Genomic DNA, 144,179 nt, shown 5'->3' with positions numbered 1-144,179 from the left:
ATATGTAGCTTGGACCAGGAAGCACTGTTTATTTTAACCTTACCTGACCTCTCTCTCACCTCGTTCCTTTTATTATCACCATTTAAAAGATGAGAACACTGAGCCTCAGAAGGGTGGAGTAAATTGGCCAAGATTACATGACTAGAATTGCAGAGATGGGATTGAAACCTAGGTTGTGCACGTTTAATCAATGCGATGTTTTCTCTTTTTGCTCCTTACATGTTTCTGGGGTGTGTCATTCAAATCCATTGCTATATTTAGCATCTACTGTAGCAGAAATTCTCCAGCTTTCTAGGGTAACCCTTTCTTTTAGGATCCAGTTAAAATGATTTCAATGCTGTATAGTTTTCTGCGAGAAATCTAGACATCTCACTGATTTTTCCAAAAATTCTGAAGGGCAGAGGAAAAGACTTCCATCCCTTCTCATTCTGAGTTCTCCTCCTATCTTAGTTCTTGTCGCTTGTTCCTTTAAACATAAAGCAGGTGCAGTTCACTCTCTATGTACAGCCTCATCCTACACAGTCACACAGCTCCTCCTTTTTGATTCCCCTACACCACTCCTCTGAAGGTGTAACATGTCCACTGGGTTAACTAGAAAGCAGATACTGAGGCAGAATTAGAAATGAAAGGGCTTTATTGGAAAGAGGAGGGGGTAATTCCATGAAAAATAGAAGGAGAAGGAAGCCAAGTTGGGTAGAGAAAGCAATGTAAATCGAGGGGTGGCCTAGAAAGACAGTGGCAAGGGGTAATCTTCTCAATGATCACAGCTTTAAGGTTTGTGTGGAAGAATAAGTGGCTCAAGGTGATAATATATTTGGACTCATAAACAGTGGCAAAAGGCCTGTACAGATAGTCAGGGTCCTGTAAGGAAAAGGACTGAGATACGAACATATAGAAGTGGACCAGAAGTGTAAAGATGACTCTATTATATGTTAATTCCCCCAAAGCATCCACTCTCAAATTAGCCAGTCCTTGTCTACAGGCACTACAGAACCACAGGCACCTGAATAGAGTGCTCACAGTGGCAGAGATAGAGGTTATGCACAGCACCAAGAGTATTGATTTCCACTTTCCAAGGCTCATCTAGCTACTGCCACCTCTGAATGAACCTGTGAGCAACAGAGATCAATGCTGAGCTTCCAGCATGGCACTATTTTTCAGGAGACCAATCAGCCACTGGTCAAGTTGACTACAATGGGCATCATCCATTTTGGAAAGACCAATGATTTAGTTTCATAAAAATAGACATCGGTGCTGAGTCTGGATTTCTCTGTCCTGTCCACGGGGCCCACAGCGAGCATCACTATCCAAAAGTTTACATAGTGCCTGACTTGAGGCATAGGGTCCTATACAACATAGTATTCAACCAGTGGACCCACTTCACAATGAGGGTTGTAAGAAAATGAGCCCGTGATTATGGGATCCATTAGTCATATGACATACTGTTATACCCAGAAGCTGTTGCAATGGTAGAATGTAGGAATGGCCTGCTCAAAGAGTAGCTGAAGTGACAGTTCAGGGACAATACTGTGCAAAGACAGGGACTGTCATCTAGGGCGCAGCATGTAAACTGAATCAGAGATTTCTACATGACACTGTGTCTGAGAGCCAAGGAGTCAAAGGAGGAGTAGCCTCACTTAGCACCATCGGATGACTTTAGATTACTGGTCCTTGCAGTTTTGGAGTCTGTTAAGTTAAAGGTCTTCATCCTCAGGGAGCATATTCTTGCTAGAGGACACAGCAAAGTTCCCACTGAACTATATGTTCCAGCTGCCACCTGGGAATTTGAAGTCCTTGTGTCTTGGGAGCAGTAGACAAGAAGTAGTCAGTAACTTGACACAGAATTAGGAGTAAAGGGGTTTATTGGAGGCAATGCTTACGAAAGATGAAAGTGGGAGGATTGGGCAGGGAGCATCTCCCATTATGGTACAGATAAGACAATGGCTCTGTCTACATACTGGGACAATTTAGAGCAAAAATGTCCTATTAGTGCAGTCCCACATTGAGGGGAAATGGCTAAGCCCTAGTACTCCGCCATGATTTATTTCTTAAGAAAAGGAGGTCTTTGGCTGAAAAGCTAAGGTGGACATGAAAGTGCTAATTAACCAGTTTAGACTTCACTCCTTGTCAATGAATGATAAGTTTCTTCTTGAAGGGAGACCTGAGTACACACCTCCTTTGCAGATGCATTGTTATATGTGATGGACTTCAGCAAAGCATAAGTAAGAAATAAATCAATTTGATATTTAAAAAGTTTTTAAATATTTCTTGGCTCTTTTTGATGAGAAGATGTGCCACCCCCTGTCCCAGATAGCGTTCTCCTTGTGCCTGGGGTTGCTAGGAATCTGCCTGGGCTGGCTCTATGTAACTCAACTTTTTTCCCAGCTCCTCTTGATTCCCAGTTCCAACCTATTTTCTCTATTCACAAGGAACAACTTTCACATTACTGCTGCTTTACCAGGTTTCAAATTATCCCATCTAGGTTAGTTAGAGGCTTTCCCTCTTGAAACCAAGCAAGTAGTAATGAGGTTTCTAAAAGAAAAGTGCTGTTGCCTCTGAGGCTAAATCTAGTATGTCTCACTAGAAGGTAGAAAAAGTTGCAGTCATTTAGTTCTTTCCCAAGTCTGTTCCTAGCCCAGATCTTTCTTTTGAATTGCCTGTCGGTCAGGGTCTAATCATGAGAGACCAACCACACAATAACCTGAACAATGACAGTATAATACAAAGAATTACGAACCTCAACAGGGGATTGGAGTAATACAATATCGGCTTGTGGGGAGTACAGGGAACAGGTGTACAGAAAGAGCACCTATGAGGAACAGCCATTATACCTAAGGCTGAGCCTGAGCTTCAACCCAAGGGAGAGACTCCCTCAGGGCTAAGATCCACACTTTGTTTGCGGGGCCATGGTTGTGCTTCCCTCAATGACAGGAGTCACTCAGGTGCCCCACTGGTGGAACTTGCTGGAAATCCACCCTCCAGTGTGCTGGGGAAAGCTGCTGGAAGTGGGGTCTCTGAGGAAGGATTCTGCCAGGGAAAGCCCCGGGAGTGGGGTTAGAGGAGGATGCTGGCTTCGGGTACTGCTGATTGCCTTGTCCTTCAGGAGCCTGGGGCTGGAGGCAGAGTACCGACTGCAGGAGCCTGCAGAGAGAGCACACCGGGACCGCAAGTCTCCAGGGCCTCCTACTGCCAAAGTGGAACATCATACCAGTTGAAAAAGGGAATTATTTAAAGGGACCATTCCATTTCCACAGACCAGGCAATGAAGGGTGAGTGTGGAGCTGGGAGGGAAGAAGTTGCTAACTGACACATCCTCCCATCCCTTTTCTCTTTCTTGAGCCTACCCCTGGTCTAATTCGTCACCAAGCTCTTCAATGTATGTTGAAGCCATTTTCCGTTCTCCACCTTCAGAATTCTGTCCTTGGCTTGCTTCATGATAATCTTTCAAGAGCCTCCTAACTGGTTTTTCTGCCTCGTTATTGGTCCCCTTCAACTTATTTTCTGTATCTATAGAGACAGTTACTTTAACTCTAAAATCATCCACTTGAGGTGAAGGACTCTTAAAAGATAGAATCCTGCCTGTCTCCTGAATCTCAGGCTCATCTCTAATCATTCCCTTGCTTACACTCTGTGATGAACACTAGTGAACTATAGGATGTCTTCATTAGTCAAATACTGGTTATTTCAATCCCCAAATCTAGAAGGTTGTATAGGAAATGAAACCAACATAAGTAACACCATCATTTTACTAATGAGCAGACTGTTTATGAAATCATGTTCCTCTGAAACATCCCTCCCACTTAATACCAGGGTCTATGTCCTCACATCACATGAGTGGGTTGTTGGTGAGTCAGGATGCTGGCTGGTGAAAATATCTCGTAACAGAGTGAAAAAAATTACAAGAATTCCAAAGGAATCAACTCTGGGTTCTCTTTTCATTTGTTCTGAGTACTTAAGGTTCTAACTTCGGGCTGTTCTGCCTTCTCCCTAAGATGATATCTGATTGTTGGAGGAAAGTGTGGTGTTTATGTAATATCATATCAATTCAGAAGAGGTTTTTGGTATGTACAGATTTTTATAACAGCCTTTCCTGTATTTCAGAAAACATTCTTACCCTTATATTTCCCTAGTGTCTAGTTGACTTTTAAATGAACTTTATCTTGTCCTGTAGTGTTGGCTCAATTGAACATCACAATATTGTATTTTCTCAATAAAACCTAGCATTTCCTAATGAAAACATTGGCTTGCATAACTATTATCTCTAAAATGGGTATCAAAAGCCTAGTTTGAAACTAAAAGCTGAACATTGTTTCTTTTTTCTTTTCTTTTCTTTTTTTTTTTTTTTGTAGCTGAGCTCTGCTCACCTTTCTGAAGAGGCTAAGGGAATAATAAAGATTGCCAGGAATAAAAAGTGTTTGTGATAATGTTTCAGATTATTACCCTGAATGGGTTAATTTCATAGTTTTTTTTATGTTGCATAAAAGAAACCAGTACCCAAAGAATATAATGTATGATTTCTTTACAGGAGTTTTAGGATGAGGCAAAACTAAAGTTGATAAAAGTCAGAACATTGATTACTTTGAGAGTATGTTATATAATCTGGGAAATTGCAGGAGGAAATCTCATAAGATGCTGGAATGTTCTATAACTTGATGTGGGAGTGTATATTAATATGGGGAAGACAAATTTTTGATCTGTACACTTAAGGTTAGTGTGCTTTGGAATATAATTGGATATTGTCTTTCAATAAAAATTTGTGTTAGTTATTTATTGTCTTAATAAATCACAAATTTAGCAGCTTAAAACAACACACATTTATTGTCTAATAATTATGAAAATTAGGAGTTCAGAATGGGTCTCACTGGGCTAAAATCAAGGTGTTGGCAAGTCTGCGTTCCTTTCTAGAGGCCGCAGGGAAGAACCCATGTTGTGTTTTGCTTTGCCTTTTTTGAGCTTCCAGAGGTTTCCCACGTTCTTTGGCTTGGAATCCTCTTCCATTCTCAAAGCCAGCATTGGCCAGCTGATGACATCTCTCTGGCTCTGATTCTTCTGCCTCCCTCTTACCACTTAAGTGCCCTGGTGGTTGCACTTGTCCCACCTGAATAACCCCACATAATCTCCCTGTCTTAAGGTTAATTGATTAGCAATGTTTATTCCCTTTTACCATGTAATTTAACATACACACAGGCTTCCTGAATTAGGATATGCATGTCTTTGGGTGGGGGGCACATTATCCTGCTTACCGCAATTATTATTCTGTTACAGCTTCTTAATTTATAATTAAACTTTTCAAGATATAATCCTAATAAAAAAATAAAAACAAAAACTATTAACAATAAAATCTTGATCCCATTTTCAAGTGGCATCTATCACAATGGGTTTTTTTTTCTAGTACCAGTTATTCCTGGATCTGCTTACTCTAGTGCTCATGTGTTTATAATGTGCCGCATGAAGATTCAACCTCCTGTCCCAGCCATTCTCTGAAATATAATAGAAAATTCAGCTATAAAGAATATTAAACACAGGTTTCTGGGGGGGGGGGTGGCAAAATGCATATCAAGAGACAAAAAAAGATTGGTTGTAACTTCCACCTCAAGAAACCCCAAGGACAACTCACCCCTCATTATAAAAAATAATTTTTCCTTTGTTGGGGAAGGACATTTCCAGAAGCAACAAACACATGCTACCTCTGCAGCGGCCTACTTGATCTACCCAGAAGGCTGGTTCTGTTGACTTCTGGCAGTTCTTCGCTTGGCCTGCTCTGCCGTTCTCCTGGTGAGATAGTCGAGCAAATATTACAAACTGTCAGTGACACAATGTACATGGGGCGTATTCCAAACTTTTAGACAATACTTGTAAAAACCATTTTCTGGGTGGAACAAGGCACATGATTAAGGTGGGCCTGCTTTCAATTTTAAATAAGTTTGACTGGTAAGTCCTCATTTTCTTAATTGCTATCTGGGCCTTCTTATGCCCCATGGGTAAAGCACTGCGGTCATGACACTGGAGTTGATGGAGGACTCAACTGCCTGGTAATTCTGTGATCCTGTGCGATGTATAGGTAGAACGCCAACATGAAGTTTTATCACAAATTAGGCCATGAGATGAAGGCTGAAAAAGCACCATGCTTGTACTGGACTTAAACTTCACTTTAAAAAGGAAAAGAGCTTGCCCTGGCTGGGTAGCTCAATTGGTTAGAGTCGTCCTGATGTGCCGAGGTTGCAGGTTTGATCCCTGGTTAGGGCACATACAAGAACCAACCAATAAATGCATAAATAAGTAGAACAACAAATCTCTCTCTCTCTTTCTATCATCAATAAATAAAAAAATTAAATTAAGAAATTAAAAGGAAAAGAGATTCTGATATAAAAATGGCAGCTTTTAAGCAGAGAATGTGATATTGATTTTTCCAGGCATACCATTATGAAATTTAAGAATATCAGAGAAAAAAGAGAAACAAAAATAGGGCACACACCAGGAACTGGAAATGAGAATGTTATTGGACTCCTCAATAGCAACATTGAAACTAAAATAGATCAATGCCTTCAAAACTCTGAGAAAAATTTATTTTTGACCTGGAATTCTGTATTTGTCTTCTTTAAGGCATTGCTCCTTCAATTTCTGGCCATTTTGGGTTTCCACAATGCACTTCACTTTGATTCTTTTTGGAATCTTTCTCTGAATGAATTATAACTGACCTTCCTCTCCCTGTGCTAAATCATTTCTCATACCTGCATCCACTTTCTGTTTGCACACTGTGTTTCAATTATATACCTCCTAGTAATATTGAAGATGCAATTTGTATTGCTGTTTCTCTTTCTTCTTGTTGTTTTGGGGAAAGCTGCCATTACCTATAGAAAGGCCTTTTCCCTGCCCCCTTAAATGAAAAGATTTTTCCCTTGTTTTATTCATTCAGTCTTTCAACAGCTTTTAACAGCTACTTATTGATTGACTACTCTCAGCCAGGCTGAGGAGATAAAACAAAAGTAAGATCCCAATGGCCTCCATTATAACCTTTTGGCAATTCTAATTCTACCCTATTCATCCCGGCCAGACAGACGACAAGGTCAGGTGTTTATTCTCAGGAAAGCAAAAGAATAAGGCACATTTGAACTGTCAACACAATCCTCTTACCTGTACATTTTACACACTTTCATGTGGCTACAACTATGCATTCATGCTTTGGTTCTAAGTGTTCTTTCTCCATATGGATGCTTCTTCAGGGCATCAGAAACTGGAAAATCCTTCACAGTTAATTCCCCCCACGTTCTCTCCATCCTCATTCTCTATTTCCATTTGCCTGTGAATTTCTTGTCTTTGTCAAATGAGTCAGCAAATACATAACTGTTCCCTTATTTGACTTGTTTCATGTGTTTCGATGTCATACTGAAACAAAGTGGCCAGGGATGCTGTTCCAAAGTCCATGGTGTCTGCACATATGGTGCACACACGGAAAGGCAGCTATTCATTTTTCCTGCTCCATCTGGACACCCGGATGTTAGCTACAAATGCTAAATTGGCTGAATGCTTTGTATATTTTTTTCTTACAAAGCTTGAAGTATTTTTAAAGCTGAAATTTCTAAAATCAATAAAAAGGCCAATTAAAAAGTGAGGTCTCAGAATGTGGGAAATATAGTTTACTTACTTAAGAGTTTAACTTAGACACTCTAGGTGGGAATGTGGATTAGTGCAGCCACTGTGAAAAGCAGTATGGAGTTTATACAAAGAATAAAAAAATGGAACTGTCTTATGACCCAGCAATTCCACTTCTAGGAATTTATCCGAAGAAACCTGAAACACTAATTCAAAAGGATACATGCACCCCTATTTTCACTGCAGTGTTATTTATAATAGTTAAGATCCGGAAGCTGCCCAAGTGCCCATCAGTAGATGAGTGGATAAAAGAGCTGTGGTACATTTACACAATGGAACACTACTTCACTGTAAAAAAGAAGGAAATCTCACCTTTTGCAACAGCATGAGTGGACCTGGAGCCTGGAGAGCATTATGTCAAGTGAAGTAAGTCAGTCAAAGAAAGACAAATACCATATGATTTTACTTACAAGTGGAATCTAATGAACAAAATAAACTAAGAAACAAAAGAGAAACATAGTGATAGACATAGAGGATAGACAGCTGTCAGAGAGGAGCGGGATTGGCGGACTAATGGTGAAGGGATTAAGCAAAAACATGGTGAAGGGATTAAGCAAAAAGAAAAAAAGAAAAAAATACTCATAGACATAGATAACAGTATGGTGATGACCAGAGGGAAAGGTGCAGGGGAGGTAGAAGAGGGTTAAGTGGGGATAAATGATGATAGGAGACTTGACTTTGGGTGGTGACCACACAATACGATATACAGACGATGTATCATAGAATTGTACACCTGAAATTTATATACTCACATTAACCAATGTCACCCCAATAAATTCAATAAAAATTTTGAAAAAGAGTTAACTTAGATAAATTATTATTTTAAATGAAAGGAAATTTAAACTAACACACAGCTATTGTTATTATTGTGTGAGTCTTCTATCAATGAGTGTGCAAACAAAAGCTTATACAGCATGTATTTTTTAATTTATTCAAGTGAAGTCAGAAACTGCAGAAACAGTTGTCACTGGAAGGTATTTAGATATAAGAGAGAGTTTATACTAGAACTTTGAAGAGAATGCTGTCAGGTAGCCTTTTATGTTTTGTTAAACACAAGCACACGCGCGCGTGGGGTGGGGAGGTGTTAGCGAGATGTTTGCCTGAAAATTCTCAAACAATGTCCCTTAATCAAAGATGGGATTTTCACCCTGCTTGGGAGATTAATCATTATGATGTATCTATCACTATAAAAATATCCTGGCCAGTTGTTTTTTGTTCATTTTATTTATTTATTTAAAATTTATTCAAAATGTTTACTGATTAGTCGCTCTGTGTCAGTCACTGTTAGAGCTGCTGCTCTTGTTGAGTTTATATTCTTGTTAAATAAATTATAATGTGGCGGTAATTATTACCTAACGAGCCAGATAACAGGAATAGAGTCTAGGCCAGAGATTCTCTTTCAGTGAAGGTGGTCAGGGAAGTCATCTCCAACGAGGTGACATTGGAGCAGACACCTAAAGGAAGAGAGTGAGCCCTGCTGATTCTGGGGGAAAACCATCCAGACAGAGAAAACCACAAGTGGGAGAGGCCCGCAGTGGGAGGGCGCCTGAGGAGCATTAAGGACGCTAAAATGGTAAAAGGATGCAGTTTGGTAAAAGCAAAGTGTGAGCGGGACGCTGGGGACAAAAGGGGCCTAAAGTTAAGACCAAAACAGCAGTGGAGTCCAGGCCATGTAGGATCATTTAAGGAAATGCCATAAATAAGTAAAAAATTTCCATGCAATGTGTCCTGGAAGTTCTCAGGCATTTTCTCAACTCCTGAGCAACAATATTTCCAGTTAGAGTTATAAATGCAATAAATTGTATCTGTCAATTTATTAGATGCATAAATAACTTCCACATTAAAACCAGTGGTCTCACTAGTCCTATCATTTGACCTACCAATGGCACCTGATGCTACTGACCTCTCCTGCCTCCTTAAAGCATCTCACTTAGTTCCTAGCTTCCTCTCTACTTTACTTCTCAGTCTCCGTGCCAGGCTCAGTACTAGGTGCTGAGCATATAACAGGGGATAAGACAGGCATGATGGCATCCACGATGCGTAGGCATGAGGGAGGGAGACAGACAAAGAAAAAACATGTAGAGACAGAAATAAAATAAAATAATTGTATAGTGTAGTAAGTCCTCCCTGTGAAGGAAACAGGATGTTGAAATGAAGACTAACGGACAGTTCAGCGGGGAACCTGCTATGGACGTCGCAGGCGAGGAAAGCTTTACTGAGGGCAAAGAAACTTCAGTCGAGACTTAAAAAGTAGGTGATCAAATTGACCCAGTTTGCTCAGGGCTTTCCTGGTTTTAAAACTAAAAGTTCTGCAACCTTGGAATCCCTTCAGTCCTGGGCAAACGAGGATGGTTAGTCACTCTATTTGAAGGATGAAAAAGAACCAGCTTTGCGAACACTAGATGAACTAGCAAGCACCCTCGGAAGAGCGGACTGCATGCGAACAGTCTCTGAGGTGGGAAGGAGCTTGGCATGGCCAGGGAAGGGGCAGCGCAGGGAGGACCCTCCAGGAACAGATGAGGAGGAAGAGCTGGCAGGGAGCAGATTTTAAAGTGAGGACTCTCTGGTAAAGAGTTTTGACTTATTTGAAGTGCAATGAAAAGGTATTGACCTTTTTTTTTTTTTTTTTTTTTTTTTTGTAGGGAGTGATACAATTTGATATTTTAAAACAATCAGTATGGTTGCTATGCTAAAAAAGTATAGAAGGGGTGAAGAATAGGATGATATGGCAGTAGCCCAGGTGAGCAATGAAGTTGAAGAGAAGGGGTCATATGTGGGACATATGGAGGCAGGAAGGACCGAACTCGTTGATGGATATTTCATGGGGTTCTAATTTGAGCAGCTGGATACATGGTCTAGTGAATGGAGGAAGAAGAGGTACTTTCTGCCTGTATCTCAAACCCTTCTGTAGACTAGTGATACATGCCAGAGTAATGTATCACTAAATGTAGATTTTAGGTATGTAGCTTTGTAGGTTTGTAACTCCTTACAAAAGGCATTCATTCCAGAATTTCAAATATGTAACCTACGCAAATAGGAAGCTTAGAGCCAAGCAAAGGAGTTGCCATCCCTGAGTCTCCGGCATAACTCAGTTCATTTATTTTTAGAGGAAAGCACTGACAAATGACCTGCCCGGCGGAGCTGCAGTGGTAAGCACAGCGATACCTAGAAGGAGAAAGCATCTGCCGTTCCTGCCTGTGGTGTGGGCCCCACCACAGCGGTGTCACTTCTGCACCCTCAGATCCTGCCTGCCTGTCATGAGGGCTCAGGCATTAAAAAAAGGAAGAGAGATGTTAAAAAATGACGATGGGCCAAAAAGAAAAAAAAAAAAACAAAACACCACACTTAAAAAGAAAACCATGAACAGAAATTTAAGTTAAAAAATTAAGCAAGTACTTTAAATGAAAGGACTGAGCCAAGAATTATTCATAAATTAAAGTAATAGATTTGGTTGAAAATTAAAAAAATAAAAAGTTTAAAAGAGACATAACTGAAGAGTGAAAGAAACAAATTAAAGATAAAAATTAGGGCTAAATAAAACTATATCAAAAGAATAAAATATACATTACAAAATCAAGACTAAATAGGATGAAAAGTAAAAACTCTAGAGCCCAATATTTAGAAGGGTAAAATCTGGCAAAGCTATAATTAACTAAAGGATAAATATAGAGAACAAAAATAAAGAGGTGACAAAAGACTAAAGGAGGAAGTGCACAAAATGAAAATGTTAAGACTTCTTAAGACTAAACTCCAAATCCCCAAGTATTTGTGGAATGAAGGTTTGGAAAAAGAAATTTACATTATTTAAAAAGAAACAAAACTGACAAGTCACATGATTTGCTTACTGCAGGTGATGTCTGGGCAGAAGTAACTCCCATAGGTGGGGGTGTCCGGAGAGCTTCTTGAGGGCAGAGATGGGCTGACCAGCCAGGCTCTGGGAGCCCTCGAGAGCTTCTGTCATGCCAGTGGCGGGCCTGTTGGTCAATAGTGAGTAAAAAGCTTGAAGCATCACTACTAACTAGGGTTATTACTTCTATTGCCCTGTCTCTGTTTCTGTTTGGTACTGCATAAAATTGGGTAATACAGAAAATACAGGATGGGTTATTTCTTGAGTATGAATATATTATTAATGCCTTCTGCAACTTTAACCTCAGAAGAGATCACTTGAGGCTGAGAATGGTAAGGAAGACAGCTCATCACTCAGAAGGCCTCCTCTGAGACAGTTTTCCCTCTCTTATGAAACACTCCCCCATCTTTGGTAATGTTACGAAAGTATCCTTCTGGGACTCAGAGCAGCAAAAACAACTGTGAAAAAGGACAAAGTTATAGGACTCACACTTCTCGATTTCAATACTTAATACAAAGCTACAGTATTCAAGACAAGGGAATGCTGGCATAAGGATGGATAGATACATTAAGGAAACAGAATTGAGAAAGCCCAGAAATGAACCTATGCTCAAGTGATTTTCAACAAGGGTGCCAAGATCATTCAATGGGGAAAGGACACTTATTTCCACAAATGGTTCTGGGATAACTAGAGAGCCACATATACAAGAGTGAAGTCCCCTACCTCACATCATAGGCAAAAATTAACTCAAAATGAAATATCGAGTATAGGTAAATCTATGAAGACAGAAAGAAGATTAACAATGGCTGAGGCAAAGGTAGGGAGATGGGGAGATGGGATATGACTGTTTATTCTCATAACAGTTCCATGAAGTAGATACGTTTGTAATCTTCATTTTACAGATGAAAATCTCAGGCACAGATAAATTGCCCACACAGTTAATAAGGGGGAAGTGCAGGAATGCGATAGCTCCAAGGTTGTCGGGAGGATACCATCTAGTAAGCACTCACTTTAGGGTAGCTATTATTACCTATAAACATTGATCTTGAGTGGTGACTTGTATCACAAGTATACTGTGCTTTGGGCAGGGTTATATCAGTAGAATAAAAAACTAAGTCTTATAAAGATAAAACTATACATCATACTTGGGCATATTTTCCTTTCCATTTTGAGATGTGGCTATTGTATATACAATAAAGTATATAATCCAGGAGATGAACATCAAAATTTAAATGTGACCAGTTTATTTTTAAATGAAACAAAATCTTGCACATTAATTTTGATTACCTTGCTCAGCTCCCCAAAGCCCCTCATTCACCTTTCTGCTAAAATGAGCTTTGAAGGGAAAGAATAAAAACATAATTCTAGAAGTGTTTTCACTCCTGGGTGAAGTCCTTTCATAGTCTTTCTATATAGGGAAGTAGAATTTATTCACAATGTTAGTAAAATGGTGAGAAATTTTTTACACTTAAAGACTGGTAAACCGTAAATATCTGATTCTAAGCTCTTGGAACCAACAAACTCAGAGCTCACATCCATTAGTTTGGTAGAATATACTCACAAGTACAGCCCAATATCACACAATAGAACTACAGAATCAGTGGAGACACTTGCATGAAGATTTAAAGAACAAATCTGTGGTAAATAAATGACACCTCTATAGAAAAACATCTGCACAGAATAGTCGGACATTCTTTTTTTGACCCATCCCCCCCAAAAAGCAAAATTAAATTCTTATGTTCTTAATTGTGCCTCTTGAGAGTAAAGTAGAAAACTATTGGGTAGTCAAGTCAGAATAGGGCAGAGACAGATAGAAATTTTATTCATTGGAGTATTCTCTGACATCTTACATTTCTAGCTGTAGAGAGAGGCTATGAGGCTGGTTTTCTGGGGTTCTGCCCTCCTTGTGCTCTTTTCTGGGAAAGTCCCACTTCGCTCTCAGCCCAACCCTCCCACCTGCAGGTGAAACTGATTAGTTTCAGTTCTGTCATTTGCAACTAAAGGGTTCAGACAAATTCTGACCTCCGATGTCTTCTAATTAGCAAACCCAGCTGGAGTGAGGAACTCCTCGCTCAAGCTCTTGGTCTGATTTCAGTAGAAATATTGCTCCCCCTGCTGGAAGCTGTTGGCATCGACCAGGTCTCAAGGACAGTGTGGCAGAAACAGCTCCCAAGGCACTCTCTCTTCCAAGTGCAAGCTGTTTTACCTTACCCAAGTTACCTGGCTTCTGTGAGCCTCAATTTTTGCATCTTTAAAATATTAATGTTAAGAAACTACCTTCTGAGACTGATTAGTTAAAGGGCCACATAAAAGCTACTTAAACAATGGAAGATATTATACTAAGAAAATTTTAGGGAATAAAGCAGCCTGTTCTTCAAGTTTTTCAAGGTTGTAAAATAGTTTTCTGGATCTGAGAAAACATACATATATTATGTCAACCTAAGAAGCTATTACTGTAGAGTACAATTTAAAGCACTACTTAAAGACAGGTGGAACTATTCCTTGGTTAGGGATATAATAACTTGACATCATAAAGATGTAAATTATCCCTAATTTAATAGTAGTCCAATATAATTTCAGTGGCAAAACATTCTGTTTCTCCTGGAACCTGGGGGAAGGAAGTCTGATAAACGCGTGAGGAACTGCTATAGAGTAGAAATGGGCACGCTGTAGGGTGCTCAGGCAGAGTGGGCCTGAGGAGAATGAGTTACCTTGCCATATCTCCACTTAGTCAGCAACCATTTTCTGGTCCATGAGTTGGGAGAGGGATGGGACACACTGTAAGACTTAATCTTGCCTATTAAAAGTACTCCAGTCATTTGCACATTTACTCAGGCTCAGCACATTACTCAGTCTTGCTGGGTTGAAGTTGTCAGGTAAAATGCAGCTACCCAGTTAAATTTGAATTTTAGATAAAACTGAAACATTTTTTAAAAACATAAGTACATCTTGTGTGACATTTGGCACATGCTTATACAAAAGGACATGACTCATTGTTTATCTAAAATTAAAATTTAACTGGGCATCCCGTATTTTTATTTGCCAAATCTGGCAATCCTATTTAGAGTTTCTCCCACCTTTTTCCCTTCTTCCTCTTTCCTGAGGAGGAGCAGGAGGCTTGAGCAACAGTGTAGCATCGGAGGTGCAGCCTGCGTCCTGCACGCAGCCTTTCCTGAGAAGCCTCTTTCTGCTTTGGGCAACAGCCTCTCCTCTCAGCGCGTGCTTTGTCCCTATAATGTGCAGTCAGTTCTCTTGGCGGGATCAGGGTTCAGGGCATGGGGTCCTCCCAGGCGGACTCTGGCCCACCTCGCACTGGGTTGCCCTGAGGACTCTGCGGCATCCTCCATTTCTCTCATGGTTTTGCTGTCAATCCCATGGCTTCTGCTCTGGGATCCTGTGGCCTTGTGTCTAAGCTTCTTCTATAGCTTTCTCATGGAGCATTGGAACTTTTTCAGGTCTCCTTCAAGTCCCAGTGAGCTGAGGGAAATGAGGGCTAGCGTTCTCTCTCCATTCCTTCTGGAGGGTCAGTTATAAAAATATTAAACCTTCGTACAGGTGTCACCAGATGGGTTCCACGCTGGGGGCTGGCCCTGTGCTGACATGGTCCAGGACTTCCCTGCTCTAGACCCACGCAGGAAAGAATTCAAGAACCAATGGAGTGATAATGAAAGCAAGGTTTATTTATGTAGGGAAAGAAAGAGGCCAGGACGAGTGTTCCTTGGCTGCAAGTCTCACAGGGCACTGCTGTGAAAGTACATGTCTGAGGGGAAGTGGGTAAACTTGTGGGTGAATCGCATGCTGGGTCTGTCAGTTCTTGGGATTTCACGTTCCCAAGGGTAGGCTGTTCTGACCTTTGTGGCGCCATACTCCGTCACCGCCTTCTGGTTGGGAGCAGGTCTTCTTCCTAATGTGGTCCACTCCAGAAGTGTCATGGCATTCATCCCCTCTGCGCCCTTCTACCTGTGCGGTCAGTTTTCATTATATTGATGCTATAATGAGCTTTGGGGTCAGTCTCTGGTTAATTTTACCTTCATCTTGGAATGATCTGGTTTTAGCCAATCCTTATTGCTGACTTCTGCGACCACCGCAGGGGTTCCTGCCATTCACTATTTTCTCTTTGATCATCCACAGAGGCTGGGGCTCTGAGGAGGGAACCTAGGGGCTTATGGCCTGTGATACTCTTCTCCACTCGTACCTCCTCATCCCACTTGTCAGTTTTCCCTAACTTCTTCCTATCCTGCCTCAGTGGCAGAACCCGTTTTACTCTACTTTGCTTTATTGTGCTTCACAGATGTTGCATTTTTTACAAATTAAAGACAAGACCCACCACCAGCCAAAAGATTACTATTCCTTTTAGTGTCATACTTGCTGTATTATTGTCGTCTGGAGGAGAACCTGCAATATACCCGAGGTATGGCTATATTGTATCCCGTAATGTCTAAATCCTTCATTAATTTATTTTTTCTCTCCGCACTTCAGCTTAAGCATTTTTGTCTTTTTCTATTTCCCTGGTCACAAATGCCCTTTTCTGCAGTGTTCTAATCTACTGTTAAACCTATATTGAATTTTTATTTCTGTAATTGTACTTTTCAGTTCTAGAATTTCCATTTAGTTCTTTTTTTCCTCTAATTTTCTGGTAAAGTTTTCCATTTTTATTTTTTCTTCATCTTTTCCTACATGTAGCTGGATACATTAACCATAGTTAATTTGAAGTTCTTCTTAGCAAACTCCGCTAACTAAATCCCTATGACTTTGGCTTCTTCTCTTGACTTTCAATCATTTGGTTCCGTCTTTTAGGATGCCTGGTAATTTGTTATTGGATGCAGACACAGTATATGAAAAACTGCAGGAGCTTCAGGTGATGCTATCTTTTTCTAGAGGTGATAATATCCCTGCCTGCTGCTAGGCAGAGAGATTTGCTCACTGTGGTCGCCTTAAAATTTAGCTGAATTAAGGCTTGTTCCCTCCAGGGGTTTCAGCTGAGAACCTAGATTCTTCACTTGGGCTCGTCCCTCATTCCCAACTTTGTTCTCTGTGTCCTCAGCAGAGTGAGACTATATACAACCTCCATGTTGCTTCTCAGAGGCTCTCTGCTCACGTTCTTAGTCCGCAGTCCCTCAGAGCTTCAGAATTTGGTAAATACCACGTATAAGATTTAGTTCTCCACCTCTCCCTTCTGATTGAGCCCTAAGTCTTCAATTCTTGTCTCTCCAGCCGTCCTGAAACCACGACAGCTTTGCTGGACCCTCCTCCCCCAAAGGCCCTCCGTCTTGAAAAAGCACAGATTCTCAGGTTGTTTTGGATCACACCTGGAATTACCGAATGCTTCTAGGCAAAAGGAAACTGCAGAAAATCAGCTCACCTTTTGGGTGCATCCTTATCCAGAATCTTGGTCTCTGGCCCTGGTTGCCTATGTATCTGTCCAATGCTTTTAAGCCAATGTTTTCTGTTTTATGTCTGGTTTTTCTACCTGGTCAAGGAAGAAGCATTGCGCTTATACACTTGTAGGGTGAGTGGAGGCAGTCTGGCTTCCTCATGCTGGTGTCTGGGTAACTGAGGGAAGCAGTTTCTCACAGCTTTGAAGAGGTCTGATAAAGTAGTGTTCTCATAGCCTTGAGCCTGGGTCCGATAAACCATTCCTATAACAAGAAGTTGGCTCACATGCGCAGCTCATGCTCTGTTACCTAACCATTTGGCTTGTAGCCTGCTTTGTTCCTTCTGGTACTGAAGGAGGTAGGGGCTTCTTAGTGTGTGCGCAGACATACACACACAGAGGGGACACATGACGTGCAGTGTGACACGCAGCTTGCAGCATGTGTGGATTGTCTACCCTTGAATAAAGGCATGTCAGACATTCCAATGGCTCCATGAATATTCTTCCATACGCACGAATCCCCTGAACCTGTCTGGCCTTGATCCCTCGCAACACAACACTGTACGAAAATATCCTTACTGTCTTTTTAAAAATTGTTTTTCTATCCATTGCTGAGGGAGCTGTTATAAAATCTCCCACTGTGATTATGAATTCTTCTACTTGTTTTTGTAGGTAAATTAGTTTTTATTTGTATATTTTCATGCTGTTATTAGATTAATAGAAATAGAAAAATTATTTTAGTCTTTATGGTGAATTTATGGTATCTTTTATTATTGTGTATTGTTGTTTTAAAAATCTCTAATAATGTAAAAAATAGTCTCTAACAATGTGTTTTCCCATAAAGTTTAATTTGTTTGGTATTAGCTAGGTATACCAATGCTTTTTGGTTGGTATTTTCATAGTATATAGTTTTCCATCCTTTTACTTTAAACTTTTCTTTATCTTTATATTTTGATAGATATCTTGTAAAAAGCATATAGTTTTTTTTTTTCATCCAGTCAGATGTCTTTAACTTTTCATTGGAGCACATAGTGTACTTATTTATATGTTTTTACAGGTATATTTGGGTTGAAATTTCCCATCTTACTATTTTTTATTTGATCTGCTTGTTCTATGTCACTCTTTCTGTCTTTTCTTGTCTTCCTTGCACTGATTACTTTTCATTATTCCATTTTACCTTGGTTGTTGTATATTGCTTGGTAGTTATATATTCCTTAAGTATTTTTTCAGGGTTTACCATAGAGATTACTTCACATATGCTTACTTTTAAAAGAATACTATTAATTGCCTCTTCTATAATCTACTTAGAAAATGCAAGAACCCTGAATTTTAACTCCATTCATCCCCTCCCTACTTACATCCCATTGTTATCTTGTATTTCAATTCTCTATATATGTTAAACCACACAGATTTTATTATTGTCTTATACTTGATACATACTGAGATCTGTCCACCTGTTTACCACTTTTCTTGCTGTCTATTTTTTCCTATATCCAACCAGATAAAATCTGAGAACATAAGAGTCTGTCCAGAAAGTATACATCCACATACTATGAAAAATAGAGGCATTTACTGAAGAAGATACAAGATACAAGAAGCATTGTACATAGGACAATGATGCCTCAGTCCCCTTCAAAGTAGGCAACTTGGGACATCATACAGTTCTCCAAGCATCTCCTCCACTGTTCAAAACACTCTGCAAAATTCTTTGTTGGAATCACCATCAGCTGCCCTGTTGTATTTTTCTGAATCTCATTTATGGCCTGAAATCTCTTCCCCCTGAAAGATGATTTTAGTTTTGGGAAAATCCAGAAGTGATAGGGTGCCAAATCTAGGCTGTAGCCGGGGGCTGAGTCACCTGAGTGATTTGATGCTTTGCCAAAAAACTCTGCATGAGACATAATGCATCAGGGGGCACATTGTCGTGGTGAAGATGCAAATCACTAGTTGCCCATAGCTGCGGCCGTTTTCATTGTATTGCATTGCTCAACTGATGAACACTGAGGTAGTACTTCTTATTAATTGTTTGGCCTGGACGGGCGTACTCATAATGCATAACACCTTCCCAATCAAAAAACACAGTTAACATGGTCTTGATCTTGCTGCGACTTTGCCGTGCCTTCTTGGGACATGGAGAACCAGGCAACTTCCATTGGAACAACTGGGCCTTCATTTCCAGGTCATCATAGCCATAGCCCCACGATTCATCTCTGGTTATGACCTTCTTGAGGAAATCTTGTTTATTGGTAGTGGTTTGAATCGTCATTGGCAACTGCAGCACAATGTTCCTTCTGCCCTGGTAGCAGAAACCATGGAACAAATTTTTCCATAACCCGTTTCATGCCAAGATCCTGCATCAAAATGTCGGACACAGTTTTTGGAATCCCCAGATGAGCTTCTAGTTCTCTCACTGTCACCAGTCTTTGTTGATTGCAGCCCATACATGTTCAACATTCTCAGGTGTTCAGCTTGTTGCAGGCCTTCCAGAATGTGATCACTTTCAACAGATTCTCGACCATCTTTGAAGCATTTGTGCCACACTTTTATTTGAGCTGCGCTCATTGTATCATCCGTGAAAGCCTTCTGAATCATCTGAATAGTTTCCACGGGGGAATGTTCAAACTTAATGCAAAATTTGATATAGATTTGTTGATTTACTCAGTCATTTTGAATGCAATGGCCACATAGTGCACATGCTTGCTCAGTGGTGTGTACTGCCCCCACTGACTAGTACAATGAAGTCATCATTATTCACGCATGTGCATTCCAGTGCACTCTCCTTGGCTGCCAGGCTACACTGTGTCGTGAAAACCATTCTCATTATATTAACAATGGCTTGACTTTCCCTGGACAGACTTTGTATTCCTTTTATCTTTTAAATATATTTTTTAGTTAAAGTCTGTTAACGAAGAACTCTTCAGTTTTTGTTTTCCTGAGCATGTCTTTGCTTCAATTTCCTTCTTGAGAAGTATTTTACCTGGGTATAGAATTTTAGATTGGTGGTTTTCTTCTTCTGAAACTTTTTGAAGATAACTCTTTTGTTTTTTGGATTCCATTATTCTTGTTTAAAAAAACATTCAATTTAATTTTTTGTCATTCAAGGGTATTTTTATTTTTCTTTGCTTCCATTTTTTTTCTTTGTCTTTACTTTTCAGTAGATTTACTGTGATACAGCTTAGTGAATATATCTTTTATCATGTTTGCAGATTATATGGTTTGTTGAATCTGTGACTTGAGGTCTTTCATCAGTTTAGGAAAGTTCTTAACCACTCTTACTTCCAAATTGCTTCTGCCTCATTCTTTCCCTCCTCGTCTTCTTGGACTCTAATTACACACACATTAGACCTTCTTACTTTATGATGAATGTTTTTCCACTATCCTTTCTTCTATATTTTCCTTCTTTTTATCTCTTTACTTCACTCTGGATATTTTCTTTGCACCTGCCTTCAGATTCATTAGTGCTTTTCCACTCTTCAGAAGGATTTAATCTGCTTTTAAGATGATCTATTGATTTCATAATATGTTATTTTATTTCTTAGTTGTAAAATTTCCATTTGGCTGTTTTTTATTATTTTCACTTCTCTGCTGAAATCTTCAACATGCCTTTTTATCTCATTGACTACTTTAAGCTTTGTTATTTTGGAGACTTCATCTGATAATTCTATATGTGGATCTTTTCTATTGCCTTTTTCTGTTTATTTTTATTCATATTATGTCTCCTTATACATGTATATGTATGCATGCATGTATGAGACATTGATTTTTAAAATGTTTCTTGAGATACTGTAAAGCCTACATTGTTGATCTCCCTCTCCATGGAGGATGATTTTTTTCTTTTGCCCCTGGCAGATTATTCTGGGATCCGCTCAATCCAATTTCAGTGGTTGACGTGTTTTCAAAGTTTCCCAGTGAGTTCCTATGTTTTTCCAGGTCACCACCATTCCTGGAGTGTAGTCGTAGGTCCCAAACCACAAGAAGGAAGATTACCAAGGGGAGGGGTTACTAGTTCCCCTTCTCTCAGCGAGCCCTAGGTTCCACTCACTATCCTCATATCCTGAAGAGGCTTTCAAAATCTATTTAATCTTTTAGCTGCTCTTGCAGAAATTGGCAAATGCACCCATGGCAAGGTTAACATCAATTACCAGCTTACCTCTCTGGTTCTCCTCCGTTCCCTGCGCACCTGTCCAACATTTCTGTACTATCTCATTAGCACTCTGATGCTGTCAAGTAGATTGATTCTTTTTCAGAGGTTTTCAAATTATTCTAAGTAGGAAGGCATGTAAGAATTATCTGTTCTGCCATTAGCAGAAATGTAAAATCTATGTGTTTAATACCAATTTCCCACAGATTTTCTAGATATTTGTAATGAACGGTTTTCCTTAGTAGTCTTAGTCCTTCCTGTTGCTTCAGTGCAAGGACTGTCAAAATTATAAAAGGCACTGTACTGGTTAAAAGCTTGGTTGATTTCTGAAGTCAAAGTTTTGGGTTTAAATTGCAGTTTCACATCTTTTTATTTTTATATTTAGATTATCTGGAAAAGAATTTGGAGATGATTTTCCTGTGTTCTTTGAAAATGTAATTGTGAAGATGAAATAAGGTAAGGTCTATAAATCATTTAGTGTAGGATTAGCCAATGGGGGTAAACTCTAGAAATGGGTTGTTGAAAAAAGAAATCTTGGCTCTCTAGAAAAATATTCTTCTCAGTGGAGAGATTTGGTGTTACCACCTCAAATGATCAGACTTACTTTCTAACATAGTAAAACAATCAGACATGTACTCCTTAACGTGATATAATGAAAAGTATATTATATCACCTATGTGGTATAGTTGCTAAATGTTATACCTGAAACAAATCATGATGAGACAATCAGTGAAATCAATTATTGCACATCCTGAAAGATAATCAGCCTGAACTCTGAAAAAAAAAAAAGTCAGTATCCTGAAAAACAAAACCAAAGGCAGGAGAACACTGGGAAAGAGATTAGAGAGACATGAAAATGACATGCACATATAAATCTTACTTGGATCCTAAATTGGAAAAAACTATAAAATCTATTTTTGGGGCCATTGAGGAAATTGAAGTTGGATTTTAAATTACATATTATTGAATTAATATAAAATTTTAGATGTGATAATGATGTATATAAGAGAGTGTACTTATTGTCAGAAGATGCCATGCTGAAATATTTAGGGATGAGGTTATCATCACGTTTGCAACCTATTTTCAATCACTTCTGCAAAATTAATAAAACATGTGGAAATGTTAACAGGTATATCTAGGTGAAGGATACACATAAAAATTTTTGTTGTATAATTTTACTTTTCTGTGGGATTGAAGATTTTCAAAATAAAGTTAGAGGAACATTCTTTGCTCTTCCATTGGAGTTATTCATTCTCAGGTGTTTTTAATTAATTCAATGAAAATGTATTTAGCACTTAATATTGCATACTCTTATAGGTTACTGAGGAGTGATGATGAACTAGGTAAACCATTTGCTAACTTTGTTTCCTCATTCACAAAGTGGAGATACAGTACTAGCACCCCCACATAAACTAATGCTTGATGAGGAGTAGGCACTCGATAATATTAACTATTATAATAAATCAACTTTTGATTTATTGTTGACCTATTTCCATCCATTTGACACTTTTGCTCTTTCAAAACTCTACTTTAAATAGAAAGGAGCGATCTTCCATTTTGTGCATTATTCTTCCCAATCCATATCCTAATCTTACTACTCATGTTATTTTTGTTAATATTATTAGGCTTTTGAAGTTTTAGAGAAAGAAATTATATAAAGTGAAAACAAAGATGAAATGAAGGTGGTTAGGAGTATATTTTTCAAATTAGCCTGTATTTCTGTGAATGTTCTAAGGTCTAAAGTTCATATTCATAGAGATTTTATTGATGATTATGTCCTGGACTTAGAATGGGTTATAAACTAAAAGCAATGAATAAAAAGGGCTTCTAAGTTTATTTTTTTATTAGATGAGACTTTATTTTTTATTTTTAAAACAAATTTATTTTTAAAAACAGTAGATGTTGAGCTGATTAAATATTAAAAAACACTGGAAATTCCAATACTTGTCCCAATAATTTTGCCTCTTTTACAAACTGTGCATACTTAACATGTTATTTTATCTATGACTAATAGCACTCCTTCCATGTTACTCCACCCACTCATGTTTTCAGATGCTAATGGCTCAGTCTGATAAATGTACAGTTTATTCTAAGCCCATACCATGAAATTTATCTTTGAGTTCCAAAACTTTGCTTTTAGTGTAGACTGTGATCATAGCTCATAATTTATACAAAGAATTACTTAATACAATATTACAAAAATCAAACTAAAGACTCAATAATTAAAAGTAATAATACTTTAGGGGTTAAGTGTATTTTCAAGTGTTTATTTAAAAAAATTTAAAAATTTAAAATCCTATTTTTCTCTTACAGCTTTTGAGAACAATTATTCATATATTAGCATTAATATCAAGCACACCATGTACCTTGTGAGCTGTATATTGCATTTCAGTACTTGTCTACTACCAATATAGTAAATTAGTTTTATTACATTATTTTAAGTTTTCTTTTAATTCTAGGTAGAATTAAAATAAATAATACAGAAATAATTTAATAAATCTTTATGGAATACCTACTATGTTCCAAGCTTTGAGAACACAAAAATAAATAAATGGTCCTTGCCATTAAGAGGCTCACAGTCTAAAAGAGGAGACAAATAAAACAAACAATTTAACGTAGTACGACAACTTTGAGAATGGGATGTACAAAGAACTACAGGGAACCTTGCGAGGGTCACTTAATCTAAAATGGTTTAAGTTAGGGATGGTTTCCAGATCAAGATGATAAGTTTTACAAAAAGACTGCCAAGAAAAGAATTAATGGTGGGTAACAGGAAGAACATTCCTAAGGACAGTGTTGCCAAGTAGTCTTAAGAGATAGGACCACCTGATCTTTAAGGCCCCTTCCAATACTAAGAAGACAGTAAGAGACAATCAGTCATCACCTGCTTGATCCAACAAAGGGAATTTGTAGAGAAAGGAGTATCTTCCTACTTGTTAAATACTGGTTTCCTGGATTCTAATTTTCATGCTATAGAGCACAATTTTAGAAGAAAATCCCTTACTAACTAAAATGTTTTGTAGACACCTTCTATGGTTCTGGCCACAAATTCAGAATGAACAATCTGATATAGTGAACTACTTTTAAGAAAAAGAAAACAAAAGTTATATGAAAACTTTCTGGAAAGCTATAAACTTTAACGAAGTCCAGTACTTAACGTTCTCTAAAACAATACTTTTCTTTCTTTTAAATGTGGAGAGCCCTGGCTGTAGTTCAGCAGTTTGGGTCTCAGCCTACGAACCAAAGGGTCACCGGTTTGATTCCCAGTCAGGGCACATTCCGGGGGTGCGGGCCAGGTCTCCAGTAGGGGGCATGCAACAGGCAACCACACATTCATGTTCCTCTCCTCTTTCTCCCTTCCTTCTGCTCTCTAAAAATAAATAAATAAAATCTTTAAATGTAGAGAAACAAAAAGGAGCTAATTCCTTTGTCTTGGTTATCTATGAGTAGTACACTAGATGGTGACATAGGCTATAAGGAGAGTTTTGCTAAAGGGAAGGGAAGGGGAAAGTCAAGGAACATATAGCAAGGACTCATGGACAAAACCAAAGGGGAAGAGCTGAGGAAGGGAAGGTGGGAGGTGGCAAGGGAAAGAGGTGGGGGGGAAGGCAGAGACAAATGTATTTAAAAAGTAAATAAATTAATTTAAAAAAAAAAAAAGAAAAAAGAAAAATAGTTTGGCAGTTCTGTTGTAGGTAAGTATTCTAAAAATTTTCCATAAATTTTCAGTCCCTGAGAGCAATTCCAGGTCAGTAGGAAAGTAATGGGAACCTTACTTAATCTCACAAGTTTTAGCCCTATGGCCCGATTAATTTAAAATTAAACCACAAATTTAGCACATTTTAAAATGGTTTCATTGTTTGACAATTCAATCTGATTTCACTGAAATAGAAATTTAAAGTTTCATTTAAACATATGATTATTAGTTTCATTTAGGTCATCTTCCCATGAGCCTAGTTATGCCTATTACTTAATGAATTGCTAAGACAGTTTCTTCAAATGGTTTCCGGAATTTTTGAATTACTGTTAAGCTGAAATACCACACTCTCTTATCATTAAAGTGCCACAATACACTAATGCTAATACATGGAACAATACATTTTGGAATCACTTCACTGGTATATTATTTCTTATATAAAAAAAATTCATGATTTTTTTCCTCTTACAGTAAAACCAGAAAAATATTTTTTACTGAAGTGCCAAGTAAAAACAAAGCTTTACTTTTATAATATTTTCTACTTAGTTTTCTTTTGCATGTTAAGTATTTAAAAAGGTGAACAAAAAAATGAATGGATAAAATACATGGTTTGCCACCTAGGAGTCTTATTAGTTTTAAACTCTCAAAGCTATGAGATCTCTGTCATTTTTGCATCTTTTTAGTTCTGCTTCTAGAATTTCGCCCCATGTTTCTGCATCCATTGGGTACATGATTTTTTCTGGTAGGCCAACAGGAGAACATATGTTGCTGTATCTGCCGCTTAGCCATTCAAGTTTCACTTTACTCTTCTGGTAATTCCTCAGTAGTATATCCTAAAAGAGGTAAACCATCATCATTAAACAATGTAATATGTTGTTGATGAGTGAGTTTGTTTGAAGCCTGAGAGAAGCTAATTGACAGGGCTGAAAAGAAGATTAAGTATTTACATTGATATACACATATACTAATAAATTTGTGCGTGCGTAGATATACATGTATATGTGTATATCTACAGAGTAAGCCACAGAGTTTGCTTGGGGTTTCGGATAATGTGAAGTGAAAAGAAGTAGCCACTTTCCTTCTGGTCAACAGGAAAATGCCCAAATTTAAGATTTAAAAAATGTTAAAGGATGGATGGGGGATACTGTGGTTTGCAGAAAAAGAACAATAATTCAACTTTAAATTCAAAGGCCAACACATTCTGAATGTCATTCTGTATATGAAATCCTACCTCCTTCAAGCAGAAGGTAGAGTGGAGTTCAAACCCACCACCAAATTATTAAGAACACTGCAGACCACAAAAATTAAACTTACCCTCCAGGAATAACCATTTTTTAGATCATCATCTATTTCTTTTTTGCACACAGCTCTTACAGCCAAGCAATGAGGTTTCCATAAGGAGTCATTGGTTCTTATTTTGTAATTCCAGCTCCTGCATGTCATTGAAGCCCTGCATAAACTCTGAATGTCCAGCCAACTGAAAATACGTAAAGTAATTTCTAGAGGCAGACATTCAAAAATGTTATTTTGACTCTCTTCAGCATCCACAGAGCTCAATTCTATGTCAGAAACTCTTAAGTTATTGTTCTTCTTGGAGTTATTCTGCATAGCTTGATGTTTTAGTTAAGTATCCTCATGTGTAACCTAAAAGGCAGAGTTTAAAGTTAGTCTCTTCAGATCAGACTATGGATCCTACTTTGAACCAGATACTTTCTGGGAATGATTTTGAAAACTTTACCTTTCCTGACTTGAGCTTCCCATTCTGTAAAATGGGGCCAAAAAAGATCCTCTCATATATATATGTTCTTGCTAAGATGAATGTGTAAATCACCTAGCCTCACTTCTGAAGTGCACATTGGAAGCACTCAACAAATGTTACTTCTCTTCTTTTCAATATTTTTAGTAAATGGGTTTGTTACTAAACATTTGTCTTTCTGCTTGCCCCCTAGGAACATTTTCTAAAAAGAGAAGTGATTCTTCACAGACAATAATTTACTGAGTTTAGTAGAAATGACTATTGGGAGAATACATTCCATTCTAAGTATTTATTGAAAATTTGTATGATTCAATTATACTAAGCTCCTGAATACTAATTATCTGTGCGAACTGATGCCTTGTCATTAAGTTCTTCATCTATGATTTGTGACTTATTCATAAACCTGATGGACATTTTGTAGGTTATATAAGAATTGTTTATCTATTTGCACATAAAGGGTAGGTGCTCACATTTGACACAAGTACTATCTAAAATGGACAAGAGGTTGGGGTCAGAGTTATGACGACACAAAGTCTCAAATATTCAATTTGGTTATAAGATTAGTGTTTTAGAAATGGCCTCTTGAAGCTACCCTACAGTTAATTATGAACAAAGTATAATAGTCACTGAGGCTATCAAACAACAGTGACTAAGCACTAGAAACAATGTTTATTATTCAGCTAGGTATAAAATGTGACTAAAGACTTAAAGTCCAGTTTCAGCTAATTTACCTAAAATGCATGGTGTAGACTTCCAAAATCAGCTGAGCTATTTTTGCTTATTAAGACAGCTTATACTCACTTAAAATCAGTTTATTCCATTTTGCACTTCCTTTTATAATACGGAGTGGTGGTGTTAAAGGAGGGGTTTGAGATACAGCTATATACTTAGCTCATGACAATTCCCCTTTCTAGATGAGTTACTCACCTACATGTTTCTGGACTTGCTAAGACCACAGTTGCTTCTATTCATATGATTGTTTATGATCCAAATTCACGATAGTGGTTAGAATTGTAATGCCTGTGTTGCTTCCATTCATACGACTGTTTATGATCCAAATGAACTATGGAGGTTAGAATTTTAATGCCTGTGTTCAAGAGAGGTCTTCCTCTTGAGGATCTGGGGAAGAAAACAAAGTGGTAAAAACAGGTTCATGAGTCAACCACAAGTTTTTACCACGCCTCTTCCCCTCAATACGCAAAGTCGAACTACTATATTCTTGAAAAGAATCTTATAGTAGGAGAACGTTACTGTTTGTCACTACTTCCAGGATCTCACTGGAATAAAATGCTTCTTCTCGTTAGTTACTCTACAAGAAGCACTATTTTGAATTTAACAGGGTGCCTCGGTCAGGTTCTTAAAATCCCACTAGGCATCTTTATTCTAAGTCCAGGTTTGCCTGGATGCCTGGAAAACTATCCCTTTTCTGCCTCTTCTTCACGAACCAAACTTTGCTGAAGTTCCTCTTTAGCTGGAGAAAGGCTTACTCCTTCCAGGTGTCACACGGAGGAAGGGATCCGGGGACAGCGCAGCCGTAGCCTCGGGAGCCTCCCGGCTATCAGGGAGCCTTCACCCAGTTCAGACCCCGCAAGTCGGAAGGAATGACTCCCGCGTATCATCTGAGCCACCCTCCTTGCGTGCCCCGCGCAGACTGCAGCTGCCAGAGTTCGAAGAACACGGAGCACTGACAAATGTACAAAATAACAACTCTGAGCATGGCTGTCAATTCAGCTCCGCCCCGCTGAGCCAAGGCTGTGCTGGCGCCGGAGCCCAACCCCCGAGACTGCTGGCCGGACCTTGGCGGAAAGAAAGAGGAGGCCTTCTTACCTGATGGAACGTGCGCGTGTGTCCGCCCGTGATTTAAATCCTGGGAACTCTGAAGCCATCCCCCCAGCTCTTCTGATTACACCCACTCAGCCCGCTTTGCCCAACCCAGATTTCGCGCAGGCGTAGAGAAGAGCGGGCATTGCCTTTTGGGATTGGTAGTTTTACCAGGGTGTCTCAGCTGGACAGAGGAGGAGAAGGAAGGCACCACGGACTACAAGGTCCGGTGTTCTCCACAGCAGGGGGCCCTGAGGAGGGGTGGGGGAGGGCTTACCCGGGGCTTTCAAACAATAGCTGGAGTGGCTGTGAGAGGGGATCCCCCAGTGCCATTGGTCTGAGTGGAGGGGCGGGGCAGGGGAACGCATTGCTCAACTCCCGCTGCGGGAGGGTTTGGCTCACCCGCGCGGTCTTCAGCTCCCCGCCCCTGGAAGGCGGGAACAGCTGTGGGGACCGTCTGCTTGCGGAGGGGCCTAATCCTCGCCTCCATGTCCGGGGTCTTTGAGCTGCAGCCGCAGGATGGCGGCCCCCGGGTCGCCCTGGCGCCCGGGGAGACGGTGATCGGCCGAGGGCCGCTGCTGGGAGTAAGTGTGGCGGAGGGCTCGGCCGACCCGGAGAGCCGTGCAACGAACGCCCTTGCTTGCTTCTCAGGCCTTTTTCCTCGTCCTGAACCTATTCCCTACCACGCCAGCCACGCCTGCCTGCATTTTAGAAGTTTGGGGGCAGCACATTTTTCACTCAGCTTTAATCAACTCACAAACGTTTCCCTTATGTTGCCTTTTAAAAGCACTAGATTGTGTTATAATCATTATAATCTCATCCAGGGGTCGCCGAACTATGGCCCTGGGTCCAAATCCAACCTGTTTTGGTATGGGTCCTTAAGTTTTAAGATGTAAAATGTAAACAGACAAATAACCTCTTAGTCTTTCAGGAGAATAATTGCTACAAGGGTTGTGGATATTGGCTCTTGACCTGAGGAGCCACAATATTTACAGTAGTATCTGGTCCTTTATAGAAAAAGTTTGCCAATCCCTGATTTTATCTTTCCTAGGATATTTCTTTTAAGCTTCTGGCCTCTTGTGGGACTGAATAGCCTTAGTTTAATTGTAATAGTCTTTTTCAGTAACACCAGTAACTAACCCTTATATAGTGTGTAGTGTTCCAGGCCTTGATCTAAGGTGTACCAAGTTTTTCAATCCTTTTTACACCATGTGAGTTAGGTCCTCCTAGTATCCCCGTTGTTCAAATGAGAAAATTGAGCTGTAGATCGGTTATTTAAAGGGCACAACGTTAAGGTTTTGGATACACAGTGTCACTGAACTATATAATGTCCACCCTCTTTGGGATGTTTAGGAGTTAGAAAATCGGTCTGTTGCATTCTGGAATTTTGTAGCTCTCTAAATATGTACTGTATATTTTCTTAACATTCAACTCTTCGTTTTTAGTGCCCACTTTGTGCAACACATTTTATAGACCCTAGAACTGTGGGGCATAAAAATATGACTGTGGAGACAAACCTATGTCAGTGAGCTAATACCAGGGAGTAATGATTGTGGACTATTATCCGGGTTAACCTCCAGCGTCTAAATGGAACCATTGGTATTAGCTTAGAACACTTCTCCAAACAGGAAATGGAGTGGTAATTCGAAGTCATGATAAGGAAATCAGTCCCAAAGTGGCGTGTGCTTATCTGTGTGTGCATATATGTACATGTAGTAAGGTTCATTAAGGTTTTAATTTGCCTGTTTATTTTTTACTGGGCAGGTGATTAAATATTTAAATAACACTGTTACTTTCCTCTACAATTTATTAAAGTATACACACATTTGAAGGAACTGCCTGCGAGGTTTGTCCTCCACCTCCCCTTTTCCCTTCTCTTCCTTCTTCCCTGTATCTATCTCTCCTATCCTTTTCCCTCTATCTCTATTTCTTTATATCTAAGTTATAAACTTAGAATATTATGTGCTTCATTTACAAATCTTTTGACTGGTGACTAATGAATTTTGATTTGCTTAACATTGTATCACCAACACAGAGTATTGTGGTTCTGGTTAAAAAGCGGATGAATTTTAGGCCTACGTTTTATAGACATGCCCACAGGTTGCAGACTCTTTCATTTTTAGTAGCTTGATCTTTTGTGTTACGAGTTTGTTATTGCGAGATGAGCCTATTTGACTTCTGTTTTTGAAAATGATGAGTAGAAAGTTAGCCAGTTACCTGGTCTGGATTTTTGTTTTCATTTTCAAATAATCATTCAGTAATGGGATACTATTGACAGGTTTGGTAGGTATTAGAAGTGGTTTTGAATGATATCCTAAATGGATTGAGAGAAAAATTTGAAGAATAAACAAATCATCTGGTGGTTTTTAAGATTTTGGATTTGACAGATGCATGTATTTCTTCTCTATGGTAGTTAAAACTCAACACGAGGGTTGCTTTTTCAAACAGTTACAGGCTTTTTTTTTTTTTCCCTTGTTTGCTTGTTTTTTGGTAGTATAAGAGAGCAAAGACTTAGTTCTAAGTGGAAAAACTCAGGAAATTCTTTGTAAATTCATAAATATATGAAGCGTTTTTCTTTGGAGACAAATTTTTATAAAACTTTATGGCTCCGCAAGCATAAAGTTTATCATTTTAAAGTGTAGAAACAGTCTTGATGGTAGAACAGTTTCACAACAAGAATGTCCCTGTCTTTACAGTAGCAGGAAAACACATGTACAGAAGAGCAGAATGAAGGGTTAATTGTCTATCCGCTTCGGGTGTGAGTCATCAGTGAACCCAAGGTCTTTGTTTACTTTACTAGGATGTAATTATGTTTCATGGTCTGTACAAATTAAGAGGTTTTACAGCAGGATGAATCTGTAGGTAATTACCCAGGGTGAAAACAGCCTATCCCAAAGCCAAGGCTGAGGAAAACAGCGAATCCTCAACATTATGGTGATGACAAAATTATAAGAATATACAACAGATTAGTGGTAGCAGGAGTTAAAGAAGTGGGGAGGGCAGCAGGAGAGAAAGGGGTGTGGCTATCACAGCATCAGGAGGGATTTTTGTGTTGATGGAAATATTTGTATCAACGTTAATAGTATCAGTATGTGATTTTGATAGTATACTGTAGTTTTGCAAGATATTACTCCAAGGGGAAACTGGGTAAATGGTATGAGTTCTTTCAGTATTATATATTTCAACTACTTGGAATCTACAGCTACTTAAATAAAAAACATTAAGAAAAGGTTTTACAGTAAATCTCAAGCAGCAGAGTACCTATAGGTCAAACTATTTGCTTTATGATTTTTCTTTAATGAAAGATGATTAGTTATTACACTCTTATATGAAAACTACTGTTTTTTATTTCAAATTTTTCTTATTCTGTTTTGATGGCAGTGATTATGTCATTCCTTTATGATCTCTTTTCCTCCAAGGAAATAAGACAGCATCAGGTACCTATCTAGTGAGACATCCTAAAGTAATTGAATCTACTACTGTAATTAGAAGAGTCCCCTGGTTGGGCATGGGAGCAGTGGCCTTTAGTCATGGACTCTTCCCATGGCATCAGTTCACCACTTGTAATAATGCTGTAAGCGTTAATAAAGTTTACCCAAAGTAACTGCTCCTTGTTCTGGCAACTCTGTACGGTCCCTGCTTGTTGCAGAATCTCGCTCTCTGTCCTGGAATGCTAGTCCTACCTGGTCTAGCCAGGTTTATCCCTAGGGATGTGCCAAGCACTCCTAGCTGCTGGATTTTGCCCCTCCCTCACTTAATTATTGAGCCTAGTCTGGCACATACAGGTTTTCAACACATGTTCTCTTCCTTACTTGTCTGTGTCTCAACCGCTCGCTCTTCCAATCCTCACAGAGTTTATTTGTAACTTAGGTGTAAAAAGGATATTGAGTTTGGAAGTGAATTTTAACAAAGAAGCAGTGCTACCAATTATTAAAGCTTAAGGAGCAACATTCATGATGGATCAAATGTTAACATTTTTCCTATTTTGTTGACTAATATTTTATTAAATTCAGAAAATAGTTGATGAATATATACTATGGTCATATGGGAGGAATGAAAGAGAAGTAAACCCTTGCTCTCAAGAAACTTAAAATTTAATAGGTATGAGAAACATAGAAGCAAGTAACTAAATGAGGTACAGCATCAAATGAGACTGGAGCCAGGCAGGCAACTTGAGTGTGTGAATTGGGAGGAAGATAAACAGCATAGGGACAATGATAAATGATAGCAGTGTCATAAATTGGCTCAATATGTCACTGACATATTGAGCTGACTGTGAAGTGTTAGAATTTTGGTAGGTGGAGAGTGGGTTGTAGGGAGGGAAGGCCCCTTCAGACTAAATGAGTGTATGCTTTCAGCCTCTAAGGTTTGAAAGTGGAGGCATATTGGATAATTGGTAAGTGCTGACTATGCCGTTTAACTTTTACAGACATTACTTTTACAGTATTTATTAGTTTTCTTTTTTTAAAAAAATAGGCTTCATTTTGTTTAGCAGTTTTGTTACAGCGGAATTGAGTGGAAAGTACGGAGCGTTCCTGTCTACCCGCTGCCCCCACACAGGGGTAGCCCCGCACTACCAACACCCCACACTGCAGTGGTAGGTCTTAGGAACTTGTACTGACGTGTCATTATCGCCCAAAGTCCAAAGTTTACTCTAGAGTTCACTCTTGGTGTACATTCTATGGGTTTTGACTAGTGTGTAATGGCCTACATCCACCGTTGTGATACCATGCAGAATATTTTCACCATCCTGAAAATTTTCTGTGCTCTGTCTATTCATCCTTTCTTTCCCTCCCAGCCCCTGACAACTGCCGAATATTTTACTGTCTCCAGAATATTATACAGTTGGAATCATAAAGTATGCACATGTAGATTTTCAGATTGGCTTCTTTTACTTAGTAATATGTACTTAAGCTTCCATGCCTTGTCATTGATGAATACTATTCCATTGTCTGGATGTTTTACAGTTTATACATTTACCTACTGAAGGACAACTTGGTTACTTCCAAGTGTGGCAGTTATGGCTAAAGCTATTATAAACATCTATGTGCAGGATTTTGTGTGGATTAAGTTTTCAGTTCATTTGGGAAAATACAGAGTAGAATTGATGGACTATATAGTAAGAATGTATTTAGTTTTGTGAGAAACTGCCAACTGCCTTCTAAACTGGCTGTGCCATTTTGCATTTCTATCAGCAATGAACGAGAGTTCCTGTTGCAAATCTTCATCAGAATTTGGTATTGTCAGTGTTTTGAATTCAGGCCATTCTAATCAGTGTATAGTGAGTTACTTTTCATATGTATATAAAATCATCTGCCATGTATTACTGTTCAACCTTAATATACCATCTTGTCACTTGCCTCCATACTTCTATACTAGCTGCTTTCTCTGGTAATTTGATTCTGTAGGTAGTATCTGGAGACGTCTGTTTTAAGGAAATCTTTGAAGATGATTCTGTTGTGAAATCAGAGTTGAAACCCCCTCCTGGACACACCATGAAGATTGCTTGGCCCAAATAGGTCTTTAAGAAATGTCCACTTGGCCCTGGCTGGTGTGGCTCAGTGGACAGAGTGCTGGCCTGTGAACCAAAGGGTTGACAGTTCGATTCCCAGTCAGGGCACATGCCTGGGTTGCTGGCTGAGTCTCTGTGTGAGAGGCAGCCACACATTGTTTCTCTCCCTCTTTTTCTCCCTCCATTCCCCTCTCTACAAATAAATAAGTGAAATTTAAAAAAAGAAAAAAAGAAATTTTGCTGAACTGAACTAAATAACTAATGATTAAGAAACTTTAATTCACCAGAGTCCCAAGTGGGGATTTAAACCCAGTTTTGTCTTCATAAGCTTTGCATATTTTCTTATGCACTGTGTCGCCTCTCATAATATATTAATGATGAAGATGATATAACATTTGTATAGCATTCACTCTGCAAGGTGCACAAGTCAAACAGGTTGAGTGAGTTGAAATTTCAATGGCAGCAAGTCAGCACAGTTCCATCATATTGGCTAACAATTCAGCAACCTTGAATTAGGAGTTCAGAAAATACTGGATTTTACTTTTAAAAATCTAAATGCTCCAAAATTTATCAGTATTGTAGATTAAATGGGTGTTTGTGAGATTGCCTGATAACCTTACTGTTTACACTGTTATTATGGAAGGGTATATTCACAAATTTCAAAAACCACTTTGCATCCAGTATATTAATAACCTTTTTTTTTTCAGACAATGATAATAAAGTTTATTTTTATATCTAAACTAATTTTTTTTAATTTATTTTTTTTAATTTATTTACTTTTTAAATACATTTGTCTCTGCCTCCCCCCCACCTCTTTCCCTTGCCCCCTCCCACCTCCCATCCCTCAGCTCTTCCCCTTTGGTTTTGTCCATGAGTCCTTGCTATATGTTCCTTGACTTTCCCCTTCCCTTCCCTTTCCCTGCCCCCCCTTCCCTCTTGTCTCTGTTGATTTCTTTTCCTTTCAGTGTTGCTGGTCTTATTTTCCTTGCATCTTTGCATTGTTGGTTAGGTTCCGCTTATAGGTGAGATCATATGGTATTTGTCTTTCGCCCCCCTGGCTTATTTCGCTTAGCATGATGCTCTCCAGTTCCATCCATGCTGTCGCAAAGTTTAGAACTTCTTTTTTTCTTTCTGCTGCGTAGTATTCCATTGTGTATATGTACCATAATTTTTTGATCCAATCATCTACTAATGGGCACTTAGGTTGCTTCCAAGACTTGGCTATTGTAAATAGTGCTGCAATGAACATTGGGGTGCATAGGTTCTTTTGTATTGGCGTTTTGGTGTTCTCAGGGTATAGTCCCAGCAGTGGAATCGCTGGATCAAAAGGCAGTTCCATTTTCAGCTTTCTGAGGAAATTCCACACTGCTTTCCATAGTGGCTGCACCAGTCTGCATTCCCACCAACAGTGGACTAGGGTTCCCTTTTCTCCACAGCCTCGCCAGCACCTGTTGTTTGTGGATCTGTTTATGATGGCCATTCTGACCGGTGTGAGGTGGTACCTCATGGTGGTTTTGATCTGCATTTCTCTGATAGCTAGTGATGCTGAGCATCCTTTCAAATGCCTCTGGGCCCTCTGTATCTCCTCCTTAGAAAAGCGTCTGCCCAGGTCTTTTGCCCATTTTTTGATTGGATCGTTTGTCTTCTTGGAGTAGAGTCGAGTGAGTTCTTTATATATCTTGGAGATCAAACCTCTATCTGATGTATCATTAGCAAATATATTTTCCCATACGGTTGGCTCCCTTTTCATTTTGCTGATGTTTTCTTTTGCCGTGCAGAAGCTTCTTATTTTTAAGAGGTCCCACTTGTTTATTCTTTCCTTTATGTCCCTTGCTTTAGGAGATATATCAGTGAAAAAATTGCTGTGTGGGATATCTGAGAGTTTCCTGCCAATGTTCTCCTCGAGGACTTTGATGGTGTTGCGACTTCTATTTAAGTCTTTTATCCATCTTGAGTTTATTTTTGTGTATGGTGTCAGCTGATGATCCAATTTCAATTTTTGGCATGTAGCCGTCCAGCTCTCCCAACACCATTTGTTGAAGAGGCTGTTATTGCTCCATTTTATGCCTCTGCCCCCTTTGTCAAATATTAGATGTCCATAGAGACCTGGGCTTGTTTCTGGGCTTTCTATTCTGTTCCACTGGTCTATGGGTCTGTTCTTGTGCCAGTACCAGATTGTTTTGAGTATGGTGGCTTTGTAGTAGAGTTTGATGTCCGGTATTGTGATCCCTCCTACTTTGTGTTTCTTTCTCAAAATTGCTATGGCTATTCGGGGTCGTTTATGGTTCCATATAAATTTTTGAAATGTCTGTTCTATTTCTGTGAAATACGTCATTGGTATCTTAATAGGGATTGCGTTGAATCTATAAATTGCTTTGGGTAGTATGGACATTTTGAGGATATTAATTCTTCCAATCCATGAGCACGGCATATGCTTCCATTTATTTGTGTCTTCCTTAATTTCTTTTTTCAATGTTGTATAGTTTTCTGCATACAGGTCTTTTGTGTCTTTGGTTAAATTTATCCCTAGGTACTTTATCTTTTTTCGTGCTATATCGAATGGTATATTTTTTCTGATTTCTTCTTCTTCTATTGCATTGCTGGTGTACAAAAAATGCCTTTGATTTCTGAATGTTGACTTTGTATCCTGCTGTTTTGCCAAATTCACTTATTAGGTTGAGGATTTTTTGGTAGAGTCTACAGGGTTCTCTATGTACACTATCATGTCATCTGCAAACAATGATAGTTTTACTTCCTCCTTTCCTATTTGGATGCCTTTTATCTCTTTCTCTTGTCTGACCGCTATGGCTCGGACTTCCAATACGATGTTGAAAAGAAGTGGTGAGAGCGGACATCCTTGTCGCGTTCCCGATCTTAGTGGGAAAGCTTTCAGTTTTTGCCCGTTGAGTATGATATTAGCTGTAGGTTTTTCATATATGGCCTTTATTACGTTGAGGAATGCCCCATTCATTCCCATTTTGCTGAGTGTTTTGATCATAAATGGGTGCTGTACCTTGTCAAATGCTTTTTCTGCATCTATTGAGATGATCATGTGGTTTTTGTCTTTTCTTTTATTTCTGTGGTGTATCACGTTTACTGATTTGCGTATATTGAACCATCCCTGCATCCCTGGGATGAATCCCACTTGATCGTGGTGGATAATCTTTTGAATGTATTGCTGGATGCGGTTTGCCACTATTTTGTTGAGGATTTTAGCATCTATGTTCATCAGCGAAATTGGCCTGTAGTTTTCTTTCTTTGTAGGGTCTTTATCTGGTTTTGGGATCAGGGTGATGCTGGCCTCATAGAAGGAGTCTGGGAGTTTTCCCTCCTCTTGGATTTTTTGGAATAGTCTGAGAAGGACAGGGGTTAGCTCTTCCTTAAATGTTTTGTAAAACTCTCCTGGGAAACCGTCCGGCCCTGGGCTTTTGTGTGCCGGGAGTTTCTTGATTACTGCTTCAATTTCCCCAGCTGTTATCGGTCTGTTCAAGCTTTCTGTTTCTTCCTCCTTCAGTGTTGGAAGATTATGCTTTTCTAAAAATTTGTCCATTTCATCAAGATTTTCAAATTTCTTGGCATATAATTGTTCATAATAGTTTCTGATGATCACTTGTATTTCTGTGGTATCAGTTGTTATTTCTCCTCTTTCTTTTCTGATATTATTAATTTGGGTCCTCTCCCTTTTTTTCTTGATGAGTCTGCTTAAAGGCTTGTCAATTTTATTAATCTTTTCAAAAAACCAGCTTCTGGATTGGTCGATCCTTTGAATTGTTCTTTTTGTCTCTATGCCATTCAGTTCTGCTCTAATCTTGACTATTTCCTTCCTTCTACTTGCTCTGGGATTTATTTGTTGTTGTTTCTCCAATTCTTGAAGTTGTAGTGTTAGGTCTTTTATTTGAATTGTTCCTATCTTTTTTAGATAAGCCTGTATTGCTATGAACTTCCCTCTCAGGACTGCCTTTGCTGTGTCCCATAGGTTTTGGACAGTTGTCTGTTCATTTTCATTTGTTTCCAGAAATTTTTTGATTTCTTCTCTTATCTCATTATTGACCGATTCATTGTTTAATAGTGTACTGTTCAGTCTCCATGAGTTTGCAAGTTTTTGAAGTTTCTCTTTGAGGTTGATTTCGAGTTTCAAGGCCTTGTGGTCTGAGAAAAAGTTTGGTATTATTTCAATTTTCCTGAATTTACTGAGGCTTGCTTTGTGTCCTATCATGTGGTCTATCTTTGAAAAACTGCCATGAGCATTTGAAAAGAATGTGTATTTTTCTTCTTTGGGATGTAAAGTTCTATATATGTCAGTTAAGTCTCTTTGATTCAGTGTGTCATTCAGCGCCACGATATGTTTATTAATGTTTTGTTTGGAAGATCTGTCCATTTTTGACAGTGGGGTGTTGAAATCCCCTACTATCAGTGTGTTGCTGTCTATATCTTTTTTGAAGTCATCCAACAATTTCCTTATAAACTTGGGGGCTCCTATATTGGGAGCATATAAGTTTACAATGTTGATGTCTTCTTGATAGATTCTTCCTTTAAGTATAATAAAGTGCCCCTCTGGGTCTCTCTTTAGGGCCTTTGCTTTGAAATCTACTTTGTCTGATACAAGTATGGCAACGCCAGCCTTTTTCTCATGTCCATTTGCTTGGAATATTATTTTCCATCCCTTTACTTTCAATCTGTGTAGGTCTTTTGCTCTGAGATGGGTCTCTTGTAGGCAGCATATGTGTGGGTCATGTTTTCTTATCCATTCAGCTACCCTGTGTCTTTTGATTGGGGCATTGAGTCCATTCACATTGAGAGATATTACTGATAGAAACTTACTCATCTTTTCTCTTTGTACTTGTGTTCCTCTCTGTCTCATTCTTTTCCTTCATCTGCTTAAACCAGTCGCCTTAGCATATCTTGGAGTGCTGGTTTGGTAGAGATGTATTCTTTTAGCTTTCTTTTGTCTGGGAAATTCCGTATTTCTCCTTCTATTTTAATGGAGAGCCTAGCTGGGTAGAGCAGCCTTGGCTGTAGGCCCTTGCTTTTCATGGCTTGGAATATTTGTTGCCATTCCCTTCTGGCTTGGAGTGTTTCTGTTGAGAAGTCAGCTCCTAGGCGTATCGGGGCCCCCTTGTATGTTACTTTCTCCTTCTCCCTTGCTGCCTTGAGGATTCTCTCTTTGTCTTTGACATTTGCCATTTTAATGATGATGTGTCTTGGAGTGGACCTCCTTGGGTCCCTCTTGAGTGGGGTCCTCTGTGCCTCCTGGATCCATGAGAGCCTTTCTCTCCTCAAATTAGGGAAATTTTCCATCATTACTTTTTCGAGGAGGTTCTCTATTCCTTGCTCCTCTTCTTCTCCTTCTGGTATCCCTATTATACAGATATTATTGCGTTTCAGGTTGTCCTGCATTTCCCTAAATGCCTCTTCATTCTTTTTGAGCCGTTTTTCCATTTCTTGTTCTTTCTGGGAGCTTTTTTCTACCTTGTCCTCCATCTCACTTATTCGATCCTTGGCTTCATCCAGCCTGCTTTGGATTCCTTCTACTGTGTTCTTCAATTCAGAAATGGTATTCTTCATATCCTCTTGTGTCTTCTTGATAGTTTCTATGTCCTTTCCAGGCGGATATAGTTTGCTGTAAGATCCTGATAGTTTCTCTGCAGTTTCTCATAGTTCTCTTTGAGCTGGCTGAGCTCAGTGAGCTTCCTTAGAACCATTGTTTTGAATTCAATGTCTGATAGTTCCCTTGCCTCTATTTCATTGAGCTCTCTCTGTGGGGAGTCCCCTTTTCCACTCATTTGAGGGGAACTTCTTTTTCTTCCCATTTTTGTGAGAGTCTGTTAAGTATTTTTGTCCTTTACTTTTCTTTCTGGGCTTGCCTCTGATGATGTCAGTTGTTGACCCTATAGGGCCTTGGGTTGTTTGTTTGAGCCTTTCAGGTGTCTAATGCCTGTGTCTGACTCCTGCTTGGAGCAGCTCTGTGACCCCTTCGGTCAGGGCTGGGCTATTTTTTGGGATCTCTCTGCGCTCTCACGCAGGCTCCTTGAGCGCGTTCCCAGCGCAGCAGGGTCCCCCACCTGCCTGGGCTCGCATGTGCTTGCCCCAGACCAGGGGGCTTATTCGCGACCTCCTGTACTCATCTGGCCTCCCTGGCATGCGAGCTTCACGGCACTGGTCAGTTTAGGGTCTTCTATTGTGTGTTTTCCCCGCTTTTGGCTCTTTGGGTGAGTTTCTTGCCCTCGCCAAATGGGGACTACAGAAATGGGAGGAAATCAGCTCTAGGACTCTCCGGTTAATCCTGTTTCTGGTCTCTCCTCCAGGGACTCTGAGCAGCTCTACTTATTTTGTGGGCCGCTCCGCAATCGCGGCGGGTAGGTCACTTTATGCCTGCCCTTGCCCCTCTGTGCAATCCCTCGCAGGCCGTATGGGTGCCAGTCTGTGTGAGGCCCTGCCGGCAGGTGCAAGCGTTCGCCAGCCCGCGTGGGTCACACACACGCTCGCCAACCCTCGCCAGTCACTCGGCGCAAGTGTGCGCGCCTGCTCTGGGTGTTTTGGGGGTGTCTATGTTTGTTTTTCAGCTTTTGGCTCTTTGGGGTTGTGGCCTCTTCCCACGCAATGGAGACTACGGCAAGGAGAAGGAGTCGGGACTCCCCGGTTCCTCCTCCCGTTCTTTCCCCAATGCCTCCGTTTCCAGTCTCCCCTCAGGGGCCTCTGGGCAGTTCTGTGACCCCTTCGGCCGAGGATCCAACCCCTGTGCGGACTGCGTTTCAATCGCGGGCAGTCTGGTTCATGCGCACCCCGCTTCTGCCTCTTTGGGGTCGCGCCTTTCCAGCCCACAATGGAGACTACCGAACGGGGAGGGAGTCGGGACTCCCTGGTTCCTCTTCCCGTTCTTTCCCCAACGCCTCTGTCTCCAATCTCTCCTCAAGGCTCTCCCAGCCAGTCTGCACTCAGCCCCGTAGCTCACAGGCGTACAAGCTATGTGCGGAGCGCACAAAAGGCAGGTTAATTGATTCCCTTATGCCTGAGCGAGATGGTAGCTGCAGAGTGGGAAGTGTGTTATCACCCGGGCTCCACCGGCCGCCGTGTCAGTTCTCTTCACAAAGTTTTCCTCACCAGTCTTTTCCCAGGCACCAGCCCACCCTGCTGCTGCCTCTACCCAGCGATCAAGGAGGGTGGCTGCCGCTGCAACTTTTGCATTTGCCCTTTAAATGTCTTTTTGCATCCCCAGCCACCTGTTTCTGGCAGAGAGCCCCCCTAAGCTTTTTGGGGTTGCGTTTTGTCTGTATTTTCTCGGCTTTAGCTGCTGTAGTTTAGGGGTTCCTGTTTATGATTCAGACCCCGTTTTTCTCAGGGGGACGCTAACTGGCCGTTTCAATGTCCCTCTGGTGCCAGTGCCCGTGCGCACCCAGCCCACCCTCTCGAGCCTCCACCGCACTTTTCACCCGTTGGGATGTGTGAGAGTAGAATCCACTGTCCGCAGCACCAAGGCTCCTCTCCCACTATCGCTCCACTGCTTTCCAGGTGATTACTCCATTATTTAGTTGCAATTCCAGTTTGGTTTTGGGAGGAGGTCAGCGTGACTCCCTTTCACTCCTCCGCCATCTTTCCAATCTGTCTTAATAACCTTTTAAAGTGAGCTCATCTGTAAGTTGGAGTTTGCCTAGAGAGCCTCTGGCAAAAAATCAAGTGCGTGTTATCAGTCTTGTCCTTTCTTAGTATCAGAAATTGGACTTTGGTAAATTCCAAGTGTAGTAATAAACATTTTGTATCAATTCACTTTTGCTCTGTTGAGTAAGGTCTGTTTGCCTAATGCTATAGCAGAGTCTCGGTGTTGATGATTGAGATTTTGGAGTGTATTCTGAACTTGATACTGAGAAGCACTCTAGCTAAGAAAATTTTATGGTTTGTTGACTGGTTTATAGTAACCAGTCTCTATCCAATTTAGGTCTTAATTTTAGATTGTATTTACTTTATACATACACATTTAGTGTGAGGAAAGAATTTTATGTAAATTATACCTAAAATAGATCTCTTGCTTCTTTAGGTTTGTGCATTTTCTCATAATACAAACTCAGATTCCATACCAGATGATTTTCTGTTTTTCTCAACCATGAAAGTTTGAGTTTATTTACTTTTTATTTGTTATAGATAAAGCAAACTAGATAATCCTGTGGGAAAGCACTGTAAATTGTAAAGTATTGTACAAGAAAATTTTTATTATCTTCGTCCTTGGTGTATTATGTGGTTTGTACTGGAAAAAAAAAACCTTACCTCTCTTTCGTTCTTACATTTATAGGAAGCAGGCTAAATGGGAACACTGAATTCATGAGTTCTACCTGTTTATGATATTTAGAAATTTCTCTAGGAAAACATCTGAAGCAAAATTAATTGGTGTTGATTTTTCAGCAATTATATATAGGCAAAAATGAAATGAAAGGTACCGTTTTATTCTATTTATTTCAGGATCCAGTAGCTTTTCTGCTTTTACTCTATTCAGGTTTATTTTTTGTTTTTAGGATTTTGGAAATAATAAACAAATACGTTAGAGACCTTGATTCGAAACATCTAAGCATTTCTGCTGGTTGCATATCTTACTTCTGGCACAAACTTTATGTCTTAAAAATTGAGAAGGATTTGTACACACATCATAATGCATGCAACATTCAATTCAAAACCAGAAAATCAAAGGGAACCACACTGTATCAATACAAAAAAATGATATAAAAATAGAGAGTCCTGTCCCCTTCAAGAAACAATGTGAAGAACTCAAGTAGAAAGGTATTTTTTTATACTACCTGAAGAAAAACTGCTATCATTTTACCTGCTGCTAATAGAGGATAGAAGTGATTTCAGCATTATCCTTCAGCCTGTGTATTCTTCAGGGTTTCTTTTCTGAGCTTCTGTGACAGGATATGCAATTCTTTTAATATTAAAGAAAGTTCTTGGTCTTGGGTGCTCAATTTAGTTAGCTTTTCCAGTTTTTAATTTTCCTCCTCTACCTGGCTAAGCATAAATTAATTTGTTATTACATGTCCAGTATCGTATAGTAGTTGTTAGAGTAATGCATATTAATCATGATTGCTCTTGGGTGCAAGTAACAGAAAAGGGCAAATAGCAGCTTAATCGAACAGATTTTCTTCTGTAATAGAGAACCTCCGAAGCAGTCAGGCGGGGCTGGTGCAGCCCCCCCAGGAATGGGCTTTTCTCTGCTCCTCTGTCGTCAGCCTTTGCATGTGGCTTTTCATGTCTGTAGTCATTAGACGGCTGCTGTACCTTGAGGTGCGACATTTAAGCAGGAGGAAAGAAAGGCAGAGGGCAAAAGGTGCATGCCAGCTGGGCCAGGTCCTTTTTATCAGGAAGACAATCTTTCTAGAAGCTCTACTCTGTGTTAAGATAGAGATTTTGTGGTTTTGTTCAGGTATGATGAGGCCAACTGATCAGGAGATGATTGCCATTGAAAAGATAATTTATTACTCACAGTTCCCACACCAAAGGAGGGCACACCGCACAGGGCCGCACTGGACAACCCTGAGGTCCGTGGGAGGCGGGAGGCGGGAGGCGGAGAGAGCTGGGGGGCGCTGCTGGGAAAGCCTTTATTGTGGTGTTCTTGGGAATGAATGGGCACTGCTGAGGAGCAGGTTTAGGATGTACTAGTTTGAATAATTTTGTTAAGCTCTGGTTGTCTGACGCCTGGCCTGGGAATGATTAGGGCAGTGAAAGAGCCAGGTAAAGCTTGGGTCTGGGGGAATGGTTTTGGATTGGCTATTTTGCATATAAAATGTGCACTTGCAGATGAGCCATTCATTTACTATTTGTAAGAATCTGATAACCCTGAGAGGGGTAGTCCTTTCGTAGTCAGTAATGCCCCAGATACCAAAGCAGCAAGCAGATACAGAAACTAGAAAATGTGGTTAATACACAGTTTCTCTTATATCCTTTGCTAGAATTGTGTCACTTGGCCATCCATTGCTACCAGGAATTCTGGGCATTTGGTGTTTTTTTAACTGGGCACATTTTTATCTGAATAAATTGGAGCGCTATTAGTACTGAGGAAGAAATGAGTAGATCTTGATTAAGCAACTAGACGCATTTGGTACGTAGCGTCTAAAAAGTATAGGTGTCGTTTAAATCACGAGTTGCAAGTTCAGATGGCACCAGAGGCCAGGTTTGCAATAAACAGAGAAGTGGGCTCAGGGGAGCATTATAGGGAGTGCTGGCGGGATGGAGGCTGCATATGCTCTTCAGAGTTAAAACTAAAGCACAACAACAACAAAACTGTGAGTGATTTGTGGCCTATTGGCTGTCAGTTGTGTTGCCTAGTCTAAATCAAGGAAATCTTAAGAAAATTACATGTAACTAAATAGAAACACACTTATTAATTTTACTGATATTTAGCAATCATATATACTACATTATCTTATTAACTTTATGGTAGCTCTTAAGTACCTACATTTTTTGAAATTTTAGTTACTTTTTTCCTGAACTTTTCATTTTGAAACATTTCAGACCTGCAGAAAAGTGGAATGAATAGTACAACAAATACATGTATATCTTAACTTAGGTTAACTAATGGCTAACAGATTGAATTATTTACTTTCTCTGTCTCTCACTTCCTCTTGAACCCCTTTGAAAATATACCGCATGTATTACATCACTCTGTCCCTAAGAATGTCAACACATATTATGTAAGAGCAAAGATATTTCTACATAAGTAGTAAACAAATACACACTCACACTTGAGAAATTTGTAACTATTAATTTTAATATTCCATATTCAGTTTTACCCAACTTTCCCAATATCCCTGTTAGCATTTAAAAAAAATTAGGATGTAACCAAATATTCTCTTCCTTAACCTAGACCTGTCGGTGTTTCATTGCACTGGTGCTTTAGGAGTCCAGGCCAGTTTCACAGACTTCACACAAGTTTGATTTGTCTGATTGTTTTCCATATGACTAGACTCAGGTTAAAGATTTTGGGTAAGGGTATTCCATAGGTGGTATGAGATCAGAGCAACATATCAGGAGGCCCAGGTATCGGTTTCTTCTGTTGGTGCTGATACTTTTAGTGTGATTACTTAGGAAAGATGGTGCCTGACTTCTCCCAGTGAAGGGGACATTCCCTCTGTGAGTGATTCGTGGAGTGATGCTTTGAGACTTCATCAATATTGTTTCCTATCAACTTTTCCCTTGAAAAATTAAGGTCCACTGATCCTTTACTGAGTCAATTAATACTTTGGTAATTACAAAATAGTAACTTTTCTGGTTCCATCATTTTTTTTACATTGGCTGTCATTTTATAAGGGAGTGTTCTCTTTCGAGCTCCAGTCCCAGCCCCTTTCTTGAGTTCAGTATGAATTAACAGATCATTTTTGTATTCTTTGTGTTATATTCCATTATAATCATTATTCCTCTCGATGCCCAAATTATTCCCAGTTTTGCTGGTCTTCTGACCTGCTGGATGTGACATGTGTTTTCAGCATTTCCCACTAAAGGTACGACTTCTTTTCTGGGAGCGTTACCCTCTGTGATCCGCCACCCCTCGGTTCTCCTCTTTTCCTCCAAGTTGCCACCTGACTTCCTGTTTCAGAACAGGTCATGAAGCATTTGATGTTTCTTTCCCGTCTTACATGTTAAAGTTTGGGGTGATCTCTGTCTCCTAGTGCTTTAGATGTGGGATATAGTTGATTTATTTGCTTTATTTATTGATCTCTGATGTTGGGGTGGAGGAGGATGTGTGGTATGATTAGAATTTAGGTGACTGCAGTTGTTCTACATGAAACTGGAATTCCTCAATTTTAACTATTTTGATGGCTGAGATGCAATATGTCTGACTTTCAAATGAAGTTTTCATTTAAGTCTGACGACTGCTGATGGTCAATAAACAAACTGGGGTAAGCCTTTATAGTGACTTTTGAAGGGTATTGTGTCATTTGTCCTCTCAAGAGCCCCTCGCTGGCATATTCTTTTGGAGTACTTGGGTCTCTTTGCTTTTCTATAGCCTTTCTCTTTCTACTTGCAGGCCAACATCAGTTATTTCTCCCCAATTGTGAATGCATTGCTTACTAAACCCTATCTACTTTATTTTCTATTCCTAATAGTGAATTGGGAATTCTGATAATACATCTTGTTAGACTTGGGTATGACATTAGAATAAACAGGACCAAGTGAAAGCCTGAAGGTCTCCAAGCTTCATTTAGAGCTTGAATTTCCTCAGCATGTCTACTTGCTTATTAAATAGACTTTCTGCTTTATTTTCAGTTTTTTCGTATGTTTCTAAGTTTAGAGAAATAAGCTGCTGGTAAATAATCTAAAAAGCAATGTTTTATCTAATGATAATGAGGGGGACAGTACAGTGTTAACAGCAAATGTGTCTCTAGAATCAGATTCTGTGGATTCAAGTTCTTGTTCTGCTGCGTATTGGGTACATAACTTTCAGTAGTTGCTTAATCTCTGTACTGCCATTTCTCACCTGTAAAGATGAAGATAATAGTATCTTCTTCAGAGATTTTGTGAAGATTAAAAAAGAGAGAAGTATAGTGTTCTTAGTCTTGATATATAATTGCTGTTACAGTTAATACTTTAATAAAAATGTATGGATATTTACTCTACACAAGGAGCAGTGATCAGATATTAAATAAAGCATGTCATGAGATCTTTAGGATAATCTATTTGTGACCTACTTTCCACCTACTACCACACCCTTCTCATTCCATTCTGCAATTAAATAAGCTTTAATGATAATTTGTTAAACCTTTAAGCTTTCCATTGAAGAAGCATAAATTATTTTTATCCTTCTTTTTAGAGGTATGGTTTTAAAGGGTCAATTATAGGTGAATGCCTGAGTAATGTTAATTTCAAAGACTTAAAAATACTTTTTTGGTGCTTTATAGAAATGCATAGCTTGCAGTGAAATGACAGTGTCATGGAATCATGTGACCACTAGAGGTCACATTATACTTTTATGTTATTTAAAATCTTTCTTGCTAGTGTCTGTTGGTGAAGCCTACTTCAAAGAAAGATAGGAAAAATCCAATATTGCTTCCTGCAAAAGTTTAGCTAAAAAAAAAAAAAAAAAAAAAAAGGAAAGAAACCCAAGCTGGACTATTACAAGAACCATTATTATATGTCATGGTTTTATGTTTGATGGTTTGTTAACTGTGTTGGTTAGAAAATTGATTTGTATTATTGAAGTTTACAATGAGATCTTAGTACTGAGTTAGAAATAGAAACTTCCTTCTCTCAACCACAGAATAACTTGACTTTTTTTCAAATTACATCTGAATGGTTACATATAGGTGAAGAATCATGTGAATATTTCTCACATATTTATTAGTAAGATTTGGAGTACTACATACCCAAAGAGTAACTGACACAAATACTTAAATTCTCTGGACTTTCAATTTCCAAATATGTAAAATGTGAATAACAGCTGTAACAGTACTATGGTGAATCTCAACATTTAAGTGCAAGTTCTATGAAAATGATGAAAATCTCTGTGAAGATGGCGGCCTAGGTAAACATGGTACTTGTTGTCTCCTACAACCACATCGAAATTACAACTAAACTAGAAAATAACCATCATTCAGAACCACCTGAAATCTGGCTGAGTGGAAGCCCTACTACTAGGAAATTAAAGAAGAATCAGCATTGAGACTGGTAGGAAGGGTGGAGGTGATGAACAGGCTGGTCCCACACCCACATGTCACAGTGCGGCAGATAAAAATTGTCGAGGGATATCTTGGCTGTGGAGACCCCTCCCCCTCGAGGAGCAAGGGGTCCCAGCCCCATACCAGGCTCCCAGTCCACGGTTCCAGTGTCAGAAAGCTAAGTCTCCGTAACTTCTGGCTGTAAAAACCAGCAGGAATTGAGGCTAAAGAAAATGGAGGGCTTCTAGAGTCCTAGTCATTTCACCTTAAAGGGTCAGCACATAGACTTACTCAGATCCACTGTCTCTGAGTTTCAGCACTGGGGCAGCAGCTCAAAAGGCACCAGAGACATATGGGGAGGATCTGAATTATCTGGCATCAAGGCAAGAGCTGAGGGGACAGCTTTCTCCCAGACAGAAGTGCTGGCAGAGGTCATTGTTCCTTTGATGAGCCCTCCCCCTACAGAGCCAGTAGGTGGGCACAGTATCTAAGACTCCCATCAACTTGGCTCATACTCTTTGCCCCACCTAGGTGATTCCCTGAGACCCCACCCCAACCAAGTTTTGGGCCTACTCAAACTATTTCCAGTGGCTTTTCCATACAAACGGCTTGTCTTGGCTTGTGCTTCAGATTTTCCTAAAATCTCTCAGACAAGCAGCATCTGGCCTCAGTGTGCCCTGTACCTTTTGCTAAGTGGCCCAAGGCCTGGCACTAGTGGCATCCTGCCTTTGTTTGCAGCTTGGCTGCTCCAGGGCAATGGAAGCCCAGCACAGTTATCAGCCACCTACAGATTGCTTGGTAGCTCACGCCAGGTGGCCCTGGGCAGAACACGGGTGGCAGCTGACCTTGGTTTGCACCTCTCTGGAGACTCTAGAACCAGTGCGCCAAGTGGACAGCTTCAGACCACCTCAAAGCATCATCATTCAACCACCTCCTTAAGTGACACAATCAAGGGGAAGACTCAGCGGGCATTAGAGCCCCACTGAATTCATCCCTGCTCTGTGGGGTGTGCCCTTTCACAGCTGATCCACCATGGTGGTCAGAGGTTGGTGGTCAATGGTCACAGCCAGCCAGTCCTTGCAGGTGATTGGCCTGGGGGTAAATGCATCCTATTGACATGCCAAGAACAGTCAAGGCTCAACTACAAGAGGATGGTGTGCACAGGCCTACACAGGGGTTTACCTCCAGTTCCTAGCTTGGGTGATTGGGGAGGCTATGCCACACAAACACCCACTGTATCAGGCAACTCTGCCAAGCCTAGGAGACATAGAAGCTCTACCTAACACATAGAAGCAAACACAGGGAGGCTGCCGAGATAAGGAGACAAAGAAACATGTCCCAAATGAAAAACTGAACAAAATTCCAGAAAAAGAACTAAACAAAATGGAGATAAGCAATCTGCTAGATGCAGAGTGCAAAACACTATTTATAAGGATGCTTAATGAACTTAGGGAGAACCTCAACAGCGTGAAAAAGGACCTGTCAGAAATGAAGGATGCACTAACTGAAATGAATAATTTACAGGGAATCAAGAGGAGAGTAGATGAATCTGAGAATCGAATCAATGATTTGGAATATAAGGAAGCAAAAAACACCCAATCAGAACAGCAAAAAGAAAAAAAGAGTCCCTCCAAAATGGGGATTGTGTAAGGAGTCTCTGGGACAATTTCAAGCATACCAGCATTCACGTCATAGGGGTGCCAGAAGGAGATGAAAGAGAGCAAGAAATTGAAAATCTATTTGAAAAAATAATGAAAGAAAACTTTCCTAACTTGGTGAAGGAAATGGTCAGACAAGTCCAGGAAGGGCAGAGAGTCCCAAACAAGATGAACCCAAAGAGGCCCACACCAAGACACATCATAATTAAAATGACAAAGGTTAAAAACAAGGAGAATCTTAAAAGCAGCAAGAGAAAAAAGTTAGTTACCTATAAGGGAGCTCCCATAAGACTGACAGCTGATCTCTCAAAAGAAACTTTTTCAGACCAGAAGGGATTGGCAAGATATATTCAAATGATGAAAAGCAAGGACCTATAACTAAGAATTCCCAGCAAAAGCTATCATTTTGAAGGACAGATAAAAAGCTTCCCAGGCAAGAAAAAACTAAAGGAATTCATAACCACAAACTGGTATTATATGAAATTTTAAAGAGTCTTCTTTAAGAAGGAGGGGAAAAAAGATTAAAAATATGAACAATAAAATGGATAAATATCAACAATTGAGTCTAAAAAACAAAATAAATGAACAAGCAGAACAGAAACAGATTCATAGATTCAGAAAACATGTTAATCATTGCCAGATGGAAAGGTGGTTGGGGGGAATGGGTGAAAAAAAGTGAAGGGATTAGGTTGTAACAGAATATATGGGGGGACATAAAGTACAGCATAAGGAATATAGTCAATAATAGTCTAATAACTATGTATGGTGTCAGATGGGTATGAGATTAATTGAGTTGATCACTAAGTTATGTATTGTCTAATCACTGGAGTGTACCCCTGAAACTAATATCATAATGTATGCCAGCTGCAATTGAAAAAGATGATGCAAAAACTAAAAAAGAATCTATGCAAATGGTACAGTGTGTTATCAGATAACTGTTATTGTTTTGGGCCCATTAAAGGCATGTTATAGGAAGGATTACAGCAACCTCTAAATTTTTATCATGACTTTTCTGGTAGAATTGATTATTAGTTTATATTTTACTTTTCTGAAATAGCCACGGTAGCTAATAGTGGATATATTTTAAATGGGATACCTTTAAGATACTTTATTTTAGGACGTGTCCTAAATGTTAACTTTGAGGTGTGTGGGAAATTTATGGATGTGGATTTCATTCTGCTGTGATGCTTGATGTTACTATTTTTATTTAGTTACAGCCTTAAGTGTGGAACTGTTCTCTGACTTAAAAAAAAAAAAGTGTACTGATTCTTGTCAGTTTCATATTTTGGCCAGGCTCTGCAAAACTAATGGGTTTAATTGAATTTAGGCATTGCTGTCATCTGCTTTTACCTATAATTTTGGTCTTGATGTGGATAATATCAGAGTTGAAGTGATAGATAGGTAACCATTAGATGGACCAAATTATTATAAGTTGATACTTCAAATGTTTTCAGTTATGAGTCAGCCACAAATGGCAAAGGTAACCTGAACTACTGTGCGTATAGCCATGCAGCGAGGGCTTGGTTGGCAATTTTGGCGTTTAAAGTGCAAACAATTTTTTAACTTTTGTATGCAGAAATGATTGTGAGCATAAGTAGAACACTGTCAGCTCAAATACAGGGATACACACACACACGTACACACACACATATATATATATATATACACACATATATACATACATAGATATGATAATTTCTTCACTGTAAATATTTTATTTTTACTACTCCCTCTCCTACCTTCCTATTGTTTTAAGTGGTGCTGATGGCTCCAGAGCTCAAATTCAGGTCTGCCTGCAGGACTCTTTTAAGTTTACTAGACTACTGCTTTTTAAAGCCATTTGTCATTATTGCCTACACTATGTTTTCTGTATATGAAGTGTTTTCTAATAAGTACATAGTAGATTTTTTTTCTCATTTTATGAACTTCATTGATAAGAATCCCCAATAAATGTCTGTCTTGAATGGAAACTGTCATGTAGGTTTTGGGACCTGAGTCTCTGCTCAGACATTTATTCTTTTCTGATTTTTGGCAAGTCTCTTAATCTCTGACTTGTTTTGTTTTTTGCTTAATGGCTTTTAAAAAATGTTTAATTTTAACTTTTTAATTTTTATTTAGGGAGGTGACTGTGTTTGAATTTTTTTTCTTTTTCCCACTGTAGATAACAGACAAGAGAGTGTCCAGAAGACATGCCATTCTTGAGGTGGTGGGTGGTCAGCTTCGAATCAAACCGGTAAATATGATTCATTTTAACTTTTTGTCTCTCACCTTTTTCCAGTTCCTGATTAGAATAGCTTATTTTCTAAGGTTATGGAAATATGGAATTAATTTCAAAATATATCCTTCTTACTGCTAGAAGATAATTGAGAGATAAAGATCAAACTATTTAAACTACCTAACTTTTCCATGAGGCAGTGTTACATTACATAGTTAGAATTTTAATGGAAGATGACTATCAGTTCACATGTACATTATTATTTTGTTCATGACTGGTTATTGCAAAAAAAAAATCCCATAAAAAGTCCGTAACTGTGGAGCGGGGCACTGACCAAAGTCAAGTAAGTGTTATAAAGTTGTATTTTAACAGATTTTTACACCTCTTATTTGTAGAGTTGAATATTTCTAAAATTTAGATCTGTTCAACTTTAGGATTTTAAAAATACTTTTGATTTGAAAGTTCTTAAGGGTTGGACCTTTAATTACTTGCTTTTTAGTTTTATCACTGGTGTTTTGTAGGGATAGCAGTTTCTGAGAATATACTATGTGATTATTCCTTTTCATTTGCAGAGTCTGTTGTATAGGAGAATGAAATATGTGTATGAGGGTCATTTATTTTAGATTCGATGCTGGGGTGTTAAATTTATTATTATGAAATGAATTTCATTAATTTATAACATTTAAAAACCTGCACGTATTTTCATCTTATATGGACAACCTCGCATTGTAGTATTAGTTCTTTCCTTGATACAGATAGTACTTTTATTTACCCTACGTTGAACTGTTCGCAAATTTGAGAAGTATCCTTTTAATTACAATACTGGGAAGTTTTGAATTAATATGGATTCACACCATCTCAACCTTGATAAATACGTTTTAAGAGGGCTTGTATCTTGTGTCTTAGTGTCTTAAAAAATGCTATTATCTGTAGTCCACATTCCTGTGAGGGACCCTTTATTTACTATCAGTTATTTATCTCTGGTTCCTCTCCAACTATCTTATTCCTCATAGTAAGACTTCCTAGATCATAAACTTGTTGAGTATAGGAACACTAACTAATTTTCATATCTCTAATATCTAGCATAATGCCTAGCACATAGTAGGTAATTAATATTTATTATATGCATGAGTAAGTACTACAGTGAGAACTATATGTGGCATTTCTAGGAGTAGGGATAGCATGGATTTTTATAAAATCACTGTTTTCCAGTGCCCAATTTCTAACACCTTTTCAATAAATTACTATGGCCTAAAATAAAGAAGTTTGATTTTGTTGTTACTGAAACACATTAAGGTAAAGAATAGAGGAATCCCTAAATTCCTATTCTGCCTGCCTTTTCTGATTGAACACATCATTATACTTTTTTCAAAATAGCAATTATGGCCAATAATACACCTAGCTCCTCTACTGGAAGACCCATGACTTAAAAATAGTTACTTTCTATAATATTTAGATTTACTGCTCTATAATTCATGTTAAATGAAATGAGGAGCTTATAGTGAGTACTTCATTCTTACACATAGATTTCTAGTTATTTTTGATACCAAGATAGAGATGATTAGCTTTTGCTGTAGGTTTTTAGACTTTCCTAAATTTATATTGTTAGTATTCAAATCCTGTGTTTGCAGGTACAATTTAGGTGAGAGCTTAAATGGTACAGATACTTTGAAAAATAGCTTGACATTATTTCCTAAGATAAAGGCATGGATTCTCCACAAGTTAGACCATATACTCATGCACACGTGCATGCATACATGCATGAATGCACACACCCTGAGATTTATGTACAAAATGCAGTATCAATTTCCATCAACAGTGGAATTGATAAATATGAGGGGAGGGACCCAAAAAATCCTGAAATTATCTTCTGGAGGGTGAGTCCCTTGTAGTACAGGCTCCCCTGCTAGGTGAGTGTTCTAGGAACCCATCTGTATCAATGTACCAGCTGATGTTGTTGTGAGAGGCTGCATTCAGCTTCAGTGCATTTTTTTGAAGACTCTTTCATTGAGTTTGCCCATTTTGGGATGGGTTATTTACAAGCGCACCTGCCCACACCATACTAAGTGTTCAGCAGTTTTTGACCAAAAAGAGCATCACCCTGTGCCCCACCCTCCCTATTCCCCAGATCTCACCCCGAGAGACATTTTTTTCCCTTGGGTGAAAAAAGTCCTCAAAGGGAAACATATTGCTAATGTGGAAGAGGTGAAACAAAAAACAGCACTACAAGGCATCAAAATCGATGAGTTCAAAAACTGTTTTGAGTAGTGGAAAAACATATCGATAGGTATATTGCATCAAATGGAGAGTACTTTGAAGACAACTGAAGTTTAAACATGTAAGAATAAATACATAATTTTTTATAAATAAATTCTGGGTTTTTTTGGGTCCCCCCCTTGTATATTGTGATATAATCATTTAATGAAATATACTACAACAGTGAAGATAAATTACAATGAAAGCATGAAAAAATATGGGTTAAAATTAGGAATATCATAATGAATGACACAAGCAAGCATTGGAAGAATATGTACAATATGACCCCAATTATATAAAATTTAAAATCCTACAAAATAAATAATATATTTAGCATCGTAAACATAGGTGGTAAAATCATAAAGAACATCAAGGACATGGCAAACACAAACATCAGGATAATAATTCTCAGGGAACTGACAAGAATGGAATAGAGATAGACTCACAGGGAATATCGAAGGTAATGGTAATATTCTTTTTTCTTTTTTTTATTTTTAAATCATGTTTATTCTATTACAGTTGTCTCAATTTTTCCCCCTTTGCCCTCCTCCACCCATCACACCCTGCCCCCTGCTCCCACAGTCAATTCCCACTTTGTTGTCCATGTCTGTGGGTCATTCATATATGTTCTTTATCTAGTCCTTTTCCTTCTTTCCACCATTGTCCTCCTTCCCCATCCCCTCTGGTCACTTTCAGTCTGCTCCATGTTTCCATGCCTGTGGTTTATTTTGTTTGTTAGTTTATCTTGTTGAATAGATTCCACTTATAGGTGAAATCATATGGTATTTGTCTTTCACTGACTGGTGTATTTCACTTAGCATAATATTCTCCAGTTCCATCCATGTTGTTGCAAAAGGTAGGAGTTCCTTCTTTCTTTATTTTATTTTTTAAATGCAGATAGATTTTACTTATTTTTTTAATGTCAAGATTCATTATAAAATATTAAAAAATTTAAATCCATTATAAAATCTCAGCAATTAAAACATGACACCAGCACAGAAATAATCAAGTAGATCAATGACATAAAATGAGCATTCTAGAAACAAATGTATATATCTTTCGAACAATGTAATATATGATTAAATTGATATTTCAAATCAGTGGGGAAAATAAGGCTTATTCAGCAAATAAGGTGCATGAACCACTCTTACTTGAAATAAAACAAATATAGAACCCTGTTTCCACATTATACAAAAAATATTCAGGTGAGTTAAAAATCAATATGTAAAATCTAAGGAGTTTTAAGAGAAAATACAAAATATTTTTCTTATCCTGAAGTAAAATATTCAAACCCAGAAGCTATAAAGTAAAATATTAGCAATATAACTCTATTAAACTTTTAAGACTATACAGTAATATATATGTAAAAAAGTTAAAGGACAAGTAATAGAATAGGAAAGTATTTGCAATACATCTAAAAAAGGGTTAACAGGATTTGTGTGTGTGTGTGTGTGTGTGTGTGTGTGTGTGTGTGTGTGTTTAGGGAAAAAATCTTACAAACATTTAATCAAAAAAATGGATAAAGAATCTTCTTCTAGTATCCCTATTATACGAATATTATTACATTTCAGGTTGTTCTGCATTTCCCTAAACGCCTCTTCATTCTTTTTGAGTCTTTTTTCATTTTCTTGCTCTTTCTGTGAGCTTTTTTCCTACCTTATTCTTCAGCTCACTGATTCGTTCCTCTGCTTCATCTAAACTGCTTTTGATTCCTTTTACTGTGTTCTTCAATTCAGAAATTGTATTCTTCTTTTCTTCTTGTCTCTTATTAAGAGAGTCTATGTCCTTTTTCATGCTGATATAGTTAGCAGTAAGTTCCTCATAGTTTCCCTGTAGTTTTTGGTAATTCTCTCTGAGTTCACTGAGCTCATTGAGCTTCCTTAGAGCCGTTGTTTTGAACTCAGTTTCTGATAGTTTACTTGCCTCTATTTCATTTATTTCTCATTCTGGGGATTCCTTCTTTCCTTTCGACTGGATGGTGTTTCTTTGTCTTCCCATTATTGGGAGATTCTTCATTTTTGCTTCTGCTTCTTAAGTTGATCTGTCTTGATTTCCTGACTTTGTGGTGTAAACTTCTATGGTAAGAGGCTGCTTTTTTTTTTTTTCTTTCTGGATCTGCCTCTGATGATGTCAGGTGTTGACCCTGTCTGACCTTAGGCAGTCTCTTTGAGACTTCCAGGAATCTACTGTCTGTGGCTGTTTCCTTCAGCTGTTATTCTAGTCACTCTGCAGTCAGCAGGCTGGCTTAGACACCACAGGACAGAGCAGAGTCCCTCCTGGGGGTGGGGTTATTGGGTCCTCTCAAGCTGCTGCTGCTCAAGGGAGTGGTCTGCCTGAGCCAAATGGCTGCTGCCATATGGGGGAGGAGTCAGCACCAGGATCCCACCAACTACTCTCTCAGTTCTCTGCCCAAAGCCTCCTTCCCTAGCCTCTCCTCAGGCATCTCTAGCCCACTCTACCCACCTTTTTTGCTGGAGCCCAGGGTAAGTGGCTGCAAATAAAAATTTATGTGTTGGCCCACTGAAAGGCTTTCTGCATCTCCAGCTGCCTGTCCCTGGCAGAGCAACCCTGCTGCTTTTCGCAGCTGGCTATTATCTGTGTACTTTTTGGACTCTGGTGCTGTAGGCTGGCGATCCCCGTTTATGGTTTAGACCTCGTTCCTTTCAGGGGGATCTAACTGGCTGTTTCAATATCCTTCTGGTGCTGCCACCCATGGGTGCCCCACCTGCCTTCTCAAGTCTCTGTCACTCCTTACCAGTTAGGTTGTGCTAAAGCAGATTCTTCTGTCTGTCCGAGGTTATAAGGCTCCTCTCACTCTATTCAGCTATTTGTTTCAGGTGATTTCTCCACAATTTAGTTGTAATTCCAGATTGGTCCTGGGAGGAGGTCAGTGTGACTTCTCTTCACTCCTCTTCCATCTTGATTCTCCATATTCTATTTTTTTTAACTCAGTGGTGGGTTCATATATAATATCTTACATGTATTATATCTTTAATATATCATTACAGGACATTTACAACATTAAAAAGGTATAAAGAAAAGCACAGTATACCACAGTTACTTCTGTAATGTCAAATTATCAGACATTGGAGGACATGAAAAAGTATATTTACTTTTAAGGAAATGTACAATTCTAGTACTAGAATTTGATTTGTTTTAGAAAAATATTTAATTGGGTTTTGGATTTCATTTCAGGAATTATGATGTTAACATTATGCTAGTTGAAGGAAAGCTGCTTCTTGGAGTTGGTGATAAACATATAGGTCTTCTGCTCTATGTGATGTGTTATTCTTGTTTATGTTAATATAATTTCAATAAAATGCTTATTCTTTTGAAATAGATTTATTTATTTATTCACCTACTTACAGTAGCTGTACCTACAAGGTGCAATTTAGAGAAATTCTAAAACTGACTTCAATTGTTAATAGAAGTTTTAAGGTCCTGAAAGTAATAAGAATGCGATGAACAGGGGTCATCTTGTTCATTCATTTTAATGTGTGCTAAATATTTTTTTATTTGATATGCTAAAGCTATTTATATATACAACTGTAATAAAATGTTGAGAGAAATTTAAGCTTAAAAAACACTTTAAAATTATGTAAATGAATATTGCAAATGTTTTGTTATGATGATCCCTTCTGTATGCTGTATACTCCAAATTATGTTTAAGTGATTAAATATTTTTTCTGCTTTTTTTCAATTTAGAAAGATAATCAAATAAAAAAATGTAGCTTTGACTATGATAGATGAATATAATTAAGCAATTACTAATTTGTACTTTTAAATTGGATGAATTTGTCATTTTTTTCTCTAATATTTCCCTTTTAAAAAGTGTCTAGCCCTCAGTAGTTCTTGGAAATAGGGCATAAGGAGATAATGTTAGCTTTTTTCAAATTTAATCTACTGTCTGGTGTCAGCAAGGAGAAAGTGCATTTTAAAGGCAAAATGATAATATTTTCTGTAAATGACTGTGTTACCAGTGGTTAGTTATGTCCTCCGGGTGAATTCATAGTTGTCCATGCTTTTATTTCATTTTAATAGAATCTTACTCTTTTTGGTTCTTTGTGATTGAGGGAGAAGTTTTATAGCTACATATAAATTATAAAAGTTTTTTTATTCATTTGGCATTAATCCTCTAAGTATACATCTCTGGGTGATTGTGGTTTTTTTTTTTCCTATTGTACAATACAATTCTTGAATTGTGATTGTTTTTCTTCTCATGAAATTATGAGTGTACTTGTAAAATAGCTTTAAAATACTATAATACAATAGATTTTCCACAACTTGTGTAAAAGAGAGAAACAATGCTTTGTAAAAATTTTTTAAAACTCTGAAAATGAGGGAAACTCTTCTTTGGGTACATATCAATCTTTTTAAAAGATTTAATGACAAATTCAAGAGAAAACTATAGAAAATTGATTTGTATTTTAGTTCCAATTGTTCAGGGATAATGTATCCTTTGCACCACTTCTAAAATTAGAGCATAATCTATTTAGGTTCACCTTTATAATCCTATGGATATGTTAAAAGGTACACACCAATAATCTACCTCTGATATAGGCAGCTCATATCTTTTAGTCACTGGGTTTGCCAGTATTTTGCCTGTGCTTGCCTGCTTGGTGAATCAAAGTTAAACTAACTTCATTGAAGGTATTTGAGAGATATTTGAGATGTCTCCTGAGACATTGTTTTAGTCTCTGGAGAGTTTGAATATTTAGAAAAATTTTAAATCCATTTGGGTCTGGTTTTCAGAGGGATTAGAAGGGCTTTTAATTATTGATTATATTTTTAAAATAGAGATAAAATTCAATATTCTTTTTTAATTAAATACTTTTAAAATAAGCCACACATACACATAAACATATGTTTTATTTTTTAGTCTGGTGTATATTCTACAAGAGGATTGTCAATTTTAGTGCAAATCTATTGGCATCAAGTATTTATGGTATTTTATTGTTCTAAAGTTTTGCTTTATGTGTGGTTATGTCACACATAAATTTTTTTCAAAAAATTTTTTCTTGTGCATGTGTATGTCTTCTCCCCATTTGGTTTATTAATACTGCTAGATTTTTGTACACTTTATAATTTTAAAAACACTATGTTTTGAACTTTATGTGTTATGGCTTTTTAAGTGGAGTACATGTAGTTTGACATAGATTTAAAAATGTATTCAATGAATAATATTGATTTAGATATGTTACAAGATCAAATATTGATTCCTTGAAATACCATTTTTGATCTTAGTTCTGGGATGCCCTGTATAAATAATTTTAGGAAAGGAAAAGATGATCATTGGCTACACATATTAGTCTACTGTCTTTGTGTCTGGATTTGCTAAATGCTTGATATTTAACCACCTAAATTTAAAATATTAAGTTGCACCTAAGGATCTTATTATAGGTAATCTTTGAACTCACAGGAATTGGTTCAAACAGTTCATGCAGAGAGATATGGTGGCATAAGACATCTCAGTCTGTAGTAAATCAAACAGCATTTTGAATAGACCTCTATGATTGGATCAGAGATTCTGCGTGTGAAGATTTGGGCATATGAAGATGGGAGACAAGGTTGGAAACCACTGTAGGTTTTTGAAGAGCCTTTACTACTGTGCTGTGTTTATACTGGGGAATCATCAGAGGCTTTACACAGAGAAATGTGTAAAAGAATAACTTGGGAAGCAGTGAAGTGAATGAAGACAGGAAACCTGATGTGAGGTTAACTCAAGCAAGGAACGCAAGCAGTGAGTGCGAACTTGAATTAGGGGGTGACTGGGCAAATGACAAAGAGAAATGGATTTAAGAGATAGTACAGAGGTGAATGATCTGGGATTTGACATTTGGATGGAGTGGGACAACATTGTGGATGTTTAGTAAGCGCTTTTGGATATTTTGATATGCTTTAATATGTAAAGAAATTAAATCAGAATATGTCATATTTACCTCTGAAATACCCAATTCATAACCTAGACAAATGGGCTTTTTAAAAAAAATAAAAACAGGGGATCCCAGGTGGCAGAGGAGTAAGTGGTGCCATCCTCCTCCCAGGATGAATCTGGAATTACAACTAAATGATAAAGAAAGCGTCCTGAATACCATCCGAACACTACCCGGAGAGAGGCCTTATAACCAAGGACAGACAGAAGAAACCACTTCACCACAACATGACTGGTAGGGAGTGCAGAGATGCCAGAGCACTGGCTGGGCTCCCACAGATGGCAGCTGAAGATCCAGAGGGCAGCTGGAGGGTTCCACCTGAGAAGTGTGGGGTCTAAACCCCAAGCTGGGCTCCCCAGCCTACAGTACCAAAGCCAGAAAGGAACCCAGATAACATCCAGTTGTGAAAAGCAGCAGGGTTTCCGTTTGCCAGGGAGAGATGGATGGAGATACAGAGAGCCTCTTAAATAGCCAACACTCAAAATTTCATTTGCAGCCACTTAACCTGGGCTCTGGCAGAGGGAGGGCAGAGTAGACTAGAGACACTTGAAGTGAGTCTGGGGTTGTGGAGAGAACTGAAGGAACAGCCACCAGGATCCCTGTGCTGAGTCATTCCCCATACTGCAGGAGCCACTTCTCTCAGGCAGAGTACTCCCCTCCAAGTGGCATCGGCCTGAGGGGAAGAAATAACCTCACCTGCAGGAATTATTCTGCCCCTCCCTGTGGAGCTTATTAAGCCTGGCTGCTGATTACAGCTTGATTCGTTTAATGAATATGAGTCTAGTGGCTGATTATTTTAACATCTATGGTGGAAAATACAAAGAAGCAGCCAAAATGGGAAGACAAAGAAACACACCCCAAATGAAAGAACAAGAGAATTGTCCAGAAGAAAAACTAGATGAAATGGAGGCAAGCAATTGATCAGATAGAGAGTTCGGAGTAATGATTATAAGGATACTCAAAGGTATGAAGAAAGACATATAAACCATTAAAAAAAGACCAGTTAGAAATACAGAATTTAATATCTGAAATAAATAATACACTGGAAGGAATAAACAGTAGGTTAGATGAAGCAGAGGATTGCATCAGTGATTGGAAGACAAGGTAGAAAAAAGCACCCAGGCAGAGCAGCAAAAAGAAAAAAAAATTAAATGAGGAGAGCTTAAGAACATTTTGGACAACACAAAGCAGAACAACGTCTGCAGCAGGGGAATACCAGAAGGAGAAGAGAGCTAACAAGGGATCAAGAACTGATTTGAAGAAATAATCACTGAAAAAAATCCCTAATCTGGTGAAGGAAAAAGACACACAAGTCCAGGAAGCTCAGAGAGTCCCAAACAAGTTTGACCCAAAGATGCTTACATGGAGACACATTGTAATTAAAATGACAAGGCTTAAAGACAAGGAGAGAATCCTAAAAGCCTCAAAGAAAAGCAAGTGGTTACCTACAAATGAGCACCAATTAGACTGTCTGATTACTCATCAGAAACATTTCCTGCCAGAAGGGAGTAGCATGAAATACTCAAGGTGATGAAAAGCAAGGACCTACAACCAAGGTGACTTTACTCAGCAAGGCTATCATTTAAAATCGAAGGGGAAATAAGGAGCTCCCCAGACAAGAAAAAGCTAAAGGAGTTTCTTAATACCAAACCAGTACTGCAACAAATGTTAAAGGGCTTCCTTTAAGAAGACGAAGAAAAAGAGAAGGGTGGCGGGGGGGAACAACAACCCAGGAAAACAGTTTAACAATGAAATGATACTACATACATATCTATCAATAATCACTTTAAATGTAAAAGGCTTAAATCTCCAACCAAAAGACAGAGGGTAGCTGAATGGATAAGAAAAGAAGACACACATATATGCTGCCTCCAAGAGACACATCTCAGATTAAAAGAAACAGACTAAAAGTTAAGGATGGAAAAAGATATTTCATGCAAATGGAAAAGAAAAAATGCTGGGGTAGTAGTACTTATATCTGACAAAATAGACTTTAAGACCAAGGCTATAGTAAAAGACAAACAAGAACACTACATGATGATAAAGGGAACAATTCAAAAAGAGGATATAACACTAGTAAACATTTATGCACCCAACATAGAAGCACCTAAATATGTAAAGCAAATATTGATGGACATAAAGGGAGAGATCGACAGGACACAGTGGTGGTCAGGGATTATAACACCCCATTGACTTCAGTGGATAGATTTTACAGGCAGAAAATTAACAAGGAGACAACGACCTTAAATGACACAATAATCCAAATGGATATAATTGATATCTTCAGAACATTTCACCCCACGTCTTCCACATGGAAGATATTCTGGGATAGACCACATGTTAGAACACAAAACAAGTCTCAATAAATTTAAGAAGGTCAAACTCATATTAAGCATCTTCTCTGACCACAGTGCTATGAAACTAGAAGACAATCACAAGAACACTGAAAAACGTGCAAAGACATGGAAGCTAAATAATAGGTTATTAAACAATGAATGGGGTGACAATGAGATCAAGGAAGAAATCAAAGGATACCTGAAAAAAATGAAAATGAGGACACAACAATTCAAAATCTATGGGGTACTGGCAAAGCAATCCTAAGAGGGAAATCCGTAGCATTACAGGCCTATCTCAAACCAAACAAACAAACAAACAAAATCCCAAGAAAAAGCTCAAATAAAAAATCTAACTTCACACTTAAAGGAACTTGAAAAAGAACAACCAAAAAAGCCCCAAGTAAGTAGAAGGAAGGAAATAATAAAGATCAGAGCAGAAATAAATGAAATTGAGTCTAAAAAAAGCAATACAAAAGATCAATGAATCCAAGAGCTGGTTCTCTGAAAAGATAAACAAGATTGGCAAGTCTTTAACCAAACTCATCAAGAAAAAAAGAGAAAGGACCCAAATAAATAAAATCAGAAATGAAAGAGAAGAAATAACAACTGATCCTAAAGAAATACGAAGGATTATAGAAAATGTTATGAACAATTATATGCCAACAAACTGGACAACCTGGATGAAATGGATAAATTCCTAGAAACATACAGCCTTCCAAAACTAAATCAGGAAGAATAACAGAATCTGAATAAACATATTACACCTAGTGAAATTGAAGTAATCAAAAAACTCCCAACAAACAAAAGCCCTGGACTGGATGGCTTCACAAGGGAATTTTACCAAGCATTCCTAGAACTAACATCACTTTTAAAGCTGTTTCATAAAATTCCAGAGGAGGGAAGGCTCCCAATCTCATTTTATGAGGCCAATATTATCGTAATTCCAAAACCAGATAAAGACACTACAAAGAAAGAAAATTCTAGGCCAATATCTCTGATGAACACAGATGCTAAACTCAACAAAATTAGCAAACTAAATACAGCAATGTATCAAGCAGGAATTATTCTGGGAATGCAAGGATTATACAACATTCACAAGTCAATAAATGGGATTGACCACATAAACAGAATGAAGGCTAAAAGCCTCATGATCATCTCAATAGATGCAGAAAAAGCCTTTGATAAAATTCAGCACACATTGTGATGAAAACTCTCAGCAAACCTACACATACCTATACATAATAAAGGATCATACCTACACATACTACCTACACATAATAAAGGCCATATATAACAAACCCACTGCCAGCATCATACTCATTGGGCACCCGTGAAGTGCTCCCCTTAAGATTTGAAACAAGACATGGATATCCCCTTTCACCTCTGTTATTCAACATAGTACTGGAAGTCCTAGCTACATCAATCAGACAAGAAGAAGAAATCAAAGGCATCCAAATTGGAAATGAAGCAAAGTGTCTTTATTTGCAGATGACATGATTCTGTACTAGAGAACCCCAAAGATTCCACCAAGAAACTACTAGAACTGATAAATGAATTCAGCAAAGTAGCAGGATACAAAAATAATATCCAGAAATCTGTTGCATTTTTATGTGCCAATAACAGACTAACAGAAAGGATAATCAAGAAAACAATCCCATTAATAATTGCTTCAAAAACAATAAAATAGCTAGTAATAAACCTACCCAAGGATGTAAAAGACCTGTACTCAGAAAATTGTAAGACACTGAAGAAATTGAAGAAGATACAAATAAGTGGAAGCACGTAATGTGTTCATGGATAGGGAGAATTAATATAGTTAAAATGTCTATACTACCCAAAGCAATCTATAGATTTAACACAATTCCTATTAGGATTCCAATGACATATTTCACAGAACTAGGACAAATATTTCAAAAATTTATATGGAACCAAAAAAGGCTCCACATAGCAACAGCCATCCTGAGATAGAAAAACAAAGTTGGAGGAATCGTGCTACCTAATATCAAACTGTACTATAAGGCCATACTAATTAAAACATCATGGTACTTGCATAAAAACAGACACATAGATCAATGGAACACAATAGAGGGCTCAGAAATAAACCGCAATTAATATTCGACAGAGGAAGCAAGCACATAAAATGGGCTAAAGATAATTTATTCAATAAATGGCGTTGGGAAAATTGAACAGCTACATGCAGAAAAATGAAATTAGACCACTTTGTTACACCACATACAGGAATAAATTCAAAATGAGTCAAAGACTTAAATGTTAGACCCGAAACCATAAAAATTCTAGAAGAAAACAGACAGCAAAATCTTGGACATTGCTCTTAGCAATTTTTTATTGGATATATCTCCCAGGCAAGGGAAATAAAAGAAAAATAAAGAATTGGGACTACATCAAACTAAAAAGTTTTTGCACAGCAAAGGAAATCATCAACCAAATAAGAAACCCACAGAATGAGAGAACATATTCACCGATATATCTGATAAAGGGTTAATATCCAAAATTTATGAAGTACTTACAAAACTCAACACACACACACACATGCACGAACGCACACACACCCAATTAAAAAATGAGCAAAGGACATGAATAGACACTTCTCCAAGAGGACATACAAATGGCCAATAGACATAGGAAAAGATGCTCAATGACACTAATCATCAGAGAAAAGCAAATTAAAACCACAATGAGATACCATCTCACACCTGTCAGAATGGCTATCATCAATAAATCAACAAACAAGTGCTAGCAAGGATGTAGAGAAAAGGAAACTCTTTTGCACTGTTGGTGGGAATGCAGATTGGTGCAGCCACTGTGGAAAGCAGTATGGAGATACCTCAAAAAATTAAAAATGGATCTGCCTTTTGACCCAGCAGTCTTACTTCTGTGAATATATCCAAATGAGCCCAAAACACTAATTCAAAGGAACATAAGTACCCCTATTTTCATACCAACATTATTTACAGTCGCCAAGATGTGAAAGCAGCCCAAGCGTCCATCAAGAGATGAATAGATAAAACAACTATGGGACACTTACACAATGTAATACTGGTTGGCCGTAAAAAAAAAGAAAATTTTACCCCTTGTAACGGTATGGATGGACCTGAAAAGTACATTGTGCTAAGTGAAATAAGCCAGTCAGAGAAAGACAAATACCATATGATTTCACTTATATGTGGAATCTAATGAACAAACTTAACTAACAAGGAAAATGGGAACAGACTCATAAATAGAGAACAGGATCAGAGCTAGTGGAGGAGGAGATTAGGAGATGGAGGGATTGAGCAAAAGAGGTAAAAGGAGTTATGGGCATGGACAACAGTGGTGATTGTTGGGGGAAGTGGATATAAAAGGACTAAAAGGTAATGTAAAAGTGCAGTAAAAACAAAAAATAAAACAACTGAAAAATTATAATGCAAAGTAGCCTACCAAAGTTAATAATATTAATTGCTTTATGTTTTATAACAGCATTCTAGTTTGTTTGTTTTTTCACTTCATTTATATTCCATGAAGGCTTAGAATTTTTAAAAAAGAAAGTGAGTATATTTAATCAAAATTTTAACCAAGCTTCCCAATGAAGAAAAATTTGCTGAGGGGTAAAAATAAAATAAAGACATTTCTAGAATTTCAAAATACGTTAAAAATAGTCCTATAATAAGCTTTCTTAATTTTCCCATGAGGAATATATTTTATAGCAGGAACAGAAGATTTTACCCACCATATGTATACTGATTTCTAGTCTTCTCAAACTCAGGATGAATAAATCATACCTATATATATTTTAAATTGTTGGGATCATAAAAGGTTTTAGTGTATGAAAATATAGTTGTATCTCTAGATACTTTAATGAAGTATAGATAGAAAAATAGGAAGTGTTCCGCATATGTCCCATCCCAGGGTGGAAATTACCTTGCTGTACTGGGAAATTGTTGATGTCTCTAGAAAAAGTCCCTTTTAAATTGATGAAGCAGATGAATGGGTGAATGGTAGGGGGAGTTACTCTTTCTAAGATTTGATTTAAAAAACCAAAGATCTGAATTAATGCATATTGCTTTGTTATATACTAAAGCTTATTTATTTTAAACAGTTCATCATGTTGATGACAAAAAGGCTATTTGACCTTTGGAAATGACCATTTCGAGATTGATTCTAGTTGGAGTTTTTAAGGTGTCTTTCAATAGGTCATAATTATGAAGGCAACTTCATTATCTTTAACATGGAAGCAATTGATGGCAAACATAATTCAAAATAGTGGGTATTGTAATAGTTTTGACATGGGGATATATTTACTACTTGCAATTTTAATATGGATGATGATCTTCATAGTGGGGTTTCATTCAAACAAAATAAGATTCCTTTGTGAGGAGCTAAAACAAAACAAAACCAAACAACACCAACAACTATGCTGTTTGCTTGAGAGGCAGGATCAAAATCTCCCTTCTCATCGTTGCTAATTTTTTAATCTACTAAAAAATTATTAAGGGAATAATAAGGGGATTGGTGAATTTTAGATATCAAAGGTAAGGGACTCAGTTTCCATACTGAGAATTCTTTTTCATGTTTCTCTTTCCAATGTGAAATCATCTCAAGCAAAACAGAAGTATCTTTAACCAATTGATTAATAATTTTGCTCTTTTCTTTAATCCCTTTTTTCTTTTGTATGTATAGATAAAAATTATAGTATTTATAAGTGCCAGGTATGTTAGAATTTTAAGTTTCTTTTATAAGTAAATTATTAGGATATTAAATTTTGTATTAAGTTCATATTTAGTTATATTTTTGTCATAATTTTGAGTTACAAGATTACTATCCTTTCTTCTTTTGTTAGATACACACAAGTCCATGTTTTTATCAGTCTTCTGAGAAGAGCCAGCCCTTACCATTAAAGACAAATCTTTGGCACTGGTTGAATCCTGGAGATAGTTTTTCTCTATTAGTTGACAAATACATTTTCCGTGTTTTCTCTACATATTCTGAAACAGAATTGGAATCTACTTTAAGGTAAGTTTGCCTGATGAAATGAGATTATGAAATGGTATTTGTAATCTAATTCTTCAGTCATGCACAGATGCTTCCATAGAAACCATTCTAGTATTAAACTCTATTGGCGATTTGGGAGTTACGTGGTATATGTGAGTGTGCTTCTAGAAAACGTTTGGCTGTGGAAACTCATCCCTCTGTAATGATCGTTCCCACATGTGGTGTCTTTTACCATTATTTTCCATCTAACAGCAACCAGGATAGTTAATTTTAAATTGACTACATTTTCTTAATCTTTTTGTTAGATTTTAAAATTTCATAAAAGTATTAATCTCAGGCTTCGACTAAAATTGTATAACTTCTCTGTCTTATAAAAATAACAGAAAATATAGAATAGGGAAACCGAGGAAATCAAATAGTACAATAAACATCTGATGTGCAGTTAAAATTAATATACAACTTCTGTCGAGGCAGTCATTAGCAGGTTATTTGCCTTTGTTTCAGCTTTTAAATTACAGAATATGTAAACTGGACCTATAGAAGTAGAGGGACAAAATTATACAGAGCATGTTCTCTAATTGCTCTGGTATTAAATTAAAAATCAATAATAACCAAGTATTTAGGAAAATCTCCAGATATTTTCAAATTAATCAACACATTCCTAAATAATCCATGGATCTAAAGAAAATCATAAGGACAATTAAAAAACATTTTGAATGGAATAATACTAAAAACAAATAAAAATTTGTGAAATGCAACTAAAGTAGTCCTTAGAAGGAAATAAAATCAATGATTTGTGCTTCTGCTTTAGGAAGATAAACAGGAAAGTTTAAAATCAGACAACACTGAACTGTACTGTTATGGTAAGTAGCAGACTTCCTTCCTTACAGGGCATGATAGTAAATATTTTAGACTTAACTGCCACATGGTCTCTGTTACAACCTCAATTATTCCACGCCATTGTAATATGATGGTGTGTGGTACAGGGTAGATGGTAGTACATGGCTGTGCTCTGTAAAAAAACTACCCCTGTTTCATGGGTACATGTATTTAAGATAAAATCTCTTTTAAGGAGGACAAGGGAAAGGAAGGAAATGATAACCATTGCAGTCAGGATAATGATTACCTCTTGGAAGGATGGGTTTGTGATCAGGGAAGGGTAAATGGGGACTTTGAGGATGCTGTCAGTGTTTTAGTGGAACTTGTGTGGAGGTTGCATAGGTATTCACCTTATAGCTGTCTTTTTAATTCTATGTAAAAGTTGTATGTACAATAAATAAGTTGTATGCCACAATAAAAACTTTTTTAAATAAAAAAAAGAATATAGACAGGAGCAAATTAATCCCATAATAGATTTTTTTTAAAAAATGAAATAAGAAGAATGAGACTAAAAACTCAATGAAATAGAAAGTGGACAAATAAAATTAACAAAAACCAAAAATTGATTCTTTGAAAGATTAATAAAATTGGGAAAACCTTATCAAGGTTTACCAATAAAAAAAGCTAGAAAACACAAGTTATCAATATCAGTAATGAAAGAGGGGATATCATTACTGATCCTGCAAATCTTAAAAGAATACTGAAAAAATATTTAAAATTTAATTTCAGTAAATTTGGCAGCCTAAGTGAATGGATACATTCTTTGAAAAACGTAGTTTACCAAAACTGATACCGGAAGAAACAGAAAATCTGATGACTCCTATATCCATTAAAGATACTGAGTTTACAGTTTAGGAATTTCCCATAAGGAACTTAACTAGTGGATTGTCTTTAACTTTCAAGGAAGAATACCAATATTACACCTTTTTGCCCCAAATAGGAGAGGTGCACTTCTGCAGGATTTTATGAGGATTCTATAATTCTGATATCAAAATCAGATAATAACATCACCAAAATGTAAAATAAAGACCCATATTCCTTGTAACAGATTTACAGATCAAATCCAGTAATAGGCAAAAAGCATAATACACGTTGACCAAATGGAATTTTTCCAAAAAAATGCAAGGTGGATTTATCATATAAAAATCAATTAGTTAACAGATTAAAGAACTATCATTTCAGTAGCATAAAAATAATTTTGACAGACACCTGTTCATAATTAAAAATAAAACACCTTTATAGGAATGAATTTTTTTTCCTATTAGAAACTCATTCTTAGTAGTGAAATATTGGATGTTCTCTCTCTGAGACTGGGAACCAAACAGATGCCTATTTGCACAACTTTTATTCATCATCTACTGGAGATCCTAGCTAGTTCAGTAACATAAGAAAAAGAAATGAAATGGATCATATTAGAAAGGAACTAGTAAAACTGTTCTTCCTTGCAGATGACATGATTGTATACTTAGAAAATCCTGAGGAATCTACCAAAGAAACAAGACACAATGTAGTACCTACTATATGATTACACTTATTTTATATTCTGTAATAAGCAAACTAATCTATACTGGTAGAAATCTAATCATTGGTTATTTCCAGGGGGGATAACTAGGAAAGGGCACAAGGAAACTTTTTGTGGCGATGGACATGTTCTATGTCTTGATAAAGGTGGTTACATGGTTGTATGGTTTTGTCAAAACTGACCAAACTGTGCACTTCGGAAAATATAAACTATATCTAAATTTTTAAAATAGTAAATGGAAAGAAATTATGTCAGGAAATTTTTTTTTATTTTGGTTATATGAATTCAATAACCATGGCTTGCCATTTACTTTTTTTCTTATTGTACATGTATAAAGAATGCTATTTTTTAACCAGCTGCTAACATAAGTAGAGAAACTAATTTTTTGTTATAGTAAATTTGCATAATAGAATTATATACTTTTTTCAAAAATCAGGGAAGTGCTGTACATTTCTATGAAACAAAGTATGGTCATTGCCTGATAATTTATTTACATGATTATATGTCAATTTTAAGTTTATATATATCTGTTCATGTTTGCTTATCCCCTTGGTGTGAAAGATTACTCTTGTACCTTAAATCAGATTGTGGATTAGTAAATTTTGAATTTTTTTAGTATTGATAAAACTGAAAATACAACCCACTTTAAAAACACTATACTTTTCTTCAGGCTGTTTATTACAAGGAATGGTATCTAGTGTGTAACTGCTGTCAAGCCAAATATATTGAAGGAGGTAGTAAATGTTTTGTATATGTTTTGGTAATTGTGTGCCTAGTTTAGGGTAACCAAATTAATTGTTTTTATATTAAAAACTAAATTTTTATTTTTAGCTTGCTAGTATAAAATTTTCTTCAGGGTGTTGATTTCACTTTCAGCACTTCTCCAGTTTGTGATTTCAAATATACCCATGATGATAGAATGATTTCTGATGTGTAGTAATCATTTTCATTATTTTCACTTTGATCTTTATCATACATATAGTAACAGTAGTTGAAAGACCATTTTCCTAAAGATCAGTTTAACTATAATAGCTTAGTTGAAGATATTTATCATACATGCATCATGCAATATACGGGGTCTGTCCAGAAGATAGGCAGCCATGTAATATGAAAAATAGAGACATTTATTGAAGAAGATACAAGAAACATCGCACATAGAACAATGATGCCTCAGTTCCCTTCAAAGTAAGCAGCTTGGGACCTCACACAGTTCTCCCAGTCACCATCAGCTGCCCCATCGTATTTTCCTGAATCTCATCGACATGCTGGTATCTTTTCCCTTTCAAGGGTGGTTTTAGTTTTGGGCAAAGGCAGAAGTCACAGGGTGTCAAATCTGGGATAGAGGGGGGCTGAGTCACCAGGGTAATTTGATGTTTCGCCAAAAAACTCCACGCAAGATATGATGCATGAGTGGGTGTGTTGTCATGATGAAGCTGCCAATCACCAGTTGCCCATAGCTGTGGCCTTGTGAATCACAGGAATAGCTTCCGCAGAGGAATGTTCAAGCATAACACAAAATACGATGCAGATTTGTTGCTCTACTCGCTTATTTTGAATGTGATGGCACTGTATGCATGCTCACTCTACAGTGTCTACCACCCCCACTGACTAGCACAGTGAAGTTGTCATTATTCACGCACGTGCATTCCAGTCCACTCTCCTTGGCTGCCATGCAAACCGTTCTTGTTATATTAACAATGGCTGGATTTTTTCCAGACAGATCTTGTATGATTTAAAGCATATAGCCATCCCTTTTAAGCATTTTGTCAATATTTGATTCATTTAAGGATCTTTTGCTTTCATTGGTTAAATATTTAATATTTGAACAGGCAGAATAAAGATGAATCTAAAATACTCAATACTTTTTCAAAAGAGGCTATGTATGAGAACATAGGTTGGCAAACTTTCTTTGTAAGAACCAGATTGTAATTATTTTAGGCTCTGTAAACCATATGATCTATATCCTAGTAACTCAAATCAGCTCTTCTAGTGTTTCAGTAGCACTTCATTTACAAAAACAGGTAGCAGGTTGGATTTGGACTGTTGGCAGTTTGCTGATATGGGTATTAGAGTAAAAGCTAAGTTGCTTAACAAAAATGACCCCTAAATGCAGTACTTTAACAAGAATAAGTATTTTTCTGTCACATAATAGTCCAGAGATGTAGGTGTGCTCTCCTTCATAATGTAATTCATGTACTCCAGCTAATGGAGTAGCTCTGTCATCCTCAATATATAGCTTCCAAATTAGCATCATTTTTGGCATTCTCAGTTGGTAGGAAGGAAAGGAAGAAGAGAATCTATCACTTCAATTTACACCCCCCAGAAAAAAAATTGGTTAATGGCTACACAGAGCTGCAAGGAAAGCTGAAAAAATGTTGGCTCCAGCTAGGTGGTTAGACGTTGGTGCAGATGCTTAGTGATCATTGCCTTCCACCTTTGCTGTCTGTTATGCCAGTAACATCCACTTAGCCTCTGATAGTTAATGCCAACCACCTGGCCTGTACAACTCTAGAATCTTGCCGTCTCCATTGCTAATAAGGAGCCCTGTCTTTTGTCAGCCTCCCCTACCAGCAATGCTGACCTATAGAGGCAGCTACTGTAGCTACTTTTGAGCTCCTCAGCACTGCCTCAGTAGTGTGTACTTTATTGCTTATTGTCTGGGTCCTTCTGGGTAACATACTCAGCTAGTGGATTCTCTAGTCTAAGGACTCATGGACATGCACAACAGTGTGGTGATTGCAGGGGTAGGGGGTTAAATGGTAATGGAAAAAATATATAATAAAAACTTTTTTAAAAAAATACATCCATTTTTGCATGCCTGCCTCTTTGCGGTAGCAATCAACTATCTGTGTAGTTCCCCTCACTCTACGTCCAGCCCCTGGCAACCACTGATCTGATTTTTGTTCCTGTAGCTTTACCTCTTCAGAATTTCATATAAATGGAACCATGCGATATATAGCCTTTTTGTATCTGGCTTCTTTGACTTAGCAAAATGCCTTTGAGATGCATCCATGTTATTGTACATACCAGCAGTTAATTCCCTTTTAATTCTAAGTAGTATTTCTATTTTAATTTTCAATTTTTCAAAAAGATAAATTTTCTGGATATCTATGCCTACCTAAGTAATAATGATGCAACAACTTTGGATGATCTTACCGCATTTCACAGCAAGTAGGAAGTGATTGATTTGGCTTTTATGTTCCACATGTAACCATGGGCGCTCTGCTGAGGAACATTTAGCTTCCAGTCAGGCTACAAGTTTGGGGAGATTGCAGAAGCAGCTTCCTAGGCCCGAACCCCAGTAGCAGCTATGTAGGAACTTGACATCAGGATTTTATGTTATTTTATTTTATTTTTCAAGAGCCTAACTAACTTAGCTGATACACTTTCAGTTGCATTTTCTCTTTGGATGCTGGGTGGTGTCCTTAACTTTTATGGACTATCTGGACATTGAATTGAATGAGTAAATAGCTCTTAAGCTTTGACAAAGATGGCTGTTCCTCATCTCATAAATAGCTGTGCTTTTTAGACCCAAGATTTGTAAAGATTAATGTATTTTATTGTGATACTGTGGTCAGAAGAGGAAGAACATGTTCTAGTCTATGTATTTTGTTCTATTGTATTATAATCTGCTTTTCTTGTTCTGCTAAGTCTGAGAAAAGTAGCATAACTCATTAGTTAGATATGCTTGGGTGACTCACATTTATAACGGCATGGTAGGCAACAGAAGTGTTTTAAATTTAAATGATGAATAAATGATTTGATTTTATTTTATAGAAACAGCCAAATGCTTGATGAAGATGATACATTGAATGAAACACCAGAACCATCCTTGGTGAATTTGCCTAACGAGACAAGTGGTGCACCACAGCTGGAAAGAAGCGCAGAAATAGCAGCGACTCAGACTTCTACCACACAGAGTGTGGTGAGAAATTTAAGATATCGTCCATTTATAACATGTTCCTTAAGTTATTTTTAGGAGAAAAAAAAAAACAACTGAAATTAGACATATCAAGACAATATTGCTAGCATTTTTCTGCTTTTATTCTTTTTAAGTTAAACTCTGGAGGATATCACACTAGACCAACACTTCAGCTATTAGAGATCATGAATTTCCTTCTTTGAGAAATTCGACTAACTCAATCCACAGTTGCAGATGGGATTTTCATGGTAGTTTTCTGCAAAGTAAATAATTTTACAATTTTATTAAGGATGCATGCTTATTTTTAGTAATTAATAAACTAGGTGCCTTTTTAGTCTTTCCTAGGTGAATGTTCAGACTTCAGTAAGCAGCAGTTAAACCCTGCCCAGAGGAAAAGAATCCTTCCAGCGTGGATGTTAACAGAAAATATAGGTGATTAAAACCTTTCAGCACCAGTTATCAGTGGAAGTAGGTTTTGTTTCAAGAAAACATTAAGCAGAATTTGAAAGTTTTTCTGAACAGATGGAGGTAGAGTGGTAGTTGTGTAAGTGTGTAACTTAGCCTACCATTTTTTTAGATGTGTACGTGAAGTCTAATTTAAAACACAGGCTATTATTTTATGCCATTTATCAGTCATCCTGCTAATTAGTTTTTGATTTAACAAGCGCTAGATTTACAATATTAACACTGATTTTTAAACAAACCTGTTAATGTCATGTCTAAGACAAAATATAAGCACAGCAAGGGCTTTATAAGTTAATATAATTAAATAAAAAGTGCTAGGCTCACAATGTTATATGCTAGAGTATTAGAAGAAGAGGTGACCTCTGTCCTAGTATACCTCACTGTCATGGCAGATATTACAATGATTTATCTGCTGGGTATTACCATCGATTCAAGATTATTAAAAGTTTTCTGCATTGTCTTACTTAGCTTTTTATTCGCAACTTTTCAGTCATCTCAGGTTCAGTTTCTTTTGACTGCTTGTTCTTTTATATGGGTTACATTTTCCTGTTCATTCTCTTGTCTACTGACTTTCTTTTGGAAATTGAATGTTATAAATAATGTTGGAGAGCTTTTTGATTTTCGGTTTCTCTGAATAAATATTTTTGCTGTAATGGGCAATTAATTTGGCCTGACAGGCAATTTCTTCTAATCCGCAGTTAGTTCAAGTCCTAAACTCTGTTTTCCTGTGTGGGCAGCAGCTATAGTCTCTGCTTAGTGCCTTTAGCCTCCTACTGCTGCTTTTTCTCCGGGTTTGGGGCTCTCTCCCATTTACACATAGTCAGCCAAGGGTTTAGGTTGATTTTATGCATTTGGTTTTGGTTCTTGGCTCTCTGCGGTTTTCTTCCTTTCAGAATTTTATCCCTAACTTCCTACCTACTCCACAAGCCTCAGACTCTGTCCTCTGACAAGTTAAGCTAGTAAGGTTGCAGCTTTCTGCTATTTGTGAATTGGGTGTGCTCTCAGGGAAAAAGCCACAAATTCACAAACCTCATAGGATGTAGTGAATTTTTCAAGCTTAGATTCTTCTGTAGTTTTGCCTTTTGAGACACTCTCTAGTGCATTCAAATAGTTGCTTTTTAATATTCTGTCCAAAATTTATCATGGTTTTGTTTGGAATGATTAGTTCATTCAAGCTATTCTTTCATTTTACCCTGAACATTATCTTTTATAAATTAAAAACACAATTGAATATGTATTTTAGTTGGTATATTACTACTCTTACTGTTTCTAATATTCAGCATAGTGGTCACAGAAGTCTTCTGAAATTTTAATCAAGTATATTATGGACAGAATATTCCTCATTTAATGCTACTTTGGATTATAGTAGGATCAGAGCGATCTTGTAGGACAAATAAGTTGTATATTGTGTTGAGGTAGATGTGATTAAATCTGGAGAATTTTCATATCTAAACCTAAAATTTCCTGGTAGGAGTTTTATTTCTTGCAGTGGTTTTCATCCCCCTCCCCCACCCATTATATGTATATTTTCATATGTTACATTACTCATTAATGTGATAATTGTCAATTTGCAGGAAGGTAATGGCAAATGGGGGATGGTAGTGGAGAGGGTCCAGGCACTTTCCTTCAGTAGAACAGTTTCTCTAATATAGAGAGAATCACTTGACCAAAATTGAACTACCTCCCTGCAAACAAGTTCTTTTTCATAGTCGTTCTATACTGTTAATTGCTTCTGTGCTACAACTATTACATTACTTATAATAGTCCAAGATATATTTTGCTTCAAATTATAAATAGCTATTAACTTTCACTTGATAGATGTACCACATAAAATATGAAGCACGTTTTTGGACACTTCACCTTGAAAATACAAATGAGAGCAATTTGACATTCATTTGGACAAGAATATTATATAGTACACAATGTACTTAAAATGCAAAAGCTTCAAAATAAGACAAAAAAGTCTTTGGATTCAAGTATATCTTCTTACTATAAATTTAGACTTTGGGGGAGAATTTTTAAGAGCAAAATTAGGTACTGAGTTTCTTTAAAGACAGGAAGATTTAGAAGTCAATTAGTACTAATTAAAGCTTGAAATAATTTGGATTTTTCTGCAATGTAGTTTTATTTAATTGTTATTGTTTTGTTTGTTTAAATAATATATCATCCAGGTCAATAGACCAATGCTAGTTATTTTTTAAAATCCAAATCTAGGATGCATTTTAGGTTTATTATATACAGGTTATTTTCTTAATGTCTCTTGCAGCCTTACTATATTTTGTTCATTGGTCATTATTTAGATTATCTGAAACCAACTTGATATTTTGGAACCTTTTGCATCATACAGGACAGATAACATTACTTGATGTTAAATTACTTATCCAAGATCATGTAATAAATGCCAGAGCTGTAATTGAAACCTAGCTCTGCCTGTTTCTAAAATATATTTTTTAATATATTTTATTGATTATGCTGTTACATTGAGCTATATTACTGTTATACAGTCACCTAAATTCTCTCTGTGCTCTGTGTGCCCTGTTTTTTTCTTTTTAAATATGCCCTTGTATTTTCTCCTGGAACTTTTCTCAATTTAACTCTTGGTTAATCCTTATATGTATGTCAATGTTTGCAGTGATCAGGCTATCCTTCTGTTATTCCACCAGCATATTCTAGTTTATCTTCTTTCCTGGGTCCCCAGGTACTAGTCCTTAGATATTATCATGAGTTTTTCAGGCCTGGGATAAAATTTTCTCCATGTCTCTTAGGGATTGGAAGTGGATATATTTGGGCAAGGTCTATCAAGCTTCCCCATTCTTGACTTCCATTTATCTCTGTTCCCTCAGCTTTCTAGGCCTCAGGACAAGTCATAATTCCTGGGTCATGGCATTCTTGCTAGATAGAAAAAGGAGCTTTTAGATTTTCCCTTGTATCATGTTACTGTGTAGCACTCTTATTTTCCCATCTTCTAACTTTTCTACACAGAGTCCTGAAAAGAAGCACATGCCAGTAAAGACTGAAGTAGTAGGTAGTCCCCAAACCATTTAGTTTGCATTTAATTTTGCACTCTGAATATTTTCTCTATAACAACTCAATGTAGATTATAAATATTGAACTGATTTTGTTTTAATTAGACTAAAGCTCAAAATTTAAAGTGCTAGTTAGTCTATTTTAATATGTTTTATTGATTATGCTGTTACAGTTGTCCCAATCTATTCCCTTTTGTCCCCCCTGCCCCAGCCAGTATTCCCCATCCTTCCGGCAACTCCCCACCTTAGTTCATGTCCATAGTTCGTGCATGTAAATTCTTTGGCTACCTCGTTCCCTATACTATTCTTAACCTCCCCATGTCTATTCTGTACCTACCAATTTGTACTTCTTAATCCCTGTACCTTTTCCCCTATTCTCCCCTTCCCCCTCCCCACTGGTAACCCTCCAAATGATCTGGACATCTCTGGTTCTGTTTCTGTTCTGCTTGGTTGCTTAGTTTGTTATTTTGATGCAACTGCTGATAGTTATGATTTAATTACCATTTTAATATTCATAGTTTTGATCTTGTTCTTTTTCTTAAATAAGTCCCTTTAACATTTCATATAATAGTGTCTTGGTGATGAACTCCTTTAGCTTTACTTATTTATTTCCAGCAATGCTGTTAAATGATCCAATTAATTCAAATAGTTTTTAGTCTCTTGAATTTTCTAGCTCTACAATCATATCTACAGAGTTATGACATCTTTGGCTCTTTTGATTTATTACTGCTTCCTAAAATTTTATTATCTTATTGCATGAGCTAGAATTTACAAATTTTATTTTTTATTTTTAATTATATTTTTTTGATTATGCTATTACAGTTGGCCTGATTTTTCCCCCTTTGCTCCCCTCCATCCAGCACTCCCACTCCCTCAGGCAGTCCGCCCACCACTGTTCATGTCCATGAGTCATGCGTGTAAGCTCTTCAGTTATTCCATTTCCTACACTGTACTTTACATCCCCATGGCTATTCTGTATCTACCTATTCATACTTCTTAATCCCCTCACCTCTTCACCTATTCCCCCTTATGCCCCTCCCATCTGGCAACCATCAAAATGCTCTCCACATCCATGCTTCTTTCTCTGTTATTCTTTCCTTAGTTGTTTTTCAGATTCAATTGTTGATAGATTTGTATTTATTTGCATTTTATTGTTCATAGTTTTGATCTTCTTTTCCATAAGTCCCTTTAACATTTCATAGTGTAATAGTTTGGTGATGATGAACTCCTTTAGTTTTTTTCTTGTCTGGGAAGCTCTTTATCTGCCCTTCGATTCTAAATGATAGCTTTGCTGGGTAGGACAATCTTGGCTATAGGTCCCTGCTGTTCATGACTTTGAACATTTTTTGCCAGTCTCTTCTAGCCCGCAAGTTTCTTTTGAGAAATTAGCTGACAATCTCATGGGAACTCCTCTATAGGTAACTAACTGCTTTTCTCTTGCTGCTTTTAAGGCTCTCTCTTTATCTTTAACCATTGGCATTTGAATTATGATATGTCTTGGAGTGGGCCTCTTTGCATCCATCTTGTGTGGTACTCTGTGCTACCTGGACTTGCATTGTCTATTTCCTTTACCAAATTAGGGAAGTTTTCTTTCATTATGTTCTCAAATAGATTTCCAATTTCTTCCTCTTTCTATACTTCTGGCACTCCTATGATGTGAATGTTGGACCTCTTAAAGTTGTCCCAGAGGCTGCTTATACTATCCTCATTTTTTGAATTCTTTTCTCTTCTTATTATTCTGATTGGTTATTTTTTTCTTCCTATGTTACAAATCATTGATTTGATTCTCAGTTTTATCTACTCTACTGTTATTTCCCTGTAAATTGTTCTTTATTTCAATTAGCATATCCTTCATTTCTGACTGGACCTTTTTTATGCTGCTGAGGTCCTCAGTAAGTTCCTTGAGCATCCTTATAACCAGTGTTTTGAACTCAGCATCTGATAGATTGCTTATCTCCATTTCGTTTAGCTCTTTTTCTGGAGTTTTTATCTGTTCTTTCATTTGGGCCATGTTTCTTTGTCTCCTCATTTTGGCAACCTCACTGTTTCTATGTATTAGGTAGAGCTGCTTTGACTCCGTGTCTTGGTAGTATTGCCTAATGTAGTAGGTGTCCTGCAGGGTCCAGTTGCATAGCTTCCCCTGTCACCCTAGCTGGGTAGTTGAGGTATGCCCTTCATGTGGGCTGAGTACACCCTCCTCTTGTAGTTGAGCCTCAATTGCTGTTGGCAGGTAAATGGGAAGGTTTTACCCAGGCTAGTCAACTGCAAGGATTGGCTGTGACCACTTACCACCAGCCTCTGCCCTGTGTGGAGGATTAGCTGTGCAGGGGCAGGGTGGTGGTGCTCCAGGCATTCCAAAATTTGAACCAAAAGAATCTTTGCAGGCTAGAAGGGATTGGCAAGAAATATTCAAAGTCATGAAAAGCAGGGACCCATAGCCAAGATTGCCCTACCCAGCAAAGCTATCATTTAGAATCGCAGGGCAGATAAAGAGCTTCCCAGACAAGAAAAACTAAAGGAGTTCATCATCACCAAACTATTACACTATGGAATGTTAAAGGGACTTACTTACGGAAAAGAAGATCAAAACTATGAACAATAAAATGGAAATAAATACATACCTATCAACAATTGTATCTAAAAAACAAACTAAGCAAAGAAGAAGAACAGAAACAGAATCATGGATGTGGAGAGCATTTTGGTGGTTGCCAGATGGGAGGGCGGTGTGGGGGAATGGGTGAAGAGGTGAAGGGATTAAGAAAATAGGCAGTTACAGAATAGCCATGGGGATATAAAGTGCAGTGTAGGAAATGGAGTAGTCAAAGAATTTACATGTCTGACCCTTGGACCTGAACGATGGTGGGGGGACTGCCTGAGGGAGTGGGAGTGCTGGGTGGAGGGGAGCAAAGGGGGAAAAAATCAGGCCAACTGTAATAAGATAATCAGTAAAATATAATTTAAAAAAGAATAAGTAAAAATAGTCAACAAATATATAATTATTATAAGAGAGGAAAATACAAAGTGAAACTATGAGGTACCATTTTTTGTTTACTAAACTCATCAAAATCTAAGCAGTTGATAAAACCGGTGCTAACAGAAATGGGTATCACTGAACAGAGTTGGTGGAAGTGTAAGTTGGTATAGCCTTTTAAGTTTATTTGCCAGCATCTCTTAAAAATTAAGTACATAACATACTTTGACCCAGAAATATAATTTTAGGTAGTTAGCCCACAGAAATAATAGCATTTATACTTTTAACCCTGTGTATATTTATAAATATAGATTTGTAGACATATTTGCTCAAACTAGGAAAATGTTGAGAATCAAATTGTTAATATAACTGTTAGGAGTGGTTCCTCTGGAGTTAAAATTGCAAGGATATCATTTTAATGACATTTGTGCATATATTTGAGCTATCATTCACGTAGTAATACTGTAACTGCTCATATACATAAATACAATTAGTAATAGTTAAAACTAAAGAAAATTAATTGATTTGTTTTAATAGTTCATTTCTTTTATATTTCTGTCATTTAGTTGTACTTTTCTTTGATTTATAAAAAATTTTAATATCCAGATACAAAGATTGTTATGAACCAATTAACTTACTTTTTTATGTACTCTTTGTGAAAAGCATTTTAACAACATTATCAACATGGCTTTTTTTAATGCAGAAGAAGCTAGTTCTGGTCCTTAGAAGGAATATTTTTAATAGAGAATTTGGAATTTTAAAGAATTGAATATTTTAAATATGGATTTTTTAATTTTAGAATTTTATGTGCACATTGACATTTGGAATGTGGCACACTGCCATTTGGATAGACACTATGTCTTATTTAATTTACATTTTTTAGTTCTTATCATAGTAAGCAATACCATAGTTGGCTATTTCCCTTGGTTTGACTAATTCATAGCTATTGTAGCATTCGGTCATTTGTTTCACCAGTCTGTACAGTCCTATGTAGTCCTATTTCTGACAGTTTGTAAAATGATATGGAATGCTTCTTAATTTAGATTCCAACAACTATTTAAATAATTTAGGTAAAGTTTAGTTTTTAGATAGTTTGTTCATATGTTTCCTTTAATAAATGTATTATTTTTGTGTTGGTTCAACTGATTTCCTTGTTTAATAGTATGGACAGTACATATTCTATTAGTATTTTTTCCCTGAATTTAATGTAGTATTTTTTCAGGTTATCAAATATCCTGTAAAACAGCTCTGAGCAAACCACAGCCCATGAGCCAAATCCTGCCCACCGCCTGTTTCTGTAAATAAAATTTTATTGAAATACAACCAAGGCCATCCATGTCTGTATTCTGTGTGGCTGCTTTCACACTACAAAGGCAGAGGTAACTGGTTGAGACAGGTGCTAGATGGGCCACAGAGCTTTTTACAGAAAGTTTGCTAACCCTTATATTCCAGCATTAGAATAGTGCCTGTGGATTGTCTTACATACCTGTATCCAGGCTCTTAAGGAGATCTTTGGACAGATTCTGTTTATGTTCACAAGTCATTTCAGTTAAACATATCTACTGAGCACCAGTTTTGCAGTAGGCACAGTTCTAGGTACTGGAGGCAGTATAGGAACAGAACAGGAAAGTCTCTGTCCTTAGGAAGCTATTCTTTGAGTGCAGGGAAGGCTGACAACTAACCATGAAGACTTTCCTCTTAAAATAAATACATCTTGTTTTCTGATTATATAGTTCATGAATTTGTTGACAAAACATTATACTGACTTTAAGTTTTTTTACCATGTATGTTGAACCTTGGGAATATGACGTGGGATATAGAGTCCATTGTTATTATAACTTTATTTTCTTCGTTGGTTAAGTTTGTTGAGGTCACTCGCCCTGCTGGGTTATTTTGGGTTCTTAATCTGTAAGATAACTTATGTTGAATTCCTCACTGTGGCTTCTTAGGGAGGACAATAAATACTATACATAAAATGTATTGTATAAGCTATATGTCAGATTTTCTGTTAGAGAAATTCAATGCTAAAATAAAAATATATGATAGCTAACATATATCAGGTACTCTCCTACGTAGTTCATATATCTTACCTCATTAACTCTATAAGTTATTATTATAACTTCCTTTTTCCAGATGACGAAACCACAGTTCAGAGAGGTGAGGTAAAGTAGTTAGAGGGTGGAACCTGCCCACGTTAGCATCTTAACCTCGCCAACTTTGGGGCTGGAGCTCTAGGCTATTGTTCTGCTTAATACTTTTTGTGATTTGCAAATAAGTGTTTTAAAGTTGACAACATAACTGGAACTTTAATTTTACTAGCTCCTTTATCCTTTTTCTTTTTCTTTTTTTTGGGGCGGGGGGGAGAATATAGATTTATTAACATTTGAAGATAAAGAGATAATATTCTTCTCCTTTTTCTTTGTGTATGTGTGCTGATGTGTGTTTAAGATAATGTAATCCAGGAAAGTGGAAGAGAAGGAGCCTGCAAAGGTAGAACCCGAGTAAACATAACACAGCAAGGAAGAAAGCGATTAATTTCACCAGGAAGCTCAGAAAGTACATCAGCAGAGCAAGACACAGGAAAAAAGTGTAAAAATGCTGATCAGAAAGAATCTGTCATTTCATCCAAGGTGATTTTTAAAAAAATTCATTGATTGTTTTCTTTTTCAAGTGTTCTAGATAGGAATTAATTATATGTTTGTGTATACACAAGAAAAAAAATTACTTTTCATTAATGAGTTAGTGAAGTTTATGAAAACAAATACCATATGATCTCTCCTATAAATGGAACCTAATCAATGAAACAAACAAATGAGCAAAATATAACCAGACTTGGAAATAAAGAACAAACTGACAGTGACCAGAGGGGAGGAGTGAGGGGGATAGCGGAGGAAAGAAGGGGAGGGGGCAAGCAAAGGACCATGAATTGAGGACTCATGGGCACGGACGTTGGAGGGGGATTGACTGTGGGAGTGGGGGGGTCGGGGCGGGGGAGAGCAATGTAACTGGACGACAACAACAAAAGTTGTAAGACTTACACTTACTAATTTCAATACTGATTAAAAAAACCCCACTAGCCCATATTTTATTGGCTTACTGACACTAAACTTTAGTATAGTATTTGCATAGTAGAAAACAAAGCTATTTAATTTAGATATTTTCAGATGGTGAATATGGTAAAAAGAATGCTTGACTCTGGTTATATAATTGGTACCTCCATTATGAAAACCTGATTTCTTCAATTTTATTGACCATTCTCAAATGGCATATAACCATCTTTTACTTGATTAGTGTGCAGAGAAAAACAACTAATGGACTACTTTTTAATAGCCTCTTGTAGGATTATTTCTGGGCTAACTTACAATATTTATAAACCTTCTCTTTCAGTTTTTGTTTACTCACTAAAATGGTTTGGATGACTTACACATTCTTTAACACTGGGTACCTAGAGAAAATGAGACCTATATTAGATGCATGTAAAAAGAGAGCAAGAGAAAGGGGAAAAAAGCAAAGACATCCCCAGAACCAAAAGGTCAGGTACTCTTCTTCCCCTTGTTAGAGGAGTGGCTTTAGATGACAATTTTCTTTATCCTGTACACCTGTGTCTGAGCTCTGTGAGTCCTCATCTTTTTAGTCTCAACGAGAGCCAAAAGAGAGTAAGACTGGTTTTAGGACAGTGTGCACTGGAATAATTGAAAAGCCAGTAGCACCCCGGAGGGTCAGGTCTTTTTTAGTGCTCACCCTCCCTCCTGCCTCGTCTCCCATCAGATCAGATCGGTTTCCTCTCGGATCCTTTCTTCCAGTGAGAGAAGGGGATCTGAAAGCTATAGGCTCACTCCCTTGCTTGCTTTTGAAGTTTAATAAATGAAAACAGAATGTTTTCTGACTCAGTGTATTGGCCATAAAAGCTTATTAAGGTAAAACTTGTTTACATTGAGTTCTAATAACATGTTCTACTATCTGAACATATTAATATAATTGTCTTTATTTTCCAGGAAGAGGGAAATTTTTTTTCAGAATAAAATCTATAAGTATACATGTCTTGCTGTTTATTTCAACCCACCAGTTTGATGATCACAAGTTAAACTTTCAGAAACACCTTCTTAATTGATAGATGGTAGAGAGGAGTAGAAACAGATGGAAAATATTTGAGGTATTTATGAGATTTTAATGACGTTAAAGGAGTATTCAGCCAGGTCCCAGGAACGCCTGAGCTCTATTTGGCCAATTGCTTTTCCTTGCCTTACGGTTTCTAAGGGAGTTTCGCCTCTCACAGCACAGGAGAAACAGGGGTCAAGGTTTCATAACCTTTTCATAACCCTTTATGCAGGGCTCTCTGGTACAGCTGGGCCAGAGACGATGACTCAGACTGAGACCCAAGAAGACCCTTTCCAAACTCACCCTCTGTCCCCACCCAGGTTCAGTCTTAACACCGGCTTGCAGCTGGTCCTGCAGGGGTGTCTGCAGTGTGGGAGCAGGTGAGAGGGAAAGTTAAAAAGGAGTGAAAACAAGAGGGTGGGACTTCCTATTTGTAGATTAACGGCATGAGATTGCCAATTACAAGGGACTAGGAACAATTTGGCCAGGCCTGCAGAGGAGACTTAGATCATTTTAGTGGGAAAGACGCAGTCACATTCTCCTGGGGATGAGTGTGAAAGGAGGTGAGAGAGAAGGGGTGGAAATCACCTTCCCCCTACTGGGCCCTACTCCTGAGATCCTGATTCAGTTGGTCTGTGCGGCCTGTACATTAGTATTATTTTAAATAAACTTCAATTTTACTGTGCACTCAAGGTTGAGAGCTACTGATGTACCATCATTCATCACTTTGGGGGAGACTGAGGCCCAAGAACACATTGTTACAGACCTTGGGCCTCAACCATAGGTCTTTTCATTTTCGGTACAATGGGTTTTTCTACCATAAGTATTAGGCTGTCTACAAGAGTTTTGTGACTCTAGTAATTTCTGATAATGCAGATAATTGCTCTGAAATAGTCCATTTTTCATCAGGTGTCTTATGTCTTTCTGTAACTTTTACCAATTGTGTAGTTTTCTTATTTGTGAAAATTAGGGTGCTTGAACTTACGAACTTTAACAAAAAGAATGGTATGTCCTGTAAGAGTCTAATTGAGACTGAGTTGTAAATGACCAAAGGAAGCCTGATGAATAAACTTCAGCAAAATAGTATTATAAAGTGTATCGACTGCCTATTGCTGGGAAACAAGCTTCCCCAGCACTTAGTTGCTTAACATGACAAGGATTTATTTCTTATAATTCTGTGGGTTGGCTGGGCTCAGCTAGGCAATTCTTTTATGACACTTTTGGTGTCAGCTTGACTGCACTCAGCTGGAGCCCAGCGAGGCTGGAGCATCCTTGGTGGCCTCACTCACATGATGGTGCCCAGCAAGGGTTGATGGGATAGCTGGGGCTGGCTGGGCCTCCCTGCCTCCACTTACCCATTTAGTAGTCTAAACTGAGAACCTTTCCCTGACAGCTGGATCTCAAGAGAGTGAAAGTAGAAGCTCTCAGGTCTCTTAAGGCGTAGAACTGGAACTGGTACATTGTCATTTCTGCTGGATTCTTTTGGTCAAAGCAAAGATTGTGAGCCTAGATTCAGGGGGAAGGGATTGGACTCCACTTGACCGATGGGGTGATTTGTGTATAAAGGAATCAGTGGGATTGTTGGCTGCCATCTTTGACAACTGTCTGCCACACACAGATAGAGGAGTAATTCAGTTCCCAGAATGGAAGGAAAACAACAGAAACTCTATAGACCATAGGGACTGGTCAGTGGCTGGATCAAAATCAGGTTGGTCTATGGTTTTTCCACTCTAGCGTCTTGAATCATTCTTTACTGCTCGTGTCAGGCCTTTTTCACATGATTACAGCATGGTCACAGGTAACTTTAGCCCATGTCATTCATTTTTTTTAATTAAGAGAAAAAACAAAGAGTCTCTCCGTGGTTCCTTCAGTGTTAAATTCTAGGGACTTGGATTATGGAATCTCCACTTCAACCATTTACAGTGGTCAGAAAGATGAGTTAGTATTATAACCTCTTTCTGAGTCATGTGTCCATTCATTTTCAAATGAATGGAGGAAAGAGGTCTAGGAAGAAATAAACGGTATATATTGTACTATTCTTTTTATATTATAGTTAAATTTGAATAAATTCAGAGAGGAGGAAAAGAACAGGTAGTTTTCTTAGGTTGGTCAAAATCAGCCTAAGCAGTGAGGAGGCTTGAAGTGGTTGGGGACGGTGAGGTACACCATAAGCAGGGGAAAGGAAAGATGCTTATTTAACCTCTTTTGAAGGAGGTATTTGAGTTAGGTGTTGAAAGATGGCCAGCCTGTTAGCAAGCTGGGTTGGTGAGGAGGAGTACTGTCAGGGAAGGGCATAGTTTCTGAGCAGAGGCACAGAGGCAGGAAAGTGTGTGCGGGCCGTGAGTGGACCTACACTGGAGTGTCTTGTGGACACCCTACACGCATGGATGTGTATGTGGATATGGGTAGGCGAGATCAGGGGAAGAAGCTACAGAACAAATCAGGATGGTGCTTGAAAGCCAGATTAAATAAGAAATTAGGGCTGCGTTTATGGCTTCAGAGACTTTGTGAAGGGTTTTGAGTGAGAGTCACGTGGTTAGGAGTGTGTAGCAGCAGTATGTAGGACAGAGGCAGGAGCTGCCTAAGAAGCTGGCGCAGCATGCCACCGGGCATGAAAGCTGAACCAGAATGGTCCTTTGGGACCAGAAAGAAGTAGAGAAATGTGAGAGACATTTTGAAAACAGAATTAACAAACCTGATGACTAACAGAAGAGTGAAGAGGAGATATTGAGAATATTCTTAACAGAGCAGAAGGGGAGCCGTAGATGTGGCAGTTGGAGAAGGGACAGGGAGGACTTTCTTGGTTTGAGGCAGGGGTGGCATGGCTACGAAATCCGTTTAATAGAAATGAAAGTCTGTCTCACGGGAGGGAAAAACAAAGGCTAGAGAGTTCTGTTATACCATATTATTTGGAAGCAAACTTACAAATATTTTATTCAGAGTATATAGAGTATATATGGAGGTGGATGCTTCAGCAATGAGAGCCATTTCCAGATATTCCGCCTGCTCTGTCCTGTCTGCAGCTTCCCCCTGGGATAATAATTGCTGAGGCAAACAAGCTGGCTGTTAAGTATCTCATTTCTCTACATACAGATGCCTGCTGTGGAGTCTTAACTCATTTTTCTTCATGGAAATAACAAGGGAGATGAAGACTGTAACTCTTATACTGATATTTCTTAAAGAAGGCTGTATCCCCCAGAGCTCCTATACCCTTTGCTCCTGTTTGGCTGTTTGGGTTAGTACCATTTATAGCATAGCTCTGATCAGCCCCGTAGAAACATCTTTTTATTTGCCATTCATTCCTTCATGCACTCAGTAAGCATTCATTAATAGTAATAATATAGTGGCATTAATTATGTTATTAACAACAACAAATAAAAACAAACAAGAAAATGCTCAACCATTTAGTGAGCTCTTATTCTTGGCTAGACCCCACACTAAGATATACTTAAGTTTTAGAAAATCCTGAAAAGTAGGTTGATTATATATCTAGTTTATAGATTAAGAGATCTGAGGTTCTGTGAGTTTAAATCAACTTGTTCAAAGTCAAAGGTTAAGAGATGGCAAAGCCGATACTGAAAATCTGACTTTTTTACTTCAAAGATTATTCTAATAATTATTTGTATAAGAGTTGTTCTCTTATATGCAAGGCAGTATGCTAGAATCTGGGACTAAAAGATGGATAAGATAGAGTTAATAAGGAACTCATAGTCTTGTGGGGGATATGATCTGAGTCATAAAATAAAGTGGTCACACAGTGATTTTTACAGGACTTTGAGGAGGACTGCCTACACCAGCTGGGGGTCCTAGGGAAGGGTTCCTAAATGGAAGGATGGAGCTGAATGTTAACAGAAGAGCAGCAGGCATGACCCAGGTTCAGAAGAGTACATCCCCGGTAGATGGGGCAGCAGGTATAAGAGTAGGGGGCTACAGAGAGTGTGCTGGGAACTACTGCTTTTAATAACTCTCAGTGCAAAGTCAGGTAACAGTGTGAGACGGGGATGAAGCCAGCAGTGGGGATGGTCCACAGAGGGAGGACCTCCCAGAGTTCTCAGCCACACAGATAATCCTGGCAGCTCTGCAGAGGAGAGATTGGAAGAAAACAATATAAAAGACAGAGGGAAGAGGGTGGAGATTAAAGTTATCAATACAGTCCAGAAATAAAGAGAATGGGACCCAGGCAGTAACATTAAGGATGATGCTAAGGTATTGGATTAGAGAAATATTTAGGAAGCAGAACTGCAGGACTTGTTGCTTGGATCTGAAGAAAGTGAAAAAAAGGAGGGAAAGATAGACTTCCAAGGTTCTGACTAGAATGAATGGGTAAATTCTTTTGGCCACAACTATAGTCCAGAATACAGAGGGAGGGTTTCAATTTTGATATTTTGAGTTTTAGGTGCATTGGATATTGGAGAAGAAATGTTCAGCTAGTGGTTGAATAAATATATGAGTTTGAAGCTCAAGAATGAAGTTGAGGCTCAAGTTTAGGATGATGTAGTCTTTAGCATGTGGATGTCAATGGAACTGATGCAGGACAACTTACTAGCACAGACATTCTTTCCAAGGGCAGCTTGGAAACAACGATGAATTACCTCATTGAACTTGTATTGGGGGAAGTTTTTTATTCTGTCCTTTGTCACACATAAAAACTTAGGGTGGTTGAGGGATGGGAAAGGCAAGTTAACGGACTATTTAATAGCCTTGATAATACATTGTAGCTGCCTTCAAGCACCAAGGTCTCCTTTCACAAGCTCTATGCTCCTTGATGCCTGAGGTCTCTAGTATGTAGTTGACAGTGTAAGGGATCTGGCCTCTCTATAATGAATCTCTAGCCTCCCACACTTCATTCTTCACATTTTTATCTAATCTAAGAAATAAGCAATGTGAGTACTTATAAAACATGGAGCTCTCTGCCTTTCTCCTACTTCTTAAAGTGCAGAGTACCTTCTGTTTTTCCCGTGCACTCACCGGTACACTTGCTCTGACTCATGAGCTTTGTAATTGGCACAGTACAAATTTATGTCTCAGCAAACTTACAAATTACTGCGTGTAATGGATTTTTGGGATCATTTATAAATAATTGAAACCATGATTGTTAAATTCTTGAATGCCAAGGGTCTACTGAATATCAATATTTCATGGAGTTCCATAAAGAACATTATGAATTACAGCTTTGGTGACTCTTAAAATAATGTATTTGAGAACCCCCTGACCCATAGAATTGATATCTGTGACTTCATAATTTTTCTCTTTTAGAATAAATTAACAGGTTAAACATATTTCTTGTGAAGATATTAAAAAAAATCTTCATATTTTGTGGAAGTAGAGGGAGTTGATATGATGCCAAACATTTTATGTCTTATATTTCATTTCATTTACTTTGGTTTGTTTTTCATTTTTAAAAAGCAAAATAATACATGCTTGTTGTGAAAAAACAGAATATTCAGAAGCATGTGGAATAAAAAGTGAATGTCTTGATTTGTATCTTAAACCTTCTCATTTTAATTTATACAAGTAAGTACACACAGAACTTTATGGGGAATTTCTTTTTTTAAGATTTTATTTATTTATTTTTAGAGAAGGGAAAGAAAGGAGAAAGAGAGGAAGAGAAACATCACTGTGTGGTTGCATCTTGCACGCCTCCAACTGGGGATCAGGCCTGCAACCCAGGCATGTGCCCTGACTGGGACTCAAGCTGGTGATCCTTTGATTCGCAGGCTGGCACTTAGTCCACTGAGCCACACCAGCCAGAGTGGGCTTTATAGGGAAACTTTTTTTTTGAAAAAAAATTAAATGGAATCATGGCACTATGTATATTATTCTTTTTTAATTATAGATTTCCCTTCCTTCCTCCCTTCCTTCATTCCGTACCTCTGCATACATTCTAATTTATTTATCTACTTCCCTACCTGTGCCCTTTTTTTCTTTTTTTCTATATTACGTGTGAAGAATGATGAGTGGGATTTTTTTCCTCTATTGCCCCCAGACTGTTCCCGAGGCCCAAAGCTGGGCACAAAATTGCTAAGCATTTCATGTTTGAAAGGAGCCTCGAGCAGCGAGAGCCAGGCCTTTCCCTGTGGGCTTATTGAAAGTATGAGAAGTGTTCAGTGGTCCACCTACAGGCTGTTGTATACAAAGGGAACCGAGAGACAAGAAGGTTTTAAGACTTGAGGGAGTGCTATATTTGTGGGGGAAAGTATTTTTCTCCCTTTTTCTAAAATCAAGAGAAGAGGAGTGCTCTAAGAGGATTACTTGTGGAGTTTAAAGATGCCAACAGGAGCAAGAGAGTGGCATTTAACTAAACACCTGCTTAGCCAGTGGATTTGCTGATGTACCTACCCCATTAATACCTGAATACACGAAAACAACAACAAAAAAACTTGTGAGAGTTGACCCAGTGGGAGACGGCTATGTGGGGAAGTGGGCCAGGATCGGCCCCTTCCCACCCCAGAGTTCAGTGTCTGGCATGTGTCGGCTGGGCCTACAGCAGAGGGCAGTGAGGTCGGGGAGTGGTTGAGCAGCTTGGGAGGAGAGAATATATCTTTTAGGGGAATGTGGAATACATTTCACCAGTCGAGGGTCATCTCCAAGAGGTATCCAAATGATTGATTTTCCTATAGATTATTTATTACTATACAAGAAACATGATAAGATTTAGGTTCCATTTATAAGGTATTTAGTCAGTCGAGATAGTATTTTAAAGTTATATACTGTGTTTCTTTTGAAAAAAGAAAAATATTAAAAGACAAGTAATGAGTCTAAAACAAGTCATGTTAATAATGTCTTCTCAAGAAATTATAGCTGTTAGGTGTTAAGTAAAATCAAAACCAGCTTTTTCCACACGGCAGCTGGTATACATGAGTTCTTAGTTATACATGGAGGTGAACATTCATGTGTATCTGCTCTGTTGTCATTACTTCCTACGAATGGTTCCCAGGGGGACTGGGGCATATCTGAGCAGGAAGTATTAGTGAGTAAGGAGGTCATTTTTAAGAGGACAAAACTAGGTTTACTCTTTGTGTTGGCAATAAGTACAAATTGAAAAGGTGCTAATGACAATATTAACGCAGTTCAAAACACCTCTGATTGGTTAAACTGAAACTTTTATTAAACCATGTTAAAGGAATCATGTTTATTTTCTGAGTTGGTCATAACACAGCTTCATGTGAATTTTTCTGTGAGAGAAGAGCAAGTTTATCAATCAGCTGTAGAAAAAACCATTATATTTAGATGGTAGAAAGAAAATATTGCAGTAATTTACAAGAAATTATAAGGACAGTGCATGTTAGAAGTATGACATTGTTGAACAGAAAATTTAAGAGATTAGTAGGTTTCTGGGTAAAGATTATATTCAAATGAAAGCAAATGTATGTGCTTATGTTTCATTTGCATTTTTGGTTATTTTTCACTGAATATTGGACAAGATTATAAAGGTTGATACAACTGAAAATTGTTTTTCTAATAACTATATTGTTTTAAAGTTATTAAACTAGAGGCATAGAATATGGTATTTTTAATTAAGGTAAATCTTGAAGTTTTAAAAATATACATATTGCATGAATCTTGTAGCTTCATGCTTTTTATGCTTAAATTTACATATTTCTTTTTAAAACAACATTCCATTTATTTTTTCTTCTGATTTGTTTTATAGCAAATGCCACAATCATTTTCTGCAATCACATTAAGTAACACAGATATGAATAATACAAAGACTTATGTGCAGAGAAATGAAATCCCCCTAGAGGAACTTGGTAAAGTTTCTGAACATAAAATCATCACTAAAGGAACACTAAATAAAGAAGGAATGAGCTGTTCTGAGAGTTGTTCGAGTGCCCAAGGCACGTCCTTCCATGGTGAGGGTCGAGGATCTCATCCTGAGAGCAGCTCTGGTCCTGCCAGCCCCGAAACTTTGCATGCAAAGGCAACTGATTCAGTTCTACAAGGTTCTGAAGAAAACAAGGTCAAGAGGACATCCTGCATGTATGGGGCAAACTGCTACAGGTAAAATGAAATTATAGGTAACATACAATTCCTTTATTTCAACAGCATGTAGCTGTGTAGATATATGTTATTGTGTATTAAAAGCCTAATAAAATACATTGGCCTAAAAGCTGGAGCTTTTTCATGTGTCTCCTTGGTTGGTACTTTCTCAGTATGCATTCCTGCAAATTCTGCAAATCCTGCTAGAGGTTTTTTAGTATTCACTGTTTCACATGCTGATTAATGCAAGGATCTGAACTGGGGAATCCAGACTTGAAAACTGAATCACTCAGACCCAACTACCTGCTTATTTAGTGTCTTATTTAGATATTAGAAAGATAACTTCATAAATAGCTGTCACATACATTATAACTATCGATAAAATTTTAGGTCGTGTTTAGGTGTCTTATTATACTTATGCATTTTCCCCTATATTTTTTTAACAGTACTTTTAAATCATCATGATGCATTTTTAAACAGCTGAATATATATTTCCTGGCTCTATTTGTTACGTCTATACTTACTTCACTTGAGTACATTGTGGTATATTTTCTAATTTCATTATTTTGTAAATTCAAATTATTTCCCTTTAGTTTTAGGCTATAGTTTTACCTATAATGTTTATACTAGACTGTTTATAATTATACAGTCCTATTTCAGAAGTATTTCTTTGCTATTCCAACTTGTGAAGCCAAATATTTTACCAGTACATTCCAGTAGAGTTTGTTGTCTTCTATGAAAGAGTGTATCTATACCATATATTCTGTTAACTTCACATTCATATTATCTCTCTTTAAAATGCCTTGCCATTTCAGCACTTGAATAACAATATTTTTCCATTTCAACAGTTAGAATTTATTCACAATTTTTTTCACTTTAAAATGACCTTAGTTCCACATGTGGAACGTAATTTGTAAACGTAGAGAAGTATATAAACCTTCTATGAGTTTAGAGTTTTGAAAAATCCCAGTTGATATTTGGATTTGTTCACTAGGGCTGCCATAACAAAATACCACACACGGGGTGGCTTAAACAACAGAAATTTATTATTTCATGATTCTGGAGACTGAAAGTCCAAGATCGCAATGTTGTCAGGTTTAATTTCTCGTGAGCCCTTTCTTTATGGCTTGCAGGTGGCCTCCTTTTCATGGTGACCTTACATGGCCTTTTATCTGTACGTGCACATCTGGCACCTCTTCCTCATCTCATAAGAACCAGTCATATTGGGTTAAGGCCTTGCCCTTATGACATTATTTACTGTGAATTATCTCTTTAAAGGCCCTGTTTCCAAATATAGTCATATTGGGTGTTAGGGCTTCAACATACGAATTTGGGGCTTGGGAGGGGGACACAATTCAATACATAACAGTGTTCAACACTGGCATTTTTCTTTGTTAAAGGTGATTGAATGCTTTATCAAGATCCTAATAAATTCATTTATATTTGATGATGATACATGCTACTTTAAGTCAGTCATAGCTTATGAAGTTGTTTTAATTTTTCAATAATTTTGATATGCATGGTTAATACCTAAGAAATATTATCACTGAAATCTTGAAAACAATGTATATATTTGTAACAAAGGGGAGAAAATAATATATATTGAGGTCTTGTCATATGTGTATGTCATAATCATTTAAATGTGTCTCTTCAGCCTTAGTGCCATTGCCGTACTTCATGCCATAGTCTCTCTGGGACAAGTGAATAATCTCCTAAGTCTATACTTTCCCTCAGATTCATACCCCTCATTGTTTCCTGAGTGATCTGGCTAAGAAAATAACAACAAAAATAAAAATGAAGAGGAGAGAGAAAAAAATCTGACAGTATTTACCTTCCTATACAGAATCTTTTAGCAGCTGAAGTCCAGGTTTCTTAGGGTAGTCTAGATGGCTTCCCACTAATTCTTTGGATGCACCATACTGTTCTATGTCCTTTAGACACAGTGTTCCCTTTTTCTTGCTCCTGTCCTGCTTAAAGATCTTGCTTACATTCAACTCCTTTCTTTGACATGCCCATTCTTTCCCAAATTGCTCATCCCCTATTCTATGCAACATTTTTCCTCATGCAATTTCTACTGTTTGGCATTAGAACTAATATTTAACATCCAATTATTGATTTCTAATTATTTATTTACATGTTTCATCTCTCTTTGTAGAAAATTATTCCTTAAGGTAGTCTTTTTTAATACTTTGATATGTTGCTATTGCCTCCCAAATCTATATCTCCAACACAGATTTTTGTACTGAATTTTAGATCCACATGTTCACCACAATATCCATTTCAAATTCAACAAGTCTAAAACAGTTCCCTCTTATTTCAATCCTTTGTGAAACAAAATAACAATAAAATAGCAACTGTTGCTTCCAAAGCAAATATATTTTGAAATTTTTTTCTCATTTAGTTTTTCTGCTTAATAGCATATAAGGATCTGGTTTTAAAATTAGTAAACTGGTTTTAACATTTGGGCAGAAGTTGTGTCTGTCATTAACATGTGAGAAATGTATACCTTAATTTAAATTTGTAGCTTTTATCTATATAGGGCCATATCAGTTATTTGAGTTAATAGTGTATACAATAAGGTTTTCACTCTGGTAAAGGCAAAGTATCTTGTTGAAGACCAGACCTCCCACTGGGAACAACTAGGAAAGCTGACCATTCATGTTTGTAAACATCAGAGGCAGCCACTTGGAGGCTTCTCTTCTTGTGACAGTTGCCAGTTTTTGTAACTTCAAGTTGTGGGCTGAGAAGCCAACCCGAGTTTTGGCACTCTCATGGGACTTAGGCAACAAAAATGCAGGTCAGTGTTTGCCAAGCAGGAGGATCTCTGTATGGAAGCATGGACAGTCAGGGTGGAAAATATAAATGTAAATATAAATGAATATTGACTATGTAAAGCAATAATAAATTTTGTGTTTTATAAAATATATGTGAAATTAAAGTATATGAAAATCTGCCCTCGCCACTGTTCTCGGTTGGAGCATCATCCTGTGGACCAGAGGGTCACAGGTTAGGTTCCCGGTCAGGGCACATGCCTAGCTTGTGGGTTTGGTCCTCGGCTGTGACGCATGTGAGAGGCAACTGAGCAATATTTCTCTCACATCTGTATTTCCCTTTCTCTCTCCCTCCCTCCCCTCCTCTCTAAAATCAATAAGCATTTCCTTGGTCGAGGATTTTACACACACACACACACACACACACACACACACACACACACACATATACACACACATATACATATACATATATAGAGAGAGAAATAGCACAGAAGTGTTGGGTGTTAAAGCAAGTAAAATTTGACTACATACATTATAGAATTGGAAACATACACCATTTGTCATTTTGTGACTGGCTTGTTTCACTTAGAATAATACCCTTAAGGTTTATCCAGCTTGCAGCATGTGTCAGGATTTCCTGTCTTTTTAAAGCTCAGTAATATTCCACTGTATGTATAGGTCACATTTTGTTTACCCATTTATCTGTCAATGGACACTTGGGTTTCTTCCATCTCTTGGCTATTGAGAAAAATGCTACTATAAACATGGGTGTGCAAATAACTTTTTGAGATCTTGCTTTCATTCTTTTGGATATTTATGTAGAAGTAAAATTGCTGGATAATATGGTATTTCTATTTTTAATACTTTGAGGAGCCGCCACAACATTTTCCAATAGCAGCTGTACCATTTCACATTTCTGACAACATGCACAGTTTCCAATTTCTCCACATCCTTATCAACACTTGTCATTTTCTATTTGTTTGTTTGTTTGTTTATTTTTTAGTAGTAGCCATCTATCCTTATGGGTGTGAGATATAATATATTATTATGTTTAATTTGCATTTCTTTAATAGTGATGTTGAGATTTTTTTTCACATGATGATTGGCCATTTATATATTTCCTTTGGAGAAATGCCATTTCAAGTTCTATTTCCATTCTTGAATTGGGTTATTTATTTGTTGTTGGTCACTGAGAGGATTTCTTTATATATTCTAAATATTAACCCATTATTAGATACATGACTCGTAAATATTTTCTCCCAATTTTGAAGATTGCCTTTTACTCTGTTAATTTCTGTCCTTAGATGCACAGGAAATTTTATCTATTTTCCTTTTGTTGTCTTTTCATTGGCAAGAAGAAATCTTTGCCAATTCCAGTGTCGTAAAGTCCCCCTCACCCCCATTTTCCTCTAAGAATTTTATATTTTAGGTCTTAGGTTTAGGTTTTTGATCCTTGTTAATTTTGTATATAGTAAAAAGGGCTCCAGTTCTATTATTTTGCATGTGAATGCCCAGCTTTCCAAACATCATTTACTGAAAAACTTATATTTCCCCTATTGAATGGTTTTGACACAATTGTTGAAAATAATTTAACCATATTGGCAAAGGTTTATTTCTGGGCTCTCTGTTCCCTTTCATTTGTCTATAATCCTGTCTTTATGTAGTATGACTATTTTGATAATTGTAGTTTTGTAATAAATTTTGAAATCAGCAAATGTGGGACCTCCAACTTTGTTGTTCTTTTTCAAGATTGTTTTGGCTATTTGGGGTCCCTTGAGATTCCATATGAATTCCTCCAAAATATGCCATTAGGATTTTGATAGGGAATGAATTATAGCTGTAGATTTCTTTGGGTAATGTTGACATCTTAACAATATTAAGTCTTCTATTCCATAACCATGGGATGTCTTTACATTTATTTGTGTCTTCTTTAATAGAAATTAAACCAGCATATGAGTCTTTCACCTCTTTAAGTTTATTTGTAAATATTTTTATTTTTTAGAAGTATTTTTATTTATATATTTTTAAAGATTTTATTTATTTATTTTTAGAGAAAGGGAGGGAGAAAGAGAGGGAGAGAAACATCAATGCGTGGTTGCCTCTTGTACAACCCAACTAGAGACCTGGCCCGCAACCCAGGCATGTGCCCTGACTGGGAATCGAACCAGTGACCCTGGGTCTTTGGTTCACAGGCTGGTGCTCAATCCACTGTGCCACACCAGCCAGGGCTTTATTTTTATTTTTTAATGTTTTATGGTTTATGCTATTACAGTTATTCCATTTTCCCCCATTGTCTCCTTCACCCAGCCCTCCCCCAATTTCCATAGTCATTCCCCACACTGTTGTCCATGTCCATGGGTCCTTCACGTATATTCTTTGACCAATCCCTTCACTTTCTTTCAGTCAGTCCTCACCTCCCCACTTTTACAGCTTTCCATCTATTCCATGATTCCATGCCTCTGGCTCTGTTTTTGCCTATTAGTTTATTTTGTTCAGTAGATTAGTCTTATAAATGAGATCTATGACATTTGTCTTTCACCGACTGACTTATTTCACTTAGCATAATAGTCCCCAGTTCCATGCATGCTGTCGCAAAAGGCAGGAATTCTCTTTTTTTCTACCGCATAGCATTCCATTGTGTAAATACCGCTTTTTTTTATCTACTCATCTACTGATGGGCACTTAGGCTGTTTCCAGCACTTGGCTATTAGTGCTCTATGAACATAGGGGTGCATAAATTCTTTTGAATTGCTGTTTTGGGGTTCTTGGGGTATATTCCCAGCAGTGGAATTGCTGGGTCAAAAGGCATTTCCATTTTTTAAAAATTTTTTGAGGAAACTCCATGCTGTTTTCCACAGTGGTTGTACCAGTCTGCATTCCCACCAACAGTGCATTAGGATTCCCTTTTCTGTACATCCTCTCCAGCACTTGATGTTTGTTGATTCATTAATAATAGCCACTTTGGCAGGCGCGAAGTGGTATCTCATTGTGGTTTTAATTTGCATCTCTCTAATGGCTAGAGATATTGAACATCTTTTCATATGTCTTTGGGCCATCTATATGTCCTTGAAGAACGATCTGTTCAGGTCATTTGCCCATTTTTAATTAGATTGTTTGTCTTCCTGCTATTGAGTCATAGGAGTTCTTTTTAAAATTTGGAGATTAAACCCTTGTCTGACATATCATTGGCAAATATGTTACCCATACAGTCGGTTCCCTTTTCATTATGATGCTGGTTTCTTTGGCTGTGCAGAAGCCTTTTAATTTGATGTAGTCCCATTTGGTTTTTTTCCCTTTATTTCTCTTGCCTTAGGAGATATATTGACAAAAATATTGCTACATGAGATATCTGAAATTTTACTGCCTGTGATTTTCACTAGGATTCTTATGGTATCATTACTTAAGTCTTTTATCCATTTTGAGTTTATTCTGGTGTATGGAGTAAGTTGGTGGTCTGGGTTTTTGTGTTTGTTTGTTTGTTTTTGCATGTACTAGTCCAAGTCTCCCAACCCCATATATTGAAGAGACTGTCTTTACTCCATTGTATGCTCCTTCCCCCTTTATCAAATATCAATTGACCATAAAGACATGGGTTTCTTTCTATTCTATTCCATTGGTCTATGGATCTGTTCTTAATGCCAGCACCAGGCGATTTTATTACAGTGACCTTGTAGTATAGTTTGATTATCAAGTATTGTGGTCCCTCCAACTTCGTTCTTTTCCAAGATTGCTGAGGTTATTTGGGATCTTTTTTGGTTCCATACAAATTTTTGGAATGTTTGTTCTAGATCTGTGAAATACGCCATTGGTATTTTAATAGGAATTGCATTGAATCTATAGATTACTTAGGGTCGTATGGACATTTTAATGATGTTAATTACTATTCCATGAACATAGTGTGTGCTTCCATTTATTTGTATCTTCCTCAATTTCTTCCTTCAGTGTTTTATAGTTTTCCAAGTACAGGTCTTTTACCTCCTTGGTTAAATTTATTCCTAGGCACTTTTTGTTATTGTTGCTGTTCCTATAGTAAATGGGATTTCTTTTTTAGTTTCTCTTTCTGCTAGTTCATTGTTGGTGTATAAAAATGCCATCAATTTCTGAATATTGACATTGTATCCCACTACTGGATTCATTTATTAGGTCAAGTAGTTATTTGGTAGAGCCTATAGGGTTTCCTGTGTACACTATAATGTCATCTGTGAATAATGAATGACATTTTTACTCCCTCCTTTCCAACTGGATGCCTTTTATTTCTTATTCTTGTCTGATTGCTGTGGCTAGGACTTCTAGTACTACATTGAATAAGAATGGTAAAGGTGGACACTCTTGTCATGTTCCTGATCTTAAAAGAAACACTTTTAGTTTTTGCCCATTGAGTATGATGTTGGCAGTAAGTTTTTCATATATGGCCTTTATTATGTTGAGGTATGCTCCTTCTTACCACTTTGCTGAGTGTTTTAATCATAAATGGGTGCTAGATTTTATCAGATTCTTTTTCTGCATCTGTTCATATGATCATGTGATTTTGTCTTTCATTTTGTTTATGTGATATATCACATTTATTGATTTGCAAATATTATCCTATCCTTGCATCCCTGAAATAAATCCCACTTGATCATGGTGTGTGATCTTTTTAATGTATTGCTGGATCTGATTTGCTAGTATCTTGTTGAGGATTTTATGTTCATCAGAGATACTGGCCTGTAATTTTCTTTTTTGTATGTGTCTTCACCTGGTCTTGGGGTTACTGGCCTGGAAAAAGGAGTTTGGGATTCTTCTCTCTTCTTGAATTTTTTGGCATAGTTTGAGAAGGATAGGTGTTAGTGCTTTGAATAGTTGGTAAAATTTGCCTGTGAAGCCATCTGGTCCATGGCTTTTGTGTGCTGGGAGTGTTTTGAATACTGCTTCAATTTCGCCAGTGGTTATTGGTCTATTCAGGTTTTCTGCTTCTTCCTGATTCAGTTTTGGAAGATTGTATCTTTCTAGAAATATCCATTTCACCGAGGTTGTCCAATTTCTTGGTGAACGAGGTCTGTCTGTGAAAAGTCCAGCCATTGTTATATAATAAGAGCAGTTTGCGTGACATTGATATAACCCAGCAGCCAAGAAGAATGGACTGGAATGTGCCTGCGTATACAATGATGACTTCACTGTACTAGTCAGTGGGAGCAGTAGACACTGTTGAGCGAGCATGTGTACTGTATGGCCAACACATTCAAAACGACTGAGCTTTTCAAGTAGACCAATGAATATGCATCATATTTTGCAGTAAGTTTGAACATTCCTCCACAGACACTATTCAGATGATTCAGAAGGCTTTCTGGGTATGATGCAATGAGTGCAGCACAAATAAAAGTGACACAAATACTTCAAAGATGGTCAAAAATCTGTTGAAAGTGATCTACCTTCTGGAAGACCTGCAAAAAGCAGGACACCTGAGAGTGTTGAACATGTATGGGCTGCAATCAACAAAGTTCGGTGACAGACAATGAGAGAACTAGAAGTTGATCCAGGGATTCCGTAAACTACTGTGTTCGAGATTTTGACAGAGGATCTTTGCATGAAATGTGTCATGGCAGAATTTGTTCCACAGCTTCTACTACCAGAGCAGAATGAACATTGTGCTGCAGTTGCTAATGACTTGATTCAAACCATTATCAGTGAACCAGATTTCCTCAGGAAGGTCATAACCTGAGATGAATCGTGGGTCTACAGCTATGATCCAGAAATGAAGGCCTAGTCATGCAATGGAAGCTGCCTGATTCTCCACACCTGAAGAACGCACAGCAAAGCTGCAACAAGATCAAGACCATGTTAACTGTGTGTTTTGATTGAGAAGGTATTGTCCATCATGAGTACACCCCTCCAGGCCAAACAATTAATAAAGAGTACTACTACCTCAATGTTCTTTGTCAGTTGAGAGATGCAATACAAAGAAAATGGCCACAGGTAAGGGCAGCTTCATCACGACAACACACCCACTCATGCATTCTGTCGCATGCAGAGTTGGCAAAATGTCAAATCATCCAGATGACTCAACACCCACCTCCCCGGCCCCGCCGACAGCCCATAAGTTGTGTCCTGTGAATTCTGGCTTTTCCCAAAACTGAATTACCTTTGAGAAGGTGATTTCAGACTGTTGGTGAGATTCAGGAAAATATGACGAGACAGCTGATGGTGATTCCAACAAAGGGTTTTGCAGAGTGTTTTGAACAATGGAAGAGACACTGGGAGAACTGTGTGAGGTCCCAAGGTGCCTACTTTGAAGGGGACTGAGGCATCACTGTCCCATATGCAACGTTTCTTGTATCTTCTTCAATAAATGTCTCTTTTTCATATTACATGGCCAGATATCATTTGGACAGACCTTGTATAGTTGTTCACAGTAATTTCTTACAGTCCTTTGTATTTCTGTGGTATCAATTGTTACTTCTACTCTTTCATTTCTGATTTTATTTATTTGGGTCTTCTTTCTTTTTTTTCTTGATGAACCTGGTTAAGGGTTTGTCAGTTTTGTCTGTCTTTTCAAAGAACCAGCTCCTGGATTTATTGATCCTTTGGATTGCTTTTTTAGTCTCTATGTCATTTAGTCCTTCTCTGATCTTGGTTATTTCCTTCCTTCTGTTCACTCTGGGCTTTGTTGTTTTCCTTTAGTTCTTTTAAATGTAGGGTTAGGTTGTTTTCTTCTTTTGTTTCGTTTTGTTTGAGATTTTTCTATCTTCTTTAAGTAGGCCTGTATTGCTATAAACTTCCCTCTCAGAGCTGTCTTCACTGTGTCTCATAGGTTTTGGGCTGTTGTGTGTTCATTTTCTATTTTTTCCAGGTACTTTTTGATTTCTTCCTTAATCTCATTGTTAATCCATTCATTATTTAGTAACATGTTATTCAGCCTTCATGTTTTTTAATCTTTTTTACTTCTTTTCTTGAGGTTGGTTTCTAGTTTCAAGTCATTGTGGTCCAAGAAGATGCTTAATATAATTTGTTTTCTTTAATTTGTTAAGGCTTGTTTTGTGTCCTACCATGTGGCCTATCTTTGAAAATGTTCCATATGCATTTGAGAAGAATGTATATGTTGCTTCTTTGGGGTGAAATGTCCTGTAAATATCAATTAAGTCCATTTGATCTAGTGTGTCATATAATGCCACTATATCCTTGTTGATTTTCTGTCTGGAAGATCTGTCCCTTATTGACAATGGGGAGTTAAAACCCTCTACAATGACGGTATTGCTTTCAGTCTCCTTCTTAGAGTCCTCCAATATTTTCCTTATATATTTAGGTGCTTCTATATTGAGTGCATATACATTTACATGGGTTGTATCCTCTTGTTGAACTGCTCCCTTAAATATCGTGTAGTGACCTATTTTTGTCTCTTATTATGGGCTTAGTTTTGAAGTCAATTTTGTCTGATATAAGTATTGCTACCTCAGCTTCTTTTTATGTCCATTTGCATAGAATATTTTTTTTCCATCCCTTCACTTACAGCCTGTGCAAATTTTTTCTTCTGAGGTGGGTCTCTTGTAGACAGCATATTTGCCGGTAATGTTTTCTTATCCATTCAGCTACCCTATGTCTTTTGATTGGAACATTTAATCCATTTACATTTAAGGTTAATATTGATAGGTGCTTATTCATTGCCATTTTTTTTTTGCCTTTGTGTCTGTGTTCTTCTCTCTATATTTTTCTTTTTTAAAGATTTTATTTATTTTTAGAGAAGGGAAGGGAGGGAGAAAGAAAGGGAGAGAAACATCAATATGTGGTTTCATCTCACACGCCCCCTACTGGGGACCTGGCCTGCAACCCAGGCATGTGCCCTACACTGGAAATCGAATCGGTGACCCTTTGATTCGCAGGTCCGCACTCAATCCACTGGGCCACACCAGCTAGGGCTATATATTTCTTTTTCTTAAAGCAGTCCCTTTAGCATCTCTTACAATGCTGGTTTGGTAGAAATGTATTCCTTTAGCCTTTCTTTATCTGGGAAACTCCTTACTTTGCCTTCCATTTTAAATGAGAGCCTTGCTGGACAGAGTATTCTTGGTTGCAGATCTTTGCTTTGCATTACTTGGAATATTTCATGCCAGTCCTTTCTGGCCTGTAGTGTTTCTGTTGAAATATCAACTGATAGCCTTATTGGAGCTCCTTTGTAAGTAACTAGCTGTTTCTGTATTGCCATCTTTAAGATTCTCTCTTTGTCTTTAAATTTTGCCATTTTAATTGTTATATGTCTTGGTGTGGGCATCTTTGGGTTCTTCTTGATTGGGACTGTCTCCTTCACCAAATTAGGGAAGTTTTATGTCACTATTTCTTCAAACAGGCTATCTCTGGCTCCCTTTCTTCTTCTTCTGGTATCCCTATGATGCACATTGTCCCTAAGCTCCTTTAAACTGTCCTCGTTCTTCTTGAGTCTTCTTTCAGTTTGTTGCTCTGACTGGCTGTTTTTCTCTTATCCTTTCTTACAACTCTGACTTGATCTTCTGCTCTGTCCCTAGCCTGTTAGTTCCTTCTAGTGTAGTCTTTATTTCAGGTATTGCATTCTTCATTTCCAACTGGTTCTTACTCAGAGTTTCTATGTCCTTTTTCATACTGATGTAGTCTCCACTGAGTTCCTTGTAATTCTAAGTTCCTTGATCATTCTTCTAACCATTGCTTTGAACTCTATGATAAATTGCTTGCCTCGATTTCATTTAGCACTTTTTCTGGAGACTCCTCCTTTTGTTTGGGGGTTGTTTCTTTGTCTCTCCATTTTAGTTGTCTCTTTGTGTTTTCTTCCATGTATTATATTGATCTGCTTTGATTTTTGGTCTTGTGGAGTGGCCTTGTGTGTTAGGAGTCCTGTGGGACCCTGTGGTACAGACTGCTTGATTTTCTGAACTGGTTGTTCTAGGAATGTCCTTTGTATGGGTTATATTGACTCTCCTGTTGTATTTGGGTCATGATTGTTATTGGCTTGTTTGCTGTTGGGAATTCCCTCCGCTGACTGACTAAGAGGCTCAACACCACCATCTCTTGCACACTGTTGTATAGGTGCTGGCAGAACAAAGTGAAAAAAACACAAAGACAAGCAACCTTCCCCAGCCATAACAGCAATATCAATGACAAGAGAGCAAAGAATAATTAAAGCAGAAAGAGAAACAGAATAGTAGAAAAAGGGGGAAAAGAAAAAGAATATGAGAAGACCTAAGGAAAGAAATGTGATAATGAGAAGAGAACACAGACAAGACCTGATACTAGTAATGCATTCAAAAGGTAAAAGAGGAAAAAGGAACACAGAAAAAGGAACAAAATTAATAAAAGGAGAGAAGGGCACAATGGAATAATCAAAGATAAGAATAAATTAGGAGATATGAAAGAAAAATTAGAGCACCAGAAATAAAAACAAGAAAAAATAGATAAAAAATAATAAAAAGGCTATGAAAAAGAAAAGATAGTGAAAATAATGAAAAAAGAACCAATTGGTTTTGTTTCAGCAGAGTTTAGTGCTTGCCTGCTGGTTTCTCCCTTTACAGCTCTCCTGGATACAGCTCTTAATGTCTGAGTCTGGTATCAGTCAATGTCAGATGCTGTCCACATCTGGTCCTCTGCAGCCATTTCAAAACTACAAGTGATCCACAGTTTGTGGCTGATTCTTCAAGGCCTGGATCCTGGCAGGGTGGACCTAGCTGCTCTGCAAAGCTGGCTTTTATCTGCACTGGTTCCAGGGGTGTGTCAGCAAATGTCCCAAGTCAGCACAGGAGCCACCTCTGTCTGTCTCTGCCTCTGGCCTGCTGTCAACCTTAGATTAGTTGCAATCCCAACGGTTTCTGAGGGCTTCTGGTAGAAACAGGATCTTTGATTCCTGGATCTCCTGTGGCGGGTGTCTGTCAGACTTCAGGGAAGATAGTGGGTGTGTTGTGTTCCCCCTCCATTGAACCACTAGTCTGAATCTTTCTGGGGTTATTTCCCTGTACTCTGCAGGGCAGGACCCCTAGTAGACCTCCAAAGCCCAGATTTTGGGTCTGCTGGGTGGTAGGACAGTGTTTCTGTGGCTCTCTCATGAGGGGAAGCACCAGTTTGTTTCCCAGGAAGGTGTATGGATTGGCTGTGCCCTACAGCCAGTCTCTGATGACCCTGAGTCTGTTTAGGTTGCTGCCTCCTGAGCAAGGGTTAAGATGCAGAATGGGAGAAAAGGAAGAACCAAGACACAGCCAAACTGAAAAAACAAGAAGAAAGGTAGAGGGTGGAGCAAGTAGGACTTCAGAGGGTGTGGCAAGTGGAATTCCAGAGGGTGGAGGTGAGGTGTCCCACTGGGTAAGGTAATTGATTTTGCTCTTGGGGGGGGGGGGGGGGGGTGCCTAGCTCTTCTCAAGAAAGATGGCTGCTGTGAAGCCCAGGGATATCCCACCCCCAAAATCCCATAGCTGCTCCCCCAAGTCTCTCCCCAGTGCCTCCCACTCCACCTCTCCTTACATGAATCCGCACCACCCTCCCTTCACTGGGGTGCAAGGTGAGTAGCTGAACACACAAAACCTGTGCTTTGCCCCTCTAAGGAAGAAAGAAAAGATGGTGGATTTGTCTCCAGTGGTTTTCATCTCTCCCCAGCAGAGAGAGCCCTCACAGTCTTTCTCTGCTTTATGCTACATGGTGGGCCAGTCTCAGCACTGGTTCTCTTTGCCTGGGAGACTGGGCTGTGGTCCTGACTTTGCTCTTCTCAGGGGGAAGCTCCCACAGCCACGCCACCGCCCCAGCCTGCCACCCGCGTGTGCAGGGCCAGCCCCTTTAAGATGTCCCTGCCCTTCCTACCAGTCTAGGGGTTACTCTTTGGCTGTTTTTCGTTAAAAGTCTCCTTTTCAGGTAGCCTTCGGCTTAACTTAGGTGATTGTTATCCTTTCTGATTTTACTTCTAGTCTGTTTGTGGGAGGCAGTGTGCAGTATGTTCTCCTACTCCACTGCCATCTTCCCAGATTCTCCTAAATGTTTTATTTTTTCAATGTTATTATAAATGAGATATTTAAAAAAAAATTTCTTTTGGGATCATTTATTATGAGTATATAGAAACAGAAGTGATTTTTAAATTTCTTTATTCTGCAACTTTGCTGAATTAATGTATTCTAACTTTTTTATGGAATCTTTTGAGTTTTCTTCATATATAGAAAATGCATAGACATGCACACCAAAGGTATAATATTTATGGCTATACTTATAAAAACCAATGACTTGAATGAACCCAAAGGTCTATGAATAGTAAAATGGACAAATAAATTGTAGCAGCTTCATATAATTGAATGTTACACAGTAATGAAAGTGTACTACATGTCACAATATAATCATACAAAAATAAAGTCATTCTCAAAGAACTATATACTATATATCTCCAATTAAATTCAAGAGCAGACAAGACTGATAGAACATTGCTTCTCAAAGCATGGTCCAGAGACCTCTGAGAAGTTATAGTCCTGAGCAACCTTTTTGGAAATGTGTAAGGTTAAAACCATTTTCATAGTAATACTAAGACTTTTTTGTGTATGTGCCTTTTTCACTTTCATTCCCTTACTCATAAGTATACAGTAGAGTTTTCCAGAGGCTACACGATCTGTTATTGTTAGTGATTAAATGCCGAAGCAGATGTGAGAATCCAGATGTCCTCTATTAAGCCAGACTTTAGAGAATTTTTCAAAGTTTGAAACAGTGTCTCTACATATTTTTATGGGAGGTAGAGTTATTTATGTTAAAACATGTTATTTATAATATGTAAAGGGTTAATTATTTTTAATGTATTTTTTGCATTTCTAATTTTTTATTTCTAACAGGTTAAAAGCCCACATAAACATGGGCTCTCTGGAGGTTTAGTAATTTTTTTCTTGCAATCAAAAATTTGAGCAACACTATTTTTATGATAGGATAGTGGTCCTTACCTTTAGGTGGTAAATTGGGCTTAATGACTGGAAGGAGACCTGTGGAAGCTTATAGAATGTTGGTAATGGTCTTTTTTAAATCTTAGCAGAGGACGCTCTGTGTGTTCCTTAAAAGTCCTTAAACACTTATGCTTTAATATGTAGAATACTATTTGCAAATTGTCCATTGACATACATGGCCTACCACATGTCACCAGAAATTAATTTTGTTACCATGAGAGTTCTGTACTGAATATTTAATGAGGTTAACAATGTTTTTTAACAACGTAGCACATTAGTTCACATTCTGGAATAATCAGATGTATGTCGCTTGGTTTCCTGCCATAACCTACTAATTATTTTTTAATATATCTAGAAATTTTATATATCCTATTAATTATTTTTTTCTCACAGTGTATTTGTAACCCTCATAGGAAGAATCCTGTCCATTTTCAACATTTCAGTCACCCTGGTGATAGTGATTTTGGAGATGTACAAGTCACCTGTGAAGATGAGGCTGATGACCGACCTGAATGTCCTTACGGAAAATCTTGTTATAGGTATTGTAAACCTGAAACATTTGATTGTGCTTCCTTTTCTCCTTAATCTCTGTTATTTATTCACTTATGCCTGCACTTACTCATCTCAGGCCTTTAAATTTTAGGTTTTAAACTTCCATAGAAAATAGGTTTTCATTTTGCTAATACATATATATGATTGTAATATTTCTATTAGATTAATTCTAAATTGTCGAAGTTGCTAATCTTATAAATGCCTGCAATTTTTCTCCTTTCTAACTTTCTAAAATGCAAATCATATAATTTAAATGCTGTCAATGCTGTCCCATCGTACACTTTATCCAGACTCCTTAGTGTGACACAGATCAATTCAGGATGCTCTCTCTGCCTCTCTCAACTCCACCGTTCTTGCCAACACTTGGAACTAAATCCTCTAAGAAAGGTAAAGGTACCTTTCTCACTCTCTCCTTCCATGGCATCTTGTGTCCATGTGTGTCATGCAGAGTAGAATTTCTCTCATGAGATTGTGTTTGTTTCTTTACTGGAATGTCTCCTCCTCCGGACAGTAAGTTTCTTGACAGCAAGGACTCTTGTATCCTTGTATGAGCAACTTTGTTTAATGAATGAATCAACCTGAAATAGATTACACCGCCAAAGAAAAAACTAGTGATTCCTGTCTCAGAGAGCTTTAATTCCAAAGAGCCATTTTTCCTATAATTTTGGAATACAGGTTACTGAACTTAATGGACTGTTTGAAGTTGTTGCTATTTCTATAATTGTGGTTTTTAATAAGAAGATAGAATAAACTTCTGAGGCTAAAAAGGAAAATAAAAAAGCTTATGTCTAATCATTTGAAAAATAAGTTAGCATTCCAGCAGAGAACATCATGCAGATAATAATAAGATATCTTCATCAGCTAGGTCAATGAACTTGAAAACGTAGGAGAAATGAACGAATTCCTAGAAATACAACTTTTAGAAAGCAATACAAGAAAAAAAAATAGAATAATCCTATAACCTAAGAGAACTTGAATATGTAATTAAAAAGCCTTCCAGTAAAGGAATTCTGTTTAGCATTAATTCCATGAAACATTTAAAGAAGAAACACTTAATTTTTATACCAAGTATTCCCCAAAAAGTAAAATGTTACATTCTTCAATTCATTTTATGAGACTGGCGTAACCTTGATACTAAAACCCAGCAAGAAAAATACAAAATGAAAAATTATAGGAAAAATGACTTTTAAACTCAGATGTAAAAAGAACAAAAAAATTAGTAAGTGAATCAAGCAATTAAAAAAATAAGGAAACTATACATGTCCAAATTGGGTTTGTTCAAGGAATGCATGTTTTCTTTAATATTACAAAATAATGTAATTATTTACCACATATCAGAATAAGTAGCAAATTATATAATAATTTTCATAGATAACTTTGAACACTGACAAATTATACTCTTCTATGATAAAAACTTATTTCAAAGTAGGAGTAGAAGGAAACTTCTTTAAAATTGTAAAGAACATCTACAAAAAGATTATAACAAACATTAATACTTAGAAGTGCGATATTAAAATTTCTTTCTGATATCAGAAATGAGACAATAATATTTCTTCCCTTAATTCTGTCAGTTTTTCTTAATGAACTGACTGTGGTCTGTCCTTAGCGGAAAAGCCTTAGAAAGGGACGCTCACTCAGAGCTGTCCCCTTTTTCCATGTGTTCACTCGCCTCTGGCTTCTGCCTGCTTTTGACAGCTATCCATTGCCTTAAGGTTATTGTTTTTAATAGATTTATTTTGTCATTACAGAAGTAGAACTCTTACTTTGCGTGATATAATATAGCTGCTCCAGCTTTTGTTAAATGTTTGCGTGATATTTTTCATCCTTTTACTTTTAACCGTGTATATTTCAAGGTGTCTCTTGCAAATAGCATATAATTGGTTCCTTGGTCTTATTTTTTTAATCCAGTCTGATAGTCTCTGCCATTTAGGTGTAATGCTTAGTCCAGTTACATTAAATATAACTACTTATGTGTTTGAGTTTAATTTTGCCTTTTTTGCTGTTTGTTTTCTATTTGTCCCACACATTTTTTGTTCCTTTATTCTTTTCCTGATTGCTTTTAGGTTAGTCGTGTTTTTCATTCCATTTTTTTTCTCCATTACTTTTTAGTTATACATTTTTTCATTAGTTACATTAGGTTTTATTAGGCATCACTGACCAGTAATACAATCTACCTTACAGTTGCTGCTTTTACCATTTCCCAAGCAGTACAATAATCTTACATCAGTTTAACTCCATTTCCTCCTCCACTTCTGCTTTTTTAAAAAATTGTCATCATATATTTTTACCCCTATGCATGTTAACTTACAAGGTTTCATTATTAACTTCCTAAATGTTAGTATCATCATTGTTTTATATTTACTAGCATATTTATTACTTCGGTGCCCTTCCTGAAGTTTTATCCTTTCATCTGGTATCATTTTCTTTTAGTCTTAACTTCTTTTAATATTTTATATAGTGCAAATCTGCTGGAAAAGAATTCTTTCAGCTTTTGTGCATCTGAAACTAGCTTTATTTAGATTTTTCTTGAAGGATGTTTTTACTCAATATAGAATTTTAGCTTGGCAAGTGTCATTTCCTTTCATCTCTTAAAAGATGTCATTATACTGACTCTTGCATTCATAGTTTGTGTTGAAAATGCATATTGTTGCTCTTTTTTAATTAATGTGCCTTTTCTTTTGTCACTTAAAAAATTTTCATTATTGCTTTACTTTCCACATTTTACATGTGTCTAGGTTTTGTTTTTTCTTTATATTCATCCCATTTTGAGTTCAGTGAGCTTTATTGTAGGTTGCTATCTCGTTAGTTTGGGGAGATTGCTTGGCTTTTATCTCATTAGATGTTGCTACTGCTCTGTCCTGCCTCCTGTCTTCTTCTGCTCTTTTTTTTTTTTTTTTTTGACAATGTCCCCTCCTTTTGTTTGTACTGTGCTTCAGGATGGATATTTGCTGATTAATTGTCTTAACAGTTTACTACTCCTCTCTTCTGGTCTATCTGCTGTTAAACTCATCTAAAGAGTTTATAATTTCAGAAAGTGCATTTTTCAATTTCAGACTATCCATGATTCTTTATTTATAGATTCTAATTTTGGTGAAATTATCCATCATTTCATTCACATTCCTTATTTTTTCACTCTTTTCAAAACAGTTTTTAACATATTTTTCTTAGGTATTTTAAAAATTATATTTGCTAACCAACATTTCTTGATCTGTTTCTTTTATTTTGGTGATTGGTCATATTTTTCTGCCTCTTCATGCTTAAGTAATTTTTTCTTGCAATACTAACTTTGTTTAAGAAAAGAACTGTAGAAATTATAGATACTAGCTTCCATCAGTGAGGGTATCCTCTCTGTTTGGGACCTCTATTTAATCAGAGATTTAGGTAGGTAATTAGGTTGATGTTTTAATAAAATTTGATCCGCCTTTGAAAAATTAGCCTTGTTCCTTTCATTCCTAAGCTATCATGACCATCCCATGAAACCATGAAAATCTCTACTAGTCTCTCTTTTTTCAAATCATATTCCTCCACTTGGTACAGATCTTATCCTCAGCCCACACCAAAAATTAGCAAAGGCCTCTAAGGAAGAAAAGAGCCAGAGATTTTCAACTCACCTATGAAAATCTCACCCTCTCTTCCTTCATGGAATTTTATTTCTTTTAATTTATTTTTTTTTAAGGATTTTATTTATTTATTTTTAGAGAGAGGGGAAGGGAGGGAGAAAGAGAGGGAGAGAAATATTAGTCAGCTGCCCTTCACATGTTGCCAACTGGGAACCTGACCCACAACCCAGGTGTGTGCCCTGACCAGGAACCAAACCAGTGACCTCTCAGTGCGCAGGCCAGTGCTCAACCGTCTGAGCCACGCTGCTCAGGGCCCTCTATGGAATTTTAAATAATCTAAAATTTTCATGTTCCCACAATTCTCTCCTAAAATCATTTTTATAATTTATCAGGCTTTTTTCTAGTTTTTAAAACATAAGTATTGGTTTGCCATGATGTCCTACATTTTTCCCAAATGCAAAGTCTAAATATGTCTATTCTTGAGAAGAACAGAAATGAAATACAAAGCCTTACTAAGAATAATGTTGTAAAAATTGCTGCCTTCATCTCATTAATCTCTTTGAAAAAGGAAAGAGTGAGAATAGTCAAGAGAAATTACTGCAAGGTCAGTGATTCACATGTAGTAATAGAAACTTTCACATCTATAAATATATTTACATATACATATAGTGCATTTTTTTCATCTGTTGAATTGCTTAGTGTTCTGGTTCTACTTAAAGATAAAATCTGAAGTTTTTTTTCTTGTTAGTTTTAATTACAGTTCAGAAAGACTCTTGGAGAATGTTAGATATGAGTGCTCACATTGACTACTGTTTTACAAATAAGGGAATGGAAGCTAAGAAAGGTTAAATGGTTTTCCTAAGACTTCAAATCTACTGAGGTCAAAACCGAGTCTCCTCCCCGCCCAGTCCAGCATTTCTCTGCAGCACGGTCTGACTCCGCCATTGTTAGTCACTGCTTTCTCAGGTATGGTAGTGTTTGTCTTTTTAGACAAATAGCAAAATATTTTGCAGTTAAAAGAAATCCAGGTAAGGTACTTTGATTGAAGAACTTGCGAATTTTTCAGATCAACAAGATAATAGAAACCCTAGTTGCAGAAGCATGATATGTATTTGTATGTCCTTTCTTTAGCATTAGCATTATCAGTTAGGCAAAAAAAACAACAAAAACATGATCTACTAGATTTTTTGTATCATTGCTAGAAACTAATGTTCTATTATGATCAATTTATTTTTAACAACCTTTATTTATAAGAATATATTATTGTTTTAGCAATATATTGTTTAGGGCTATTAAAAAATGATTAAAGAACACAATTTAGGTGATACAGACAGACTGTACTCAATACTTGATGAAACAGACAGTCCCCATTCAGAGAACTGCAAATGAGGCAGAAGACAGGAAGCCTTTCACAGGATAAAAAATACAAAACAGGGAAGAGAAAAGTAAAAGATACCTAATTGGCTGGGGCCATAGTCAACCTCATTTGGAGTGACAAGGAACAAGGGAGTAAGTATACAGCCCTGAGCTGGGTTGGCATGTGGGGATTGGCTGACTGGATATTCTGTGTTTCTAATGAAGCACAGCATTTACAGGGACATGAGTTATTTTTTGGTTGCTGATGTGGCACCCCAGACCGGAGTGGCTCCGTTCTGGGCCTCGGTATTTCTTTCAACAGTGCTAGAATATGAGCCTGCTGTGTTAGCATGATAAAATGTTCTAATTTAGTTTTCTTAAAGTTTTTATGTAAATTCTTGTCAGATTTTTTTCCTATAGCCACTGAAGGAAAATATTGAAGTCCCACAGATTATAAAATAAAACATAAAAATCAGCTAGAAATTATATTCAGGAAAATGAAAGTATATACCGGGTGGGGCAGAAATAGGTTTACAGTTGTTCATATGGAAAATAATCCATAACTAATAAATGATACAAGGATAAACTGTTTTGCCTACTCAGAACTGTAAGCCTATTTTTGTCCCACCCTGTATATTCTAGAAGTAGAACTGTGATAAGCCTGTTTTCCATGATGGTTGATACATTTGGAAGAGATGAAATTTATTAACTAAAATATGTTTGCATTTTATCTTTAAAAAATTGCCTTTGCAAAACAGGATAAGAATTATTCTCAAGGAGAAACAAGTATTCTTTCAATTGAAAAACTAGGTTAATTTTTAATTTCTTGCTTCCCAGCCTTGCCTTCTAATCCCTTGAATGTGTGCAAGTTAGTTTCTCTTTCTGATGTATCTAGGTGATCTCAAATGTTATATAATACATTAAGTAACCTTAGTCTTATACTTTGTCAGCTCCCTCATTTATATGATATTATTATTGTTTTTCCAAGTATTGTCATCTGTGGCCAAAGTTTTATCACAATAGAGCAAATATAAACATACAGCTGTACACACGGGTTTATTTCATTCTCAGTCATTCAATCCTATGAGTAAAACAGAAAAACAGATATGGATCACGTATTAAATACATACTATAGTAAAAAATAAAGATTTCCATAGCCCATGTAATAGAGAAGATTGATATTTAGAAAGAATATTTAATTACTAAATTTAATTCTTCTAGACTACAGACATTATTCCATTTTCTCTGACATTATACTTTTTCAAATCTAACAAAATATCTACTTGAAAAAATCATAATTTTAATGAACGAGGTGATGTTGTATTTTAAGTATCTTGCCCAATTAACTAATTTATTCTTTTTGTGCTGTACACTGTAGCCTGTCAGAAGACTAGCTCAGTTTAATGCATTTGATTAGTCTAAGGTACTTGTCTGAATTAGAACATTAGATACTTAATGTCCAATGTAACCTACTTATAGCTTTGCCTGCCTCTGACTCACTCACTTCCTCTGGTGCGTAATAGGTTTTATGCAATGTGTTATGACTCCTGTTCTTGCTTGTTAAATTAAGCACTAAACTTAGAATACATATAGATTAAAATGAATGGGGCCCATTTTCAACCAGTTTAGCGTAAAAATGTAAAGTCAAACTCACATACATTCTCTTGGATTTACAATACCTTAGGCAGGTATTATACAAATGAAAATATTGGTGCCTTCATGTTTCTCAGAAGCCAATACCCTACTTTAAAAAAAAAATTATAATATCTCCTAAAAGGGATGAGGTAAGGAAGTGCATCAGTCATCAACTGTAAGTGTTTTCATTGTAATGAACCTGCAACATGATCTCTATAGTATGAAAGAACAGTGCTTTGCCACAAGCAATAAATCGTTTTTTCAAAATGCATATTTGATATAAGTAAATTTGTTATATTTTGTTATTTCTGATTCAGATTTATAGCTATGATAATTAGTTTTTCTGTTATTTTCAAAGTGTTCAAAGTTATTATAATATTATCTTAACTGATAATATATACATTTATACACATCAAACTACAAGATACAGATTTTTAGAAGCCACTTAGTAAAAAATAGGAACATGTATTTAGTGTAAATCCATACTGTGTTATTTGAGGCAAAATAAATAGGTTCTATTAGGGAAACTAGTTAGTTGCCTGGTAGTTGAGATTCCCAGAATTAGCCATGTGAGGCTATGAGTCATTTTATTGGTAGTTGAGTATAATGAAAGTTGATAGTATTTTAATGCATTTTTATAGGATCTGCATATAAAGTAACCTATCATTATTTGCCATGCTTACAGTTCTTTGGTCATGTGTAAGAATATGGTCTTAAAAGAAAGTATTTTAGACTAAATGTTGATCACTTGCTACACAGTTTTACATAAGACTTGGCTATAATTTTTTAAATATTCATTTAGAAATAGCAGTAACAACATCAATTATATTCATATAGCCTTGACAAAATATATTGGAATGCCTTCTGTGGTTTTGTTTTTCTCCTTTGTTTGAATATGCATTCATTTTTTAAAATATATTTTATTGATTATGCTATTACAGTTGTTCCAATTTTTCCCCATTTGCCCCTTGTCTGCCCCATCCCCCACTTCCCTCCAGCAACTCACCCCCTTATTTCATGTCCATGGGTCATGCATAGATGTTCTTTAGCTTTTCCATTTCCTATACTATTCTTAACCTCCCCCCCGCGACCCCGTCTATTTGGTGCCTGCCAGTTATGCTTCTTATTCCCTGTACCTTTTTTCCCATTCTCCTCCAGCCCCCTCCCAACTGATAACCCTCCCTGTGATCTCCATTTCTGATTCTGTTCCTGTTCTAGTTGTTTGCTTAGTTTGTGTTTTAGATTCAGTTGCTGATAGTTGTGAATTTGTTGTCATTTTAATGTTCATAGTTTTGGTCTTCTTTTTCTCAAATAAGCCCCTTTAACATTTCATGTAATAATGTCTTGGAGACGATGAACTCCTTTAGCTTTACCTTGTCTGGGAAGCACTTTATCTGCCCTTCAATTCTAAATGATAGCTTTGCTGGACAGAGTAATCTTGGTTGTAGGTCCTTGCTTTTCATGACTTTGAATACTTCTTGCCAGTCCCTTCTTGCCTGCAAAGTTTCTTTTGAGAAATCAGCTGATAGTCTTATAGGAACTCCTCTGTAGGTATCTCTCTGCTTTTCTCTTGCTGCTCTTAAGATTCTCTCTTTATCTTTAACCTTTAGCATTTTAATTATGATGTATCTTGGTGTGGGCCTCTTTTGGTCCAACTTGTTTGGGACTGTCTGTGCTTCCTGGACTTTTATGTCTATTTCCTTCACCAAATTAGGGAAGTTTTCTTTCATTATTTTTTCAAGTAAGTTTTCAATTTCTTGCTCTTCGACTTCTTCTGGTACCCCTGTGATTCAGATGTTCATACATTTAAAGTTGTTCCAGAGGTTCCTAAGCCTCTGCTCATTTTTTGGAATTCTTGTTTCTTCTTTCTGTCCTGGTTGAATGTCTATTTCTTCCTTTTGTTCCAAATCATTGATTTGAATCCCAGCTTCCTTCCCTTCGCTGTTGGTTCCCTGTATATTTTTCTTTATTTCACTTTGTGTAATGTTCATTTCTTCCTTTATTTTTTAGCCACACTCAATGAGTTCTCTGAGCTTTCTGATTACCAGTGTTTTGAACTCTGCATCTGACAGGTTGGCTATCTCTCTTTCGCTTAGTTCTTTTCCTGGGGTTTTGTTCTGTTCTTTCATTTGGGCCGTATTCCTTTGTCTCCTTAATTTGGCAGCCTCCGTCTGTTTGTTCCTGTGTATTAGGTAGCGCTGCTTTGACTCCCTGTCTTAGTAGTGGGGTCTGTTGTAGAAAAGCAGGCCTGTAAATGGTGTGGGGCAGAGTCTTAGGCAATCACCAGGGTGGGCAACCCGCTTCACTGCTCTGTGGCTCTGTGGGGGGGGGGGCTCGGAGAGGGCACAGTGCTACTGCCTGGCTTCTGGCGGTTTGCCGGGGAGGAAGCTGTCTCCTGGCACTTGCCCCTTTTCCAGTCACTGCACTTTCTCCCTGTTTGCTGCTTGTGCCCTTCCAGCTGTTGCCTTCGCGCTGAATCCCAGAGCGGGTGGGTCTGCATAAGTCCTAAGTCTATGCCGGCCCTTTAAGAAGAGTCTCCTGAAAATCCAGCAGTTTCTCCTGAAACAGAACTCTTGGTTTCTCTCAGGAAAGCAACTCATCCCCAAGTGTCTCCACCTGTGTCAATGACTTCACCTTACACAGAGTGGTTAGGCCCCCAACCAAGAAGCACCCTTGATTCGTTTCTTCACATCACTCATTCACTCCATCAGCAGTTCTTGCCACTTCAGCCTTTAAAACCCTGACCACTTCTTACATCCTTTATCTCTGTCATTTCAGTCACAACAACCATCATTTCCTTCCTGAAGTATATATATACTTTCTTTTTCTCTTGTCCTTCTGTAGTTTGTTCTTCACACAGCAACCAGAGTAACTCTCTAAAATAAGTTGTATATTGTTGTTTTGTTATTCAAAACCTTCCCATAGCTTTCCACAAAACTATCATGTCTCAGAAGTTCTCTGATTTGATGCCCTGCTCTTTTTCTTCTCAGTCATTTTCCTTGAGCTCTGCAAATCTTCCTGTGTTTTTCCAACTGCCTTAGTTTGTTTCTACCTCAGCCTTAGCAAATTTAAAGACATTTTTTATTTCCTCTTCCTGAAATACTCTTCCTTCAGATATGCATTGTATTCACATATCTATATGATTAAAATGAGAAATAGTTTGGAAAATGTATATTTTTAAATCTAAAAGCTCACAAAAACCTGGTGTGGTTATGGGTGTGTAGCTCTCTATGTTTAGAACCAAAAGATAACTGTTAATAATTAACAATAATGCAAAAAAAAAAAACAAACCACAGAAAAGATTTTGAGGCCAGCTGAGTTATAGAAAATGCCATTTGTGAAAAACATTGATATAAATCTTTTATGAATGAACTCTGAGTAAGTATTTCCATTCATTATTAGGAAAAAGTCCTGGGTGGAATTTGGCATTGTCCTTGAAAGTTGTTTCAAATGCTCAGATGCCCCCAAAGGACCATACAAAATTGCCACTTAGCGTTAACCTAGGGTTATATGAAAAGGACATTCTGCCTTGTTGTGAAATAACTGATTTTTAAAAATGGAATATGCATAGGCAAATGTTAGAAAATATCCTATAAATTTGTGAAGTTTGATTGGGGAAATATTCAACTATAATAACTGTATATGTTATTGAAGACAAAACTCAGCTATTTAGTATTAATTGGCAATTATTTACTTTTACTGGCACAGTTCTCAGACATTGTTGGCTATCTTAGATTAAAATTGATTTCTATTTCTATAAAAATAGCTGACACTTGTGAAATGCTTAATAGCCTACAAATGTTTATACACATTACTTCATTTAACCCTTGGAACAACCTCGTGTGAAGCAAGCACTCTTATCCCTGTTTTGCAGATGTGGAGAGGGAGACTTCGTTCATAGGACTTCCCCTGGAATCACATAACCTGTAAACGGGGTAGTCTGAATGCAGACTTAGGTCTTCTGATCCTGAAACCAGAGCCCCTTCCACAACATAACGCTCCAGTTGAGCAAGCCAGATGAGAACAGGTGTAAGACACAGTGGCGTCTGTCTCATAAGTATTTGTGAAGAACTCTGTGTTCCTTGATGACCTGAGTGATTGATTGACTAGAGTTAAGTGTCTTATGAGGCTGAGCAGTCAGCATTTCAGGAACCTGATTGCAGTGGAGTCTGCTTAATGTGACTCTCAGATTTTCACTGTTTCCTGGAGCAGTAATCTGAATTGTTGATGGCAGGAAATTCTACCTTATTTTAGTCATAGGTTTGTATAAAAAGGTTCAGTGGGTACTTTATTAACTTTATAGGTGGGAGTGCAAAGCAATTGCACCACACTGACATTCTTTTTAACCTATTGAGAATAGGCATTTTGGGCATATTTCCAATAGAGCAACTGTCTTTCAAAGAATAGCTTTCCAAAAACATCAGGATCTGTGGATTACTGTTTATTAAAAAGTATGTATTAACATTAACTGGAGAAAATTCAGTATCAGTCTAGAAATTAGTAGAAACTGCTTTCTGTACTCCAGCCAAGGAGAATTTTAAACTTGAGTTTGTATTGCAAATGATCCTTGCCAGTTCTTTTCAACAGTCATCTTCCTCAGAAATAATAGGTAGCAAAAACAAGTGTCTTTTAAATATTTCATCATTTTGGAAACTCATGCAAAAACTTAATTTTAAAAACTTTTTTGAAGGAAAACGGTGATTATATTGTAATGGATTAATTTATGAAAAATACAGTTGAATGCCATCTTGTGAAAGGCACATATGTACTTGCTATAGAAGATGTAATAGGAAAAGTGTAAGAGAAACCCCATTCCCTCCAGCAGGTCATTTAACAGATGATGGAGACACACACACACATTTGTGTTGAAAGTTAGATGACAGTATAAGAAATTACGTGGTGAGTATGAAGATAGCCAACACGTTCTGGAGATTGCCAGTGATTGTCAGACTTGCTTTCCTGAGGGAGCTATGTAGAATGAGAATAATATTCTCGGCAATAAGGCTATGAGCAAGTGCCTATCAATGGGTAAGAAGCAAAAACTACTCTGTGAGTAGAAATGAAGGATTGGGATGCAAATAAAAGTTGGGAATGAGATTATGAGGGACCTTGAGAGAGAGGATAATGTAAGAACTTAACATTCAGAATATTTTTGCTTTCTTTTTAAAAATCTTCACCTGAAGTTATAGTTTATTGATTTTTAGGGAAAGGGAAGGAGGGAGAGAGACAGACAGAAAGATCAGTGTGACAGAAAAATATCGATGCATTGCCTCCTGTACTTGCCCCGACCGAGGATTAAACCTGCAAACTTTTCGTGTACAGGATGACACTCTAACTGAGCCACTCGGCCAGGGCCAGGATATTTTTTCACATTGAAACTACTATATAAACAAAACATGTCTAATTTTTTTCAGTGTGTCCTTCTGCATATGATATATTATCTTTTCCTTTATGGCTCATTTTCTACTAAAGTCCATTTATTCTGTTAGTTAAATTTATCATCAATAAAGAATAAAATATATTTGAAAATACTCCAAACAGCAAACTTCTGAATCTGTCAGGGAGGATATTTTTTCTTCGTCTTCAATGAAACAACTAGCAAAAACTTTACTGATACTAGTCAATACTTTTGTTTGAAACTGGAAATTTAGTCTTCAAGCTAAATGTGGAAAAATATCAGTTCAGTTAGTTTCCGGCAGGTCTCACATTGCAGTCTTATACCTGTCTTTTTATGAAAATAGCAGGTTCTCCCAGGGAAAGATGGGAACCATTAGCAGAGCCTCAAAGAAATATGAAAGAGGCTCTCTAAAGCAGATGAAAATATGCAGCTAAAGTATAGAGCTAAAAATCATTTCTTTTTCTCGGTACAAAATTTCATAAAACATTTTCCTGTTCTTTCTCTATGGACTATATAAACTTAAAACTTGTTCCCTATCCGTCTTTTTCCCCTCGGGAAGCAGCTCGGCTTTCCCTAGGCAGCATGTGAGGTTAGACTGTGTCAGGGAGGCACCTAGAGCAGCTGGGCATGTGCTTCAGTGACAGAGAACGGGAACTGCTGTCCGCAGCTTGAAGGTTGAACCATTACCTCCTCCGTCACCATCCGTTTTCTGTGCTGCATCTTCACTTTGCCTTTTTTAAGTCACTGTCCCTTTCAGTCTCTCAAGCCTGACAACTTCTATCAGCAGCCTTTTAACTGCTGTTTGGTACAGAAGCTGTGCTGGTCTCTGTTAGCGCCTCTGGTTCCATTTCTGTACTTGTTTTTAAAGCCTGGTATTTAACTGCTTGAGGGTTTCTAAGCAGCGTTTGGAGGAGACTCCCATAGCAACCAGTTAAGATGATATTTAACTTTTCAGTAACCCTGCTGTGTTAAGGGCAAAGCAAGAAAAGATAGGACTGCTTGGAACCTGAAGCAAACATATATTAAAATGGAGAAAAAAAGCCTTTAAATCTCAGATGACTTTAAACAGATAATAATGAGGAATTTGTGTAGAATGTTAACACTTGAAGAGTCTTAGTGAAGGCATATGTAATTTCAGTGTACTGTCTTACCACTTTGCACTAGGTTTCAGTTTGTCTCAAAAGGTTACCAGTTTTAAAAAGTTACCAAAAATAATCTCAACTGACCAGCAGTCTTTTTCTAAGTTACTGATGAAGCACACTTTTGGTATTCCTGTCTCTCATTTTCCTGTCCCCCCTTGCCTGACGTCCAGCATTAACTGTGCTTCAATAGAGACCGAGTTAAACAAACCACTGACCTGCACCAGCATGTTCAGTAAGGAAAGGTCGTCCCACAAATCTTTCCACAACTTTGTTCATGGCAGCTCTCTTCATCACATTTAAGTTGTCCAGTTTATTCCTCTCAATTTTGAAGTTTCTTTTCCATCAAAAGGTGAAATTTGGGTTAATTTTGCCAAACACACAATCTTTTGTAGAATCTTTTTTCCAGTTGTCAAAACTGTTGAGTTTTGACCCTCATTAACTGGGTGGTTACACTCTTGTACTGTGTTTTATGTTCATTTTGTAGAAGTTACCAGTGAAGAAGAGGTATTAGTAGTAAGATTTGTCACTGACCCCTGACACAGGGCCTGGCAGGTAGTCAGTGTTCTGTGACTGTTTCTTGAACCAATAATGAATGAATGAGTGGCTAACGTTAATTACTTACCACCTGCCATGAATAAGGACTTCATGTGTATTCCCCATGCATCCTCACAACAGCTTCGCATGAACTGTTCACCTCAGCAAGTCTGTTTTCAGTGCACCCTGCTCTCCTTTGTCAGGTCCCTCTGAGAGAGGTAGATACCCATCAAGTGAATACTGGGCAACTAGTGACTGCTTTGGATTTTTGCTGCTTAGGCAGTTTTGCATTATCTGGAGAGAATGTGTTGCATATGCAGATATAGTGTACCCAAATATTTGTTTAACTAGTAAAATAATAGAAGCAATCATAAGTTTACATAATCATAAGTAGATATTCAAACAGTAGTTTCTGTTTGACTTTGGAATATGTTACATGAATTTCTCAACACAAACCGACTTTCCTGTTTTCTCGTAAAAATTGATTGGTGTTCTTTGAGGAAGCATGACTGAAATGCTTTTATCTGTGGATTCAAAAAGAGCCTTAAAAGTCTCCTTTTAGATATTACACACAAACACATATTTGATATTTTATGATTTATATTTTATATACTATTTACATTGTGTTTTTATATGTGTAACATTGATATTTTAGAAATAAAATATATTTTACTTGAGGAATATGATAGATTTTGTTTGCCTCATACTGTCTTTCTGTAGAGTATAAGTCATAAGGAAAGAACTTTGGTGTACCACTCCATCTTTTCATCTAGAAACATGCCTGGCATCAGTAAATATGGAAATTAAAAAGCAAATGTTTTGTACAGCATGGTGACCAGAGTTAACTACCAAGGAAAAGCAAATGCTTTTCAACAAGAAGGCTTGTTGACCTTTAATTTTTCTGTGAGATTTAGTGAATATTCTGGTTAAATTAAAATAGTCATTAATTTTTAATGACCAGAAAACTAAATCTTATTTTTGGTTTCTTTTCTTTTTTTCTTTTTTTTTTTCAGGAAGAATCCTCAGCACAAGATAGAATATAGGCACAGTACACTTCCAGGTAAGTAATTTTACTTCAGGAAATTGAAAATGAAACCTTCAAATGAATCTCCTATTAAACCTAGTTACAGTTTCCAGTTGTTAGGATTTTTTTTTTCCAAATCTCTTCTGGGAGTTTGTTGAATTGCTAATTTTAATGATTTATCTTAAATTAAAAAATATAATTTCAATATAACAAATGTTTTCTACAATTATTGTATAACAATATGTATTTGTCCTTGCATCTATTAGGATTCTTTATAGATACCTGAAAACAACATTTCAAATTGATCTAAATGGTAAAGAGAACTTACTAATTTCTATAGTTGAAAAGTCCAAAAATAGGGCTGGATTTAGACATAATTTATGCTTTGGCTCATTAATATTATCTGTAATGTCACCAATGACCCAATTTCCTTCCATCATCCTGTCTTTAGAGGGGTCATTATTATCCTAAGACTGGCTTCTCTTGCCATCCTCATTCAGCTGGGTTGATAAGTACCCATTTCTAAGGGGAGAGAGAGAGAGAATAACAACTTTGACTAACTATATCTAGGGAAAAAATCATAAAATTCATTTTTTGTACTGGCTTAGATCTCATTCTCTTTGAACCATTCACTATGGCCACTGATGAGTTTGTGCCAGCCCTGGAACCAGGGTAGAGTCCCCTCCTTAAGAACTGCAGGGATCCCCAGTGGAAACTAATGTTTTAGGGGAAGGGGAAGGAAGGGGATTAGATCCTAGACAAGCAGCTATCAAATGTTCATCAGTCCCATTTGCTCTAGCAGTCTTTGTTACCTTGTCTTTCTTGTGCTTCTGAACTCTATTAATTTTTTTTTCCCTTTAACAAATTCTGGCTTCTTTGCATCATTGGAGGAGGTCAATTCAGCACACAGTATTTCTGCCCACAGAGTGAGAGAATAAAATGTACACTATCCGGGCTATGCCTACATGTATTTGCATATGTGTAAACACAACCAGCTTGTAGCTAAGTCATAAAAATAATTAAATTCACCATTGGAAATTCCGTTGGATATTTCTGATTGAAACACACTTTTGAACTTTAGTAATCCAGACACCAATATACTCATTTTATCTGAGCTCATATGTGTGGAGGTTATGTTACATGTTACGCTTTTTTACTGAGACTGTACTTAATGATGTAGCATTTATGGTTGTTAACTTCCTTTCCAACAACAATGTAATAATATTGATTAAAATATATTTTATTGATAAAGTTTAGCGTTGTTCCATGAAAAAAACATTTGACACATCTGTGTATATTCACAGAAATAGGAACCACTTTCCTAAACTCTATCAACATGTATCATATGGCATAGTTAAAAACATTTGAATTTTCTTTGAAAAGTCTCTTTGAGGTATCTTCTGTATAAAGAACACATTTTTATAACAATTGATTTTTTAAGAAAATCTTTTTATTTCATTGGAAGGACAATTTTTTAAAAAGTATAGATATTATTAAACAACAGTTTAGCCTTATATTTTCAAGGGTTGTTATGTGGCAGTATAATTAGAATATCTCTTCTACTCTAAAACCTATAAATTAAGGTATCTGGAGTATTTCAAATACTAATTTAAATCTTAAGGTCTCATATTTTTTAATTTAGCAACATCTGATACAGATTTCTGGCATATTTTTCTTATTTCCAAAATCCTTAAAGTTTAACATTACCCAAGATCTTAATCTTACTTATGTAGTGGTTCATTTACTCAGACACTCATTTATTGTATGTCTAAGTGCAGAGTTATGGAGACACAGGAAAATGAGCTCTAGCTCTACACGCTTCTGGTGAGATTAACAGGTGTCCAACCTGCGGCCCACAGGCCGCATGCAGCCCAGGATGGCTATGAATGTGTCCCAACACAAAATCGTAAATTTACTTAAAACATTGAGGGTTTTTTTGTTTGTTTTTGTTAGTGTTTGTGTATTTAATATGCGGCCCAAGACAACTCTTCTTCTTCCAGTGTGGCCCAGAGATGCCAAAAGGTTGGACACCCCTGCCAGGTAAAACCTGGGAGCAAGGAGAAGGAGCACTTTGTGCTGGGGCTATCAGGGTACATTTTAAGTTAACTTGGTCTTTAAGGTGGTAGGATCCAATCACCTTTGTTTCTTAGCTTGTGGTAGATGGGTGTAGGACATCTCAGACAAAGTGAATAAATAGATCAATCAAGGTATAAAACGGTAAGTTGTGTTTGGAATTAGCAAGTGGATTGGTTTAATTGGCATGAAGTTTCTGTAGTTACTGTGGAGGATACTAACAGGATGTATTTAGGCCAGATTATAAAATAGAAGCTCTCAAAGGCTGGAACACACGTGTGGATGCATCAGTAAATAATGGTGAGCTAGTATTTTACCAAAATGAGGCTGGTGACGATGAACATCCTGGACTAGTGTGGTGGAAGCCTGGAGGTAAGCTACGTAGTTGAAAAAAAGGGCCAGAACTAGGCCACCATGAGAGTGGAAAGGTGGGACTGAATAAAAGTGAGATTTTGAAGCAAGACTCAATAAGATTTGCCAACTGATTGAGGAAATAGAGATGACATTTACAGATAATAGAGATAAGAAGGAAGGACTATGTAGATTTTTTTTGTAAATTTAAACATTGATGTGGGGTATCATAACATAATGAGACAATATAATTTAATATCATATACCAAGTACTATAGTATTTCATGGTATAAAACAACTACATTAAACTCTTACTACTTAATTTCTGATTTGTAGCACTCCTAAAACATTTCAGCCTATAAGGTTCTTCCACATATGTAACAATTTACATAGTGTGTTCTGTTTTTGTAGGTGTGGCTGTTCTCATACTTTTAAGCTTCTTGTATATCTAATTGGCTTAAAATTTCACTAGCTCTCCATACTTTTACTAAGTGCTGTGGTCTCAGCACAAGATATTGAACACAAGAATAATTGGTGCCAGGAAATTTTTATTATAAATATATATATAAATAAATATAAATATATAAATAAATATAAAATTTATTTTTTTAAGCTACCTTACCCATTGACAGCATTTAAAAGAAATTGTCTCCAGAATTTTATCACCTGATTATTGGAGGCATTCTTTCTGGCTCTTATTATTATATAATATGCATCATTCTTCTAGGCGATCAGTACCAATCATGGTTGAAAATTTAAAAGGTTATACTAATAATAATATTAAAATTTATCTAGTTCTGCAAGTGTATGTACACATGTACATATATATATATATATATTTTTTCTTCAGAAGTAAAACCCAAAAGATCTAGAAAGAAAACTATTAAGAAAGGTTAGTGGAATTTAAATAAAATTGTACAAAAGTTTAGTGGAATTTAAATAAAATTGTATAAACTGCTATTTGGTGTGGAGAAAACTAAGAGGTTTTAGAATATGAAATAAGCTAGAGCAATAGTATTTTAAAAAAGAAAGAAACTTCATGTATTATACAGAAGATCAGAATTACACAAACTGCTTTTTCAAAGCTAAAATACAAGTATCCAACTAGCAGCTTGGTACATTACAAAGATGAGTCTTTACCAGTTAAATGAAGCTTTTAAAAAAACTACTCAGTCTTTTTTATGTAGTAAATTTTTATCTTTAGAGATATTGGCCTAAATAGTTTTTATGTAGTGAAAATTAATACCCTAATTCAGTGAATTTTAACCTTTTTTTAATCTCATAGCTCACATAATTACTAAAATTCTGTGGCATACCAAAAATGTATCTGAAAAAAAAATAGGTGTAATTTTGATTCATTCACACCAGATAGCTATTGCTGTATTGGCTGTTGTCATTTTTTTATTTGACAATCTAAAGGAAAAAAATAATAAAGGTAAAGAGGTCAGTGCCCCTGACTAAATAGTCAGTTACTGCATGGTTTAAAATTTTTTGTGGCACACTGGTTGAAAATTGCTGCCCTAGACCTAAGATTTACTAGGAAAGAAAGGAAAATAATACCTGAAGAATTATCAATGTTAAGCAATAAATCTGCTATTAAGCAGCTGTCATCTTACATCCTACATCAAAAAACTGTTTGGAAAAACCAGCAACCTGGAAAGATCTTTTCTCCATATAAAAATCATCATTTCTTTCAACATGCATGTGACACTGTACTCTTCAGTAGCTCTGCAGACTTCATTCTTGGGATATGAACTGACAGTGAAATTTTAAATTGTAAAGGAAATGTTAGATACAAATTTTGGTATTATCATCCTGATATTACAAATTCCTCTGTATAATTAGAAAAGTCAGAAATTACCACATGTAAATACCAAATAATAACATTGTTGTTTTAAACATGTTAAACAGTTTGCTATTTTTCTGAAGGTTGTTATTTTTCATTATCATGGTTGTCCATCAGTTTTTAAAAATAAGTAATGGCTTATTTCTCTTGTGCTGCTTTAAAGAAGTCAAACTATCAACCCATCCCCATGTGTTATATTACTTCAGTGACCTGCAGAGAAAATGAAAATTTCTACTTTGGCCTTAAAATTAGAATTTTGGAGTCAGCAAGGATCTTTGAGGTCATTTAATCACTTAATGTTCCTTTGATTCATAGATAAAACAATTTACAAACACACTTATAACCCAGACACCACACAAAACAAAAAAAACTCCACAAAAAATACATATACCAGATAAACACCAATGAAGCACACATACACAACGATTATACAGAACACACACCCCACACAAGCACACACAGTGCACAATTCATACAGAACACTAAGACACACACCATACAAATACATATAACATAACACCACAAACCATACAAAACACACATACCACACAAACACAACACAAAAACACACTACACAAGTAATCAAATGAAAATATAACACAAATACCACACAAACACACATATCTCACACACACATACTCCATAAGCTCTACAACAGCACAGACCACACAAGCATGCAACATACTGCATATACATATTAATCAGAAAAATACCATTTGCTTCTTTAAAAAACTGTTTATATCAGATCACCATTTACATTGAACATTCATGTTCTTTTAATTTCCAGTAGATTTTCCACAGAACTAAATAGTGTGATGCCACTAAAAAAGCCTATATATAACATCTTCTTATATTTCCATTAGCTTATTTGAAATATAACTATAGAGTATGTCTGAGCAAGTGAGCTTGCTTTTTCCTAAGTCAATTTTGAGTTTATTTTCTCCTTGAGTTTATTTTTCTTTTTCTTAAATCATGCTATTTAAGTGAAAAGCAAGGACCTACAACCTAGATTACTCTGTCCAATAAAGCTAACTGAAGGACAGATAAAGTGCTTCCCCGACAAAGTAAAGGTAAAGGACTTCATCATCACCAAGCCCTTATTATACGAAATGTTAAAGGGACTTACCTAAGAAAAAAGAAGATCAAAACTATGACCAGTAAAATGACAACAAAAAAACAAAACCAAACTAAGCAAAGAACTAGAATAGGAACAGAATCATAGATATGGAGAACATTTGGAGGGTTATCAGCTGGGAGAGGGAAGGGGGAGAATGGGGGAAAAGTATAGGGGTTTAGAAGCGTAAATGGCAGGTACAAAATAGGGGGATGTTAAGAACAGTATAGGAAATGGAGAAGCCAAAGAACTTACGTGCACAATCCATGGACTTGCACTGCGGGGAGGAGGGTACCACTGAAGGGAGGGGGGTACTGTGCAGGGGGGGCAAAGGGGGAACAATGGGGACAACTGTCATAGCATAATCAATAAAGATAAACTTAAAAAAATCAAGAGACACATAAAGGGGAAAAAAAGACTTTTTGTTGGGTTAGGGGGATAGACGGCCACATAAGAACAACAATAACTAGCATGAAGAACATTACAAACATTCTAGGTAAAGAGAAGAAGCCTTGTTACCCTCTGAGGGAAGAGCATGCCAGCAGCAGACGTGGTGACTTCAGAAGCCCCAGAGCTGATCATGGCTGGACTATTCAAGGAGCAGCAAAGAGAGGGTAGAAATGAACAAAAAGAGTAAGTAAAGGGTGGCAGATGAGATGAGATGAAAGTTATCAGTAGGCCAGTTTGTAGAGTCTTGGAGACTCAGTTCTACAAGTAAGGACTTTAGATTTTATTCAGAGTGAGATGGGAAGCTATTGGAAGGTTTTTTGGCTTCTTTGTAAAGAACAGACAAGAGCAGAAGCAGGGGAACCAGTTAAGAGGATATTGGAATAGGCCAGGAAGGTGATCATGGCATTGGGACTAAGGTGTTGGAATGGATGTGGTGAGAAGTAGTGGATATATTTCGATGGTAGAGCCAACAGGATCTCTTGACATGTTGAATGTTGGGTTTTCAGTGGAGGGTATTCAAGGATAACTTTAAGGTTTCTTACCTAAGCAACTGGAAATTGGAGAAGGCATATACTACGACTGGTAAGAGAATGACTAGATTTGGATGAAGCAACTCAAGAGCTGTGTTCTGGAAATGTCAGATATCAGATGCCTGTTAGCCATCCAAGTAGCAATAGTACATAGTCAGATAAATGAGACTCTGGAATTCAGGCATTGATCAGAGTTTAAGATTAAATATGTGAGCCCTGACCAGTGTGGTTCAGTTGGTTGGGTGTTGTTCTGCAAAGCAAAGCGTTGCCGGTTCAATTCTTGGTCGGTGTACGTGCCTGAGTTGCAAGTTCGGTTCTCAGTGAGGGTGTACTGATCAATGTTTCTCTCCTGCTCTTTCTCTCTCCCTTCCCCTCTCTCTAAAAGTAAATACATAACATTTTTTTTAAAAGATTAAATTTGTGAGTTTAGGATATAAGCCTGGATGGATTCATCTAGCCTGAAACTTTCGCATTCCAAAATTTAGAGTTTGGGAAGATAAAGAAGGTCCAAACAAAGGAGACTGAGAAGAAACAACCAATAAAGTGGAAGGACAACCTGAAGTTGTTTCAGCTTTATGTATATTTTTCTTGAAATATGCTAAAAAATTAAATGAAAGGAAACTCTTGATTGAGCTGTCATTAGTTATACACACACACACACACACACACACGCGCACACACACACTTCCAAGAGCAAAACAGGCAAATACAGAGATACTGTTGTTTTTTGCCTCTTCACTCCCCACCCCATCTACAGACTACCCTCTAACTGTTTTTTACATGTACTCCATCATAAAAGTTATGTGCGGAATTGATATTGGCTACACATAAAACATGCCCTCAAGATGTTGAAGGAGATAAGAAGTGTATACAGATACTTACAGTACAAGATTTCACTTAAGGAACTGGTGGGATTCGAACGCTAGTAAGAATTGTGCAGATTATTATGTAGCCCCGTTTAGCCTTGGCTACCAAGAAACACAGGGAGAAATTTGATGCTCAATTTATGATAATTATGTTAAAAATTGAGATTGACATATTTATGTTTTACCTTTTATGTTTTTAATTTCTACTTTTATTTGTATTTTTACCTCTATTATTATTATAAGCTGTCTCAAATCTTCTCTGGAATAAGTAGTGATATTAAGAAAAATATAAATGTCTGGGTTAAGAAAATTAAGAGGACATATAAATTACTTCCTTTGTCATCATTTTCATTTTTCCCCATTAAATTCCATGACTTGCATTTAAGTTATATCTGTCTATTGCATGTGAACATTTTAGGAAGAGGTCAACTAAAGCATACGTAAAAGTATGGACGTTGATATTTATATCCACACATTTGCTCTTCCCAGGGATTGTCCTCTGCCATTCAGAAGATTTCCAGATAGAATGGCCCTACTTGTCTCTTAAATGCTCCTCATCACCCCGGCGTCTTTCACCACCTTATTTTAAACCAACTCTGTTGCTCACTGTGGAAAGAATATAAAACAGAGAGGGACGAGGGAAGAAATTAATTTGGAGACAGAAGAATTCCAGTATTATAACAATAATTAGAAATCCATAAATTCTAATGTCTGTCTCCATAGTAATCTTACTTTTAGGATGAACTGTTGAATATCATAGATTTATAAACTAAACTTTCCAAAGTATATAAACTTGTATCTTCTCATTTGATCACAGTCCTTGTGTGTCAATCAGATTGTGCTACGTTTGCTGTGATAATCCCCAAATTTCAGTGCCTTGCACAAAAATGAGATGTATTTCTTCATGTTCCAGCTGCCTCTTGGCTGCGGCCTTGGCCCAGCTTGGATTCAGGCTGAAGGATCAGCCACTATGTGGGACACACTGTTCTCACAGCAGGAGGGAATAACAATAGCAGAACCCCAGAAAGGCTCTGATAGCTTCTCCTTGGAAGGGCACACACCACTTCCACTCACTTTTTTTGGCCAAGTCTAGTGTTACTGGGGGTGGAGAACTGCAATCATATCACAGGGAGGGGGGGCGGTGAATAACTAGGACCAAAATCTGCCATCCCAGAATGTAGGGTAGCCTGGATATGATTACAATATTATGAAAGAGCCATTCTTATGAATCTCATGGGACATTTTAGTCTCAGGAGCCTCATGGTAGTCCCCTAAAATGATCATTTTAATCCCCTTTTTAGACATTTGTGGTGATTAGCTATTTATTAAGTAAAATTAACTTTTCTTGATGGAGAAGGACATTTTACAGTTAGCCATCTCTAATTTCAGGTTGAGTGGCAATTCATGTTTTGGGTACAAAACTTCTGTTTTCCAGGGAGAAGCATTGCCGGTGAAGACACTGGGCAACCCAATGAGCATGGCCTGAACGACAGCTTTCTAGATGCTGAGGAAGAAGAGTATGAGCCCACAGATGAAGATTCTGACTGGGAGCCGGGAAAGGAGGATGAAGAGAAGGAAGATGTAGAAGAGCTTTTGAAAGAAGCAAAAACGTTTATGAAAAGAAAAAAGTAACTTTTTTCTGCAGTAATACATGGCTCACGTTTACTCTTTATGGAAAAACATTCAGGAACTAAGGAGGCACTTAAATGATAACTGTTTTCCTTTCTATAGTTATGACTTTACTATTGATTCATTGCAAATGAAACACTGAAATGTCAGCCTTCAGTGTAGTGTATGGAATTTGTTTTGTCGCTTTGCTTTTTCTATCCTATTTAAAGCATCTAGAAATGGAAAGTAGAGTTAAAGAGCAGTAATTGATATTTTTCACGTACCTTGTCTGTTGGTTATAAAAAGCCATAGGTTGCACAAAACTTTGGTCTTTTTTTGTTGTTGTTTTCCAAAGATTCTGTCCTTATTGAAAACTATGCAAGTATAACCAGGCAAATTACATCATGGGTGGAAAAGCATGCCTCTTTTCATTGCTGTTGAAGTAATTCTTCAAGCAGGACCAGGCTTTAAAAAATGACAGCCATCATATAATAGCTATTATTTTTGTAGTATCCTAGATACAAGCTTTGCACTTCATTTACTACTTTTACTCTGAAACCTGGGGAAATTAGTACCAAAATGGATACCAAAAATAGATTCAATAAGGCTATAGAGGAGAAATGTTTACCACAGAGGGAAAGTTATTTTGTGCCCCAAAAAACAAATCTAACCAACGTGGAATTTTGAACTATCTTGAACAGATTAAAAGAATCCTAATAAGAAAAACGTTGAAATTGTAAACTATGTAGAAATAAGCAACAGTGAGAGTATTATGTTACATATCAAGTAAGATGTACTTGAAGGAGGATAATACTATATAGCCCTAAATGTATTTTATATGTTAGGAAAAAGTTACAGATAAATGAACTAAGTATTTAACTCAAGAAGCTAGACAAAAACATCAAAATCCAAGAAAAACAGGACAAATAAAGTAAAAATTTGAAATAAAATATTTTAAAAAGCAGTAGACTTGATCAAAAAGACACAAAAATATATTATTTGACATAATTGATAAAATAGATGCTAGGTTAAAAAAAAGACATTAGAAATGAAAAAGGTTAGAATTCTAAACACCGATGTAAGGGGATATGTACAACTTCATGTCAATGATTTTGTAAATATAGATAAATGACTTTCCATAAAAATATAATTTACCAAAACTTACTTTAAAATATATTGTAAAAATCTGAATAGATCAGTAACTATAGAGGAAATGGAAAGTATTCAAAGATCTGCTCTTATTATGGTACTAGATCTGAGTATTACATGTGATATAATAAAAATTTAAAAGATGTGAGAGACTTGCATAAATGGAGATGCACACCGTATTTCTAGAAAAAGAAATACAATGCTGAAATACATGTTAATGAGCTTGATTGTAGTAATCATTCCACAGTGTATACATATATCAAACTATCACATTGTGTACCCTAAATATATATGATTTTATTTATCAAGTACAATAAAGTAAAAAAGAAAAATTCTCCTTAAATTAATTTGTAAATTCAGTTGCAATCCCAATTAAAATCTCAGATTCATTACAGTATTACAATCTAAAGTTTTTACAAGTTTTCAATTCTAAAATTAATTTTAAAGAAAAAAATGCACTAGACAAATAATTTTTGAACACAAACAATGGGGAGACTTTACTACTTCATCAAAATGTGTATATCAAAAAAACAGCTACAAATGCTCTTTAAAAATAATTATGGCAACAATGCAGGACAAGACAAATAGATGAATAAAACAGAATAGAGACTGCAGAAATAGACCCAGGTATATATATATATATATATATATATATATACACAAAAATTTAATTTATGATAAAAGTGTAATTTTAAACCCATTGGGACAAGTTGAAGAAATTATACTTGTCTCAGATTCTGAAAAACAAAATGCAAAAAATTAAATACCTGGGGAAAATAAAATATTGGAAGGGAGCCTAAAATATTTCCCTCATCTAATGTTGAGAAAAGCCCTTCTAAGCAAAACCCATACCACATAATCTATAACCAAAAAATGGACATACTTTACTCATAAAAATTAAGAAACTTGTTTTAATACAGCAGCAGAGTATGAAAATATTTGCAGCACATGTATACACATAGAAAGCTACAAACAACGTTAAAAAAAATGGACAAGAGACATGAACAGGCGATTCACAGCAGATAAACATTTTGTCAGTGTGTCTGTGAAAACTCAACCTTGATTTTACACAGGTACAAATTAAAATGATGAAATAGTTCTCAACTGTCAAGTTTTTAAATCTAAAGTATTGAAAACTTCCAGTGGTGACAAAGAAGTGTTAATTGATCAAGACTTTCTGGAAGACAATTTATCCATAGCTATAAATATTTAAAACACATGCCCTTTGGCTCAACTGCTCCTGTTTTAGGAAACGATCCCACAGGAACATTTGTGTCTGAGTATAAAGATGACTTTACTGAGAAGTCCACTGTAGCTCTGTCTGCAATTAGAGAAAAAAAGAAAAAGGAAGAGCCCACATTTCCAGCAATAGGGAAATGATTAAATAATTATGTGGCAGCCAAATTATGGAATATTATGCAGCCATTAAAAAAATGAGGTGGTCTTATGTAGCAATATGGAAAGCTCTCCAAGAAATGCTATTTTAAAAAAGGAACTCATTGAATAATAAACTCAGTATGATTGTATTTATGCTAATAAGGAGTACCTGTATGTATTTATTTAATATGAATAGGAAAAGACCAGGATACAGATAACTGTTCACAGTACAGGACTTACCTGGGAGTATGGAAATGGATGTGGGAGGGAGAGGGGAAGAAGGGCGGAAGGGTGGACTGTCAAATTCAATCTACACACTAATGTATTGCCTGAATCTTGTAACAAGAATATATTCAAGAAAACCATTTAACTGGTAAAAAATGTAGGAGATTCTATGGATTCCAGGCATACCCCATGTCGTGGATGTGAAACAGTGGATTCCCTAGTCCAAATCTGATGGAGAGAGCAGTTTTCGGGATAAAAATTAAAAGCTGAATTTCCTCAGCTTTTTCCAAGTGCCAGGCACTTACCAAGATAACCCTGTAAGGACTGTCGGGTGGGGAATTCAGGGAAGAGGGAGGTGCAGATCATTTTAAGGAAAGACAGGATGAAGCGGCTAGAACTGCGTCTTCACACTTTACCCTAAAAGAAACTTCTCGCCTTCTCCTGGGATCCCTTGGCGTCTCCAATGGTCAGCCTCTGTCATGAACACTGAATGCCCTGGGTTCTCCTGGGTGCCTTGGTGCTTGGACTCCACTGTGTCAGCATCACTAGACCAGCAGGTGAACGCCCAGATCATTGCTATTCTCTGTACGATATTACAGTAGGACAAGGTGAAAAGCCAGGATGTTTACACCTCATGGTGCTGCCCCATGGATATGGAAATGCAGGTTGAAGAACAAGAGCTAATTAGGACTCTGAACAATCCTCACCCCACCCCAGTCAGTGCTCAAGTGGGAAGTCCAGCATATTCCACACTTACGTCAATGCTATATAACTTAATGGAAGTATAGCATTAAAATCCATCCCTTTTGTTTTTGAAAGGGATTTTATTGTTCCAAAACTGAGATTAAGCAAACTGTGTGCCCAGCACTCTAACCCAAAATTACACACTAGAGAAATTTGCCTGCCTTTGACCGTGTTACTATTAAGTGCAGGTGTGTCCAATCAATAGCCACAGAGCAATCTGCCTGCTGTTTTCTTCTTAGATGTAGCACTTGTTGTTTCTGATTCATTGTTTGACGTCTCAAGATGGCACCAATCATCCAGCCATGCTTACATAGCCACCATGCCGCCTGAAAAAGAGATGACCCTTTTGTGACTCAGCACATTTACAGGTGTGTGAAATAAACAAGTGTCTGAAATTAGCAGTCTGGATATTTATGTAAACATTCCCTAGTCAAGGACAGATGTTTGTTCTCCCCAAATTTTGTTTTTCAAACTGGCACCTTTACTATCGTCCCCCAAACCAGTAAAAATGATAGCACTTCACCTAAGACATTTCGTTTCAACAAAACAGATAGCACTCCTGTCTGAATGATAGTGTGAAGTTCATGAAATTCCTGCAGCTCTACTCAACACACCATCAACGACACCGACAGCCACCCCCAGCTCATTTTAAAGAAATTTTGGCCCTGGCTTGTGTGGCCCAGTGGATTGGGTGCTGGCCTGTAAACCATAAGGGTCCCTGGTTTGATTCCCAGTCAGGGCACATACCTGGGTTGAAGGCCAGGTCCTCAATAGGAGGTGTGGGAGAGGCAACCACACATTCATGTTTCTCTCCTACTCTTTCTCCCTCACTTCCCCCCTCTAAAAATAAATAAATAACTTTTTTTCTTTTTTTAAAAAAAGAACTTTTGAAGTTTCCTTAATGGAAGCTGCCCAATCATGGTGAGACCATTCCGGGGGCTGAACCTCCGGGGCAGGTCCTGGCTCCATGATCCCGCCTCTCCGACCACATCGGGGTGAGCCCAGCCCCCAACCTGGCCCATCAGGTGCTCCCTCAGGCAATCTGTTCAGCATAAGGACGGAGAGGAGTCACAGCTGGGGCACTTGACACTGCAGCACTTTGGGGACCAGCTCCCCAAACCTCCACTGCAGAGTCTTCAGAGATGTGTCGTGACTGGTCAACCTTTCCTTTCATTCAACTACCCAGGATCTACTTTTATTTTCCTTGAGCTAGTCAGAATTGATTGTTTGCTACATCTAGCAAAAAGAAAAAAATAAATTACTACATTACAGTGTAAAGTGTTATTGAGCTGTGTAATCAATAGTACAGTTTTCATATTAATTAAGGAAAGGTTAGTCGTTAACTGTTACAATCTTTCTTTTTCTGTTCTCTCCAAAAGTCAGTAATTAAGGAGTCAGACTGAGATAGAAGTGTTGAAAAGTTAGTGTTTATCTTTTTAAGATTTGATACAATGTTGCAACATGAATTTCAGGCATTTTGCTCAGTAATGAGCCTACTTGTCCCAGATTTGGGGCAAATTTGACATGGGAGAAATTTGAATATGAACTGAAGTTTAGCCTGTTTTACAGGTGCTGTTTCAATGCATCCTAAGCTCAAATGTGTACAGGGGTTCCTTAAAGGAAAAAAGTTCTACAAGATCTTTTCTCCCCAGTGTGGGGAGGGCTGCTCCAGCATTTATTTAGCTTGTTTTTAGAGATTTATGTTCTAGCTTTAAACTGCCACAGTCAGGAGGGGAAAAAAATAGTGACTCTAATTTATTATTAAACAGTAAATAAACAGCTATGAGTACATAGAGATATTACTACTATTAATTTTCTGAAGCAAAAGTAAGGGAAAACTTGTTTTTACTAACTCCTTACTCTGGAAATTTTAAAGAAACATATATCCTGCCTTTGGGAAGGAACTGTATTTCATCCTCAGCAGATGTTCATCGCCAGCTAAAAAAAATGGAGAAGGAATGAGGAAAACACCATTTTCTAATCCCACAATGTACTAATTTATTCAGGCAAGGATCATCAATAAACTCTGAAAAATAACATCCCATAGATAACTTACAAATGAAAAAGGGTAAGTTTATGCTGGAGACATCAGTGCCAGCTACCGATAATAGGAGGGCCTGACTTTATGATCCTCCAAAGCAATGTTCTTGCCAAAAATGTTTTACTGAATTGAATCAAGCCTTTGAATCTAACTCTCAGAAAACAGGAAATATAGCAGATAGAGGAACATGGCAAGCAACACCACAATGAAATAATCAGATAAATACAAAATGTGAGCCATTCTGCCTGGTTTCTTAAAAAAGAAAATGTTCTAAAAAGATAAATGGGGACCCCTCTAGACTTCAAGGGGATGAAAAATTGTCACTACTACATACAATGTATGAATCTTAATTTGATCCTTTCTTGGGGAAAAAAAGCTATAAAAGATAGTTTTAGGACTATGGGAGAAATTTGAATATGAACTGAATATTAGATTATGTTAGGAAATTATTGTTAAAATTTCCTGGACTATGATAAGAGTATATTGATTCCTAGGGAGAATGTTCTTAATTGTAGGAGATACAAGCTGAGGTGTTTATAGCTCTAGTAGCATAATATTTTTATCTTATTTTCATTTGGTTCCATTTATGCACACATACACAGATAATGCAAATATGGCAAAAATGTTAATGTTTAATTTAGCTGGTGAGTATCCAAATAGTCATTATACTACTATTTAAACTTTTGTGTGTTTGAAAAAAATTTTTTAAACCTTAGAACAAAATAAAGGAAAACATGGGGGTGATTTCTTAAATAATAAAAGAAGATGATGTATAGCTCTAGCTTAGTTAACCTGAAAACAAAAGAATCCTATGTTAAAAATATTGATTATTTCAAGTTGACTTCATCCTTTTAAAATTTTAATCTGTGTTTTAGAGTGCGTATAATATATTAATATAGTGGTGAATTAAATACTTTATGTCAACTATTTACATAAATACTTGATATAAAGAAATATACTGGTACCTGCTTAAAATTTCTTGCTCCTGCAATGTTCAATCAAAAGTATTTGGAGACTACTTTCACGCTTACAGTGCCTCATGTTTCTAGGACAACTTTGAGCTCCCACCAAAGCAGGTAGAATGGCCATGTTGCAGGGTTGTGGAGCAGAGAGAGCACAGGCAGAGCGCCCAGTCAGGGGGGATGTGCCAGGCAGTGCCTTGATAAGGTTTGGGAGTGTTTTCTTGGGCTCCCACTTAAGCATCAGAAGTTGGGAATGTGGTTGCGCCAAGATTAAGCCAAGCTGGAAAGAGCTCTCTAGATTGCATTTCTCTCTCTTCAAAGACTTTCACTTTGTCCCAGTGGAAATTTGGAGTCCATGTAATGTACTCAAGATATTCTCTACAGCTTGGTTCCCCAAACCAAGGCTCATGGGAAGACAATACTATGGTCTTCTGGGGAAAGTATTAAGATTTGTGCTCACTCTCCTAATGATGTCCCTTAACCCGCACATCCCACATTAAGGAAGATGACTTGGTCGTGGGAGAAGGCTGGCACAGGCACAAGACTGGATAATGCAGTTAAAAGATTAAGTGTCACATTGCTGGTCTCCATGTGGTTCTTTGGGTAACAAATTCTTCCAACTGTCCACAAGCACATATGGGCTCTTTCCTCTTTCATGTAAGTCCCAGATGCCAAGTGCCCGGACTACAGGAAATGGAGTTCTGTTTTCAGTCTAGGAAAGAAACTAGGAAATTGGAGTGGTCAGAGGACAAAAAGAGAGGAGGGGATTGCCTGAAAGTCAGAAGGTGTCTCTCCCTTCCTCAGATGTCCTGAACAGACTTACATATCCAACAGGAGCCTTTCCCAGCTGGAATACTGATTCTCTAGGATGTTTATAGGTGAGACTCAAAAAGGAGGACAGTGATGAAGTAAGCTTGTAAAATGCTGAATTAAATGAGCTTCTCCCTCTGAGATACGTCATAGCCCTGCATGAACAAATTTGTACATGAATCTTCCAAATTGGGTTTATAGTATTTACTGTTTCTGAAACTTATATAAACATAATTTTTTCTGGAGCTTTCTAGAAAATCTAGAATACCCATTTGCTCTTTCATTCAACAAATACAAGGGGGCACCCCAAAAACCTGGAATTTATTTATTAAAAATTGTGTATTTATTCTTATATGTCTAAATTTCAGTCACCTTCAAAGTACTCTCCCAAAAAACTCTTATTGAGATGTTTTTTCCACTGCTCAAAACAATTTTTGAACTCATCAATTTTTAGTGCTTCTAGATGCCTTTTAATACTTCTGCCATTACTTGTTTTACCTCTTCAACATAGGCAAAATGTTTCTCTTTGAGGACTGTTTTCATCCAGAGAAACAAACAAAAAAGTTGCTTGGGGTAAGATCAAATAATAGGGAGGGCGGGGCATGGGGGTCGTGCCGCTTTGGGTCAAAAACTGCTAAACACTCAGCTCGGTGTGAGCTGGTGCACTCATAAATCTCCCATCGTGAAATGGGCTAACAAGTTAAAAGGGTCTTAAAAAAAAAAAATCACTGAAGCCAAACGCAGCCTCTCACAACACCAGCTGGTACACTGATACAGACGGGTCCCTAGAACACTCATTTAATGGGGGAAGCCTGTATTATAAGGCGTTCACCCTCCAGAAGATAATTCCAGTTTTTTTTTAGGCCCCCTCATATAGTTTAGTGGCTATAACTGTGGTAAATGTTATTCTTGGCACTGAAGATGCAGAAATAAATAAGACAACGTTTTTCCCAAATAAAGCTTATGTTGAGATAATAGCACATAAATCAAGAAAATAGGGACTGTGGTAGTGGAGTAGTAAGTGCTGTAAAAATAAAGCAGGGGCTAGAGACAGAGAGTCGGGGGAGGGGTCTGGTGGCGGGTGGGCGTGGCAGTAGCTATTTTAGAAAGTGTCTCTCAGGAGTAATATTTGAGTAGAGACCTGAGTAAAACAAGGCAGTAACCATGTGACGATCTAGGGAAAGTGTGTTCTCAACACAGGTAATAAATATGAAAGCCACAAGGCAGGAGGAAGCTTGGGGAATTCCAGAAACATCAAGCAAGAGCTGCCTAAGGTAGAATGAGCAAGGTGGAGAGGAGGGGTAGGGGACAAGAGGGGTAAGAGAGCTCTGCATTTGGTAGACGTAGGCAGGAGCCAATCACGGGGCTCTTCAGAGAAGATTGAGCATTTAGGGGATTTTGCAGACAGCAGACTGTGATTACAGAGGGCAAGTATTTGGGGTTGGGAAGGAGTGAGAAACTTACTCCTTACATATTGAACACACAGGGTAAGGTACTAGGTGGGAAATGAATGACCTGACATCTTGAACTTCACTGAGGCAAACAGGAGTGAGATGCATGATGGGATAAATCCGATGGCAAATAATTAGCTTTGCTTGCAGCTGCTGACTTGGATTGGTCTATGGGCAGCTGAGGCTTGTGTCGTCCTGAAGGAGGGAGGAGGAAGTATTGCCAGGGCCATTGAGAGCTCTCTGGGACTCCTTTACTTCTATCTGAGGGCCCTGTCCCGGTAGGGAAAAGCCTTCATCCCAGGTGCGTCATGTGAGTCTAGTGTCCATGAGTGCAGGCACTTTTCCTCACACAATGCTTAGCTCCATGCTGTATAAATAGCTGACCCCCCTCGGGTAATGTTTGTCCCAGTGAACTGAGTTTAGATCTTGTGAATTTGAGAAAATGAATACTCGTGAAGAAAAAGCAACTTGCACTATAGCCAACAAACCCAAGTATCAACTGAGACAAAGTTAAATCTTTAACATGAGAATTATTATAAACATTTCTATCATAATCATTAATAACACCCAAATTATTAAAATTTAAACCATTTCAAATGCAAATAATGAAGACCTTGTGTTCACATCAATTAAATGTGTTACTACATATGTGCTGATATATATATGAGATATTAAACTTTAAGATCTTTGGTGTTAGGTGTGCATTTGAACGTTTGTATTAATTTTTAAAGTTATGACATTTCTATCTAATTCAATCTAACTTAAAACAGTCTCTGTGTCCCTCATTACACTGAAAAAATTAAAAACTTTTGAAAATGCGATTAATCATGACCTTTAAGTAGTTTCCTGAATTGACAACAGGTTAGCTAATATTCCTGAACTTTTCTACATAGCTCATTAACGCCCTGTAGGCATTAACCTCAAAAAGCATTTCTTTCATCATGATGACTAGAGAATATGTATTGGATGAAAGTAATAAAAGTATCATTGTCATTTCATTTTATTGCTGGAAGAAGCTTTTGAATTTATTGAGAAGTAACATGGGCTGTGGAAGAATTTTGGCTATAATTTTAGTCATTATGGATTGCTTCCTCTGTTACGACCTCATGTGTAAAGAACATTCATCAGTAGCTAGGCAATAACTTAATCTGAAAGAAATGTTGGGGTATAAACATCAAACAATACTGAAATTTTATAATATGCTTAAATTTTCACTGTTTTGAAAAATCAAAGAAAGACAAGCTAATCACAACATAAAACCACCGTCAGGTCATTACTAGTAACTTCATATGGAGTAACCTGGTCCCATTTTGCAATTAGTAAATTAAATATTAGAGAGTTTAAATGAAGTCTTCAAAGTTAGAGAAAAAATTAGTAACACCCATGGTTCTCAGGGGATGGCGGGTGATTTAGGCCTTTCCCTCATTCATTCTGTTGTCAACAGCTCAAGTACTCACTACAAAACTACCAAGTCCCTTCACATTTTGAAGCTGCCCCCGTTAGTAGTGGTGGGCTTGTGGATAGAATCGATTCACCTGATGGCTGGACCAACTTTCTTACATCTAAACTTTAAACAAAACAAAATGAGGTACAACTCAATATAATTTTTTAGAATTATATTTCATTAATTATGCTATAACAGTTGTCCTGATTTTTCCCCCTTTGCCTCCCTCCACCCTGCACCTCCCCCAACTCTGTCAGGCAATTCCCCCACCATTGTTCGTGTCCATGGGCCATGTGTCTAAGTTCTTTGGCTGCTCCATCTCCTTTTCTGTACTTTTCATCCCCATAGCTATTTTGTAACTATCTATTTGTACTTCTTAATCCCCTCACCTCTTCTCCTGCCCATCTGGGAATCATCAAAATGCTCTCTATATCCATGATTCTGCCTCTGTTCTTGTTTACTTAGTTTTGTAGATTCAATTGTTGACAGATATGGGTTGGGTTTTGGGTTTTGTGGTTTTTTTGCCATTTTAGTGTTCATAATTTTGACCTTTTTCTTAAATAAGTTCCTTTAAATATTTCATAGTGTAATAGTTTGGTGATGATGAACTCCTTTAGTTTTTTCTTGTCTGGGTAGCTCTTTATTTAAAAGAGCTAAATGATAGCTTTTCTGGGTAGAGCAATCTTGACTGTGGTCCCTGATTTTCATGACTTTGAATATTTCTTGCCAATCCTTTCTAGCCTGCAAAGATTCTTTTGAGAAAATCAGCTGACATTCTTATGGGAACTCCCTTGTAAGTAACTAACTTCTTTTCTCTTGCTGCTTTTAAGATTTTCTCTTTATCTTTAACCTTTGGCGTTTTATTTATGATGTGTCTTAGAGTGGGAGTCTTTGCATCCATCTTGTTTGGAACTCTGTGCTTCCTGGACTTGCATGTCTATTTCCTTCACCAAATTAAGGAAGTTTTCTTTCACCATTTTTTAAAATAGATTTCCTATTTCTTCCTCTTTATCTTTGCCTTCTGGCACCCCTATGATGCAAATGTTGGACCTCTTGAAGTTGTCCCAGAAGCTGCTTATACTATCCTCATTTTTTTTTATTCTTTTTTCTTCTTGTTGTTCTGATTGGTTGTCTCTTGCTTCCTTATGTTCCAAATCATTAATTTGATTCTCGGTTTCATCCACTCTACTGTTTCCCTGTGAAATGTTCTTTATTTCAATCAGTGTATCCTTCATTTCTGACTGGATCTTTTTTATACTGCTGAGGTCCTAAGTTCCTTGAGCATCCTTATAACCAGTGTTTTGAATTCTGCATCTGATAGATTCTTATCTCCATTTCATTTACCTCTCTTTCTGGAGTTTTGATCTGTTCTTTCATTTGGGCCATGTTTCTTTGTCTCCTCATTTTGGCAGCCTCACTGTTTCTATGTATTAGGTAGAGCTGCTTTGACTCCGTGTCTTGGTAGTGTTGACTAATGTAGTAGGTGTCCTGTAGGGTCCAGTGGCACAGCTTCCCCTATGACCCAAGTTGGGTATTCAAGGTGTGCCCTTCGTGTGGGCTGAGTACACACTCCTCTTATAGTTGAGCCTTGGTTGCTGTTGGCAGGTCAATGGGAGGGATTTACCCAGGCCAGTCCCTGCAAGGATTGGTTATGACCACTTACCACCAACCCCTGCCCTGTGTGGAGGATCAGCTGTGCAGGGGCAGAGTGGTGGTGCTCTGACATGGTCTGTAGCTGTCCACTGAGTGCGCTGGCCCTGTGGTTTCCCACGTGGTGCAGGCCGAGATCAGCCTCCACCTGTGTTTTGTCTGAGGCCACCATACCTGAGCTATAAAGCAATCTGAGATGGCTGCTACTTGTGTTGTGTTGGAGATTCCCAGGTGAAGCCGAGCTATGAATCTAGGTTGGCTGCTGCTAGTGCCAGGCCTGGGGCTAACTGAGGTCAGCTGTTACTGTTTGAGAGGATTTAGGAAGTTGTGCAGGATAATCCAAGACCAGCCATTCATATGGAAAAGCAGCTTGGGTGGGCATGTGAGTTGGGTGGGGCAGAGTCTCTGGGGATCTCCAACGTGGGTCAAACAGTGTTAGCCAGGTTGATGGAATCTCAGATATGGCACCAGCTTGCTGGCTCTGTGGCTCTGTAGGGGGAGGGTTTAGAAAAGGGACAATGGCCTCTACTCACCTTAATGCCAGGCGCTTCAGTTTCTCCCAGTATGTTGGTGCCTCTTAAGCAGCACCCCAGTGCTGGAGCTCAGAATAATGAGTCTGTAGGTAAGTCTGTGTGTGGGTTCTTTAAGAGGCACTACTTCGGGCTTCAGAAGTTTCTTCCACTGACTCAATCTCCACTTGTTTTTGCAATTTAAAGTTGTGGGGACTTTTCTTCCTGGCACTGGAATCCTGGGCTGGAGAGCTGGTGTGGGGCTGGGACTCCTCGCTCCTGAGATATCCTTCCTGAATTTTTATCCACTACACGTGGGTGTGGCACCAGCCCGTTCTGGATCTTCACCCATCCTACCCCATCTGGGTGGATGTGGTTTCTTTAATTCTGTAACTGTCAGACTTCCATTCAATTCAATTTCTGAGTAATGATTGTTTTATATTTTAGTTGTAATTTTGATATGGTTGTGTGAAGAGTCAAGTCATGTCTGTCTACATTGCCATTTTTCTGGAAGTCAAGAAGTACAGTTTTTATCTCATGCTTTGAATTTGCTTCAGAGCCCTACTTTAGAATGTGGACAATCAATGGCACATTAATACAATTATAAGACCTAATGGAAACGTATTGCCTTAGTGAACTAAGGTCTTGTTTGCTAGATTTGCTATTTAAAACAATGGGATAAATCAGTAAGGGAATAAAATAAATGCCAACTTGGTATCATTCTCTTAGTGATAAAGTATTTCTGAAAGTAGAATTCATGATTAAAGATGCAATGACCCTGTCATGCTCATTTCAGCTGGTATTCTGACTCAAAAGGTCTTCCTGCCTCTGTCACTGCCACGTCTGACAGCTGGCTTAATAATTAAATTTAGGCAGCGTTTGCTTTTCTTGACCTTTACTGAGAAATGAGTTTTCAAGCTCTAGAGTGGGAAATAATGGGTTGCATCATCCCCAGCAACTCACCGATCTGATTACCTATGTTTCTGTATTCCACTTCACGGAGGACTTCTAGAGGGCGGCTGGTAGTTGAAATCACTCTGTAATTATTTCCCAGCTTCGGCTCTCTGCCCACATGTCACCCTAAAAGAGGGAATGTTTGCCTCTGATTGGATGAAGGAAGGCTCTTGCTGACCAAGTCTCTCCAGAGTCTCTAAAATCTATTTATTTTGAACCCCTAGCCTGTTCTGTTAAGGTCTTTGTTTATGTGGGCTCATATGAACAGATAGTTTTGTCAAGTTGCAACCTTGATTTTTCTACAGTTCTTACCCTGCTCTTTAATTCTTTGTTTCCTTATGTGATTTCCACTGCCCTCTACTGGGGCTACAGGGTGGCACAGCAGCAAAGAGTCCTCATTCCTTGGTGACATTCAGGTTTCATCTGTAAAATGGGAATAACAATACCCATTTTTGTAGATGTGTTGAAAGT

General features: G+C 37.4%; 2 protein-coding genes across 2 annotated transcripts; one reads left to right on the top strand and one right to left on the bottom strand.

The window, feature by feature from the left end:
• Positions 1-25,259: 25,259 nt before the first annotated feature.
• Positions 25,260-28,388, bottom strand: FBXO48 (F-box protein 48). The gene is made up of 4 exons (XM_054586948.1): positions 28,296-28,388; positions 27,396-27,587; positions 26,027-26,356; positions 25,260-25,545 (listed from the first exon to the last, which is right to left on the bottom strand). Exons 3-4 carry the CDS (start codon positions 26,318-26,320, stop codon positions 25,348-25,350), a joined length of 492 nt encoding a protein of 163 aa, XP_054442923.1. The 5' UTR covers positions 26,321-26,356; positions 27,396-27,587; positions 28,296-28,388; the 3' UTR covers positions 25,260-25,347.
• Positions 28,389-28,724: 336 nt separating this feature from the next.
• Positions 28,725-131,085, top strand: APLF (aprataxin and PNKP like factor). Its single transcript, XM_054586868.1, has 10 exons — positions 28,725-28,873; positions 51,255-51,326; positions 66,671-66,843; positions 73,001-73,148; positions 73,481-73,577; positions 82,056-82,237; positions 91,357-91,706; positions 106,767-106,892; positions 121,544-121,590; positions 130,220-131,085. The coding sequence occupies exons 1-10, from the start codon at positions 28,778-28,780 to the stop codon at positions 130,414-130,416; spliced, it is 1,488 nt and encodes a 495-aa protein (XP_054442843.1). The 5' UTR covers positions 28,725-28,777; the 3' UTR covers positions 130,417-131,085.
• Positions 131,086-144,179: the final 13,094 nt, after the last annotated feature.

The sequence above is a fragment of the Pteronotus mesoamericanus genome, unplaced genomic scaffold (genome assembly GCF_021234165.1).
Source record: "Pteronotus mesoamericanus isolate MK-2021 breed Mesoamerican mustached bat unplaced genomic scaffold, CSHL_Meso_final contig_98, whole genome shotgun sequence".
NCBI lineage: Eukaryota > Metazoa > Chordata > Mammalia > Chiroptera > Mormoopidae > Pteronotus > Pteronotus mesoamericanus.
The sequence above is the reverse complement of the archived record's forward strand: the minus strand, read 5'-3'. Positions and strand labels throughout refer to the sequence as shown.

Excerpts from the sequence above, each read along its gene's own strand:
- FBXO48 (XM_054586948.1), bottom strand. The coding sequence starts at position 26,320 with ATGCAGAATAACTCCAAGAAGAACAATAACTTAAGAGTTTCTGACATA. Across the intron at positions 25,546-26,026 it reads AAAATGGTTATTCCTGGAGG|GATATACTACTGAGGAATTA; the intron begins GTAAGTTTAATT and ends TACCTCTTTTAG.
- APLF (XM_054586868.1), top strand. The coding sequence starts at position 28,778 with ATGTCCGGGGTCTTTGAGCTGCAGCCGCAGGATGGCGGCCCCCGGGTC. Across the intron at positions 66,844-73,000 it reads GAATTGGAATCTACTTTAAG|AAACAGCCAAATGCTTGATG; the intron begins GTAAGTTTGCCT and ends TTTATTTTATAG. Across the intron at positions 73,149-73,480 it reads CTTCTACCACACAGAGTGTG|TCTTTCCTAGGTGAATGTTC; the intron begins GTGAGAAATTTA and ends GTGCCTTTTTAG.